The sequence below is a fragment of the Musca vetustissima genome, unplaced genomic scaffold, assembly GCF_032173495.1.
Source record: "Musca vetustissima isolate MV318-11 ecotype Yass unplaced genomic scaffold, APGP_CSIRO_Mvet_v1 utg2556, whole genome shotgun sequence".
Taxonomy (NCBI): Eukaryota; Metazoa; Arthropoda; class Insecta; order Diptera; family Muscidae; genus Musca; species Musca vetustissima.
This window is the reverse complement of record NW_026878472.1, coordinates 109,572-240,178: the sequence shown is the minus strand read 5'-3', so window position 1 is coordinate 240,178 and position 130,607 is coordinate 109,572. Positions and strand designations below refer to the sequence as shown.

Below are 130,607 nucleotides of genomic sequence, written 5' to 3'. Positions count from 1 at the left end.
CCATATACAATTCATCCACTGTTAACTACAACACTTAAAACCTGACATTCCATGAAACCACAAGCAAATGGCAACATTGTCAAATGTGAAATTCTACTGACAGTAGGACAACGTGTCCTCGAACATGCGCAATAAATACAACTCGACAAACACATCATTTGTTACCAACAGAAATAGATAAACAAAACACGACCGAATTTCTCTTCAAGGTTTTCCCTAAACAATGAATGAATAAAAACTGCAAATATAACTGATATTAGTGGTTAAAGCAAGATATAATAATTCAAATATACATAAATGTCTTATTCTACTTTTGGATATAATTTATTTTTTAAAAATAATAGGGTATATAATTCTTATGTTATGGTCGTCAAATGTATAATACCAGTTGCTAGGCCGTAAATTTTTTGTAGATTCTCTTCTAATTTCCTATATTTTTGTTGGTATCTGTCAGATGTCAGTTTGTCAGATACAAAAGAACAATAAACGTCAAATTGATAACATGTGATAATAATAACAATGAAGATGACAATTGGGTGGTGCTGCCATATTAAATTAAAAACTCCTAATTTATTAAAGGTATATAGTTTGGTATATAAATTGCATTAAAGGAGTAACTGGTAACCAGGAAATTGGATATGACATATTTTAAAAATTCATTCAAATTGTTTAATTTGAATTTTCGAATTAATTATGAATTTATATTAATATATTAGATATAATCAGTGCTGCCAAAACTTTGGTTATAAAACATCCTACATTTTGTTAAAAAAATGTTTAAAAGTGCTAAAATAAAAAAAATGCAAAATAAAACCAGCGAGCGGAGCAGTATAGACGGACGGCGCCATACCATACCCTACACAACTTTAACGGAACTCTAACTTTCTGCGGTTGCTTATTCAGTACAGCCCTTCTAATTACTTGTTCAGATTCCCTTCACCGTGAGTTGCGTTGTGATGTTCGGCTTATACTTGTGGCCCATAGATCGAGTCAAAAACAACAAAAAAGTTGTCGGTCCACCTCATCCCAAAATTATTATTTGATCATCACCGAAAATTATAGGCGTTGTCCTTGACTACAACTGGAATCTCGTGGAAAATTTCAAAGCAAATGGGGCTATATTTCCGCTCTCTAGTGTGGTAATGTGTTACTAAATAATATATCTGAACGTGAGCACCAGTAAATATTGAAGAGTAACTCCCACATCTGAGTACATACGACCATATAATTGGTATCAATTTAAAGGCCAACCCCTACTCTTGGATATACTATCAACTTTTCGGGTCTATGTCCGTCATGGGACCACATATTTTGTAATTTTTTACACAAAAGTCAGGGTCCATTTGACCCGCTAAATATTGACCGATCTTTATCAAAACAGGCATGCTTATTCTTTGGCCCGATCCCCTTCTCCATGCAAAATTTCACGATGTTCGAGACATTATTGTGGCGTCTGGAGCGCTCAGAAAAACCGACAAAAATTTAGTATTTGGTCCATTTCATCCCCTAAATATTAACCTATCTTTCCCAAAAAGAATAGGGGTCTTCATTGGCCAGAACCTATCCTACATGCAAAATTTCGGACGGACGGACACACATGTCTAGATCGACTCAGCTAGTCGACATATGACGATCGGTATACTTAAAGGTGGGTCTAGGACCAATATTTCGCGGCGTTACAAACTTTTGGGCCTGCACAAAGCTATAATACCCTGACAACATAGTTGTGTAGGGTATAAATATTAAAAATTTATAGAAGGAACTTTGCCTATAGCTAATAATGAGATCATGACATAATTACAGAAGGTAGTCTCATTTGAGAATTTTATGATGGCAACTCTTTTTAATTTGGAATTCATATGTTCATATATTACGTATATCGGTTGGCAAAAATCAATTAAACAAAATATATTTTCTAAAGCTGAACATTGCTCTCAAGATTTAAACAGGGTCTCACAACTACGTTTTGGAGGCAGGAATCTTCAAAATATTTATAAATATAAATTATTTATTAATTTTTGCCACTGAACACATAATATGCGTAAATGTTAAGATATTTTTTTTAATATTTACAGTATAAAGTTACAGTATCGGAGCCATAAACACTATTCAAAATTTTAGCCGCTAGGCTTGCATTTTGGCCTTTGTCAAAGAAAAACTGTAAAATGTACCGAATTTTCTCTTTGTTCTATCAGTGCAGCCATCTGCCGAAATATAATGTATATCTTTTTCCCCAACCTAATATTAATGACCCCTACGAACATCTCATAGATGCGTAGATTTTTCTAAAAATATTATTTTTTTACATTTCATATTCGATTTTTGCATATTTTTTAATAATGAATTGAAAATATCGAAATTCTGATTGGACACAAATTCGTTTCAAAGGATTTAGAATTATTTGAAGGGTTCATATTTTTTAATTTTTTGCATATTTGCATATTTTGCATATGCACGAGATATGCAAAAAATATGCAAAAAATATATGCAAAAAATATGCAAAATATGCAAAATATATGCAAAATATGCAAAATATATGCAAAATATATGCAAAATATGCAAAAAATATGCAAAATATGCTAGGTCGATATGCAATAAATATGCAAAATATATGCATAAAATATGCCAAATATATGCTAAAATATGCAAACATATGCAAAATTTGCAAAAAATATGCAAAATATGCAAAATATATGCAAAATATGCAAAAAATATGCAAAATATATGCAAAAAATATGCACGGTATGCTAGGTCGATATGCTATAAATATGCAAAAATATGCAGAATATGCAAAACTATGCAAAATATGGAAAAATATGCAAATATATGCAAAATATGCAAAATATGGAAAAATATGCAAAATATGCAAAAATATGCAAAATATATGCAAAAAATTCCAAATATGGAAAAAATATGCAAAATATGCAAAAATATGCAAAATATATGCAAACATATGCAAAATATGCAAACATATGCAAAATATGCAAAATATATGCAAAATATGCAAAATATGCAAAAATATGCAAAATATATGCAAAATATGCAAACATATGCAAAATATGCAAAAATATGCAAAATATGCAAACATATGCAAAATATATGCAAAATATATGCAAAATATGCAAACATATGCAAAATATGCAAACATATGCAAAATATGCAAAAATATGCAAAATATGCAAAAATATGCAAAATATGCAAAATATATGCAAACATATGCAAAATATGCAAACATATGCAAAATATGCAAAAATATGCAAAATATGCAAAATATGCAAAATATATGCAAAATATGCAAAAAATATGCAAAATATGCTAGGTCGATATGCAATAAATATGCAAAATATATGCATAAAATATGCAAAATATATGCTAAAATATGCAAAAATATGCAAAATATGCAAAAAATATGCACGGTATGCCAGGTCGATATGCGATAAATATGCAAAATATATGCAAAAAATATGCACGGTATGCTAGGTCGATATGCTATAAATATGCAAAAATATGCAGAATATGCAAAACTATGCAAAATGTGGAAAAATATGCAAATATATGCAAAATATGCAAAATATGGAAAAATATGCAAAATATATGCAAAAAATTCAAAATATGCAAAAAATATGCAAAAATATGCAAAATATATGCAAACATATGCAAAATATGCAAAAATATGCAAAATATATGCAAAATATGCAAACATATGCAAAATATGCAAAAATATGCAAAATATGCAATCATATGCAAAATATGCAAAAAATGCAAAATATATGCAAACTATGCAGAAATATGCAAAATATGCAAAAATATGCAAAATATGCAATCATATGCAAAATATGCGAAAATATGCAAAATATGCAATCATATGCAAAATATGCAAAAATATGCAAAATATGCAAAAATATGCAAAAATATGCAAAATATGCAAAATATGCAAAAATATGCAAAATATGTGCAAATATGAGCAACATATTTCACATATGCAATCATTTTAATCAAAAAAAAAAAAAAAAAAAATTCAGGTTAGTTTTCGAATTTGTGTGCTTTCTTTATTTTTAACCTATAGAAATCAAATTGTGTATGTATGCGTTTCATGGTTCAACTGTTAGATTTTTGGGGCATTATGAAAAATTTGCTAAATATATGTATAAAACATGCAAACATATATAACTATTATATGGCGATATACTAAAACGTGGACCGATATATCCCATTTCCAATACCAAACATCCTAGGAGTAATAATAATATATGTGCAAAATTTCAAAGTTCTATCTTTAATATTGCGACCTAGCATACCGTGCATATATTTTGCATATATTTTGCATATTTTGCATATTTTGCATACGATTGCATATTTTGCATATTTTTGCATATGTTTGCATATTTTGCATATATTTTGCATTTTTTGCATATGATTGCATATTTTGCTTATTTTTGCATATTTTGCATATGTTTGCATATTTTGCATATATTTTGCATATATTTTGCATATATTTTGAATATTTTTGCATTTTTTGCATATTTTGCATATGTTTGCATATTTTGCATATGTTTGCATATTTTGCATATATTTTGCATATTTTTGCATATTTTGCATATTTTTGCATATTTTGCATATTTTTGCATATGTTTGCATATTTTGCATATATTTTGCATTTTTTGCATATTTTGCATATTTTTGCATATTTTGCATATTTTTGCATATTTTGCATATGTTTGCATATATTTTGCATATATTTTGCATATATTTTGAATATTTTTGCATTTTTTGCATATGTTTGCATATTTTGCATATGTTTGCATATTTTGCATATATTTTGCATATTTTTGCATATTTTGCATATTTTTGCATATTTTGCATATTTTTGCATATTTTGCATATTTTTGCATATTTTGCATATATTTTGCATATTTTTGCATATTTTGCATATTTTGCATATTTTTGCATATTTTGCATATTTTTGCATATTTTGCATATTTTTGCATATTTTGCATATTTTTGCATATCGACAATGCATATTTTGTATATTTTTTGCATATATTTATCGCATATCGACCTAGCATACCGTGCATATTTTGCATATCTTGCATATTTTTTGCATATTTTGCATATTTTTTGCATATTTTGCATATTTTTTGCATATTTTGCATATTTTTTGCATATATTTTGCATATTTTGCATATGATTGCATATTTTGCATATTTTTGCATATGTTTGCATATTTTGCATATATTTTGCATATTTCTGCATATTTTGCATATATTTTGCATATTTTGCATATGATTGCATATTTTGCATATTTTTGCATATTTTGCATATGATTGCATATTTTGCATATTTTTGCATATGTTTGCATATTTTGCATATATTTTGCATATTTCTGCATAGTTTGCATATATTTTGCATTTTTTGCATATTTTGCATATGATTGCATATTTTGCATATTTTGCATATGTTTGCATATTTTGCATATATTTTGAATATTTTTGCATATTTTGCATATGTTTGCATATTTTTGCATATTTTGCATATGTTTGCATATTTTGCATATATTTTGCATATTTTTGCATATTTTGCATATTTTTGCATATTTTGCATATTTTTGCATATTTTGCATATATTTTGCATATTTTTGCATATTTTGCATATTTTGCATATTTTTGCATATTTTGCATATTTTTGCATATTTTGCATATTTTTGCATATTTTGCATATTTTTGCATATTTTGCATATTTTTGCATATTTTGCATATTTTTGCATATCGACAATGCATATTTTGTATATTTTTTGCATATATTTATCGCATATCGACCTAGCATACCGTGCATATTTTGCATATTTTTGCATATTTTGCATATTTTTTGCATATTTTGCATATTTTTTGCATATTTTGCATATTTTTTGCATATATTTTGCATATTTTTTGCATATATTTTGCATATTTTTTGCATATTTTTGACATGACCCCAAATATCGATCAATTAAAGCATGAAACGCCTAAATACAAAATTTGAGTCCAATCGGATAAAGCATAAAAAATATGCAAAAATCCGAGGTCTACTAATGAGGGTATACACTTTGGAAGGGCAAAAATGTTTCTCATCGAAATATTGGTTTCACATACCATGTTTCATATAATCCATTTCAGACAATCGATTTAGACATTTCGTCCGTCTCTGTGTCAGTCTGGCCCCGTAATATTTTTACCGGTCCCATCTTCAGTAAAAATATGACGTAGAGCAAAATATCGCTCTACTAAAAACCGTATTGAAAATATTCTTTTTTATGCATTTCAGACAATCGATTTAGACATTTCGTCCGTCTCTGTGTCAGTCTGGCCCCGTAATATTTTTACCGGTCCCATCTTCAGTAAAAATATGACGTAGAGCAAAATATCGCTCTACTAAAAACCGTATTGAAAATATTCTTTTTTATGCAGGACAAAAAAAACAAAACCCTTTAAGGGCTTCTATAAATTGATAGGTTTTCCTCTATTTATATTAGATTATTTTTATAAATAGAACGTCGTTGTGAAATCTTCTATATAGAGAAGTCCCTTGGGAGACGACAGTGAAGATAAGCGTCTTAAGAGGTCCTGTGTAGTTTGGAAACCCATGTTAACTTTTGTGTAAAGAGAACCCCATTACAGATCTTCTATTAAGGGATGACCTTCTTAGATGGTATACTATAGAATGAACATTTCTTTGAAAAATTGAGAAATTCCATTCAATTTTTTTAAATATATTGAGATAAATATTTTGCTGCAGAGAATACCCCATTTTGGGCAAATAATTCGCTTAGGAGATTTTCTACAGAAAGTATAAATTTGTGATAATTTCTTGTAATAAAAGAGATTTCTGAAGACCTTTGGATCTTTTATAGGTAAACAATTCTAAACTTCAAGTGTTTTCTACAAAAATTTAAAGGTAATAAAGGTACATTTTAACCAATAGGTGCAAATGTACTTTAACAAAAATGTTCAAAAATTACAAAATTCAAAAAAGTAATGTTTGAAATATTTGAAATTTACAGAAATCGAAGCCAAAAGTTAATAAATCCATTTTTACTGGAGTTTACTGAGCATATTCAAAGGTGCCCCAACTGTAGTATTTTATGGAAATTTAAGAGAAACTGATGAGGATCAGTGGCCTGAATATTTTGCAAAAAAATAAAAAATAATTAAATACAATTTATAATAAGGTTGTTAATTTAATTAAAAATTTACAAAGGTACTGCGAAAACACCTAAAAAATGTTCACTCACCTACATTTTTTTTGGCAACTGAAAAAGCTATCCAAACTTATGTAAGTTGCTAGAGAACAAGATTACTCAATTTCTACTCAATGATCATCCAAAATATAAAATTATAGCCAAATATCGAAATTTAAGGGATACCGGTATATGAGGGCTCTCCCGGTAGCCCATTTAAGCAGGGATATTTTCTGCTCAATAGTATTAAGTTAGAAGCAATTTTGTTGAAAAATGTGTAAAAAGCTTCAAAATACTGAATACTAAATATTGCTAAGGCAATACTACATTTACTGACGCAGTTTAATATAAAAAAAAACTCCAAATACTATTGCATTATAAAAAAGATTCCTTATCAGTAGGCCTATTCTGTAGCTTTTTAACAAAATTCGACATTGTTTATTTTACAACAAATTCATTTTTTTTTCTTTTTATAATAACAAAAGAAAAGTAGTAAGGAAAGTTCAAAAGTCGGACGGGGCCGACTATATGATACCCTTCACAACTATGGGTACATGCAAGACATGTTAATATCTACAATACCCTGTAGTCGGACCACTATTGGGAGTTTGGTGCACTATTTACATAAAATCGGACGAAACTATAAATCGGAGCTACATCTAAATCTAAACCTATTTCAACAAAACTTGGCATATAACTATCTAGACCTAATTCAATACTCTGTGCAAAATTTTGTCTCAATCGGATCACTATTGGGAGTTTGGTGCATCAATAAGTTATCTAAATCTGAACCAATTTTCTCAAATTTCAATAGGGTTCGTCCTTGGGCCAATTAAGTGACCTGTGCAAAATTTCATCCAAATTGGATCATAAATACGACCTGTACTTTGTTAACAAAAATACATGGACGGACGGACGGACGGACAGGCATAAATCGACTCAGAAAGTGATTCTATGCATATTCTCAAAAGGAACCATGGGTCTATCTCGATTATTTTTGCCTGTTACAAACATATGCACAAAGACATAATACCATGTACCACAGTGTTGTGAAGGTACATGGATGTTGTTAAAAGTTACAGAATAGGTTTTAGCCCCAAAACTCACTCAATCTGGCAACCCATTCACTCAAATATATAACGGTAACAATGAAATAACCAACTATCAATTACACCCACACGTTAGGAAATTCGCATAACAAATAATCGTTCTCCCCAACAGGTTCAACCAAATTCCACAAAAATGGCAGTTCAATATTCGGTTGGACGGCAAACAGAGAACAGAGCGAAAATCCTTTTGTGTGAAGTGAAAACTTTTGGGGGTTGTCTACTCCGTGTTATTGTCTATGGTCTCTCTCATTTTTGAGAGAGCACTCTCTCAGCGAGTGTGTTCCTTTGTGTGGAGAGTGTTCGTGTGTGTGTGGGTCTGTCATTGTTAGTTTGTCGCGACTACACTGCTGGTTGGTTGGCTGGCTGGCTGGCTGGTTGATTGTTGGTTAGTTGACTCGATTCGATTCTCTCAGGTCGTTACATCTGTAGTGGTGGCAAAAGGACGATGAGCAAAACATTACACAGCACAAACAACAGCAGAACATTTATTCCAAATTTTACCATAAATAGTTAACTAATAAATAATCAAGTGTACATAATTGTAATAAATACTAACGGTAGTTTTAGAATTCAATAAAATTAAGATGATTTTGTGACAGAACTTGCCGTGGAAAACGCAAAAAAAAAATCGGAACTCGAGCAGAACGGGGAAAAAAGAAAGAAAATTGAAAATTTGCGAATGGCCATATTATAGTTTGTCGAACGAAAATGTCGTGGACGTGAGGAGCAGCACCACCATCATCGCCAACGAGCAGCCGTGAGAAATCGATACGACGATGGTATACACATAAACAACATTCCAAAAGAGGAAAGGCAAAAAACCAAAGCTAAACGAAAACCAAACGAAACGAAGAAAAGAAAAACAGTCAAAAGGATTGTCATTCACACACAACACAACACAAGACGAAGAAAAAAGTAAAAAATGAAAAACCGAGATAAAAAATCGCAACACAAAAACGGAAGAAATTCGTATTATTATTATTCTTATATATAGAAAAGAATTAAATTTGGATTTTGATTTTTAAAAACAAATTTAATATATATATACATACTTATATATACACCACCACAACCAACCAACAACAACATACATCGCTCTCTCTCTATATATATATCATAGTTTAAACAAAAATAAAAAGGAAGAAAAAAAGAAACGAAACGGAAAGAATAAAAATTCTACAAAAGATTTAAATAAGTTATCAACAAAAAAAGGCAAAGAAAAAAACAACCAACCAAATGGAATCTAGAAGTTAAGGTGAGTCCTGTTCGTGGAAAAAAAACAAAAGCATCCTGCAGGAGGCTATAATACCCCGCAGGAGAACTCAAGATGTACATGTCCATATATATATTCGGTTGTTCGTCATAGAAAGTGAAGTTAGTTAGTTTTTCGTTTGCATTTTCGTTATCCTGCCCACCAACATTCACCACCACCACCCGACCACCCTCGGACGAAGGATATAAATTTTTGTGTGTGTGGCCAGAAAAGAAGGAACTTGGGGAAAAACGAAAGATTTTTTTTTTGTTGAAAACTGAAGGTCGCCACAGTGTATTATTTTTCAGATGAAATTTAATTTTTGTATTTCTGCAATGTTATAGAACAGCCAAATGGACTTTGTTATTCTGCTAATCATAAAATTGGACTCTAAAACGGTGTGTGCGAGTGTGTGTGTGTTTAAAGTGAAAAAGTGGATATGCATATAAACAGAAATTAAAGGACTTTTTTCCATTGCAAAAACTGAAAGACAGAAAAAACTGGTTTGTTCAAAGTGAAATGGGTTAAAATCGTTTGTGATGTTGTGTCGCCGTTCGTCGTTATGATGTGTTTGCCAGCCTGTCACCGAAACGTTGCCAGGCAGCCAGGCAACAATTAATGTAAGGTTTCGTGCAAGTACCACCACCCATATTTTAATTTTTGCATATTTGTGTTCTTTGGTTAAATTAAAAAAATGTAAAACCCCATTTAAACTCTTAAAAAGGTGTGCTTAGCATACAAGGACAAGGAAAATTATTTTCAAATTTCCATATCCAAAAAATTTCCCAAAAATTACATTTTAATTTATTTATGGTGATCCAATAATTATCTATGCCTCCAATTTGGTCTTTTTCGCCTCTCATTTTCTACAAATTAGTTCTGTATTTTATTTGATTTGAATTTATTTTTCGCATTGATACCTTTTCTCAGGAATTGTATTATTGTTTTGTCTAATTTGTCAATTTCTTTTATTTTTTTTTTCATTCACCCTCATCCCCTTGTTTCTCTCTTCATCATCATCCTCATCATCATCACTGTTATCCTTTGACGATGAAACGAAACGAATTTGGGTATCATAACTTTTCTGTTGTTGTTGTTTTTATTGCCTTCTGTTCTGTTTACCTTCAATATAGACATTGTCTACCACCCCACAAGCATTATGAAGTGAAGTGGCGGGGGGGATCAAGCCCCCGCACACACATATTTTGCACATAATGGACCATCAATCGCAGAAAAGAAGTGAATATTTAAATATTTATGGAAGGGTTATTAATGACCATATGATCCATGGAATATGTAATCGCGAACTGAAGAACGTTTAAAGAAAAAATTCCCGACAGTTTGGAAACAATTCTCAGGGTCAAAAATATTTTTCTTCAAGAAATGGGCATTTTGGAAATTAAGAAGTTATTATCTTTTTGTCACAGATTCACACCAGAAACAAATAAAAATGACATAAAGCCTGAACCACCTAGAATATTAAATGGAAGAAGAAGAAGAATTTAATTTTATTGTAAGGCAATATCGCCCATACCATCGAAATCGGCAGTCTATGGAATATTTCATGTCAATCGGATATACATAGGAACTTTAGTAGACCTTCAATATTAAATAGCATGATTAAATAAATTTAAACCACATCTAGATTAAATTCAGTACGCTATGCCAAATTTCGTGCAAATCAAAACATATATAGGGACTTTGGTGCACCATTTACATCAAATCGGACGAAAATATGCAAATCTGAACCGATTTTCACGAAACTTAACACACATCATTCTAGACTTAATTCAGTACGCTGTGCCAAATTTCGTGTAAATAGAATGATATATAGGGACTGTGGATTTTTTTCAAATTCAATAGGGTTCATCCTTGGGCCAAATAAGAGAGCTGTGCCAAAGTTCATCCAAATCGGATCATAAATGCTGATCTGAACTTTGTTTAGAATTTAACATGGGCAGACAGACGGACGGACATGCATAAATCGACTCAGAATGTGATTATATGCATATTCTCAAAAGGAACTATCTCGTTTCCTTTTGCCTGCTACAAACATAAGCACAAAGACAATACCCTGTACCACAGTGTGGTGAAGGGTATAATGTCATAAAATCTGAACCATCTAGAATGTTAAGTCGTTAAAGAATTTAATTTTAATGTGAACAATACCATTGACCATTGTTGACATAACTCAGAGATTTTATATCTTGATATGAAATTGATAATCGAACATTTTCAAAGTTTGGTGACAATAGGACGGGACGACTATATGATCACTTTGTATATACTCTCAGATCCTATAATTTCGATTGTAATCTATGGTAATTAATACACCGATTAGAATCAAATTTTACAAATGTCCTCTCTAATGACATTGATTTTATGTGTCCAAAATATCCTTTCGATTGGACAGACATACCACCATTGATGGACCGTTCTGTATGAACCGACTTCATTCAATCCACACATGTATACACCATTTCATGCCCATCGGGCAGACGCATGAACGTTAATTACAATTTATAAAGATTAAATATATCTCAAAAAAATATAACATAATTTTAGAGATGTACGGACGAAAAATAAAAAAACAAGTAAAAACGTCGTTAAATTCGGACGGGTCGAACTTTTTATACCCTCCACAATGGGGTGAACCTATATTCGTTCCATATCTTTATATATTTCGTTGGCTGTGCCATAGTAAATTTTTGATAGGAAGATTAAATTGATGTACCCAATTCGATAAAAATCGGGTCCAAAATCCGAAAAATATATTCCGAACTATATATTATAATAGTATGTTCATAATTTAAAATACCAAAATTCAGTCAATTCTGTTGAAAAATGTGCTCATATTCCCCAAAACATCGAGGTTATCGTTATGTGGCTATCGTAGAAAGTGGACCAATATTCGATTTAAAACGTGCAAAAATCCCTAATATAGCTAATATTTAAGAAGGCTACACCATGACGTGGGCCATTAATTCACATTTTCAATACGATACATCCTAGGAGTAACACTATGTACGAACTATGGCTGAACCGATTTAATCAATAAGGTTTGTCTTTGGGACAAATAAATGAGTTGTATCAGTTTTAATTCCATTCGAATCATAAACGCAACCTGGACTTTGTTTACAATAATGCATGAACAAATAGACAGACAGTCATGTTTATATTGACTCAAAAAGTTATTTTATGTATAAGTTTGTAGGTTATCCAAAAATCGATACCCATATATAGTTCAAATATTGGATATGATTAAAAATGGGATTGACAGAAACATTATTCAGATCTTCAGTATATTATATTGCACTTCTCGATAATTCCAGGGCCATGGTCATCATTTCCGAAATACAGATGCAGATAAAGTAATATATTAATGATGCTTAGAATGGCACTTCAACATTCCAGGGAACTAAATGCCGAGCCAAAGACTTTATGCCGATTGTTAATCAATCTCCCAATCTCTAGATATATTTAATCAGCACAATCATGAATACCAAATCCGTAAGGAATTTTTCTTTTTTCATTTTTCTTCTATCATGAACAGAAAATCCACAAGGAAAATCAATCCTCATAGAAAAAAATAGATGTCGTTAACGTTCTCAAACTTGTGTTTTTTTTTTTTTTGCTAATTTGGTTGCTATTTGGGCGCTCAAAATCTTTTCGACCGATAAATGACAGGACAAAAAAATATTATCACATACCTCAACCACATTTTTGTTTTGTAAAACATTTAGAAAATCATATCTTTCAATAATTATAGTTTTATTTGTTCAGAACAATTTGATTCCATTTTCTTTAAAAAAACAGCAAATGATATTCGACATATCAAAGAACAAAGTATTCATGATCAGAGGATCCAATCCACGAAAAAAATAATTTTCTTGAGGATCCAATTTCTTTTGCATATTCATGACTGGGCTGAATTAATAATATCAATGATCAATATCCTTACTCTGCTGATATCATCCCAGAGACGCCATAGAATGAAAATGAGACGTCCTTCGTCAAATCCTCTTGCCTCTGCAAATTTCGTTTTGTTTATTAAAAAATTTTGAATTACAGAATTTGTAAAAAAAAAAACAATCTCAGAATGATGTTTCGTATAGAGCGCATTATTTCGAAGCCACAGCTGTGGTCCTACGGCAGCTTCAACAGTGGGATCAAATAATGATTCTTTTAATTATAGACCCCACCATATATGAAACATTTCATTTCATTCCATTTTTTATCTAACAGAAATATTTATCGTAAGCCCTTAAGTTATACAATTTTTCATGTCGGATTCTCAAAGAGTAAAATATCTGCGCACAGAGACTTTTGTCATAGTTCGTATATAAGGGTACATTCAATTTCGAAACTCAAGGATGAATTCCATAGTAATCAGTATAGACATAGGTCTGAAGAATTATTTTTCTTCATGCGCATCTTTATATTTTGAAGACGTTCACTGTATGGAGGCTATATTAAATTTGATATTCCGTTTGCAGCACCGTAGACCCCATACATAAAATTCTTGTTTGGTTTAGCCATGACCACCTGTCAATAGAAATAACGATGGAGATCACAATATTTATAATATGAAAATGGTTACATATCGGTCTCCGTTTTGGCATAGTCCTCAACCGAATTGACTGTTATTTGTTATTTCGGTTTTCCGATGGGTAGTAAATCTTTTTATAAAAAATAATCAATATTTTTAAACAGCAAAGCCGTTTGTCAAGTTTACCAACCAATTTTGTTGCATTTTAGTATTGTGGATTCTGATTAGTTAGAAAATTTCCTTGCCAAAAGTGATCAATATTAACCCAATTTTCGGCGTATGCCCTATATGACCGTATTCCCCTATTATGCGGTATCGTTCATCTCAAATGGCCATATAAAATGTCCACCTTATGGTAAAGGGTATAATAAGGTTCATATTTACAGAATTCCGGGAAAAATTAGCTTTTCTCTTCAGTTAACGTAACCGTTAAATATGCCGATAATTGTTAAGGATATTATACAAAATTTACACATAACTCGGGAATGATGTACTTACTACCGCTTTCGGTAAGAAACCGTCGAGAATTTATGTTTAAATATACAATGGTGAGAAGTGGAGCTACTTCTGACTATACTTTGATTCTAATCGAATTTTTTTAACTCGACTCCGACTCAGACTTATATAAAGAGTACTTCAAAGCGTAAGAATAGCATGTAGAAAGTTTTCGAATTAATTCTTTTTCAAGTTCGATTAAACGTCTCTGACATGACCAATATTGTAGACATTGATTAATGGTTCATGTTATTGTATGCCCTGCCCACCCTTATTATTTATTGCCATTCATTCATTGCCATTAAGGCGTGACTGTATTTAAAGTGGAAGATTTGACTAATATCTAAAATCTCATCCGAATTCAGAACTATTTGAGTAACAATTCAAAGATTATTTATACCAGTAGTGTTGGCGGGTTATTTGGGATACCATTTGTATTTTGTTATTGCAAAATATTCAGGCTTAAGTCCAGTTTGTTGTTTTTGTAAACAATAAATTGAAGTACATACGTTACCAGCGATACCACCTCAATGAGAAGTTCGTTGGTGCCTGACTTCTTCTGCAAATGTCTTGTTAACCACGAAGTCAGGCACCTTTATTGTGTCAGACCCGAATACAAACTATTTGAGAAGTTCGTTCACAGAACAATATTTTTCATCGAATTTTAGAGATGCCTCTGGTCGATCAAGCGGATTAATACATAAAAGACTCCAACAACTTTAAATCATGCTGCCCTAGTTATTCTAAAAATATATACATATTTTGATTTTGAATTCAGTTATTACTTTTTTCATATTCAATGACATTAATTTTAAAGGGCTCAATTTTCGTTAGTAACACATACGTAATGGAACCCTATAAAGGATACTCATAGTGTAATAAGTACAATATGAATAATAATACCTTTGAAGAGTCCACCAATAAGCTTTTCTTCCTGTTGCTTTTTTGGATTCTCCACTATGGGATGTTTTGGACTGTTAGGCGTATTAGCAATTATTTTTCTAGTTGCTGCATGTTGTTTTAATTTCGGATTGACATGTCGCTTGTTCGAACTATCTTGTTGTGAGAACCTAATCACAAAGATCTCTGAATAACCAAAATCTCAAAAAGTACTACATAAATTATATTAGGTTGGGGAAAAAGAAATCCATTAGGCCTGTCGACGAAATTGTCGATAAAATCGGAGTAATGATCGAAGTTGTCCAGTATATTAGCAGTCGTAACATCGCCCAGGAGCAAAAATCTACCATAAATCTGTTTTAAATCATTTACACAAAGCTGGGTTCAAAAAGATGCTCGATGTTTGGGTGCCACACCAATTAACGGAAAAAATAGGATGGATCGAATTCCCATCTGCGAAGCCTTGGCCAAACGGAATGAGTTAGATCCATTTCTTAAACGAATGGTGAAAACGATGGTGGTCAAACAACGGTGAAGCACCTCAAACGGTGGTCAAACCAGGAATAACGGCCAGGAAGGTTCTGCTATGCATTTGGGGATTATTTATTATGAGTTGCTTTCATATGGCCAAACGCTAAATTCTGATCTCTATTGTCAACAACTGGACCTTTTGAAGATAGCAATTGACCAGAATTGGCCAACAGGAGAGGTGTCGTGTTCCACCAGCATAACGCTATGCCACACACATCTACAGTGACTCGCCAGAAACTTCGGGAGCTTGGTTGGGAAGTTTGAATGAATCCATGCAGTCCGGACATGGCACCAAGCGATTATCATCTTTTTCTTGTATTGCAAAATTTCTTTAATGATAAAAAATTCGACAATCCGAAGCATGTTAAATAAAATCCTGTAGTTTATATAAAAATAACGGTTTTCTTTTTCCCCAACCTAATATATCTATCGCCGTAATTTGCATATTATAATCGTATAAATATATATTATTCCAACAACCTCGTTATATTGATGACGAGGTAATTACAGTAGAAACATCCCCTGTAGTTTGGGGTTGTAGTCTTCGATTATATTAAAAGTTCTGAAGTAATGAGGATATAAGTTGTTTTAATTGTACTACGAGTCTTAGTATCGTTGATCGTTATTGGAGACAGATATTAGCATCTTTAAACAAATCACAAAATCAATATATTCAACTAGTCGTTATAATAGTTTACTTTACACACAACAACAACACATCTACAGAAATAATATGTCCATGTAGCGAATTGTGTTTATTCTGAGAATTTTTCCAATAATTGGAAATTCCTAATTGATGTGGATTTTCCATGATTCATAGCTGAGGCAGTTAAGAAGCATGTGTATTGTAGAAAAGAAAGTAATTTGAGAATTAAATGATAATAATCCGTTTTACCAGTTCGTATTTCTTTGTTGGCGACATCGCACTGTTTGAAATAGTTTTCTCACAAAATTAAAAAAAATCTTTGTAATATTTCTAAAATATTTAAAATTCTACAATTTTCAGGAAGAGGTTTTAATTATAATAAGATTTATTTCTTTTTCGCTGATAAATAAAATTTAGAATTATCAGGGATATTGTGACTCCCAATTTTTAAACCTGTTCCAAAACAAGGTTTATATCCCAGTCAAGATTGTGCTCCACGTTGCTATGTCCAACTTTGACCTCATCCAAACTCTTTTGAATATAATGGCTTCAGAATTTATTTTCCTCTGTATAGAATTATATATTAGCTAATATTACCACAAAGGACTTCTCCCAACTGTTTCTCTTCATAATTTATAATAATTTCCATTCTATTTTTTTCCAATTTTCCAGAATATTAACGACCATGCAAAATATGCTTTCGCCAAAAGCCAATCAATTGTGCTCGAATATTGGTAGCTGTGAAACGGATCATCATCACAATCAAATGCATTCATCATCACATGGTCATGGGCATTCGCACAACAATGGCCAACAACAACAGCAGCAGCAACAACAACAACAGATGCATCATCAGCATATGCATCAACATCATCAGCACCATCACCAGCAGCAGCAACAACAACAACACTCACAGATGCAAATGCAGTTGCAGCAGCAGCAACAGTCATCGCATCACCATCACAGCCAACAACAGGCGCAGCAACAACACCACCAACATCAACACCAACATCTGTCATCGGTTATGAATCGACGTGGTAGCAGCAGTAGCGTCCTGCCACCACACATGACACAGTTGTCGCTCAGTAGTAGTGGTGGTGGTGGCAACAATGGCTCTGCTGCTGCCTCTGCCTCCAGTTGTGTGGGCAGCAGTACAACACTGCGCCGAAAATCATCCCTTAGCTATCAGCAACAATTGATGGGCAACACATTACAATGCAGTTCGGATATAACCTCCGACTGTGGTACTGAAATATCACCGGGACATTTTAGCCCACATCCCAATGAATTGTACCTACATCACTCGCACACACATCAACAGCAACAACAACAGCAGCAGCACCAACAGCATCATCAACAACATCATTCACAACAGCAACAACAACATCCACCACCCCATGTCAAACTAAGTCTGCAACCGATAGAACGTTACGATGACTCGTTGGCCTGCAGTTTGCCACCACCCTCACCGGCGCCCAACAGTGATCGATTTATTGATGGAACATGTGTGGTCTCACCACCCAGTGGTCACAGTGATGGCCACCCCGGTGATGATCATTTGCAGCCCGCACATCATCATCACCATCACCACCCACAACAACAGTCGCAGCACCACCACCACCAACAAACGTTGTCATCTTCCACCTCGAACTCGTCAATATCAACCGGAGGTTTGGGTAGCTGTTCATCATCGGTAGGGGCATCAGCTATTGCCTGTGGACCAATGAACGCCTCATTGCAACGTGTCAGCCATCATGGACTGAAATATGGTGGCGCGGGACAGACAATGCAGAACCTGCAACGTTCTGCATCGCCCAACACCAGCCGTTATCGTCTGAATGGCGAACATCATCGTTATCGTGATTTGAATACCGGTTCCAATGCCTCCTCCTCATCCTCCTCGAACACAAATGCCACTGTAGCTGCGCCTGGGGTGCCAAACCAAACGGGACGCTTTATGAGTAACTCATCGAGTCATTATTTGAAAAATTGCCCTACATCGTTGGTGCCGAGCGATACCTACAGCTATTTGGCCTCGTCGGCCCATACACCGGTCAAACGTTACGTACCCACCCCACCACCACCACATGAGCTCTACGTTGCCGATCATCATTCGCATGGACATTACAGTAAGCCACAAGCCTCCTCGACACAACATCAACAGCAACAACAACAACAGATGTTGCAACAGCAGCATCAACAACAATATGCAGGTGGTCCATCGGCTGTAACCACAACGAAATGTGGACCTCAATCCTCGTCTTCACCCAGTACACTGCCATATCGCAATCGAAATTTAAAATGTTGTTCATCCGAGCAGCAGATCGCTGGCAGCGGTGGCGAACTGCAACCTCTGTCCAGCCTAAACCAAACGAAAGAACATTACGCTTCATCGCCCCGAATACGAAGTAGCCAATATGGTGGACCCACGGCAATTGGAGGTTCTAAACTACCGGGCAAAGATTCTCCGGTGGTGCATCATCATTTGATAAGTGGTGGTGAGGGTGGTCAGGGTATAATGGCGGCAGCCCACACCTACAACAAGACCTTCAGTATGATGACCACCCAGTGTAGCGTGGTGAATCAACCGCATATGGTGGCCACCATTACCGCCGTGGGCTGTGTCAGTTCTCCCCAGAGTAGTCTGAATATTACCAGTACCGTGGCACGATCTCAGCTACCGCCACCCGTCTATGGTAGCAATCAGCGCAGTATGGCCAGCGGCACTGGTATCTGTTCGCTTATGAACGATATGCAGGAAATGTCTTCTACGCTAAGTGCCACAATGTCACAGAATGTCAGTGATGTAGCCTCAGCAGCGGTGGCGGGACTTTGTGCCACCAGTGGCCTGCGGAAAGACGAGTCAAGTTCAGCAGCCACGGGAAGCACAACCGGTTTGGTATTAAGTTCAACGGCTGTGGGGAGTTCGACAACCTCCGCCGCCACCTGTTTACACTGCAAGACAGTGCGACGCACCACAGGTGTTCATCAGACCACACAGACAACTGGTCCCATTAGTCCAGTACCTCAATTGATGCCAACGACACCATTGGCAGGGGCTGCAGCGGCGGGACCAAGTTCCAGTGGTTCCCTCAGTAGCACAAACACTGCCGGCAACAATCAAAGATATTTGGAACAACAGCTGGCGAACATGTCATCATTAACACCCACCAATGCCGCCAACACGACCACCACCAACAACAGCAGCAACATCACCAATGAAATGAACCACTTAACACCTCTAACGCCGCCCAATGCCAGCGGTACCGGAGTCGGCGGTAATGTTATGGCGCCGGGACAACAACCGCTTGTCAATCGCATGCTCAATACCCAAAAGAAACAACAGCAGCAGCAACAGCAACAGGATCTGATGGCAGAGCAAATGTACAGTCAACTGAAATCGAGTACCAATCAAATGATGCAGCAGGCCCAGCAGATCATCAATGCGGAATATCAAAATCAGCAGCAGTTCCAGCAACAACAGCAGCAGCAACAACAACAGCTTCAGCTACAGTTACAACAACAGCAGCAACAGTCGCCTCAACAGGCCCAGGCCTCATCAATGGAACAACATTATATGGTACCCTCAGCCATGCGCACCTATCAGCCTCAACCTCAGGCCCAGGCCATGCAAGCAAATCCCCAACCATCCGTACAACTTGCTCAGCAGCCACAGCTACAAATACAGGCTGCACCGGCCACACAACCTCAGGGCCAAGCCTCAGCCGCCGCTCTCAGCACAATAAATCAACAGCAGCAGCAACAACAACAGCGCTACTCGTGTAAAAAACGATTCACCGAATATATGCGTCGTGAGGTTATGCGATTCTTCGGCCTTGAACTTACCACCGAGGTTGAAGATTTTGCCCTGTGGCAGGGTCGACAACGTCGTCTGGCCATACGACGTTTTGGCACACTGAAAACCGAAACCGCTGAAATACCTGAAGGCTGTGCGCTGGACAACAATGGCTCCGCGGCCGGTGGTGCCAATCAAAATTCCCATTGTTCTGGTTTCAATAATGGCGCCCAACATTCACACAATCACTATCACCACCAGCAGCATGCACAGGCGGGTCAGCAGCAGCAACAACATCATCACCATCACAACCACTCGCACAACCATTCGCATCATCATGCCTCGGAGAGGCCTGACATTCTGCCCGACACAGCCGATGATGATGACACCAGCAATGGCAACGACAGTGTTGGTTCCGGTGGCAGTGGAGGTGTGTTAAGGCGCCGCGGCCACTATCAGCGGGATCATTTCCACCATCCCTACTACAATATAGACTTCCGAGCGGGCGATCATGTGGAACGCAAACCATCCGTTATGTCTATGCTGGTTTCAGGCTGTAGCTATTTGGTCAATGCCCTCAACAAGCGGCAAATGGATTTCCGCCAACGGCGCCAATGGTCACGCAGTTTTGCTCCCGCTCATGTACAGAATGTCCAGAATTTGGATGGCACTGCCGGGGCAAACAATGAAATCTATGAGGGTGTTGCAGCCCTGAACGACGAGGTCTTCTTCGATTCACCATCCGGCATGGATGCCAACAACACGGCAAACAACGGCTCTTCCACATCGGGTGCCGCTGGCACACCGGCCAACAGTAACAATCCTAATGGAAATGCGGCGACGGCGGCAGCACGCTCTACCGCTGGACCGCAAATATTCAATGGCGCCCAACAGGGTTGGCGTACCACCAACAACAGTACCAGCGTTAATCACAACGAAGCGGCCAATCTGCAACAGGCTGTGGTTTTACATGGCTCCGTACAGGATCAAGACAACTCGCCACAACAGGCGGTTCAGCAACAACCCCAAATACCCGGCATTCGTGCCAATCGCATTTCATCACAAATACTTGATGGTGTTCTGGAGAACTCCCGTCGTCCGATGGCGCAAAAAATAAAACTATTCTGTGTTAATGATCTCGATGATCGTACCGATCATAGGCCCTTTTTCACCTATTGGATTAATACTGTACAAATTATCGTATTATTTTTATCGCTACTGTGCTATGGCATTGGGCCGATTGGCTTTGGGGTGGAACAGCGCACAGGCCAGGTATTGGTCACCAGCCTCAGTTTACAAACGGTGCAGCATACGGAGCAGCGCAACATATGGATAGGACCGCGTAATCAGGATTTGGTGCATATGGGTGCCAAGTTTGCCACGTGTATGCGGCGTGATGTAAAAATTATAGATGTAATGATGAAGACCCGACGTCAGGAGCGTGAGACGGCCTGTTGTATAAGGAATGACGATTCGGGTTGTGTACAAAGTTCACAGGCAGACTGTTCAGTGAGGGGGCTGTTTCCAACGGTAAGAATTCAAAGATCCACTTATTTTTTCTTCCTATATTATTTTTTTTTATTTCATTTTTACAGAAATCCATATCAACTTGGAAGAAATGGTCACCCGGTGAATCGGGGCCAGGCGGTCGCATTTCGGGCTCTGTATGCGGTCTGGATCCCAAATATTGTGATGCACCCGCCTCCATAGCTCCATATGAATGGCCCGATGACATTACTAAATGGCCAATATGCCGTAAAACGAATTCATTCTCGCAACGTTTTCGTTTCAAAGATCACACCGCCGAACATATGGTGTGCGAGGTCATTGGTCATCCCTGCTGTGCGGGTATATATGGTGAATGCCGCATAACGACACGGGAATATTGTGATTTTGTAAATGGTTATTTTCACGAAGAGGCATCACTTTGCTCACAGGTGAGTCTCAGGATACTTTATAGCTCTAAGGGGTTTAATCATATTGTGTCTATCTCTCTCTTTCAGATCTCATGCTTGAACAATGTCTGCGGCATGTTCCCATTTGTAAATGTCGAAGTTCCCGATCAATTTTATCGCCTCTTTACATCGCTGTGTATGCACGCTGGCATTTTGCATTTAATGATAACCGTGATATTTCAACATGTGTTCTTGGCCGATTTGGAGCGTTTAATTGGACCCGTCCGAACGGCCATCTTGTATATAGGTTCGGGACTAGCTGGCAATTTGACAAGTGCCGTCTTAATGCCATATAAACCAGAGGTAAATTATTAATTGTTTTTATTATTTTGGTTTATTTTAAAGTTATTGTACGAAAATGGGAACTGTAAAGGTTGAAAGCGATGTGTAGGGCTCCTGAATATTTTTTTTAAACTGTCTTCTAAAATCGAGCACATAGAGATAAAAGTTTATTAAACACCAAGAGGGCAAATCGCTTGAAAAAATATATTAAACAATTTTGAGGTCTGGATCTGTATACTGCGAATAAATTATGATATTTCTTCATAATATGAAATGTATTCGAAAGTTTCCAAAGAGATCGTGTGAGCGTGGAAAAGGACGTTGGAAACATACGAATGCCGATTTCTTGTTATTTAGGACCTTATCAAAAATCTTTTGAGGAATATTTCGAGATCGAAAAATATGCACAAAAACTTGAGATAAAAAATAAATATTGGCTGGAGACATGTCGTCTCAAAATAAAGATATTGAGCTTTTCCTTTGCGCAACATTAAAATAACAAGCAAAAAATACATAACGCCATAACTCAAAAACTTTACCTATGTCAAATTTGTCTTCATCGGCTCTTAAAATACTCGCCAAGCGCTTTCATCCCATATGAAATTTTCCACTTCACAAAATCTTTCTGCACAGAGTTATAGTTTGAATAGCATTTTTACCCGCAGGATTGCATTTTTAAATTTTTTATCCTTCACCACACTGTGGTACAGTGTATTATGTCTTTGTGCAGACACATGGTTCCTTTTGAGAATATACATAGAATTACATTCCACGTTAAATTGTAAACAAAGTACAGGTCGCAATTATGATCCAAATTGAATAACAATTTGGAATAGGCCACTCATTTGGCCAAAGGCGGACCCTAGTGAAATTGGGTAAAAATAGGTTTAGATTTAGATATAGCTCCCACATAAGTTGCAGATAGGCCTGTGTATGAAATGTTCATCAATTCGTTCATTGAGAGACCATTGACATGAAATACCCAAAGTGGTGAAGGGTATAATATAGTCAGCCCAGTCCGACTTTACTATTTCTCTTACTGGTTTTATAGAAGACCTTTAGGTTTATATCTTTGTAGAAGAGCCGAAAGGTGTCGATAGAAAATGTGAAATGTCTAAAAAACTGTAAAGTCTTCTTGTAAATATGATGACGATAAATACCAAAAAATATTTTTTATATGAAATTAGTTGGTATGTGAAACCTGAGAACTAATTCGCCATAGGTCAATTTTTTGAGTTCTGGTGTGATGACTTTTGCTGATCAGATCACTACATGAAGTTTATAATTTTGTCATGATTTATTGGATACCGATCAAAGCAGATCATCTGAAGATAATTGTAATAATTGGTTTCCTTGGAGTACGAAATGATCCATTTCATCGTGAAATGATCCATTTCATTATGAATACTGATAACAAATGTGAAATCAGATATTGAAAATCAAATATTAAAAAATATGAAATATATAGACAAATATTAATTATTTTATATCTTAGCAGTGTTTAAAATCAAAACAGTATGAAATTTTTGTTTCTCTATTTATGGTTGAAAAAGTGTCTAAAATCAGCAAAATTTCGAATAATGCCGAATTTAATACCTAATGAGAACCCAAAATGCCAAATTACAACCAATTTCATTGAATTTGACTGGACAAATTAAGTTTAGCTTAAAACTAAACAATCCAGTCAGCCTGGCAACCCCATTATTCTATACTTATACCAGAATTAAGATAGTCGTGCGTATCCTTAATATTGTATTATGTATACGCATTGCCCACCCATCATGGAAATTCACAGAATTATCATTGAAGAGGATTCAAATTATTCAAATTGTTTTTGGAGCTGTATGAGTGTGTTAATTAGCAAGAATTTAAAAGTGTTTTACACACATATATATATATATATATATACTTTAGAGGTAACTTAATAATATTTTGAAATGCGCCCTACACGCCCAAATATTCGATATTTTAGGTATTTGCGGCACCCTTTTTAATCTAATCAAATATAATTTTCTGTGTTCATTCTACGAAATATTATCAATATTGATCCAGTTTTTAGGGTGGTCCCCATTGAGCCATATAACCAATTATTCGGTATTTTTAAGCTTTTGGGGCATTGATAACGGCAAACCCTGTTAAAACGTACCAGCAATTTTTGGGGAGTTTTGAATTCTGATTTGAGTAAAAAATATCCCTATCAAAATCAATCAAAACTAGCCCAAGTTTCCGGGTAACCCCCATATAAAGGTATTATAGGTTTTTTAAACAAATTGGCTCAGTTTCTCCAGGGATGTCAAAACTTCATACCAAAAATTATCAAATACGGTTTATGTTTTGGTAAGGGATTCCTGAAGGCTAACATACATATATGCCGGAAATTATTTACATATGTCCATGCTTTGACATTGCCAGTAATTTGAAGACTTAGACCTATTTTCCCATTGTAGTGGCTGTAATTTGGGATATTGGAGAGTAGAAGACAATATTGAAGAAAATTGTCCATATAGCCACCACATAAAGACCCCTCCTCCTTTTCGGTATTATTAAGTTGTTAACCGAATACTCTCATTGAAGTGGCTATAATTTGGTATATCGGATTTCTAATAAATAAAAATCGCAGTTTTTCCACCTGAGTGTGTGTGTATTTTGGAACAATATTTTTTCAGAGCTTAAATAAAAAGTTCGGCCCGGACGAATGATGTAATAATATTAAGAGATAGGTTATAATTACCTCGTGATTGTATCAGCTGATAATATGGTAATTATCTATATGAAAAAGTCAGTTATCTGTGACAACACAATACCTCTCAAAAGGATTTTGTAGCCGAAATTGTCGTGTTTCCAAATTTTACGTATAAGTTGATTGTATTTTTGTTGGGCGCCATGTCCATCCATTTGTATTTGTGATAGATAAACTACATAAGTTCAATTTGTATTTCTGATAGATAAACTACATAAGTTCAAATGAAAATAAAATTTATATGACGAAAATTGTTGTCACATCATTATCAATTGTCTTCACACCATCCTCAGCCTTATGGCTAGTGAGGGTTTATACACTTTGATACGGCAAACATGTGCCTCATCAAAATATTCTTTTTAGATATCTTGTTTCTTAGGGCCAAATCCGTTTCAGACAATTTGGAGTCGATTTACAACTGTCCGTCTGTCTGGCCGGCTGGTGCATACTATAGCTCTCGAAGCGAATAACCGATTTCATCCAAACTTCTACCAAATTTAGTTCAAGTTCGAATATGGGAAATATCGGTCCATTCCCTCTGGTAAAAATTGTGCTAAATTGATTTTATAATATCATGCGAACGGACTATCCAATTTGAACCAAACATTGTACGACCTTTTATCTTTAACAAGTTCAGATCATTGCTACTACTTCTGGTACATCCCCCACAAGTGGTAAAAATTTCAATATTTTCAAAAATTGCAATGTATCAATTACATATTTGTCGGCAACACCGACTGACACTTTTTTACTTGTAAGTTTATGCAGAATTATTCATTTTAAAAATATATTTGCTATATATGAATGATGGCATTCCAAGGCCTTTAACTATGACCGAACCACTTCTATTATTATTTTAATTCGGTGAAGTTTAAAGTCTGATCTGTCTGATCACAGTAATCAGAGGATTTGAAGCCTTTGTTCTATTGCGATGGTGTTCAGCAATGTTTATTTTTTCAAAATGTGCGAATTTATGTTGGGCGTCATGTTCTATTTAACCCTTTGAGCCCCGAATTTTTTTCCGTAATCATAGAACAATTTTCTGTTCACAGATTTAATGAAACTATCCTAGATAGGATATGGACAAAATTTTACATCGCTACATCCTCGCATTCGGGAGATACAGTACATTATTTCTAAAAAATAAAAGCCCAATATCAAGAAAACCATATGAAAAATCGACGAAAAAATCATTTTCGATTTTTCTCTATATTCTGTTCTATTAGAATCAAAAATAATTCTTATGACAGAATTCGTACATTTCGAATACGAAGCGATTTAAATAATTTGGACTGTATACACAAATTAGTACTGTACACATTTTTTGTCCTCTTCTCTATATTGAAAAGCTCATAACATAACCAAAAATTTGAATTTTTTAGATTTTTCTTTTGATTTGTGTCGTCCATAATCAGGTCTTGACATATGAAATCCAAAGAATATTTATCTACTAGCTATATATTAAATAAAAGCTCTAAAACATTTTGTTGCCTGTGGGCAACATTGGGCCACAAAGGGTTAAACTTCAAAATGCTGGTATTTGATATATTGTAAACAACAGAAAGCATTTTACACCTTCTTCCTCCGGATTGTATTTCAGATTCTCATTAATTTATTATATACATATTTATTTATTCTGTTTAACATGATCCAATCGGACGGAAACATGGTATCATTAAACATGTCAAGATGTTAGGAACTGGTTCTGAAACTAAAATAGTTGTTCTGCTTATAAATGGTTTATAATGTGACTGCATTTATTCAACATTTAATGTATCTTTGTCTTGGATTTTAATTCTATAACTGTTAGATCCAAATTTGATTAACCACATATCCTAACCTAAGCCCTTGCTGACGTGCTGTTTCCTTTATTAACATATGCCTTCCTCTATGGTATAGACGGAATAACAAAGAATTTTTGTCTCAAAGTGAGTGTGAAAATTTTAAAAGTAAGTCCACTTTTGGATGGATAAGAACTCTTCTTTTCAACATTATTGCATAGCATCCGCACGTTGGATTTTTGTAGATTTTGATAGGTTAATAATATTCCGTAAATTTTAAATACCTAGTATATTGTTCATATTTCGAAATCGGCGACAAGTCTATATATTTCTAGTTTCCAGAATTTTAGAAGGCTTCCAGAAATTCCACATCTGGTTTGCGTCCTTTTATAAGTGACTCTGGATATGGGTTTTACAATATTTCAAGATTTTGAAATTTTAAATTTCATTTTAAAAAATTCAATTAAAAACCTATTAATTTCATTTGAGACGCAGTAGCACCACATGGAGTGGCAAATCCAAAAGCAAGTATTTATTTAATGATAAAATTCTGTACCTAAAGCTCCTTTCTACTGCATCTACTTATGCTAGTACTATCATTACTTGAATCGACTTCGAATATCATATTTGGCTAAAAAACACAATCTCGCGTAAAACTGAAATTAGTAGTCAGATTTCCATTGCTAATACAATATAGTCCTTTTTAAACCCATTATTTTCCATAATAATTTTCATACTACAATTTTGTATTTATCTTGATATTTGTTTTATAGGTGGGTCCACTAGCATCGTTATCGGGTGTTATAGCATCACTGATGGTACTATTAATATTATCGCATTGGCAACATCTACATAAACCACATGTGGCCCTGTTCAAATTGATGTTTATGGGCGCCATACTCCTCGCTATTGGAACGCTGCCATGGCAGCTGAATTTTGCCGGTATTTTTGCGGGTATATTCAGCGGTATAATTCTAACGATAGCTTTAGTACCATTCGTTAGTGTCACCAAATATCGGCGTAAATCAAAGGTAACATTCGATATTTGAAATTAAAATTTAGCAGATGTTAATGATTTTTTTTCTCTTTTCCTTATCTCTCTCTCTCTCTCTGTCTCTTTCACAGATAAATTTAATATGGTTTTGTATTATATTCCATGTATTCGTTTATGCCACAATGTTATTAATTTTCTATATGTTCCCCACTGAATTAACCAAGCTAAGTTTTGGAGAGGTGCTCACGAATAGTTTTAACAATGGTGCTACGGGCGGTAGTGGTGTTGGCGGCGGCGGCGTTGGAACTGGCAACGGCGGCATGGGTTCGCCGGGCATTAGCACAACTGATATTATGCGCACAGGCATTTCAAACAGCAACAATAACAATAATAACAACAACAATAATAATTATAATCGTCAGTCATTTATGCATCAGCAACAGCCGCAGTATCACTACCACCATCAATCCGATGATATAATAATTAATAATGTTGCCGCCGTGGCGACGGCAACCCTGGCACCCTACATCCAGTAACGAAGAATGCCCAATGGTGAATTTGACAACAGATAGGAGAGAGCGCGCGCACTCTTTTTTTTCCATTCGAATCGATTACGTTCAACAACACTTTTTGTGTGTAATTTTTTCCAACCTCTTTTGTTCAAACTTAATTTAGTTATTATATATTATATAATAATTAATAATACTATATAATAAATTTAAGAGAAAAAAACAACAAAAACAAATAAATTTAAAATTAATGAGATAAATATAATAATAAAAAACAAATACATCACACGTATAGGTAAACGCGGGTGTGACAATTCACCATTTCTATCAAACAACAACAAGAATAAGAAGAAAAACAAAAACAACAAAAAACCAAAAAAAAATATTTGTCAAAATAATTAAGAATAAATAAAAATTATTATAAATAAATATAAAAAAATATACAATAACAAATGTTTTATTTCAAGAAGTGCGGATTTATTAAAGAATATTTTTTCAGGGACCAAAACAGGCGTGGGGATGATAGATACCAAGCAACGGCTCTAATTGGCTTTAACATGGCGAAGTCCAGGCTTATCTTGGTCCCTCTTTCATCTCAATTGTGGACACTGACCTCCCCGTGGTGCCACCTGGGGTACCTATTTTCATCACCCGATGAAATAGTGAGCTAATATGTGCGCGAGTTCACCAATAAGAATTATAAAAAAGCGGGTTGAGGCGTTGGGTTTGTTTCCCGCTCTCAGAAAATCCAACCTACTATGAAAAAGCAAACAAAGAAAACTAAACCATACCCCCTAATGTTGACGACCCCCGCAAACGTATAAAGGACCACGATCTGCGAATCTGCATTGGAACGTTCGCAGTGTTCGCTTTGGTGGATGTACTCAAGAAGTACAAATCCGATATTATTGCCTTACAGGAAATGTGATGGAAAAGAACTGGCGTAAGTAAATCAGATGATTACGCCCTGTATTATAGCTGCAATGAAACGAGACATGATTTATGGTTAACAGGAGGAAAAAGACCTCTTCTCCTGATTCACTCCAGTAGATGAGCGAATTGCTATAATCCGTATAAAAGCGAAGTTCTTCTACATCAATCTCATTTGCGCCCATGCTCCGACCGAAGATAAAGATGAACAGACCAAAGACATATTTTACGAGCGCCTAGAAACAGCATATGATCGTTGCCCTGGCCATGACATTAAAATTCTGGTAGGAGATTTTAATGCAAAAATCTGAAGGGAAAAATCTTTGGCCCCATCGTCGGAAAATTCAGCCTCCATGAAGAAACATCAGACAACGGCATGAGGTTCATTGACTTCGCGGCAGCAAACAACATGGTAGTTAGCAGCACCAGATTCAAGCATCTCGATATACACAAGGATTTCTCCCGATCGAACAACGAGAATCAAATCGATCATGGTGTGATAGATGAAAGGCATTCATCCAGTGTTCTAGACGTCCGATCGATCCGAGGAGCGAATATCGATTCGGACAATTACATTGTGGCAGCCAAGATACGTACCCGTGTTAATGTAGCAGCAAAGGTGCGATCTAATGTAACATGGAAATTTGACGTCGAAAAGCTGCAAACACAACAGATAGCAGAAGCGTACTCCGCTCAACTTACCCAACTGCTTGACGAAAGCACCCCGATAATAATATAGAAGCACAATGGCAGAGAATTACCCACTCCTTACAAACTTCAGCAAAAGCAACACTTGGGTACCAAACACCACCATCAAGAAATCCGTGGTACGATCAGGAGTGTCGTAATGCTACTGATATTAAAAACGCAGCGTATAGGGCAACCCTGCCGACAGTAGCAACACGTAATGCGATGGAGAACTATCGGGAGAAAAGGAAAGAGGAGAAACGTATTTTCAGAAAAAATAAGAAAGAACAAGAAAAACGTGAACGTGATCAAATCGAGATGTACAGGAGTCAGAATGAAGTCCGAAAATTCTACCAACGGGTAAAATACCAAACCGAAGGCTTTGAGAGATAAGTAAGGAAACCTGGTGACAGATACAGACAAAAAACTTCTGGTGTCAAATAGTGGCGGTGAAGAAGATACCCAGAACCAATCAGAGATGATGGTATAGAGTGTATACCACCTAGCCAAGATGAGGTCATAAAAGCAATTAATCGGCTCAAGAACAATAAAGCAGCAGGAGCCGATGGGTTACAAGCCGAACTATTCAAGACTGGTGGTCAGATGCTGGTAAGGAGCATTCACCAGCTGATTAGTACAATTTGGCTAGAGGAATGCATGCCCAATGATTGGAACCTCAGCATCCTGTGTCCCGTGCACAAAAAAAGGAGACAAGATGATATGTGCCAACTATAGAGAATAAGTCTCTTTCCCATCGCATATAAAGTGCTATCCAGCGTACTGTGTGAACGACTGAAGCCAATGGTCAATGACATTATTGGACCATACCAATGCGGCTTCAGACCTGGCAAATCCACCATTGATCAGATTTTCACTCTGCACCATATCCTGGAAAACACATCAACCAGATTTTCACTCTGCACAAAATCTTGGAAAAAAAACCCACGAAAAACACATCGACACATTCCACCTATTCGTCGACTTTAAAGCCGCATTCGACAGCCCTTATCTGTTCAGAGGTGTATAAAGCCTGCAAAATTCCTGCAAAATTAATACGGCTATGCAGGATAACTTTAACTGACACAAGATCAGCAGTTAAAGTCGGAAAGGACCTCTCGGAGCCCTTTAATATCGAACGATGATTCAGACAAGGTGACAGTTTGTCGTGTGACCTTTTTAACATCCTGTTGGAAAAGGTCATTCGAGAGGCAAAATTGATCAGAAATGGCACTCTGTACACCAAACAACACATGTTACTCGCCTACGCCGATGACATCGACATAATGTGTTGAACATTGAGAGCGTAATAACCACCTTTGAACAAATTGAGAAGAAGTCTGCCAAAGTGGGTCTGGCAGTAAACGGCGAGATGATCAAGCTGTTGGTATCAACGCTCAAGACGTCCAGTAGACTCGGACTAACTGTGGAACTTGAGAACTACCGTTCTGAGGTAGTAAAAGATTTTATGTAATTTGGTACGCACATAAATAAAACGAATGACATCAGTTTTGAAAATCGGAGAAGGATAGTGATGGCCAACAGATGGTACTCAAAAGCAAGGCCACCTCCCGCCAGACCAAATTCACACTCCACAAGACGCTGTTATATGGATCTGAAGCATGGGTACTTGCGCAAGCAAATGAGGCAACTCTTTGAGAAAAATTCTCCGAAAGATCAATGGGCCGATCTGTGTTGACGGTGAATATCACCGTCGAATGAACCATGAGGCAGCTCTTGGAGTGTTTGAGAGAAAAATTCTCCGAAAGATTTATGGGCCGATCTGCGTTGACGGTAAATATCCTCGTCGAATGAACCATGAGTTGTACCAGCTATTCTCGGACTTCGACATTGTTAGACGTATTGAGCTGCTAATACTACGTTGGCTAGGTCATGTTGTGAGAATGGATGAAGATGCTCCAGCCCAGAAGGCATATAAAAGCGAACCAGCCGATGGTTTACGCAGAAGGGGAAGGCCACGAATAAGACTGAAAGATCAAGTGGAACATAACATTACCGAATATGGTCTTTCAAATTGGAAAAACTGACCGACGCGCATGAAAATCTTTTTTAAGCTCGGCTTATGGAACGAAAGTTCTGTCACAAGCCAGCTAAGTAAGTAAAACAGGCGTGGATTCATTAAAAAATATTTTTCAAGGGCCAAAACAGGCTTGGATTTATTAAAGAATGTTTTTTTCATGGTTCCAAAACAGGCCTGGATTTATTAAAGAATATTTTTTTCAAGGACCAAAACAGGCGTGGATTTATTAGAGAATATTTTTTCAAGTACCAAAACAGGCGTGGATTTATTAAAGAATATTTTTTTCAAGGACCAAAACAGGCGTGGATTTATCAAAGAATATTTTTTTCAAGGACCAAAACAGGCGTGGATTTATTAAATAATATTTTTTTCAATTCATTTAGTTTGATTATTATATTTTTCATTTATTTATTTATTTGTAAAATAAATTTGGATTTATTAAATAATATTGAAATTCATTTAGTTTGATTATTATATTTTTCATTTAATATTTGTAATAATTTTATATAAATATACATAGTTGTTTTGATTTAGTATTTAAAGTATTAATAATTTTAATATATGTATGATATATGTAGTTAAAGAAATACATATTTCAATATTAATATTAGAAGGTTATAAAAAATATATATCCTTGATAAATCTTGAATAGATTAGTTTATTTTTTATAATGTTGTTGCTTTTTGGAAGCTTAAAAACTATATACAATAGATAGATTATTATAGATTATATATTAATATGTATCCCTATATAAGTAACTATAAAACTAAATACCCTAAAAAAATGGGGATCGAAGTTGCATCTCACCCGCCACCTTACATAACAACATCACGACAAACTATTTTCGTTTTTGACGATGCTCTCGAAGGACCATTACCACCACCGCCATTCATCATTGTCGTTTGTCCATATGTGTCACTAGCACCAGACGATGACGAATAGTCATTATGTCCCACATGTGTCTGTTGTTCCTGACGAGCCAAAAAATTATCAGCTATAGCACGATCTAAACCGGTATATTGAAACGATGGGTTGCCATCAATGACATCAGCATCAGATTTACGACGTTGACGACGATTGGCATCAGATTTACCCGAACGTAAAATTTGTCCAGCAGCACGACGTTTCTTACGCGCATCAATTGATTTTGTACTGCGTTGTGTACGATAAGTTCCGGTCATACTAGGGGCGGGCATACTTGCAGCATAAAGGGCTGGTGGTGGTCCATAGATGATGGGCATCGAAGCAGTTCTCATCATGGGTAAAGTCATACCGCCACGATATGCGGGAGCTGGTGCCATAGTTGGAGCCATTGCGGGTGGTGGTAGCATTGGTTGTGGTACCATAGATGGTGTCATCTTTTGTGTGCGGGGAAGAGAAGGGAAAATAATTAGAAAATGTTTCAAAGTGGTATATATTAAAGATTATTTGTTTATCTTACGCTTCCAGATGCTGGTATCAACATAACAGGTCTTCCATTGGGGGCCATTTTGGGTTTTGGTGTACCCATTGTACCATTTTGGGCAGCAGCATACATCCACATGGCAGCCAATTTGTCATTGGTTTCCTGTAATAAAAATTTAGAAGAAAAATGTGTTAAAATTTTTTAAAAAATATAATTTTTTAAGAGTCAATAAAGACGTGGTTTTTAATAAAATATTTTTTTAAGGACCAACAGAGGCGTAGATATTTAAAAAATATTTTTCTAAAGCCAACAGGGGCGTGGATTTGATTTAAATTTTTAAAAAATATTTTTTCAACAACCAACTGAGGCGTGGATTTGATTTGGATTTTAAAAAAATATTTTTTCTAGAGACAACAGAGGCGTGGATTTGATTTGGATTTCTAAAAAATATTTTTTCAACAACCAACAGAGGCGTGGATTTTTAAAAAATATTTTTTCTAGAGACAACAGAGGCGTGGATTTTAAAAAAATATTTTCCCAAAGAACCAACAGAGGCGTGGATTTTCAAAATATATTTTTTCAAGAACCAACAGAGGCGTGGATTTTCAAAATATATTTTTTCAAGAACCAACAGAGGCGTGGATTTTCAAAATATATTTTTTCAAGAACCAACAGAGGCGTGGATTTTCAAAATATATTTTTATGGATTATTAAAAAAATATTTTTTCTAGAGACAACAGAGGCGTGGATTTTAAAAAAATATTTTTTCTAGAGACAACAGAGGCGTGGATTTTAAAAAAATATTTTGATTTGATTTAAATTTTTAAAAAATATTTTTTTCAAAACCAACTGTGGATTTGATTTTGGATTTTTAAAAAAATAATTTTTCAACAACCAACTGAGGCGTGGATTTGATTTGGATTTTTAAAAAAATAATTTTTCAACAACCAACTGAGGGGTGGATTTGATTTGGATTTAAAAAAAACTTATTTTAAGAACCAATAGGGGCGGAAATTTTTAAAAATATATTTCACAAACCTTTTCACTTCCAGCCATTGACATTGCCTTCATATACTGATCAATTTTCTCTGGGTCCAAGGCCAAGCCATTTGCATTTGACTTAATGATGATGTCCTGCAATTCAGCATTTTTGGATCTGCAAGAAAGAAAATAAAAATTTCCTTTAAAATATAACAGAATTAAAACAAAATATTTACTTAAATATATAAGTTACTTGATATACAAAATTATTATTATATATAGAACTCTAAAAGTAGAAAAAAGTAAAATAAATTAAAATTTATCTTAGCAGAATAGTTAAAAAAATAAAACTCCTACGATTTTAATGACCACCAAATTGTTTTTTTTTTATTCAGTATTAAATTTTACTTTCCAAAAAATAATTCAGTAATAATATGAAAAAATAATATTTTTCAAGATTTTATTTACTTATATTAACTTCCTCATTCATATAGAAAAATGTGTTATTAATATTTGTTTAATAATAAAAAAAAAATTTTTGCCAACGATTTCGTTTGGTATTATAGTATTAGTCACTATTGTCAAAGTAATGCGTTACGATACGTCACTAGTTATACTCTCAAGAGACAGTTATTTGAAATAGAATATATATTAAATTTAAATATATTTTATATTAAATTAAAAAAAATTATACGCCTATATCGATTTTTGTTTATTACAACGACAAATATAAACATTTTTTTTAAAAAATCCCTTTAAACGTAGCTACAACACCAATTAAATAGCTTTACGTTACGTAGCTTCACTAACTACACGACATTAAGTTTGCATGAGAACATGGTTGAAATAAAATGGTACTCTCTGTTTTTTTCTCCCTATCATGCACAGTTGCTTACACATAGCATTGCAAAGTTAATAGAGAGGACAGACAGAACGGAAAAAAGTTAGTTCATTGCAAAAGAAATCAAGATTTGATAAAGAAGAAAAAATATATATCACACATTCTAAAATAAAAAAAACAATATTTATTAAACAGATTAAACTAAATTATTAATAGTGTTAAGAAATAGCAATACAAATTAAAGAAATACCATAAAAATTAACATGTAAATATTAAGCAAAGAGAAATATTGATTTTCTTAGCCGTCAACAAAAAAAAGAAGAAGGAAAACAACAACAACGGCCACAAGATAAAATATTCATTTCTTATTGGATTTTTTCTATTGTAAAGCCCTCCAAAAAACTATTAAATGGAAAAAGTAAACAGAGTTAATAACGTTAACTAAAAGCAACGAAAAAATTGTTTACGTGGCCAGTGGAAAAGAATAATAAGTTAAACAAATGAAATAGATGATAAAAATCTTATTCGAGGTGTCTGTGACTAAAGCCAAGAACAACAACAACAACGTTGACGTCGACGAAGTTTTGTAGTAGCGGCTAACATTCCTCCCTCCCGGTGAAACGTTAACGACGACGATAACGACATACCCTCTCCAACCAACCATTCTTGTTTCTTTTCATTTGGTGTTGAGCTGCAGCAGCGCCAATATTCAATACGTCATTTTTCACACCACCAGTTAGTCAGGCCAGTCAATCGCTGGGTTGGTTGGTCAGCCAGTGGATAGAAGCAGCAAAGTTCTAAGGTGACAACAATGTTTTGGTTGGTGTGATTGGCAACAAAGAATAAATAGAAATATCAAAACAAAGAAATACAAAACACGATTGACATCTGTTTTGTTCAGCACTGACGACGTATGTCTATGTGTGTTTCGTTGCGCCTGTGTGTGATTTTCGAAGTATCGCCATCAGCAGAGTTAAGTAAATTGGTGTTCCACCCATCCAATCAGCAGCAGCATGTTTGCCAATATTAAAAGTCGTTTTTTGGCAACGGTCATAGCTCCGGATATGCCGGCATTATCCTCCACCAGCCATGAACATTTGGTTAGGGGTAGTTCCGCATACCATCAGCGAATGCTACACCAACAACAGTTACAGGATAAATTTGCCTATTCCCGCCCACCTTTCTTGCAGCTCTTAACACCCGACGAGTTGAAGGCCTCTGCCGATCACAATGTACGGCCGATAATTGTGCCGCGAGATATCAGCATTTTGCCCTGGGGTACGGGATATGCGGAATGTGTTAACTCCGGCAAATCCGAATGGAATGAGGATCAAGGAGCATTTTGCCGACAAATTTTATCCGATCCCACCCATCAATACCCCGACTTGCCCTACACCTATTTTGGTATATTTGATGGTCATGCCGGATATGGAGCAGCCTTGGCTGCCTCCCATCAATTCCATCATATTTTACATGAGAAATTGGTTGACTGCATTGAGTTGCTACTGCCACGTGAGGGCATGGAAGACCCCAAAGTTAATGCCACAACACAATCGGTAAACTCCTTTCCCCACCCCAGCCATTTTCAAAGAACCGTCTCCAAAGATGAACTAATTATGGGGGCCCTGGAATCGGCCTTCGTCCACATGGATTCATTAATAGCCCAAGATAGGGATCGCTATCGTGATGCTGGTGGCTGTACAGCCTGCGTCTCCCTTTTCATAAATGGTAAAATGTATGTGGCAAATGCTGGCGACAGTCGAGCGGTGTTGTGTCAACGCAAGGTATTACCCAAAGAGGAAATGCCAGCCCAACCAGATGGTTCGGAGGGAGCTTTTCCCGTCCCCTTTTCCTTCGATCACACCCCAGAGACGGAGCGCACACGTCTACTGGGTGTAGCTCAATATAAACCACATTTAATGGGTAAATTCTATACTGCCATGGAGTATGCCAAACGTCCCCATGAACGTGATTTAGGTCAGCGGATCCTGTGTCGCCAGGGCACCATGAAGGGATGGACATACAAGACATTGACACGAGAAGACTTAAAAATGCCCGTGGTAACGGGGGAAGGTAAACGTTCGCGGCTTTTGGGAACACTTGGAGTGACACGGGGATTTGGTGATCACGATCTATTGGCCATTGCCACTGGAACATTAATTAAACCATTCCTTACTGCACAGCCGGAAGTTAAGTACAGAGATCTCACAAAAATTGTAACCATTCCAGGTAAGCTCACACAGAAAATATTGCATACTTTTAGGATCACTCATTATCTCTCGCTCTCTATCATTACAGAAGAACAAAATGAAGATGGTGATTATGGCATTTTGGTCATGGCCACCGATGGCCTATGGGATGTTTCCGAAAACGAGGCTGTAGCTCGTACCGTTTTCCAAACTCTACACAAATATCCAACCGAAAAACATCGTTATACAATGGTTGCTCAGGAGCTGGTTGCCAAGGCACGTGGCAAAATCAACGACTATGGCCACTGGCGTTTGGCCGATAGCAAAGCCGCCGCCACTGTTGATGATATATCTGTGATTGTGATACCCGTCTATCAGTATTATAAAGAACACATAGAATGGGAACAAAAATGTTTGCGAGAATATCGTGAACGTTTGGAACGTGAGCGTGCAGCTGCAGCCCAAGCTGTCGAGGCCAAAGAGGATGCAACGAATGAACAAATCGCAAGTCTTGTAAATGGCATTAAAGAAATGGCTCAAGTTGAAATAGAACCAGTACTTAATGAGGAGGAGGCGGCGGAGGAAGATGATAAAACACTGGTGACAGCAGTAGGTGTAGAAAAAGAAATGGTGGCGAGAAATGAAACAACAATTGATAAAACACAAAGCCTCATTGCATCGGAACAACAAAGCACAATAGAAAATCAGACATCAGCAACAAAGGCTGTGGATGGTGATAAGCCAGAAGATTCAAATTCATCAACAGAAACTGCGGTGGCGAATGAAAACGCAGCCGATAAGAGGGAGGTGGAAACGATCAACAGTAACAATGAATCAACAACACAAGATGAGAATGGTAAATTGAAATAGTTAATTAAATAAAATTATATATTTATATTTTAATTACTTTATGAACTTTTAGAAATTACAATTGTTTGTTTAAATTCTCAAATTCAATATCAAGAATCGAACTGTTGAAAGCTAGTTACAAAACTTCAAGAATTAAAACTATATGTAAGACTTCTCGCAATAAACAAATTTAAATGTATTATATGAGGAATTAGAAGAATAATTTGGAAATAGTCCTTGAAAGAAAAAAAAAATGTTGTACTTGGGAAAATTTTCTATAAAATGTGATGTTAATATAATAGACAATTGTCAACATAAAATCTATATACGCGGCAGTACCTTCTTCAAAATCGTAAATTTAATTTTAAAAAATAATTGTTTTATTATTAAATAACTATTTTTGAATACAATTTAGTTTTAGAATGAACCTAGAAGAATATAGAACAGGAAACAAAGAAAGATCGGTAGCCGGAATGGTATGCTCATCGACCTGCACATCATGTGGCATACTCATCTCCATAGACCATGTGGCATATTGGCGAATTTGTTCATATTCCTCCTGTAGAAGAACCGAATGAGCTTGAAGAGCTCGAGAGTTAATGACGAATATTGGCAAAAGGAAACAAGATAGAGAATATACATAGAATCACCTTCTGAGTCGATTTATGAATGTTTGTCTGTCCGTCCGTCAGTCCATGTATTCTTGTGAACAAAGTACAGGTCACATTTATGATCCGATTTGGATGAGATTTAGCACATGTCACTTATTTGGCCCAAGGACGAACTCTACTGAAATTGGAGATAATCGGTTCAAATTTAGATATAACTCCCATATATAAATTCGTCCAATATTATGTAAATTGAGCACCATACTCTCAATATTGGTCCTATTGAGACAAAATTTTACACAGAGTACTAAACTATGAGTTTATGTACGTTTTGTTCAGATTTATATATAGAACGCATATATAGTTTCGTCCGATTTTATGTAAAATCCCAATATTGGTCCGATTGAGTCAAAATTTTGCACAGCATACTGGATTGTTGGAATCGGTTCAGGTTTAGATATAGCTGCCATATATATTTTCGTCCGATTTTATGTAAATGATGTACCAAATAGTCAAATTTAGGCCGATTGGCAGAAAATTTTTGGACAGCGTACTAAATTAAGTCCAAATTTATGTATGCGAAGTTTTATTGGAATCGGTTCAGGTTTAGATATAGCTCCCATATATAATTTAGTCCGATTTGATGTAAATGGTGAACCATACTGCCAATGTTTGTCCGATTTAGACAAAATTTTGCATAGCGTATTGAAGTTACTACAGGTTAGGTCCAGATTGATATATGTGAAGTTTTATTGGAATTTATTTATATTTATTGGAATCGGTCAAGATTGAGATATATCTCACATATATAGTTTCGTCCGATTTTATGAAAATGGTTGAAACAAATGGAAACAATGGTCCGCATTGTAACATTTTCCCTACATAGACATCCTATATATGTAGTTTCATTTATTTTTATGATCGTGGGCAAGGGTGGAAAAACTATCGATAAATCTATTCCTGGTTGGAGTTGATGTATTGTGGTTTCAGGAACCGATCTAGCATTAAGGCTAGATTCCCCTTTTGTTGAAATAAATTTAAAATGGAGACAATTTCCTTGACAGATGTCTATGAATTTTTCAGTTTGACCGCCTTATAAGTTTTCGTAACGGTTATGTTTTTTTATGTATATATAAACAAATACATTTTTTCTAATTATTTTGACTTTTTTTCAGATTCCTCACCCGAGAAGAGTGTCACATCACCATCCAAATCGAAACAGCGTAAAAATCAACGTAAAGATAAGCGTTAAAATTTAAAATACAACAAAAATCATTTTCAAACATTAGACGTTAAAATAGTTTAGCTATTATGTAGAACAGCAAAACAACAACAAAAATAATTATATTTATATACATAACGCTAAAAAGGACAGCAGCAAAGTGTTGTTTTGAAAAGTGCCGTCAATAAACAAACAAAAAATGAAACCAATAAAAAAAATTAGTAGCAGTGATGTTACCATTTTTTCTGTGTTTCTATATGTACATTTATTTTGCCTATTTAATTTTTATTATATAGTCATTATCCTATTATTATTAATAATAATCATTTAATATTTAGCTTATATTAAAAAAAAATTCTCAAAGGACTTCTTGACTTTCCATGATAAAACTACCACAACTGAAACGAAGAAGATGATGATGCTGATGACGAAGATGACTACAAAACAAAGAAATAGCTAAATTCCAGTTTTAAAAATAATTATCATAACAATGCCTATAATTTTATTATTATATTAATTTATTGCAAGCAAACAAAAATAAGAATAATTTAACCACAAGACTTTTGTTTATCAGATGAAAAGAAGAAATGTGGTTTCCTTACAACAACACTTATAATTATGGCAAGCAAACAAAACTGCAATCAGAGAAACCTCAAAGCCAAAATTAGCTGCTATTATTATTTTTTCTGTAAAATGCTTTAATACTACAAACATATACATACATAATAAACATACAACAAATTTATTAAAAATAATTAAAAAAAAACAGAAAATTGTGAGTGAAAAGAAAATTAATTTTTTTCTTAGAGAAAAAAAGATGAAAACAGCAACCAAATTCAATTAAAATAAAAAAATATTTTGCAATAAAATAAAAATAAAACACAACAGACACACGGACACACACAAAACATAATTTGAAAACAAATAACAAACAAAAAAAATACAAAATCTAATGTATTTAAAAATTATATACATATAAAAATTATTTAATCTAATATTTGTTTATACAAAAAAACAACAAACAAAAACGTAGTTTTAAAAAAAGAAACAACAAAATAAAAAATTATAATTTGCATAAAAACCACAAATTCTTCTCGATTGTATGTATTTAACTTAGTGTTTTCTATTTGTCATCTCTATTTACCCCATATATAGATAAGAGGTATATAGTTATTACAAAAAGCTTATCAGCTAATTTCGATCAACACATATTTTTGTCATTATTCCGCTTTCGTCACTGGTTATTAGTCGTGCGGTAATTATCAACACTTTTTTTAACGAATGCATGTGAAATTGAAACGATGTCGGGGTATTTATTGGAATTTCCTGTATTTACATAGAGATATGAAATTGATAATGGGGTATATATATATGGACAGAGTAAACAGCAGGGCATTTATGATAAGACAAACAAACACACACACAGTTATACACCTGTAACCGACAATCTAGTATCAAATAATAAATGTATGGAATCTATGGGCAGTATTGTTTACCACATGAAATGCCACTCTGAATGTGCAGGTCAATGCGCTCAAGTGACAACCATCTGCGATAAGTCGACCAACACCTCGGTCAGTTGGTTGGTCAGTTATGCAGCATTCATGTAAATATCAGGAAACGTATTGTGAAAATACCTGCTACAAAATTGCAAAACGATACCGCAACAAGAGCCCATTTCCTTTGTTGGAAAACAATACATTTCAACGAAGAAATATTCAGACTTGTCCAAACGGTACCAAGGAACTATTCAAGTTTCTGTAAAAATATTACTATGGACAACGTTTGAATCAATTTGGATTTTTGCTTCGTATACGATTTACAAAAATGTTAGTCTTTGTTATGACTTTCCAGATTAAACTCATCTTACGATTTGAACAATTTTAATGAAATCGGACAAATTTTCAAAATATTATTTTGTAGAAAAAGAAATCCATTAGGCCAGTCGTCGAAAATGTTATATGATACCCTTCGACTATATGATACCCTTCACTACTTTGGATACATACAAGAGATGAAAATGTGTACAATATCCTTTTGATAGAAGATACATGATAATTGACATGGAATCGGATAGAAAAAAATCTGATCTACATAGATATTTGTACCAATAAAAAACCATACACATGTCATTCTGACAAATTTTGTCTCAATCGGACAAATATTGGATGTTTGGTGCACCATTTACCTAAAATCGGACGAAACTATATATGGGAGATGTATCGAAATCTGAACCGATTTTAACAAAACTTTGCATCAATCTGGACCTAATTCAGTACTCGGTGTAAAATTTTGTCTCAATCGAACAAATATTGGGAGTTTGGTGCATCATTTAAATAAAATTGGACGAAAATATATATGTTAGTTATATCTAAATCTGAACCGATTTTCTCCAATTTCAATACGGATCGTCCTTGGGCCAAATAAGTCAACTGTTCCAAATTTCATCCAAATCGGATTATAAATGCGACTTGTACCTTGTTCACAAAAATACATGGCGGACGGACGTACAGACGGGTGTTGCAAACGGAATGAAAAATTTAATATACACTCCACCTTTTGGTTATCAAATAGTCCACCACCCACCAAAAATCCGGAATACCAAATTACTGCTGTTTCGGGTGCAAAACGCGGATATAACCTTCAAAATTGCTAAAATGGGAGCTACAGTTATGTACTGTATCAGAACGTGACCGAAATATTTGGTTGGAAAAAAAGAAATCCATTATGAAAATGTCGATAAAATCGGAGAAATGATCGAAGTTGACCGGCATGTTAGCAGTCGTAACATCGCCCAGGAGCTAAAAATCGACTATAAAACTGTTGTTTACACAAAGCTGGATTTGAAAAGAAGCTCGATAGGATGGATCGAATTTCCATCTGCGAAGCCTTGGCCAAACGGAATGAAATAGACCCATTTGTTAACGGATAGTGACTGGAGATGAGAAATGGATCACATATGATAACCCTGTGCGAAAATGATCGTGGTCAAAGAGCGGTGAAGCACCTCAAACATTGGCCAAACCAGGACTAACAGCCAGGAAGGTTCTGCTATGCATTTGGAGGGACTGGAAGGGGATTTTTTATTATGAGTTGCTTCCATATGGCCAAACGCTAAATTCTGATCTCTACTGTCAACTACTGGACCGTAGCAATTGGCCAGAATTGGTCAACAGGAGTAGTGTCGTGTTCCACCAGGACAACGCCAGGCCACACACATCTACAGTAACTCGCCAGAAATTTCGGGAGCTTGACACCAAGCGATTATCATCGTTTTTTTTTCATTTCAAAATTTCTTTAATGATAAAAAATCTAGGGATCTAGGGAGGATTGTGAAAATCGACTACTAGAGTTTTTTTTTTTTTTTTTTGCAAATAGATAGCAGGACTTCTATGGGAGAGGCATTATGAAGTTACCTTTAAAATTGCAACAAATCATACAACAAAACGGTGCATATTTGATTCAAATCGGACATTCCGAAGCATATATTTCATATAAAAATAGGCTTCTTTTTCCCCAACTTAATATTTTCTACCCATTTTTTTTTTTTTTTTGACAAGGCGACTTATATGCTAATTTTCCTTCAAGCCGAAGCTGATTTATATGTAGCCCTTATACATAATTTGTCCGATTTCATATAAATGGTACAGCAAAGACCCTTAGTCAGCCCAATTGATATGAAATTTAGCATAGATTTCAGTATGACATGTATATGGATTGATTATAATAGCTGCATACATATATCTTTATAGATCACATATTTAATTTTGTCCGACTTCAAGTCAATGGTCGCCAAAATGTGCTGCGTTTATTCTATCAAAAGGACGTATGTTGTACTTGGTTAATATCAGTATATATCTGACTGTATCTTAAAAAGAGCATCTCTTGTACATACCCAAAGCTGAAGTAAACCCCTCCAAACTTCAAAATTTCCTTACTGTTTTTTTTTTTTTTTTTTTTTTTGTAGAATGATTTGTCACTAAATGAGAATCCAAAATATCTAATCACAACCAATTAGATTTGAAAACGTGCCTAATTACAGACTAATGGGAGTGATTGTAATATGGGTGGACATGTAACAATATTTATCATTTTTTGGTACGGAGATTTTCTACTCAAGAAATATAAAATTGCAGCTATTTGGTTGAAAACGTGCCTACCGGCATTACTTCAAACACTTGTATTTGTATTGCAATTGTATTTGTATATAAAAAAAATACACTCACCGTCCAAAATAAACAAAATTCAATAAACATATATTTTTTAAATTCATTTATTTTCAATTGTTTTTAAAATAATGTTTTATTTATTTGTTTATTAAATATAATACAATATATTTTTCTATTAAAGTTTCTTTATTATAATTATTATATCAATATTATTTGATTTTGTGGACAGTAATATGAAATTATTTTGTAAATATATTTATTGTAAATTGAATTATCAAAATTCATAATAGATGCCATAGTAAAATATTCAGAAATGCATATATAAGTCAGACGCAGAAAAAAAATTTATATATTGTTTTGGATTCGAAAAATAGTTCGGAAATTTGACTTGAAAGTCAACTTTCAAAGAATGTAACTCCCAGCATGCATACATCAAAGGCAAATCAGTGGATACAGCCGTACATGAGGTGGTCCTCTGGCTACACTTTCATTTCGCAGCGTTCCTCGATATTGAGGAAGTTTTTAAAATGTGAGGCTAGAAGCCATTCATTCTGCTCTCGATAGATAGAATGCTGGAAAGCAGAATTATCAGCTCATCCTTAGGAGAGAGGCACACCACAGGGAGGAGTACTATGTCCCCTTCTGTGGCTTCTGGTTATAAATGAGATACTGCTGAAGTTTGATCATTTTAAGATAAAGGTTGTAGCGTATGCCGATGATGTATTCTTGCTGGTTGGTGGTAAATTTCTAATGACAATTTCAGATATTTTGGAGGGTGCCCTTTCAACTTTGTCTAACTGGGCAGACAGAATTGGTGCTCTACATTAGGAAACGTATGGCCTGAATTCTCTCGCCAAAGAACTTCTTCGCTGCTGGCACATAATAAGAGAGAGAGAGAGATCAAACTCATTGTGGAGATCATAACAGGTCACTGCAAGATTAGATTTCTCACTTCGAAATGGGACTCTGGCGAAGAGGATTACTGTCGTCTATGTGAGAACGAAGAGGAGCTAGAAAAAATTGAACATATACTCTGTAAATGTCCATCGCTGATTGGAAGACAGAAGACATAAACAGTTTGGAAGATATGAAATTGATAATCAGATCCTAGGCTTTGTCAAAAATCTGACATGGCTAAAATAACCATATCTTTGCTCTCCTTCTCTCATTATTTTTTCTTGCTCTTCCACTCTCTCTTCTCTTTGCATGTAAAAAGGATGATTACAATGGACAATAGTCTCCGAGTGGACGATTGTTACTAACAACCGTACATCCCAAACCTAACCTAGGTAAAAACATGTGGCCAAAAACTTTAAACACCAGTGAATATTTCGATGTGTTGGAGACGGAATGACATATATTTGATCCATTATTACCCTTCATAATGGACCAAAGATATACGTACGAGTCTCTTAACCTTTGCAAAATATTATGTATCCGTTTGTTCCTCCAAAAAACGGTGAGAATTATGGGTTATTGTTGCATACTAAGTATGCACAATGTCCCTGTACATGGTACTCTAGAATATAAATATATTTTTAAATATTTATATATTGGTTCTTTAGAAACAAATTTAAAATTTTTAGAAAAGTTCAGACAAAATCCATCTAAATTGAACAAGAAGTAAAAACGTACATAACATAATATATAGTAATTAAAAATGTTACAGACTTGACTCCATAACATTTGTAAAATATTGTATTTTGCTTTTTGGATATTATTTAAATTCATTAACAACATGTTGCTTTTATTAAAATTTCAATTTAATTATTATTAATAATAAAAAAAAATTATTTAAATACACATACATAATTTTTTAAATGTTGTCTAAATATATTTATAAAATTGTATTTACCTTTTCATTATTTCTTGTCAAGTTATAAATGTAAATATTATTTATTTTTTATTCGTTAAATTTCAATATATATTTTTTTATTAAATAATGTTTTTGTATACTTTATTTATATGCATTGTTTTGCTATTTATTTTTATTATGGGATAAAACTGTGTCAGCAATAATTAACATTTTTTATTTATTCTTATATAATTTTTTTTATTAATGTGGGAGTGAGCAATTGGGGGATTTTGTTAATTTATTTTGTATTATTATAATTTAAATTGTTTTTAACTAAATTCATTATGTTATTATTTGAAATATATTTTTTAAATATAAGTTTTTCTTTTGTTATAATTTGTTTATATTAAATAATTTCAATTTGTTTACTTTTACATTTCTTGGCTTTGTTTTTTCTTTTTGTTTTCTTATTTTCTTCATTCATTAGCTAATATTTTTCACAAAAATACATGATTTTCTTTTTTTAAAATACTTCTAATACAATTTTTTATCATTTTCTTTTTGTTCGTTCTTTTCGTTATACAGGTAATTTGTTCTGCTATTACATTACTTTCGTCGTTATTATTGTTTTGGGTTTCGGAGAGATAAGGAAGTTGCATTTATTTGTTTTATTTTGTCATTATTGAATTAAATTAATTAGAGGTACTCGGAGCAATACAAAATATAGAGGGTTTTAAATGTCATGCCATATTTGTCATGTTTTTTATATCATGCCAAAATAATATTGAATTTAAAAATTTATTTTATTTTTAGGTTAGGTTTTTTTGGTATTTCGGAGAAATAAAAATTATATTTCAACCAATTTAAAATAAAAGTTTTAGAATTATTATTTTCCCTACTAGAATATCAAATATAACGTCGTGTACATATATCTAATACAAAAAGAGGCATGGAACAAGTTTTGAATTACAGTCGAAGTCGCTTAAAATGACGGCCAAGGGACCGGTAAGATTGGTCGCTCTTAGCGATATGTCGTTATAAACGATATCAAATAAAGGCCTCAACTTTTCTTGGGACTTTTGGATAGTCATTATAAACGGTATCGCTAGAAACGATTTCGATAGTATACCAATGTATATCCTGTTTTCAATTATATACAAAACGTACTGTAATTTCAGACAAAATTGAAATGCGGAAATAAAATGCTAAATTATTAAATTTTAATGTAATCCTGAATGTAGTCCGAAGAACTCATTTTGTTTTTTAACTATCTGTTTTATCGATCGTAATTTGTAGGAATTTAAAAATAGTATTCCATTATTTAAATCCTATAAATTATTATTCTAATCAAAACCAGTGAAAATCTGCCAACGACATGAATGTAAATGCCAATTTCAGTCACAAAAACAAATGGTCAAATAATTTTGATTTCTTCATTATTGTACTGACCAATTAAACTGTTATTAAAAAATTCTAAAAATGTTTACTAAATGCAATCGATTTCAAATAAAATACATAAATCTAAAATACATTTGTTGATAATACCAATTTTTGTTTTATTTGAATACCATTTTGATTTTTTTTTAATATATAACATTGAAAACAATCCATATCATATGTGGTTTTTGTGTTCGAACCACAATATTGAAATATATTTTAAAATATATATTTTTTACCACGACAGACAACACTCATTGCTGTCGAAGGCCAATGACTTGTTATGCCATTTCCACATGTAATTTGAAATAAGAGAAACATTTAATCGACAATAAGATTAAAATTAGGTTTAAAGTGCTACAGTTGCATAAGGTTCTGAAAAGATCTGTGAACCTACATTAAAAATTTTCTGTGTGGAAAAATGTTTTGATCTGAAAATATTGAATTAATGTTGTTCGCTTAAATGCCTAACTATGTTCACATCAGTTTGGAAAATGCCGTTAGGTTCAATTTCCTAAAGAAAATATAAGCCTATATAGGAACATTATTGTGAATTATTTTACAATCCAGGAATTCGGAATGCCACATTTTCAATTGAAATATTAAAAACTAACAATTGAAAAAGTCTGCTTTGTTTGTGCCATATATAGTTAAAGATCTTCAAATATGTATATAGGGCATATAACAAAACAGGGGAATGCAGTTCGTGGTTTCAAAAATATGGGTCTGGAATTCGACATCTATCAAACAATGTTGTTAAACCAATTTTTTTCTTCTCAGTTGAAAGTCTGCTATTGACAAAATTGGATCGCTTAACTTTCTCACACGGCATAAAAATGATCAAAACCTACTACAACGAATAAGGAAAGATCAAAAGTCGGACGGGGCCGATGTTAATATCTACAATATCATGTAGATAGGGCAGATATAGAATCTTTGGTGGACCATTGATATGGAATCGGCCCTTCGGTGCACAATTTATATAAATCGAACGAAAATATATATAAGCCTATATCAAAATCTGAACCGATTTCAACAAACCATATCACACATCATTTTTTCCTCAATTGCACTCGCTATGCAAAATTTTGCTCAATCGGACAAATAATCTGAGTTTGGTGTATTATTCACAAAAAAATCGGACGAAACTATATATAGGAGCTATATCAAAATACGAACCGATTTTAACAAAACTTCGCAGACATCAGTCTGGTCATAATTCAGTACTCTGTGTAAAATTTTGTCCCAATCGGACAAATATTGGGAGTTAGGTGCATCATTTACATAAAATCGAACGAAACTATATATGGGAGCTATATCTAAATATCAACCGATTTCCTCCAATTTAAATAGGCTTCGTCCTTGGGCCAAATAAGTGAACTATGCCAAATTTCATCCAAATCCGATCATAAATGCGACATGTACTTTGTTCACAAAAATACATGGACGGACGGACAAGCGTAAATCGACTCAGAAAGTGATTCTATGCATATTCTCAAAAGAAACCAATAGACGTCACCTCGGATTTAATCCCACATTTTTTAAAAATTGATTTGTAGTTGGAAAAATATTAAGATGTGGACATTATTCTTTGGGATATGGTTATTTCTATGGGTTACCAATTAAATTCAATTCTAAATTGGGTTCCAGAAGATAGTGAAATAAAATAGAGGCCACAGTAGCATACATCAAATTAAGAAAATCCGCAAGCTCTAATGCGAGCAAACTGGCATTAGAAGATTTGAGAACCTGGGTGCAGAATCTCAAAATCTAATAGGCGTGATCACATTAACAAAATCCGCAAACTCTAATGCGAGCAAACTGCCATTAGATGATTTGAGGACCTGGTTGCAGAACATCAAAATCCAACAGAAGAAAGATATCAAACGACATAAACTGTTTGGCAGATACACCAATGATAATCTAACCTTCCTCTACGGGATAGAACACACCAAAATGTATAGATTTGCAAAAACAAATTCGCTTGGCTTTTCAGATACACAAGATCAACACAAAGGTCTCCAAATGAAACAGCTGCTAATTTTTGGCTAACCAAGGTCTGTACTACACATACTCCCATCTATAATAATCCCATTGTGTCTTTCATAATGTGTAGTTATATCCAATTAATTTCATTAATATTTCATTGCATCCATAACATGGTGTGTGTTCAAACAAACAGTAAAACTACACTTCATCGGAAATTATTATCAATTACAAATCAAATAAAATAAAAAAAAAAAAACATCTATAAAAACATTACACAGAAGTGTTCAACTAAGAGTGCGTGTGTATTTATGCAACGATTTTGTAACAAAAGACAACTGTTTGGCAGATACTCCAATGATTCTTCTTCTATGGGAAAGATTTCACCAAAATTCATAGCTTTGCAAAAAACAAATTCTCTTGTGTAAGCTTGGCTTTTCATATACACAAGCACAAAGGTCTTCAAATGAAAAAAAAAAAAAACGCTAACTTTTGGAATAGATTTACATTAAAATTTTCTAAATTACACATGGAAATGGCATAGTTACTTTTAAGCAAAAGTAAAAAAGAAAAATCATGTTTTCTATATTGTGTTTTATTAAAACCTTTTGGAGGCAGGATGAAAACAAAACAATTATTATTTTAAAAAAATAATTATTAATTAAAAAATACATCTATTCATAAAAATAATAATAAAACATTAACTAGATTCGTTTTTTCTCGTTCGTAATCAAGAATTAGGGGCGGTTTAGCGTTTGTTTTGTTTTTTGTTCTTGTTGTACACAATAATATAATACAATATAAAATATAAATGTTTAAAATGAATTACAATATGATAATAATAATAAAAACATAACTGTATATATGTTGTATGTGTATATAATGTATATATGTGTATGTGTGGGTTGTGTATAAATTATGTGGATTACTAATAAAAGCCAAATTACACATAGAAATACTAATTGTTACAAAAATATATAATAATAAAATTTGTTATATATAATGAGATATAGAGAGAGATAATAATATAATTAAAAATATATAGTATATATAGAATTTGACTATAAAATAAATAATTAACTTGTTTGCATTTTGTTCTTTGTGTTTTTTATATAAATGGAAGATTTTTGTTTTGCATTGAACTTCTTTGTTGGGGTTTTACAGAAAAAATAGCTTTAAAGAAGTTCTGCCTTATAGTTTGATGAGGAGGATGTTTTTCATTTCCTTTTTTTGTATTTTTAAATATACATATGGTTTTATATAATAATATATTTGTTTTTTAAATATTTTTCATAAAGTTGTTGTTTTTTTTTAATTTTTTTAATATAATTTTCAGTAGTAAAAACATTTTGTGCTCTTTGTTTGGTTTTCGTGTGTTGTTTTTTTTTTTGTTTTTCATTAGTTTTTTTTGGTTGTAGAATAGAAAAAAGTAAGCCAGTGGTTCACAACTCGTGTTATGCGAATGTTTTGTTTTTTTGAGATTTTCCATTTTTTATTGGTTGTGTTTTGTTTTTTTTTTTGTCCTTTCTATGTTTAGTTAAAGCTTTACTATTTCCATAACAAGATTACAAGGATTACCATCATGACATACTTGCCGCCAGTGCCACATTTGCTGCTTCTTCTCCCTCGACCACAAACAATTATCGCAAAATGTTAAGCTTCAATTTGACAATGAAAAATGTTACCCAATTTTGCATTTTCGATTACGTCTTCAGATTGGCACGATCTTTGGCACGTCGTTTGGCCAACATTGAATCGGCCACCGGCCCCACATTGGCCGCCTGTGGAATTGCTATAGCCCGGAAGGTGGCATCTACGGCTCCACGTAAAGCAGCATTTGCTTCACGGGCCGTATTGGCATTGCAGGCAAAACTTGTTACAGTCGCCGCCGCAGCTGCCGTCGCTGTTGCCTGTTCCTGTTGCGAGGGCACATAATATTCCGTTAGACGTACAGATCCGGCTGTTTGTTCTTTCAACCAGGGGTGTTGTAATATTTGTGCTGCTGTTGGCCGATTTTCTGGTACTATATGTAACATTTGTCCCAATAGCTCTTTAACCGATGCCGAAATGCTTGACCAACGCGCTGCCGAAAAATCTATATGACCCGAACCAATACGTTTTAATATCACACCGGGTGAATCATTTGGTGTTGAGGCAAATGGTGTCCGACCCGATAACATAATGTACAGGAGTACTCCCAGCGACCATATATCACATGCCAAATCGTAACCTTGTCGTTTTAATACTTCGGGTGCAACAAAATTTGCTGTATAGCAGGGGGTCATCAGGAGACCATTGTCGGCACGCAATTGTTTGGCGAAACCTAAAGTGAGTGAGGGGAGTAAGGTGAAATTAGTAGTGATTTGATGAGAGGGGGGGTTAATAGAGAGAGTGTTTTTTGGGGGAGCGTAAGTCATGCTGATGTCTATTGAGGTCGATAGTCAGGCAAATACTTTAACAAGGTTATCATTTTTTCGAAGGATTAAAAAAACGTTTTTAAGGACATAAAAAGACGTGGTGGAAATATCAGAGAATGAATATTATTCTAAGGATTATGAGAGGCGTGGATTTTTTTTAAATATATTTTTCCAAGAAGTGTCAGAGCTTTAGATTTTTAGTTTTCTAAGAAGTACCTTTTCACATGAATCTTAAAAAAATTAAAACGTTTGTGACATCATTTTATTTAATGTTTTTTTTTTTTTACTTGAAAGCCTTCTCATGTTAAATCCCCATCTAATGAGAATGGTAATAACAAAAAACAATGTCTGCACTACACACTCTCCCATCTATAATAACCCCACTGTCTCCTTCATAATGTGTAGTAATATCCAATTAATTTAATTAATATTTCATTGCATCCATAGCATGGTGGGTGTTCAAACAAACATCAGAACTACACTTCATCGGAAATTATTATCAATTACAAATCAAATAAAATACAAAACTCATCTATAAATACATTACACAGCAGAGTTCGACTAAGAGTGCGTGTGTATTTATTGCAATACAATTGTGGAATTATAGTTTTTCATACGAGGTATGAGAAAAGAGAAGTTTAAAATATACTCAACTTACAGCATCGGCCTAAAAAATCATTAAGCTTGGACTTTTTAATATAATAGGGTGGCCCGAACATGAAGTTATATTCACAATTTCAAGTTTGCAGGACATTTTTATATTTAACATGACGTTGTTTTATCTACCATGTTGGAAAATGTGCCTAAGACCATCAAAATATCTAAAACCGTTTGGGATGGGGCTATGGTATATCACATTGCACATTAAAAATTTTTTTTCACCCTCCAAAACTAGATATGCCAAATAATAGATTTTGCTTCAAAATATCAAAAATGGGATATTGCATGTACTTGGACCTACATTTCTGAAAAGGTGTTGTTGATCTACTAATAGCCCCATTGTTTGCTTTATCCAAAGATGGACAAATATTAATAATATGTGGTAGGAAGATTAAACTCTCAATGAAAGCCCAAATATATTAAATTAAAATTCCTAAAATCCGCAATAAACCGAAAATTTAAGGTACCGTTATATGGAAGCTACACAAAAACATGGACCGACATATGACATTCTAAACATCATAAGAGTAGTAGCAATTTATGTGCACAGTTTCAAATCTTTAACTTAAATATTACGAGGTATATTGTAATTTGCAAGACCCCATAAATATATATTTCTTGTGGGGTCTCCGAATAATAATACTTTGAGTTGTTTCAAACGAAATTACAACTTTTATAGACACCCTATCTTATGGATGTGTTTATTTCCCAAAAAATTAACCCAATTAAAAGTTAAAAATAAAACAAGTAAAAAAGTATCAGCCGACAGATCTATACCCTCAACTTATGGTTTGCGGAGGTCTACCGAATTACACCCAGGTTATATTATTTTTATTTTGGTAAAAATTCCTTTTTTTAATTACGCTTTTGAAGTCCCTTAAAAAATATTTTTTAATGTACGCTTCCGTAGTCTTTTAAAGCAATTTTTTTAATCCTCTAAAAATAATTTTTAAATCTACGCGTTGTAATCCAACGCTATAATATTCCTTTAAAAATATATATTTTTTAAAAATGTCAGATTTATTAATATTTGGAAAATTTACTTTGAAAATTCTACCCGATAGTTCTTTGAAAAATGTTAAACCTTGATTTATATACCTTTCACCACACTGTGGTACAGTGTATTATATCTTTGTGCATACGTTTGTAACAGACAAAAGGAAACGAGAATATGCATAGAATCACTTTCTATGTCGATTTATGAATGGCCGTCCATCTGTCTGTTCATGTTAAATTGTAAACAATGTACAGGTCGCATTTATGATCCGATTTGGATGAAATTTAGCACAGCTCACTTATTTGGCACAAGGACGAACCCTATTGAAATTGGGGAAAATCGGTTCAGATTTAGATATAGCTCCCATATATATATTCGTCCGATTTAATGTAAATGGTGTACCAAAGTCCCTATATACCTTTCGGTTTGCTCGAAATTTGGCACAGCGCCCTGAAGTTGGTATAACCTACTGTGTGTAAAGTTTCGTTGAAATCGGTTCAGATTTAGATATAGCTCCCATATATAGTTTCGTCCGATTTGCAGTAAATGGTGCACCAAAGACCCAACATATGGCCGATTCGCACAAAATTTTGAACAACGTACTGAAGTAAGTATTGCCTAACGTGTGTCAAGTTTTGTTGAAATCGGTTCAGATTTACATATAGCTTCCATACATAGTTTCGTCCGATTTTCAGTAAATGGTGCAGCAAAGCCCCAAAATATAAAAAAACCCAATTTGAAAATCTAATCGTTGTTCTTTGGTCCATTGAAAAAATATTTATTTTTTTAATCTACACCTAAGCGTATTTCCTTATTTTTTATCTACGCTTTGTTGGTTGCCTTGAAAAATATTTTGGCAATCCTTTGTTTTTAATCTACGCACATTTTTTATAAAAAATTATGATTTGGTTTCTCTCTGAAAAAAAAAAAATATTTACCTACGCTTCCGTAGGCGTTTGAAAAGATTAAAAAAATATACGCTTTGCAAATCCTACGCTATGGTATTCCTTTAAATAAAACTATTTTTAAAACAGTGAGCGGAGCAGTATAGTCGGACGGGGCCGACCATATGATACCCTACACACAACTTACACAAAAATATAACATTCTGTGGTTCTATATTCTGAGCTTGTGCAATATTTCGCGATATTTGCACCTTCTTGACCAACTAGAGGTCAAAAAATATTACTTATATTCAGTACAGTTCTTCTCATTACTTGTCTAAAGATTCCCTTCATCGTGGCTTGTGTTGTGATGTTCGGCTTTCAATTGTTGCCTATAGATCCACTCGAAAAAACACAAAAAAGTTTTCGGTCCACTTCATCCCAATATTATTATCAGATCATCACCGAAAACTATAGGCGTTGTCCTTACCCATACCTGGGTCCTCATGGAAAATTTCAAAGCGAACAGCGCTATATTTCAGCCCTCTAGTGTGGCAATGGGTTACTAAATAATGTATGAATACGTAAGCACCTGTAAAGATTTATGTGTAACTCCCACATCCGAGTACATACGACAATATAATTGTTATCAATTTAAAGGTCAACCTCTGCTTTTCTCTAGTGCAGGTTCTTCAGTTTTTTTAATACTTAAAAATTAAGTTGAAAAATTCTACCCGTTGACAGTTCTTTGAAAAATATATTTCTTAAAAATTGTCAATCCTTGAGATTTTTTAATATTTATTTTAAAGAAAACAATTTCTTATTTTTTATAAGACCCAACAATGTCTTTCCCCATTATGTAAAAACTTCGTAATGTATCGTAATAATGCTAATCCAAATGTTCAATTGAATTGTCCTATTAGTTACAAATTGACTTTTGTACATGGCTGGTTGTTTGACCCCATTGAGAGCAAGGCAAACACATGTGCTAAAAAAACACAGTCAAAGGGAGGTCGGTCGGTAATGGCGCAAAGGGTGCTACTACAAAAATGTGTAACAAGGATTGCGTAGCAGCATGTAAACATATTTAGACAAATATACACACGCAGCACACAGCTTTACAAAAAAACAACAAAAAATGGTTGTTATAGTAGTAAATCGCATTTTACTACACGACAAAAAAGAAGCATACAGTGGAACATGGCTATAAAGGGGATCAAAAATTGTATTTCTTATAGGAATATCCTTCTCAAAAAATGTTCTTTCTTATAACCATTTTCTAAAAAATCGAAAAGGTAATCTGAAACTTCTTTTGCTGAAAATTATTCAATTCTGAAAACTACGACAATCACGACTCTCCTCTGTAAGTCAGCAAGCCAGCCACCAAAAAGCCAAAGACCTTATAAATATAGTATATTCCTCTTCGTCTGTCCAGCGTTCATCATCATCATATATTACAAACGACTCATTGTTGTTGTTGTTGCTCCGTACTTATGATGAGGATGATGATTAAGGGTGGTTCTAATAATAGAAATGTTTTTACATGTAATAATAATTGAGGGTGTTCGGTCGTAGGTTTTTTTCTCTCAGTTTCTGCATTTAGAAGTCGTCGACGATGTAGGATATGCGTGTGTGGGAGGGTGTTGCTTGTAAAATGCGTGGGTCGCCAACGACATCGCAATAATAAAAAAAAAAAAAACTAAAAGAAAGTTGTTTGGCACTTTTGACTGGTTGTGATTTTTTCGAAAATTGTTTGTTTATGTATTTAACAACAACAGCAACAACATGTGGTTGTTGGATGGAAATTGTTTTGTGTTATTGTTTGTGAAAAATGACTTGCATGTTGTTATGTACGAATGTAGGTTGTACTTGAAGATTTTTCCTCACACACACACATACCACATTCCTCCTCATACTGTTCTGTAGTAGTCTAAGGGAAATAGTATATTATGAAGTGGAGGAACGAAAATATACCCCGAAATAGAGAATTCATTATGTTAATTTAAGTAGTTGTGTGTGTGCGTGCGTGCATGTGGGAGTTTATTTAATCTGTGGTCGGCGGCTCTTAAACATATGTTGTCATACTTTTAGCTACCGGCTTAAGAATCTACATACATTTTTTTCGGTTTGTTTTTCTTTTTTCGAGAATCTGTTGTACAAATTCGTATTCTTTTGTTTTTGTTGTTCTTGGCTTTTGTTCTTGTTGTGTAGAGACAAGGATTAATGTGAGGCAGACAGACAGACAGTTAGACAACACTAAATGCCACAATTCACCATTTGTTTATTTTGTAATTTGGATGTCGGTTTCACTTTGAAAATATGGTAAATATGTTGGCATAATTCGTATAGGTAGAATTAATTCTTATGGGGGGTTAAAGGGTGGATGTGGGAAGTCAAGGAATTCTAAGAATCTTTTGAAAACAATGGGGAAATAGACATGGGATAATTATGTCTTATAAAATTTCGCTTGGGTAGCTCTTAAAAAAATAATAAAAATTCTACCCATGGTGGTCTTTATTAAGTATTTTTTGCTAATAATTGTAAAACATATTCAAATAAATTTTAACAATTATTTTTCAATAAACCAAACAATATTTTGAATCCTTGATTTTTTTTAAATATTTTGAAACATTTTTAGAAAACTACGACATTTTTAGAAATATTTATTGAAAAAATATTTGAAAAATATAGCCTTTTCTAATTATTTAAAAAATTCTGGCTGTACAAATTTATGAAAAAAAAAAACAGTAAGGAAAGTAGTAAAGATGGACTGGGCCGACTGTATGATACCCTTCACCACTTTGGGTATATTCTACAATTGTATCCTAAAAGACGTCTCCTTTTCGAAGTAACATTGACATAAAATTGAACGAAGTTATATATGTGATCTTTATCGATATCTAAACGTACTACCATCATTCCTGCACAAGTCATTCTGCAACCTATGCACTGCTTAAAATTTAATCTCAATCAGACACCCATTGATTATTTGGTGTACAATTAACATGAATGAGTCAAATTTATATATAGCAGCTATGCAATATCTATATCTGAAGCGATTTCAAGGAAACTTGCAAGCGGTTAACTTATATTAATTTCAGTACATTGTATCAGTCGGCCTAGTTATGTACTTTACTGAAAATCGGACGAAAATATATACAGGAGGTGTATGTAAATCTGCGCCTATTTTCACGAAATTGTACACACATCTAGACTTAATTCAGTACGTTATGCCAAAATTTGTGCAAATCAAACGATTTTCAGGGACTTTGGTGCACCATATACATAAAATCGGCCGAAACTATATGGGAGCTATATCTAACACTGAATCTGTTTTCACAAAACTAAGCATACATCATTCTAGACTTAATTCAGTACGATATGCCAAAATTGGTGCAAATCCAAAGATATGCAGGGACTTTGGTACACCATTAACCTAAAATCGGGCGAAACTATTTGGGAGCTATATCTAAATCGGAAGCGATTTTCACGAAACTTAGCACACATCATTCTAGAGTTAAATCAGTACGCTTTGCCAAAATTCGTGAAAATTTAATGATTTTCAGAAACTTTGGTGCACCATTTACCTAAAATCGGGCGAAACTATATATGGGAGCTATATCTAAATCGGAATCGATTTTCTTCATTCTAGAGTTAATTCAGTACGCTGTGCTAAATTCCGTGCAAATTGAATGATTTTCAGGGACTTTGGTGCACCACTTACCTAAAATCGGTCGAAACTATGTATGGGAGCTATATCTAAATCGATACCGATTTTCCCGAAACTTAGCACACATCATTCAGTACGCTGTTCAAATTCGTGCAAATTGAATGATTTTCAGGGACTTTAGTGCTCAATTTACCTAAAATCGGGCGAAGCTATATATGGGAGCATATCTAAATCTGAACCGATGTTCATGAAACTTTGCACACATCATTCTAGACCTTATTCATTACGCTATGCTCAAATTTCGTGCAAATTGAATGATTTTCAGGGACTTTAGTGCTTAATTTACCTAAAATCGGGCGAAGCTATATATGGGAGCTGTATCTAAATCTGAACCGACGTTCATGAAACTTTGCACACATCATTCTAGACCTTATTCATTGTGCTATGCTCAAATTCGTGCAAATTGAATGATTTTCAGGGACTTTGGTGCTCAATTTACCTAAAATCGGACGAAAATATATATGGGAGCTATATCTAAATCTGAACCGATTTTCTCCAATTTCAATAGTGTTCGTCCTTGGGTCAAATAAGTGACTTGTGCCAAATTTCATCCAAATCCAATTATAAATGCGACCTGTACTTTGCTTACAATTTAACATCAACAGACGGACGGACATGCATAAATCGACTCAGAAAGTGATTCTATGCATATTCTCAAAAGGAACCATGGGTCTATCTCGATTCCTTTTGCCTGTTACAAACATATGCACAAAGGCATAAACAGGGTATTATGTCCACCACAGTGTGGTGAAGGGTATAAAAACAGTAAGGAAAGTAGTAAAGTCGGACAGGGCCGACTATATGATACCCTTCTCCACTTTGGGTATATTCAACAGATGAATCCTAAAAGACGTCGCATTTTTAAAGGACCAGTAAAATGAAATTGGATCCATAAACATGTCATTCTGCAACCGATACTAAATTTTTCATTTGGTCAGATATAGACGCTATATCTAAATCTGAACCGATTTCAGGAAACATAACACACATCATTCTAGACCTAATTCATTACGCTGTACCAAATTTCGTGCAACTCGAAAAATATTAAGGGACTTTGGTGAACCATTTTGGTGAACCATTAAGTCGGACGAAAATATATATGGGAGCTATATCTAAATCTGAACCGATTTACCCAATTTCAATAGCGTTCGTTCTTGGGCCAAATATATGAGCTGTGTCAAATTCGATTCGAATCATAAATGCGATCTGTACTTTGTTAACAATTTAACATGGACAGACAGACAGACGGACGGACCTGCATAAATCAACGTAAAAAGTGATTTTATGCATATTCTCAAAAGGAACCATGTGTACATCTCGTGTCCTTTTGTCTGTTACAAACATATGTACAAAGACATAATACCCTGTACCACAGTGTGGTGAAGAGTATAAAAATCTACGCCTTGGTAAACTTTGAAAAAATATTTTAAAAAATCTACGCTTGATAAACATTGAACAATATTTTAAAAAGGTTCGCCTTGGTACACCTTAAAAAATATTTAAAAAAAATTACACTTGGAAAAATATTTTTTAAAAAATCTTCGCCGTGGTTATCCTTGATTTTTTTTTTAAATCTAAGCCTTCAAAAAATACTCTTTGAAAATCCCAAAAAAATATATTTTTTTAATGTTTCTCTTTTCTTCAAAATTGTTTGAAACCATAGGAATTTTGTATTTAAGACTTTGATGATCCTTGAAAAATATCTTATAGCTCTGAATGAAAAAAATACCGAAAAAATTCTTATTTACCTTTAAAATAAAATATCATCTGTCAATTGCCCCAGTCCAAAACAGTCAACAATAAATTCCCCTCTCTCCCTCTTCATTTCTTCTCTTCTTCACCTCTTCTCATACTTACCCAAATCACAGAGTTTCAATGTCTCCGGCGTTTGCTTCATACTGGCATAAATCATATTCGATGGCTTTAAATCACGATGCACCACACCGTGTTCATGTAAATAGGCCACTGCAGATACCATTGTTCGCAGAACAACACTGGCTTCACTTTCACACATTTGTCCCACAGCCAAAATACGATCTAACAGCTCGCCACCCTTCAACAATTCCATTACCAAATAGGCCGACGACGTATCCTCATAGACGGAGAAGAGTGTTACAATATTTGGATGATTGCCATAACGCAACATAATTTCAACTTCTTCCCAACAATCGGATGATGATGAATTGGCCATATAGGCAGCCTTTTCAATTATCTTGACAGCGAAATGTTTTTTGGAGGCTTTGTGTTCACATAGACGACACACCGAAAATGTACCACGACCCAATTCCTGGAGAATGTTATAGTCATTGTGAAAATTGCCCGGCAATACACCGGGCAGTGTGCGTGCAGGTTCTTGACATGGCAGATAGGGTGAGGGCGGTGATTGTGCATCATTGTTGAGGGTTTGTTCCAGCAGCATGGGTGCGACAAAACTGAATCCACGAAATATTTCATGGGCTGAGGCGGAAATGGGTCCTCCTGGAGAGTCTCTGGGCGATTTTGAGGTGTATTCCACATCAAAGTAGAAGGCATCATCACGTGACACGGCAGGTATAAAGGGTGGACGTACCTCTTTACGTTCCAAACGTACCCAGTCGATGGTGGCAAAGAAACAATGGGCCTTAATGTCCAAAATGCCATTAGGTCCGGCACCCAAACGATTTTGGGGATTGCGTTTGAACAATGCCCTCAGCAGGGCTTGGGCTTCGGGTGATAGATTTTCGGGCATACCCAATTTAGATCTGAGAATTTGTGTCATTGTCTCTTGCCGAGTTTGGCCATGGAATGGTAGGTTACCGGTTAACATTTCATACATTAGGACACCGAAAGACCACCAATCGGCAGCAAAATCGTGACCCTTGCGATTGACAATCTCTGGTGCCATGTATTCCACGGTGCCACAAAAACTATAGGTTTTCGAACCATCCAAGGGTTGTTTGGACAGGCCAAAATCAGTCAGGGCAATGTGACCATTTTCATCGAGCAGAATATTCTCCGGTTTCAGATCACGATATATTATGCCCAGGGAATGTAGATGATTGAGGGCCAATGCCAATTCAGCCAAATAGAATTTCACATCTTCTTCGGTAAACATTACCTCTTTGGAGAGACGGGTGAAAAGGTCACCACCCCGCAAAAAATCCAATATCAGATATAGTTTACCCGGTGTCTGAAAGGCATAGTGCAATTTAACGATGAACGCATGACCCACATCGGCCAGTATTTTACGTTCGTTTGTGCTACGCACTCTGTCCTTGATCTTCAGGGTGGCCTTCTTCAAGACCTTCATGGCGTACAGAGTACCCGCATCTTTGCCAATGATTTTACGCACCAGAAACACTTTGCCGAAAGAACCTTCGCCCAGAACACGAAGTAATTCGAATTGTGAAGGATCTGCTTTGTCATGGCCTTCCTTGATGACCTCCCGTATGTCAAATTCGTTTTCCCTCAGCTCGCCACAATCGCCACCGCTCGCCGACATTCCGCACTCGGAATCACTTAGGTCCATTAAATCATTTGACGAGGCATCCAGATGCTGGTGTTTGTCCAAAGCTGCCTGCAGCTGTGTGGTTTCGATGCGTAAACTCAGCGGATCAATGGCCAGCTGTTGCTGGTGGTGCTGATGTTGTTGGCGCCTCTGACAATTGGAAACCGTTGTTATGCCCGTGCTCTCCTCATCTGTGGGCGTGTGTTCCATCGGTGTTACCGCCAGGCTACTGCAACCGGATGAAGTAATCTGCATACGTGCCAGACCCACATGTTCATTGAGATTGCAGAGATTCGACGAGGATGACGATGAGGAGGGGGGTATGTTTGCGGCCGTGGTTACGCCCAATTGCTGCTGTTGCCTTAGATCTTTGTGAAGATCGGCCAACGGCATGGTGGCGTTAAATGTAAACTGCTGGGACGCTAACGTGATGGCTGTTTTCAATTTGCAAGGTTTCGGTGTATCAAGGAAATGTCAAATGGAAATCAAAATAATAAAAAAACGATGAAGGCAATCCAACAAACAGAAGTAATTAATCGAGTATTCTGCGTTTTTGCAATGTGTGCTGAGCTGTGCTGTTCCAAACGACGAACCGACGACGACGACACCACACACACTAAACAATAGAAAACAACAAACAGACGACAACAGCGACGCGACCGAATTGTTTGAATGATGACCTCCACCGACCAGACCAAAAGGCGTAGGCGAGCGTGACTGGCCTTCAGTGGAAAAACATGAACTCAACGAACGCCGTTTATTTCCTTGGTCCAGTGTGGTCCGCCGTATGTTATTTCCCGATTTGCAATTTCAATATAATCTGCGACTCTACGACCAGCGTAATTTTTTGTTAAAGAATTCCGTTCGTTTACACGAATATAAATCAGTATTAAAAAACAATACTTTTTCTTAGCTTGCAATCTTCATTACTATTTTTCTTTTTCTTTTCACTTATTAATGTTGTTCACAGACACAGAGAGAGAGACATATACTATGGAGAGAATATTGACAATTGTCAAACAATGACAATGGATTGGTTGGCTAAGGGTCTACAATTAGTGCGAACGCAAACGTAACGTATTGTTAATGGAAATTACCACAACGTTACTCACTCCCGTTGTCTATGTGTGTGTGTTGAGGTTTGTACACAAATAATAAAATATGTCAAAATCAGCTGTTAGTCATCAGCATTACGTTACTTGCTTGCAGTAACTCTATCAATCAGCTGTGTGTAATTTTTTAACAGTCAACAGTAAGGTTGCATTTTTTCTCTCTGTATTTGGTAGTGTTGCCAATCACAATTTGCCAATTTTGAAATGTATTTGTATATGTAAGGAGGTCATTTATATACGTGTTTTGCATATGAACATAATTTTAAAATCATTTATTTATTTTACTGGAATTTTCTTTTCACTTTTGTTTTGCTTATAATTATTGTTATTAGTATTGCAAATAGTTGTTTGTTGTTGTTGACACTTACCTTGAACACATTTGCAATGCACAGCGATAAACGGAAACCACACTGACAACAAAATGTAGAAATAAAGTGAAAATGAGACCAGATGCAGCGGAAATTTCACTTTTGGCATTCAATAAATCGAACTGAAATGAGAGAATGGAGAGAATTGGTAATTGCGAATAAGAAGAATGAAAAAGATATTGGAAAATTGAGGGAAACATTACAAAAGGAGTAAATCATTTTTTAGAAGAAGGTAAGTATAATTATCTGAAAATTACACTGTTCCAAATGTTGTAATCGACAAGTAAAAACGTCTTTAAATTCCTTAAATTCGATCGGGGTTATTGTATGGGTATTTGGCTTAAGTTTATATTTAGGCACCGTCGCAGTTCGAAATTTTTACTATGTATAAGTAGTTTTAGTGGCCCTGTTTTCATGGGTTTTGCATGAGTTTTCCTATGGGCTTACACAACTGCAAATTCTGTACACAACACTGCTGCTTTCCTCCCTTTCATTGTCCCTTTCCATTCTTCATACCTCCCTCTCCTTTGTGTAAACCCCTACTTGGGCAATATTTTTTTTATCAATTTCAATGTCGAAGAAAACCATACTATTCTATTTAGTAGAAGATTCTGTCGTAGCCATAAATCCCCATCCGAAGGTCGACCACTCACCAAAACTATTCTATTTATTTCTCCATAGAAGGAAGACTATATAGGGGTCTCAGTGAAATTTTGGAAGCCAATATTGAAGGAATGATTCAAATTGATATTAATATTGCGTAGTTAATGTTGAAAGTCCTGGACACATGCAAAGGTCTCACTGGAACTTGGGAGGCCCGTATCCCAAGAAGTATGAATTTCCGCATGATTGTTGCAATAATTGCCTTTAGGGACTAAATGTGTTAGAAATAATCCATGGCCTGACCTTAGGCTTGATTTGTTCCAGAAGCTACAACATTCTTGATATGAACATAATGTTTATACCCCTCACCACACTGTGGTACAGGGTATTATGTCTTTGTGCATATGTTTGTAACAGGCAAAAATAATCGAGATAGACCCATGGTTCCTTTTGAGAATATGCATAGAATCACTTTCTGAGTCGATTTATGCATATCCGTCTGTCCGTCCATGTATTTTTGTTAACAAAGTACAGATCGCATTTATGATCCGATTTGGGTGAAATTTGTCACAGGTCACTTAATTGGCCCAAGGACGAACACTATTGAAATTGGAGAAAATCGGTCCACGTTTAGGCATAGCTCCCATATAAGGGTACCCCTAAATTTTCGGTATTTTGAGGTTCTTGATCGCATTTTTCGACCGAATTCGCTGACATTGGTACATTGAGTTCTTATTGGGTAGCAAATCTCCCTACCAAAAATTATAAATAAAGGTCCATTTTTTCGGAGAGCACCCATATAAAGGTACCCCCAATTTTCGGTATTATCGGGTTCTTGGGCTCATTTTATAACTGAATTCTCTGAAATTTTGTACATTGGGTTCTTATTGGGTACCAAATTACTCCACTAAAAATTATAAATATAGGTCCAGTTTTTCTGGTAGTCCCCATATAACGGTACCCCCAAAATTTTGTATTTTGGGGGTTCTGATCGTATTTTTCGACCGAATTGACTGTGATTTAGTACGTCGAGTTCTTATTAGGTAGCAAATCTCTCCGCTATAAATTATAAATATTGGTCAATTTTTTCGGATAGCCCCCATATAAGAGTTCCCCCCAATTTTCGGTATTTTGAGGTTCTTGAATCAAATTCTTTTTATACCCTTCACCACACTGTGGTACAGGGTATTATGTCTTTGTGCATATGTTTGTAACAGGCAAAAGGAAACGAGATAGACACATGGTTCCTTTTGAGAATATGCATAGAATCTCAATTTGGCACAGCGTAGTAAATTAGGTCAGATTTAGATATAGATCTCATATATATTTTCGTCCGATTTAATGTAAATGGTGCACAAAAGTCCCTTAATATCTTTCGGCTTGCACTAAATTTGGCACAGCGTAATGAAATAGGTCTAGATGTGTGTTAAGTTTCCTGAAATCGGTTCAGATTTAGATATAGCTTCTATATCTGACAAATGCAGAATGACGTGTTTATGGTTCCAATTTCATTTTACTGGTTCTTTAAAAATGCGACGTCTGATAGGATTCATCTGTTGAATATACTCAAAGTGGTGAAGGGTATCATATAGTCGGCCCCGTTCGACAGAACTATATTGTAAGGGTATTATGGCTTTGTGTTGCCACAAGAGTTTGTAACGCCGGAAAATATTGGTCCTAGACCCACTTTTAGTATACTGATTGTGATAGCTAAGTCTATCTAAGTCGATCTAGACATGTGTGTTCGTCCGTCCTTCTGTCCACTATAATTTGTAAACACAATAAAAGCCGCAGTTATGGATCAATGGGGACGAAATTTTGCATGTAGGACGGATTCTGGCAAAAGAAGACCCCTAATGTCTTTGCTAATGATCGGTTAATATTTAGGCTATGAAATGGATTAAAACTTTATTTTTTATGTGTTTTCTGGTCGCTCTAGATGCCACAATTTTGATCTAATCGTCACGAAATTTTACTCAGAGAATCAATAATTAGCGGATCAAATGAACCAACATTTTTTGTGTACATTTTTCTACGTAAACAACATGATTCGGAAAATATGTCGCAGAGGAGTGTGTAAATATCGCGAAATATTACCTAGGCTTGGAATATTGAACCGCAGAAATTTAGAGCTTAGTGGTGGTTGTGTATGGTATCATATCGTCGGCCCCATCCGGCGATTCTTCTCCGCTCACTGGTTTTAACTACCCAAACACTGGAAAATCGAATTACAGTAATTTCGTTCGAATAATGAGACAATACTTTAATCGATAGGTCCCTTTTTCTATATCAAACCTCGTAGAAGTAGTAACAATGTATGCGCAAAATATTTAAACTCTGACCTAATCACGGTCATGGCTAAATCGATTCCGAAGAAATGGAATGACAAAATGACTATACACTTTGTCTTATGATAGATTCCTTGATGGGGCCAATCAATCAACTCCTTCTGGATTAAATTTGGAATATCTGTGAATTTAATATGAAGTAAATTGTGTATCGGATTTAAGTTAAACTTTGTAATACCTTTAGCAAACCTAAAGGAAGGTCAAAATTAGACCAGTAATGCTGGATAGACTCGTGGTTTAGTTTTGCAGAAAATTTAAATTCAATTCGTAGACGTAGTTAAAAAGATAATTCAATGAAAAGGTCAGTCAGTACGGGTTTATATGTTCCCTACCTAGAAATCATATGGGTCCAAAATAATAGAAAGACCATTTATAAAAATTATGAGTACTCTTTCGGTAGAGTTAAAATACAATAAATATTAATGGTGAACCATTTGTGGATGTTATTTCTGGTCCTTTGGGCTTACAGTTACATAGGGGTAGGATTTGGTCCATAGGAGTCATGATAAAAGAAAAAAGTCATGAAAATGAAAATTTTCTCAATCTCAGTATTTGTGTGTGGAGTTTCATATCATTGGAAGAACGAGAAAATTCCTGACTACACCGAGTTCTAATACATAAAGTAACGAGGAGAAGTGAATGAGGACGGTAATGATACTGCAAAAGAATAGACAGGTTCGATAGTGAGCTGAAACTCTTTCTTGTATGTTGAAATGCCTAAAAAGTCTATTAATTCTGCAAAATATTAGTTTTTACTCACCTCTTCCTTCGATTGGTTAACATCACGTGATAGTCCAACACCCGATATGGCCAAGGCCAAAGTACTCGTGGCAATACACACTAAACTCAATGCCAAAAATGATGTTTGGGTCTTACGCAGACCCACGACACCCAATGATCCAGTTACTGCAGCAATCAAACCCGTCCAAATACCACAGCCAGCTGTGGACAACGCTGCTTCGCGTACAATTAACAAAGAACCCAATGCCACCAATGAAATGGCCAACAACAACTGTAGTAGGCCCAAAATAATTTGTACTGGAAATGCCGAGCAACAGGCGGTGCTACTTTTCGGTTTAAATGAGGCAGATTTCTTTTTTAGGGATTTTACCGATTTCACCGAACTACGATCATCCTTGATGAGTTCTGGTGGAAATCTTTGTTTTTTACTAATTCTCGAATCTAATGTTGCTGCCCGGGAGGCTATGGTTTCTTGCAACTGTTGTTTGAATTCTTCGTGGGATATTAATTTGGGTTTCTTCAAGCTGTCATCCTTGACGGTGTCCACCAGTGTGGCAGCTGTTAGTTTTAATGGCTGTGGTGGTTTCTCATCATAGACGGGACTGGAATAAATGTGACTTTGTGCATCCATTGGTTTGCCATTTGTCATGGACGATTTGTTGTTGTTGCTGTGGTTGGAATTTTGTTGTTGTTGTTGCGGTGTAGTCGGCATTAATTCATCATCACTTCCGTTTGTAGTTTGTTGTTGCAACATGGCTATTTCGGAATTGGTTAAACTGTTGTGCATATTTGTGGTGTTGGTACTCTGTTCAATTGTGGTCTGCATCATTTCCTCATGGTTGTTGTTGGCCATCGATGGTGAAGAAGAAGAAGCATTAACATTACCACCCATTGCCACAGCAATATTGCCCATACTGTTATTGTTACTGTGGTGGGTTGCCCGATCGACAATGGTATCCATGCTGCCCGTTGTTGAGTCATGTGAGTCAATCGTGCGTGCCGGCGATTCAGATTGCCGGTTTGTATCACTCTGATTAGTTGTGGTGATGATGGAATGATTACCATTTGCCTCGTTCATTTTGTTATTTGTTGCTGCTGGTGGTGTCGATGGTGTGAAGCTGTGTGTTTTAGCTGCTTTGACTATAGGCTATGCCGGTTGTTGTTGTTGTATTTCCAATGCAGGAAGAGAGTTTTGCGGTCAATGATATTTTATTTGGCACGGATCAAATGTTTGTTATTATTTGTTGTTGTTTTTATGGAGTATGCGGGGGTGTGGAATCGGTTAGCAGATTTAATCATTGATACCGGTGTGTGCGGTAATTTAAGACATTGATTTCCTGAAACGAGAAAAAACGGAAGAAGAAGTGGCGGTAAGAAGGGTGAAATAGTAAGATAAAGAGGAAAATAAACAAATACAATTTCGTGACAAAAATAAATTTTGGAAAAGCCTCGGATTTTAAAAGTCTGTTTTCAAGCCTCCAGCGTGGATATTTAGACTATTTTTTCAGAGTTATTATAGCTTCAGGCGCGCACTTTTTAAATCAAGGTTTTTAAGGTTGATTATAGCCTCAGACATGGATTTTTTAAGGACTATTTTCAATGGTTATTACAGCCTATGCAGGATAACTTTAACTGATACAATGTCAGCAGTTTAAGTAAGAAAGGACCTCTCGGAGCCATTCAATACCGAACGAGGATTCAGACAAGGTGACAGTTTGTCGTGTGGCCTGCTCAACATCCTGTTGGAAAAGGTCATACGAGATGCAAATGTGAATAGAAATGGCACTCTGTACACCAAACAGCATATATTACTCGCCTACGAGAAGGAGTCTGCCAAAGTGGGACTGGCAGTAAATGGTGAAAAGACAAAACTGATGGTACGTCTAGTAGACTCGGACCAACTGTGGAACTTGAAAACTACATCTTCGAGATAGTGAACCATTGTATATACCTCGGTACCGCCATAAACCAAACAAATAATGTCAGTTGTGAAATCGGAGAATAGTGTTGGCCAATAGATGCTACTATGGTGTGAGTAAGCAAAGAAGCAAGGCCACCTCCCACCACACCAAATTCACACTCTACAAGACGCTGATATTACCCGTGCTGTTGTATGGATCTAAAGCATGAGTACTTGCGCATGAAGATGAGGCAGCTCTTGGAGTGTTTGATAGAAAAATTCTCCGGAAGATATATGAGCCGATCCGCGTCGATGGTGAATATCGCCGTCGAATGAACCATGAGTTATACAATCTATTCTCAGACATCGACATAGTCAGACGGATCGAGTTGCAGCGACTACGTTGGCTAGGCCATCTTGTGAGAATGGCATATAAAAGCGCGCCAAGCGATGCTTCACGCAGAAGGGGAAGGTTTCGAATGCGATGGAAAGATCAAGTAAGATACAACATCTCCGAAAATTGTCTTTCAAATTGGATGAGATGCGCACAAGACCGACGCGCTTGGAAATTTTTTTGGCTTATGGAACAACCGTTCTGTCATAAGCCAGCTAAGTAAAGTAAGTAAGTATTACAGCCTATGGCGAGGAATTTTTAAATAATATTTTTCAATGGTTATCAAAGCCTCAGGCGTGGATTTCTTAAATAACATTTTTCAAGGGTTATCATTAGACCTCGGATTTTTGCATATTTTTTATGCTTTATCCGATTGGACTCAAATTTTGTATTTAGGCGTTTCATGCTTTAATTGATCGATATTTGGGGTCATGTCAAAAATATGCAAAATATATGCAAAAAATATGCAAAACATATGCAAAAAATATGCAAAATATGCAAAAAATATGCAAAATATGCAAAAAATATGCAAAATATGCAAAAAATATGCAAAATATGCAAAAATATGAAAAATATGCAAAATATGCAAAAATATGCAAACATATGCAAAATATGCAAACATATGCAAAATATGCAAACATATGCAAAATATGCAAAAATATGCAAAATATATGCAAAATATATGCAAAATATGCAAAACATATGCAAAATATGCAAAATATATGCAAAATATGCAAACATATGCAAAATATGCAAAAATATGCAAAATATGCAAAACATATGCAAAATATGCAAAAATATGCAAACATATGCAAAATATGCAAAATATACAAAAATATGCAAAATATGCAAAATATGCAAAAATATGCAAAAATATGCAAACATATGCAAAAATATGCAAATTATGCAAAAAATATGCACGGTATGCTAGGTCGCACTATTAAAGATAGAACTTTGAAATTTTGCACATATATTATTATTACTCCTAGGATGTTTGGTATTGGAAGTGGGATATATCGGTCCACGTTTTAGTATATCGCCATATAACGGTTAAATATATTTGCATGTTTTATACATATATTTAGCAAATTTTTCATAATGCCCCAAAAATCTAACAGTTGAACCATGAAACGCATACATACAAAATTAGATTTCTATAGGTTAAAAACAAAGAAAGCACACAAATTCGAAAACTACCATGAAAAATCTTTTTTTTTTTGTTTTTTTTTTTTTTTTTTTTGATTAAAATAATTGCATATGTGAAATATGTTGCTCATATTTTGCATATTTTTGCCAATATTTTTCATATTTTTTGCATATTTCTCGCATATCGACCTAGCACACCGTGCATATTTTTTTGCATATTGTGCATATATTTTTGCATATTTTGCATATGTTTGCATATTTTGCATATATTTTGCATATGTTTGCATATTATGCATATTTTTGCATATTTTGCATATTTTTGCATATTTTGCAAATATTTTGCATATTTTGCATATGTTTGCATATTTTGCATATATTTTGCATATATTTTGCATATTTTTGCATATTTTGCATATGTTTGCATATGTTTGCATATGTTTGCATATGTTTGCATATGTTTGCATATATTTTGCATATATTTTGCATATATTTTGCATATTTTGCATATGTTTGCATATTTTGCATATGTTTGCATATGTTTGCATATTTTGCATATATTTTGCATATATTTTGCATATTTTGCATATATTTTGCATATTTTTGCATATTTTGCATATGTTTGCATATTGTGCATATATTTTTGCATATTTTCCATATGTTTGCATATTTTGCATATGTTTGCATATTTTGCATATATTTTGCATATATTTTGCATATTTTGCATATGTTTGCATATTATGCATATTTTTGCATATTTTGCATATTTTTGCATATTTTGCATATATTTTGCATATTTTGCATATGTTTGCATATTTTGCATATGTTTGCATATTTTGCATATTTTGCATATATTTTGCATATTGTGCATATATTTTGCATATTTTGCATATTTTTGCATATGTTTGCATATTTTGCATATTTTTGCATATTTTTGCATATTTTAGCATATATTTTGCATATTTGGCCTATATTTTGCATATTTTATGCATATATTTTGCATATTTATTGCATATCGACCTAGCATATTTTGCATATTTTTTGCATATTTTGCATATATTTTGCATATTTTGCATATTTTTTGCATATTTTGCATATTTTGCATATTTTTTGCATATCTCGTGCATATGCAAAATATGCAAATATGTAAAAAATTAAAAAATATGAACCCTTCAAATAATTCTAAATCCTTTGAAACGAATTTGTGTCCAATCAGAATTTCGATATCTTCATTATTAAAAAATATGCAAATATGCAAAATCCGAGGTCTAGTTATCATAGCCTCAGGCGTGGATATTTTAAATAATATTTTTCAAGGGTTACCATAGTCTCAGGCGTGGATTTTTAAATAATATTTTTCAAGGGTTATCATAGCATCAGGCGTGGTTATTTTAAATAATATTTTTCAAGGGTTATCATAGCATCAGGCGTGGTTATTTTAAATAATATTTTTCAAGGGTTATCATAGCATCAGGCGTGGTTATTTTAAATAATATTTTTCAAGGGTTATCATAGCATCAGGCGTGGTTATTTTAAATAATATTTTTCAAGGGTTATCATAGCATCAGGCGTGGTTTTTTTAAAGACTACTTGTCAAGGGTTATTATGGCCTCAGACGTGGATTTTTTAAATAATATTTTTCAAGGGTTATTATGGACTCAGGCGTGGATTTTTTAAAGACTATTTTTCAAGGGTTATTATGGCCTCAGTTGTGGATTTTTTTAAAGACTATTTTTCAAGGGTTATTATGGCCTCAGTTGTGGATTTTTTTAAAGACTATTTTCAAGGATCATTATAGCTTCATGCGTGGGATCTTTGGAAAAATATTCTTTAAAAAATCCACCCCTATTGTTGGAGGAATATTTGGAAAATATTCCATGAAAAATGCACGCCTATTGCTTGAAAGGTTTTGGAAAAATATTCCTTCAAAAAACCGCGCCTATTGTTGAAGGGATATTTGGAAAATATTCCTTGAAAAAATCACGCCTATTGCTGGGGTGGTCTTTGAAAAAATATTTTTTGAAAAATATACGCCCATTGATGGAGGGTTCGGGTCTTTGGAAAAGTAATCTCTAAAAATACACGCCCATCGTTAGAAAGGTCATCAGAAAATATTGTTCAAAAAATCCTCGCCATTGTTGAAAAGGAAAAATATTCTTTAAACAAATCCGCGCCTATTATTCGAGGGGAAAGGTCCTTGGAAAATACTTTTTAGCAACTCTTGCTTATTTAAAATAGTTTAATAGGATAATTCTCTGAAAAAAATTAAATTCAGCCAATTACTCTTGTCCAAATTCTCATTCAACCTTTTATACCTTTCAAATCCGTCAGATTATCTCTCAATAACTTAACTTTTATAAATATTCTTGTTAAAGATAAAATGTTTCCAACTAATCCCTTACTTGTGTTATTTCCGAAAAATGATAAATGAAATCATTATCAACTTTGAGTGCCTCGGGCAACCTCAAAACCCCTTTTCGAAAAATTCTCAAACAATAAATTGTAACGCCAGCCTGTCACTGTGATTACTGCTTGTTATCCAATTATTATATAATTGGCTATTCTTAACCCCTTTCATTGTTCTTGTTGTTTTTTTTATCCAAAAAAGGTACAAACTTGTCATCTGTCAAATTGGCCTTTGCCAATATTTTTCGTTTGAATTTTAAATCATTAATCATAACATAATTGTTTCAGATTAAATCTCAAAAAAACAATAACAACAACAATGACAGGCAGAATGTACATGCGTTTGAACCAAATCTCCCCGTTTAAATGAATGACAATAGCTGGTAAATGACAAAAACAATTGTTCCAAATTACAACAACATTTTGTTAACAAAAACAAAATCAGACTTTTTGACTCCTGACTGCTTTATGAGAATTTGTTTTTTTTATTTCGATAGAATGTCTTGGTGGTTTCGAATTGAATTGGATTGTTTGTTATTGTCTTGTGTAATTCCGCACTTGGTTTTTTGGTATTCTGGAGTTTTTTTGATTGGATTGTCAAAATAATTGCAAATAATTGAAATGGAAACATGTGAACCGCAACAAAAAGTGTTCTGCATTTCGGAAGGGAAATACAGTCAAACCTATTTTTGAAGCATCGAAAATAAACAAATTGGATTTTTTTCATATAACCTAGTCATAAAGGTGTTCGAGAAAGGTGTATTGTTTCTCTTGATGAGTTATAATTTTTCAACAGTTACTAATATGGAGGTTTGACTGTGTTTTTTTGTAATTTATTTTGCCACAATTCTAAGTCAACTGGCATTTGACGAAATGATGAAACTAGGATCATGCGATAAGTCGTGACAAATTTTGAAGCTTAACCTGATGTAATAGTTAATTTAGAATTTTTGTTGTTGTTGTAAAATTAGATTGTAAAGTGTGCCGACATAGTTGTTGGTATTAGTCAATTTATGGCAATTACGAAATGTATTACACGGCGGAGTGATAGACAATAATTAAAGTTAAATTAAAAAAGGGACATACAATTTTAAATTTTTAATGGAATATGATATCAATAGGTGTGGATTTTTTAAAGAATATTTTCCTAAGAACCTCTATTACTCGGCGGAGTGATAGGCAACAATTAAAGTTAAATTAAAAAAGGGACATAAAAATTTAAATTTTTAATGGAATATGATATCAATAGGTGTGGATTTTTTAAAGAATATTTTTCCAAAGACCCCCTCCCACAATAGGCGTGGATTTTTTTAAGAATATTTTTCCAAAGACCCCCTCCCACAATAGGCGTGGATTTTTTAATGAATATTTTTCCAAAGACCCCTCCCACAATAGGCGTGGATTTTTTAATGAATATTTTTCCAAAGACCCCTCCCACAATAGGCGTGGATTTTTTAAAGAATATTTTTCCAAACGACCAATAGGCGTGGATTTATTTAAAGAATATTTTTACAAAGACGAAATAGGCGTGGATTTTTTTAAAGAATACTTTTACAAAGACGAAATTGGCGTGGATTTTTTTAAAGAATACTTTTACAAAGACGAAATTGGCGTGGAATTTTTAAAGAATATACAAAGACGAAATTGGCGTGGATTTTTTTTAAAGAATACTTTTACAAAGACGAAATTGGCGTGGTTTTTTTTAAAGAATATACAAAGACGAAATAGGCGTGGATTTTTTATAGAATATTTTTTCAAAAAGCGTGGATTTTTTTAAAGAATATTTTTTCAAAAAAGCGTGGATTTTTTTATAGAATATTTTTTCAAAAAAGCGTGGATTTTTTATAGAATATTTTTTCAAAAAAGCGTGGATTTTTTTTATAGAATATTTTTTCAAAAAAGCGTGGACTTTTTATAGAATATTTTTTCAAAAAAGCGTGGATTTTTTTTTTATAGAATATTTTTTTAAAAAAGCGTGGATTTTTTTAAAGATTTCATAATTTTTTTTCATTTAAATCGTTTATTCTATTATATGTATGTCAAACATGTATGTGTGTCGATTACATATTTGACATATCTTTCAAAATATTACCGTTCACATTCAAATTTGTTGCAGTTGGGACAGCCAACAAATTAATTACAACTTCCCATTCAAACTCGCCGCGTGTAGGTAAAATTAATATATGGACTTTTCAACAAATAGACAACGTTAATGACAGCTCCACCTACTACCATTTAATGGGGCTCCTTCACAACTTCCAAAACTGTGAGTTATGCACTTGTTTACCTAGCCAAGCATTGCAATAAAAATATAACCCAAAAAATGCAACTACTCGTTTATGTAATGTACACTTTTTGCATAATGAAGCTGTCTGTTGTTTCAATATTCTACAAGTCTGGTCCAAAAATAAACTCCGGTATGCCTTCAAATGCTTTCAATAGCCTATTGAGTTTTTAAACTTTGACGTGTGAAATAAATGAATGCTGAGATTATTTAGGCAGTAAGGCATGCATGCATGAAGTTAGCATGTTCTCTTCCAAACAAAAGGCGAACAGTGGGGAGGGGAAAAATACAGGCCAGGAAATTGTGGGAAAATGTTCGAGAATTTTTCAACAAAAAAATTATTGAGAGATAAATGTGTGATAGTAATTTAGTAATTGATTCGATCGTATTTATAGTTCGAACCGCCCCAATATGTAAAAATATCTCAATATATTAAATTTTTTTTATAATTTTTACAACCACTGTGCACAACGCACAAAAATACTTTCAATTGCCTGCTGTCTGCACATTTTTCCAAAATAAATAATCATAATGATTTATTAATATTTTAGTTAGGCTCTAATACTTCGAAATAACAAATAAATAATTAAAAATTGCGAATTTTAATTTATTTCCACATTGCTGAAGATTATTTGCAAAGTTTGTTGCTTAAGTCTTTTGTTTGCAATGTTGATTGCTTTCAAATACAACTGCAATTGAATTAATTAAAATCAAACAAATTGCATTGCATTTACTACCTTAATTATTTTCAAACGAAATTTGTATTTAACATTTTTTTGAAAGTAAAACGAGATTGAGAAATTTTTGCCGAAAAAAACAGACAGCTCTATTCTCAATTGACTTGTGGTCTTAATCAAGCAAAACCCACGCTAGTTTTGGGCTAAAATTTCAACACACAATTATTTCGGTTTTTGTGGCTTTATTAAATGTATGAATAAATGTCTTAATATCAAAAACAGACACACACAAATAGATTTAGAGCCAAAATGCAAACAGAAAGAATTAATGGTTATTAGACGGATTTCTTTCAACAGAAAACGAAATTGAAATAATTTTGCTGAAAATATTTTTAAGCAATTATAAATTTTAATAATTTCAAAAGAAAAACAAAACAATTTACAGTAGTTAAAAAAATAAAAAATGAACAAACAAAATATTTGTGGAAAAATATTCTTTAAAAAATCCACGCCTATTGTTCGAGGGGTCTTTGGAAAATATTCTTTAAAAAATCCACGCCTATTGTTCGAGGGGGTCTTTGGAAAATATTCTTTAAAAAATCCACGCCTATTGTTCGAGGGGTCTTTGGAAAATATTCTTTAAAAAATCCACGCCTATTGTTCGAGGGGGTCTTTGGAAAATATTCTTTAAAAAATCCACGCCCATTGTTCGAGGGGGTCTTTGGAAAATATTCTTTAAAAAATCCACGCCTATTGTTCGAGGGGGTCTTTGGAAAATATTCTTTAAAAAATCCACGCCTATTGTTCGAGGGGGTCTTTGAAAAATATTCTTTAAACAATCCACGCCTATTGTTCGAGGGGGTCTTTGGAAAATATTCTTTAAACAATCCACGCCTATTGTTCGAGGGGGTCTTTGGAAAATAATCTTTAAAAAATCCACGCCTATTGTTCGAGGGGGTCTTTGGAAAGTATTCTTTAAAAAATCCACGCCTATTGTTCGAGGGGGTCTTTGGAAAATATTCTTTAAAAAATCCATGCCTATTGTTCGAGGGGGTCTTTGGAAAATATTCTTTAAAAAATCCACGCCTATTGTGGCAGGGGTCTTTGGAAAAATATTCTTTAAAAAATCCACGCCTATTGTGGCAGGGGTCTTTGGAAAAATATTCTTTAAAAAATCCACGCCTATTGTGGCAGGGGTCTTTGGAAAAATATTCTTTAAAAAATCCACGCCTATTGTGGCAGGGGTCTTTGGAAAAATATTCTTTAAAAAATCCACGCCTATTGTGGCAGGGGTCTTTGGAAAAATATTCTTTAAAAAATCCACGCCTATTGTGGCAGGGGTCTTTGGAAAAATATTCTTTTAAAAAATCCACGCCTATTGTGGCAGGGGTCTTTGGAAAAATATTCTTTAAAAAATCCACGCCTATTGTGGCAGGGGTCTTTGGAAAAATATTCTTTAAAAAATCCACGCCTATTGTGGCAGGGGTCTTTGGAAAAATATTCTTTAAAAAATCCACGCCTATTGTGGCAGGGGTCTTTGGAAAAATATTCTTTAAAAAATCCACGCCTATTGTGGCAGGAGTCTGGAAAAATATTATTTAAAAAATCCACGCCTATTGTGGCAGGGGTCTTTGGAAAAATATTCTTTAAAAAATCCACGCCTATTGTGGCAGGGGTCTTTGGAAAAATATTCTTTAAAAAATCCACGCCTATTGTGGCAGGGGTCTTTGGAAAAATATTCTTTAAAAAATCCACGCCTATTGTGGCAGGGGTCTTTGGAAAAATATTCTTTAAAAAATCCACGCCTATTGTGGCAGGGGTCTTTGGAAAAATATTCTTTAAAAAATCCACGCCTATTGTGGGAGGGGGTCTTTTTAAGAATATTCTTTAAAAAAAATCCACGACTATTGTGGGAGGGGATCTTTGAAAAAATATTCTTCAAAAAATAGGGGATCTTTGGAAAGATATTCTTTAAAAAATCCACGCCTATTGTGCGAGGGGGTCTTTTTAAGAATATTCTTTAAAAAAAATCCACGACTATTGTGGGAGGGGATCTTTGGAAAAATATTCTTCAAAAAATAGGGGATCTTTGGAAAGATATTCTTTAAAAAATCCACGCCTATTGTGGGAGGGGATCTTTGGAAAAATATTCTTCAAAAAATAGGGGATCTTTGGAAAAATATTCTTTTAAAAATCCACGCCTATTGTGGAAGAGGTCTTGAAAAAATATTCTTACAAAAATCTATTTAACCACTGTTCCATCTGAAAAAGTGATCAAAATAATTCAATTTGTTTCCAATCGCATTGTTTTCAAATATATTTTGATTGATTTTCTGTTTCTTTTGTTTTGATATTTTCGTTTCTTCCGGTGATTTTCAAATGCCACATTGTTCGTTCGTTTATTTTCAATTAGCTTGGCTGATATAATTTTTTTTACTGTGTTGTTGTTTCTGTTTTTCATTTCAATATATTTCTTTCCACTTCACAATGCATTGAACCATGTAAACTATGGCAATTGTGTTTGACACAGACTGTCGGATCCAACAAAACTATGCATTTATTTTTTTTTTTTTCAATTTACCGTTGCTGACCACCATCAATAGTCTGGATGAATGGAGGCTGGAGCTTGGTAATCGTTAAATTTATGGTGATCATGTGTTTTTGTATTTCAAGTTTGTTTTCATACCCAAAAACAACAACAGCGGCAGCAACAGCATCGAAGAAAACACTTTCACTTGTTAAACAAGTTTCAAATGAAAATGAAATTGAAATGACCAAAGTGTGGAGATTGAACCAAAAAAAAAACTCTTCGAAAAAATAGTAGTGATCAAATTAACACAAATATGTCTTTGAACTGATGCTGTTGGTTGGTGGTTATGTTGTTGTTGTTTTTTGTCTGGAAAATATTGGTTGAATCTTTTTTGAGTATTGGCATCAAAGTGGTAAAACATGTTGGCCGATGTTGTAATTGTAACAGTTTATGACTAGTGTTTAAAAATATATTTATTTTTTTGGGGAGATGTGAGACGATGTTGGAAGGGAAAGATATTGTAATGGGTTTTCAATATTACAAATGTTTTAAAGACAAGCTGAAGACAGGAAGTATTCGAAGAGGAGTTGAACATCCACGTTTATTGATTCAATTTGCCTCTGAAAAAGTATTCTTTAAAAAATTGCTCCGGAGGAAAAAATATACTTATCAAAATTTATGCTACCACGGAACTCTAACATTCTGCGGATTTTTATTCCGAGCCTGGGCAACATTTCGAGATAGTTGCACCCTCTTGCCCGATTAGAAGACTACAGCACCTCTCTCTTACACTGGCATTCCGAATATTACTAATATTCAATACAGCTCTTTTAATTACTCGTCCACATTCCCTTCACAGTGGGCTGTGTTGTAATGTTCGGCTTATAATTGTGGCCTATAGTTTTCGGTCCACTTCATCCCAAAATTATTACCGAAAATTATAGGCTTTGTCCATAGCCATAACTGGAACCTCATGGAACATTTATTTATATATATTTATATTGCTATATTTCCGCTCTCTAGAGTGATAATGGTTAACTAAATAATATCAGAATATGTAAGCACCTGTAAATATTTACGTGTAACTTCCAGATCCGAATACATACGACAATATAATAGGTATCAATTTAAAGGTCAACTACTTCTCTTAGATATACTGTCAACTTCACGGGTCTATGCCATAGAATACATTTTTTCATTTTTCACACAAAAGTCAAGGTCCCTTTGACTCGCTAAATATTGGCAGGCATGCTTATTCTTTGGCCCCATCTCCTTCGCGATGTTTGGGTCATAAATGCGCCCTCTGGAGCGACCAGAAACCCCTACAAAAATTAACCTATCTTTACCAAAAACAATAGGGGACTTCATTGGCCAGAACCCATCCTACATGTGAAGATTGGTCAATAACTGTGGCCTGTATCGTGTTTTCAAATTATAATGGACGGATGGACGGACGGACGGACACATGTCTAGATCGATTCAGTTAGTCGAGATATGACGATCGGTATTCTTAAAGGTGGGTCTAGGACCAATATTTCGCGGCGTTGCAAACTTCTGGGGCTGCACTAAGCTATAATACCCTGACAACATAGTTGTGTAGGGTATAAATATCAGCTTATTTGTCAAATGGTCCTCGAAAAATATTGTTGTTGCGGTTTTCCTGGGACAAAATTTTCCCAAAAACACTCCAAAAAAAATTTGCTGAAAATACACGAAATTAAAAATCAATGGACCTACGGAAAAATACGGAAAATCTACTCTGTTCCCCACGAAAACATATTTTTTTAAAATCTACGATTATTGTTTATAGCGTCCTTGGAAATTTTTCTTTTTTTCGAAAAAAAGGTTCCACGATTGTTGATGTGATGATCCTGAAAAAATATGCTATAAGAAATGCACTCTTATTAATATGGTGCAGCTTAAAAATACTTTTGGAAGACGAAGCCTAGGGAGATGAACCTGAAGCAGGGAATCTTCATATCTCGTCTTAAAGGCTCTCTGCTTCAGATCATCTTTAAAGAAAGACTCCCTTCAGCTTGTCTATGAAAGACTCCCTTCAGCTCGTCTATGAAAGACTCCCTTCAGCTCGTCTATGAAAGACTCCCTTCAGCTCGTCTATGAAAGACTCCCTTCAGCCAGTTGGGCTTCAGCTCGTCTATGAGAGACTCCCTTCAGCTCGTCTATGAAAGACTCCCTTCAGCTCGTCTATGAAAGACTCCCTTCAGCTCGTCTATGAAAGACTCCCTTCAGCTCGTCTATGAAAGACTCCCTTCAGCTCGTCTATGAAAGACTCCCTTCAGCTCGTCTATGAAAGACTCCCTTCAGCTCGTCTCATAAAGACTCCCTTCAGCTCGTCTCATAAAGACTCCCTTCAGCTCGTCTCATAAAGACTCCCTTCAGCTCGTCTATAAAGGCTCTCCTCATCTCATATATAAATTCTACATCTACCTAGTCTATAAATTCTGTCCTACTTCTCTATCGAAACTGCCCCAATTTATTTACAAATATTGTCCCATATCCTCTATTGAGACTCCCTTCAGCTCATCTATAAATTCTCCCCTCCAGCTCATTTATCTCTGTATTTCAATTTCGTCTGTAAAATACCGGTATGACGTTACACGTCTTTTTTTAATCCATGTTAATTATTTTGGCTTTACGACTAATTATAACACAACGGTTGCATTACAAAAGTTCGCTAGTGCTCTTTACCTTCTCCCCCTCCTTTCTCTCTCTGGTATGTTTCATGGATAAGCTGTAACAACATATCAGTTATTCCCCTAGCTTAGCAACTGCTTCTTAAATGATCTACCATAACTAAATCATAGAGGTGCTGATTACTGTCAGTGTTGTAATTAAATAATTTCAATGTGAATTTGTGGGTTGCTTCGATGCCAACGAAACAAAACAAAAACCAAACGAGAAAAAATCTTCAAAAGAAGAAAAAAACTGACACTCAGACAAAATGACAGCTAAACTAAAATAAAAATTGTGTGTCTGAAATGCATCCATCCATCGTTGCACACCGCACCGTATTAAGTAACTGTGAAATGTGACACCAAGACGACGAAGAAGAATAAGACATTATGACTATGACTATTCATAGCTTTATAGTTGTTTATTGTTTATTTGAACAATGTTGCCATACTTATTTTTAATATGCTAAATACTCAATGTTTCTAAAAAATTATAGCAGGTCCATTAAAAATTAATCTTTCTGAAAAATCTGTAGGTTAACTGGTCTATTATTATTTTTTTCTTTTTTGGACAGTTTTGTAACATTTCATATGGCAACACTGTCTGCCACTTCATTTAGGGTAAACTGCTAATGAGCTATCCGCTATAAACAATGAGGGCTTGCTGACGCGTTGTTTCTTTTTTTGCACAAAAGGTATGCAATGCGCATGCGTACCGATTGTTGATGTCATTTCGAAGTTTTTGTTCTTGTTGTTGTTTCTTTATTCAGTCATGTTCTATTGACTCAGTTTATTTATATGAATATGGTTATTTTTATATTTTTTCTGTTTTGCGATGTTAATGACTTATGAATTAGTATATGTTATATTAAAATAATATTCGAAGAATGGCTTGATAGAGCTGAGGGGATTCTTGAAAAAAAAAACGAAGACAGTGAACTGAATTAAGACTCTATAGACGAACAGCAGAAAGCTGCAGGGGACTCTTTGTAGACTGAAGTGAGTCCTTATAGACGAGCTGCAGGGAATCTTTATAGACTAGCTGAAAGATGTCTTTATAGACGAGCGGATGGGAGTATTTATAGATAGTCTGAAGGGAGTCTTTATAGATAGACTAGGGAAATCTTTATAGACGAGCTGAAGTAAGTCTTTATAGACGAGCTGGAGGTAGTTTTTATAGATGGTCAGAAGGGAGTCTTTGTAGACGAGTTGAAGAGAGCCTTTAAAGCGAACGTAAGGAAGTCTTTGCAGACGAGCTGAAGGAAGTTTTATAGACGAGCTGAAGGGAATCTTTATAGACTAGCTGAAAGAAGTATTTATAGATGAGCGGGTGGGAGTTTTTATAGATGAGTGGAAGGGAGTATTTATAGAAGAGCTGAAAAAAGTCTTTATAGACGGAAGGGAGTCCTTATAGATAGTCTGAATCGACAGGCGGAAGGGAGTCCTTATATATAGTCTGAAGGGAGCCTTTGTAGACGAGATGAAGAGAGTCTTTAACAGCGAACATAAGGAAGTATTTATAGACGAGCTGAATGAAGTCTTTATAGACGAGCTGAAAGGGAATCTTTATAGACGAGCTGAAAGGGGTCTTTATAGTGGAAGGGAGTCTTTATAGATAGTCCCAAGGAAATCTTTATAGATGAGCTGGAGTTAGTCTTTATAGATGGTCAGAAGTGAGTCTTTGTAGAAGAGCGGAAGGGAGTCTTTATGGACGAACAGAAGGGAGTATTTATGGATGAGCTGAAGGGGGTCTTTATAGACGAGCTGAAGGGGGTCTTTATAGACGGTCTGAAGGGAGACTTTATAGACGAGCTGAAGGGAGTCTTTGTAGACGAGCGGAAGGGAGTCTTTATGGACGATCGGAAGGGAGTCTTTGTAGACGAGCTGAATTTTTTATAGCTGATCTGAAGTGAGTCTTCATAGACGTGCTGAAGGGAGTATTTATAGTCGACCTTAAGGGAGTCTTTATAGATAAGCTGCAGTGAGTCTTTATAGGCCAACTGAAGGGAGTCTTTATAGGCGAACGGAAGGGAGTCTTTTTATACGAGTTGAAGGGAGTCTTTCTAGATGGTCTGAAGGAATTCATTATAGGCAAGGAAGTCATTTTAGACCTGAGGGGTGTTTTTATACCTTTTATAGATAATCTGATGGGATTTTTTATAGATGAGCTGAGGGGAATTTTAATAGATCAGCTAATTGGAGTCTTTATAGACGTGTTTGAGGCGGAGTCTTTATGGCCGACCTTAAGGGAATCTTTATAGATGTTTTGAAGTGAGTTTTTATAGACGAACAAGCCTTTATAGACGTGCCGCAGGGTAGTCTTTACATTCGACCATAACTGAGTCGTTATAGATCAGCGTAATGGTTTATTTATATTCGAACTGATGGAACTCTTTATAGATGTTCTAAAGCGATTCTTTATAGATGGTCCGAAGGGAGTCTTTGTAGACGAGTTGAAAAGAGTATTTATAGATGGACTGTAAGGAGTCTTTATAGATGAACTGTAGGGAGTCTTCATAGACGACCTAAGGGGATGTTTTGTAGGCGAGCAGAAGGCACTTTTTATAGATTAAAGGTTTTTTTATAGATAAGCTAAATGGAGTCATTATAGATGAGCTGAAGGAAGTCTTTGTAAATGATCTGAAGGGAGTATTTATAGATGGTCTGAAGGGAGTCTTTGTAGATATGCTGAAGGGTCAGAAAACTTCTATAGATGAACTCCGAAAATCACTATATTCTTGCTGAATCCAGAAAAGCTCTATAGATGAAGTCAAGTCTTAAGTTAAGTCTCCCAACATCAGCCGGTGTATGTTGAGACATTTCACCTCATATATTTAAGGTTCACCTCCATATAGCTCATTTTTAAGCTCCCTATAGATAAATCGGCATTGTAAAAAATATGTTGTTGTTATTATTATTATTGTAAATTGTAATCACTGATATGTTCAGTGTGGTGTTATTTGCCGGGATTTATAGTAACCATTAATTCAAGTTAAACATCAGGCTGATATTTTATTTAAGGTCAATTATGCTCAACTCACATTTCACAAGAGATCAGATATTAATTACAATGCTATTGAGCTTGAGGGGGTGCAAAGCTAATAGCTATAGTTGTAAACCTCGTATAAGCTATAACATACATATAAATAATCTATATTTATGTGATCGTTGTTGTAAACATTTTGTTTTTCTTAATAAGAGTCGATTAGAAATGTCTAACATTGAATACAAATCACCGGCGTGTGAGTGATCGGTCGAACGAGTGATTGTGCATTGTTTTTCAATCACTTTGAAACGAAAAAAAATTGTAACAAATTACCAATATAAGCATAAAGGGGGAGTGAGGGTTCGCTCCATTCACTGTAATGTAATTTTGAAGTCAGTATTAACAATGGGTGACAGGGTGTGAGTAAATAAGGTTAATTGTCATTATCTGTATGTAGAGCAGTAATATTACGATGTAATACGAAATTGTTCACCAAGGTCAGTTCACGAAGGGATTAACCACATAAGTGGCTACCTTGTTGGTAAGCTTGTATTACAATATCTGTAGAAGGGAGATTATTGGGGGATTATAGAACCTCAAGTCTGTGAGATGATCCATAGACTAACATAACTCTTTAGGGTAAGAAAATTAGTCTTTGGATTTTTTTTCAAGGACAAAAATTTAGACACATGTTTTAATTTTTGTAGTTTTGAATTATTGTTATGTCAATTTTGACAAAAGTAGGCGTTAAGGGCTTCTGTATGGAAAAATTTAAGTGCGTAATTATAGATGAGCTGATAAGAGTCATTGAAGGAAGTCTTTACTGACGAACTGAAGGGAGTCTTTATAGACGAGCTGAAGGAAGTCTTTATAGACGAGCTGAAGGGAGTCTTTATAGACGAGCTGAAGGGAGTCTTTATAGACGAGCTGAAGGGAGTCTTTATAGACGAGCTGAAGGGAGTCTTTATAGACGAGCTGAAGGGAGTCTTTATAGACGAGCTGAAGGGAGTCTTTATAGACGAGCTGAAGGGAGTCTTTATAGACGAGCTGAAGGGAGTCTTTATAGGCGAGCTGAAGGGAGTCTTTATAGGCGAGCTGAAGGGAGTCTTTATAGACGAGCTGAAGGGAGTCTTTATAGACGAGCTGAAGGGAGTCTTTATAGACGAGCTGAAGGGAGTCTTTATAGACGAGCTGAAGGGAGTCTTTATAGACGAGCTGAAGGGAGTCTTTATAGACGAGCTGAAGGGAGTCTTTATAGACGAGCTGAAGGGAGTCTTTATAGACGAGCTGAAGGGAGTCTTTATAGACGAGCTGAAGGGAGTCTTTATAGACGAGCTGAAGGGAGTCTTTATAGACGAGCTGAAGGGAGTCTTTATAGACGAGCTGAAGGGAGTCTTTATAGACGAGCTGAAGGGAGTTTCTATAGACGAGCTGAGGTGAGTCTTTTTCGACGAGTTGAGGTGAGTCTCTATACACCAGTTTCAGTCAGAAAACGTCTATAGATGAGTTGAAATTCGAAAATCTCAATATTCGAGCTGAATCCAGAAAATTTCTATAGACAAAGTCAGGAAGTCCATATAGGCAAGAGAAATCTGAAAATCTCCGATTCAGCTTGCATATTTGAAGATCCCTTCCATATAGCTCATTTTTGAGCTCCCTATAAATAAATCGGATAATTATAGACGAGCTGTAATGAGTCTTTTTATATGAACTGAAGGAGTCTTCATAGAAATCTGAAATGAGTCTTAATCGACGCTATTAAGTAAGTCTTTATATACGAGCTGACTGGAGTTTTTATACGCGAACTTGAAGAAGTGTTTAATGTTAAGAGTTTTTACTGACGAGCTGAAGGGAATCCTTTTACACGAACTGACGTGAGTCTTAATAGAAGAAATAAATTGTGAATATGATTTCCAATTGTGAATATAATTTTATTTATTTTTAATTAATTTTTGGTATAAAAATTAGTTCAAAATTGATTCCTACATTTGTTGGAATTTATGGCTTCATGACGTCAAACCCCTATTCCCTTGTAAATCACTGTGTCTCGCAGTTCTTTTAGAATGAAATCAAAAGCGAAAAAACAAACTATCAACATTCTTTCGAATCAGAAATTGTTGTAACCACAACTCGTAAACCAGTAAATGTGCACGTATGTTAGAATTTTCCATATAAAAAACAACCATTTCAAGAACAGTAAAAAACTCAACTTTAAAAGTCATGACTTGTTTGTGGTTTGCCAAGTGATTTTGTTTTGTTTATCGATTAAGATTCAAGTAACTTGTCGTCAGATTTATGTTCTGAATTCTTAAAAAAAACAAACAGCAGAAAAAAACTAAAACTATTTCAATGCGAACACGTTGACAGGTTGGGTGGTTGCTTGACTACGAACAAGTGCATTCTTTTGTGATTATGAAATAGTTTTGTTTTATTTATTTTTTATTTTCAACAGAATTATTGATCGATGTTGTTTTGAGAAGGAATTAAAAAAGATATTCTTAAAAAATATATTTTTAAATTTTTTGAAAATAATTTTTCGAAACTGTTATTAACCTTTATTATCCACTTGCAATTTGTTCTGTTCTTTTTATTGTTATTCTTTAGGGGATAATGAGAACTATAGATATCTTAATTGTCGACAATCACTTTGTTGTGTGGAGCTAATTGATTGATAATTGTTTTTATTTTAGTTCGTTAAGTAATGTGAATATATTCAAAAACTGATATTAAGGCTTGGCCAACAAGTGCTATAACAAAAGACTTAAGACACAAACATTTGACATTTACTTTGAATAAAATGAGATAGACAATTATGTTATACACAGTGAATGAAGTCATAAAGCGGAATTGAATTTCTGTTTTATAAACAAGGAGATCTTTATAAAGGAGATGAAGGGAATACTTAACGAGGAGTTGGAGGAAAGAAGGGGACTATAGATGTTTGGCTGTAGGGAATTTTTATAGTTGAACTGAAGGGGAGTACTTACAATCGGACTGAAGTTATTCTTTATAGACGAGCTGTAGATGGGAGTCTTTATGATGAAGCTGATGGCAGCTAATTTGGGTTTTTCTAGACGAACTGAAGACGGGAATTCTTTTGTTAGGCGACTGAAGGGAGTTTATATAGGCACGTTAAAGTTATTATTTATGGGCGAGCTGAAGGAACTGAAGGTAGTCTTTTTTTTGGAGTTGAAAGGAGTCCTTATAGACGGGCAGAAAAAGGAAGCGTTTATATCCGCGTTGAAGGGATTTTTTATAGGCATGTTAAAGGGGTTAACTATGGACGAAATGAAAAAAAAGTCTTTATATACGAGCTGAAGAAGGAATTATTTTTAGAAGAGCTGAAGAAGGAAGTCTTTATAGATTAAATAAAGAAATGACATATTTATAGAAGATCTGATGTGCCTCTTTAGACGGCCTGAAGGGCACATTTATAGACTAAGGGAGTTGTTATAGACGAGTTGAACGGAGCCTTTATAGACACGCTAGAGCGAGTCCTTATAGACAAGGAAATATTTTTGATGAGCTGAAGGAAGTCTTTATAGATAGCCACCTGAAAGAAATTATTATATACGAGTTGAAAGGTTTCTTTATAGACGATCTGAAGCGAGTTTTTATAGACGATCTAAAGGGGCCTTGAAATACGACGATCTAAAGTCCTTAAATACTATCTGAATGAAGCCATTAAAGACGATCGGAAGAAAGTATTTATAGATGAGCTGTAGAATGCCTTTAAAAATTAATTTAAGAAACGAATTTTTAATATAGAAGACCTGAGGGAGTCGATATAGATTCGCTGGAAGCGGTATTTGTTTACACGCAGAAGGAGGGCTTCAAAGACAATCTGAAGACAGGAAGTCTTTATAGATTAAATAAAGAAAATAATAACGATAAGTTGACCAGATAAACATCTGAAGACAGGAAGTCTTTATAGATTAAAGTCTTTATAGATTAAATAAAGAAAATAATAACGATAAGTAGACCAGATAAACATCTGAAGGAGTCGATATATGCAAGCTGGAGGGAGTCTTCGTTTACAAGCAAAATATAGGCTTTATTAACAATCTGAAGGCAGGAAGTTTTTATAATTTAACTAAGGAAAAAAATAACGATTAATATACCTGATGGGAGCGGAGGGACTTTATTTTGACTAGCTGAAGCAGAGATTCGTTATATACGAAGTAAATGTTTCTATAGCCAAACTGAAGGACGGTTTTCGAGCCGAGTTTAAGGAGTATTTGGAGGGTGTTTTTTGCAGATAATCGGAAGTAAGGTAACTTGTATATATGTGAGCATAAACTGGGATTTTTATAAGCGAGGATTTTTTTACAAGACAGCAGGAAGCAGGGGTTTTTTATGGACCAGCTGAAGTCAAACGAGTTATAGTCAAGCTGGATACAGTTGGTTTTCATAGACATGTTTTTATAAACAAGTTAAACACATCAAGTCATTACAGTCGAACTTAAGACGCGGAGTCTCTGTTGAAAATGAGTTTAAGGTCGTCTTTCCAAAAAATTATACTCTAGGCGGATCTGGTGAGCAGAAAGACGAATTTGGTTTTTCTTTTAATAAAAATGAAAATGGGAAAAAATCAATAAGGGGATTGGTATATTCTGGATCCGAAAAATAAAATTAAAAATTAAAATAGCAGTAAAAATTGTACCTTAGTATTCTGTTAATATGTTGCACATGGGATCTTTGAATGAGAGCCGCAGTTTGTATAACGGACTGCAATGAGGTTTATTCTTTGGAAATGGGGTAATCGAAACCCCATAACCGTCATAACCGCATCCGAGAGGTAACTTGGTGTATTATAGTCTTGGAGGCTAATAAACATAAATTTCAATGGGCTTTAAATTGTTATTTCGGGTTTTGGAAGGGTGGTACAGATTTCTGCTGGAAATCGTCAATATGGGTCAATGTTTTTGAAGGTTTTAGCCGCATTTCCAACCGAAGTAGAAAATTAGAGGATATACATCTATGCTGGCGTACCTCCCATTTTCGGCAATTCAACGTTTTTAGTCGCACTTTCCAACCAAGGTGTCTGTAATTTGGCATTCCGTGTTCTTAGAGGTTGTAAAATTATTCCTAAAAAATTTTCGATATAGGTCTATGCATGGACGTTTGGAGGTTTTATCCGCATTTGCTCATCGGTAAAAAGTGTCAGTCGGTTTTGCCGATAAATATCCTCAGCATATGGTTTGCGGTTTTATTTTTCGTACACAGGTTTCACTATTTGTTTTATATAAGGTATATGCTTTTATCAAAGAGGTTTCGGATATAATGCTGATCAAATCGGTTATTCGATTCGCTTCAAATGAAATTTACAAATTTACAAAATATTGACTCTTTGTGGGGGTACCAGACGGAGAGGGCCGACGTGTCCCATCTTCGGACTTGATATAGAAAATATGTTCTGTAAAGTTTGGCATAAAATTGACTTTCCATTCCCCTGTTATTGGATATATAAATATTGATATAGCCTTGGTATCTGTAGGGGAGGTACCAGGTCCCATCATCGGACTTAATCTATGCTTGGTAAATAGCTTCTGGGGAGAATATCCCAAAAAAAGGAACTGATGAGAATCAGTGGCGTGTTCCGAAACTATAGTCTTCCCTGCCTTACCCCTCGGCGAACAATGCCATACATTCCCCACTAATAATTGTGCGAAGTTCAAATCGAATAGTCCGTTCGCCTAATATTGTATTTGTAAATATTGAAAATTTTGACAATTTGTGGGTGAGGTATCAAAAGGAGTGGACCAATTGGTCTCAATTTTGGACTTGATATAGGTTTGGTAATGATAATAGATTGTACTATAATTGGTTCAAATCGGATATTCCGTTCGTATTTACAAAAGTAATTTTCAACCAAATGTTGAAAATTGTGTGTTGCAGGTACCAGAAGGAATAGACCGATATTCGAAATTGAACAAAGTTTGAAAGAAATATTACGACGTGCAAAGCGCCGGCCAGACTGACGGACGGACATTTGGAACTCGGCTCCAAATTGTCTGAAACCAATTTGGTTCAAAGAAACAAGCGATGTAAATCCGTGATTCTACCACAGCCACATATCGAGCTTTATGGTTTACATAATCATCATCGAACTACGCAAGCAATTGGCAAAATTGTGAAGAAATTTGAAGAGACGGCAGTGGTTACAAATATTTAAAAGCCTGTGCATTGCCGTTTTGTACGTTCAGCTGAAAATATTACTGGCGTGAGTGAATATGTTGTCGGAGACCCGAATATGTCCATTCCTCGTCGTTGTCAAAAATTAGGATTGTCTTTGGATTTCTAAGAATCGCCAACTAATTGAAGAGAGGCCATTACACCCAGAAACACGACACTGTTTGGTTGGTCCGAAGGTATGATTGGACTTCTATTCAAATTCTTTGTTCTTTGCTGAGATTCAAGGTTTAGTTTCAACCCCCCCCATTCTCGATTTTAATTTTTCAAGATTTTCAATGGGCTGGTAAATCAATACCAATGCTTGTTAAGGTTTGTAACTTTGCACATATATATTTGAAGATTTAAAAAGGAAGAAAAATAATTTACAAAAAAATTTTTGTTGTTGTTTTTTCTGATCAAAGAAAAGTCCTTGTTTTTGATGGCGGGCATAATAACACCTTAGTGGAACATCGGAATCCGAAAATTCCAACGGTGTTAGAAAGAGTACATGTCTGGCTCTCGTATGAACTAGGATTATTGACTTCGCTCTAAAATTAACAAAATGGCGGACCTTTGAAAAAAATTTGGAAAATCGCCGATTTTTTACCAAAAAACCAAGTTAAAAAATAAGGAAGATCTTCACCGATTGGCTTTATCCTAGTTCATATTATTGGGTTATTAGTTTTTGAGTTATCGTGCCCGCCATTCGCAAAAAAAACGTTTAGAGAAAAACGCGTTTAAAGTTTGAGAAACCCTTTAGCCGTCACTTGATGCTGACACAATAAATCGACTATATTTTCAAGAGTTCTTGAGATTTTCACTTGAAATTTTGTAGGGATTAGTGAATTAGTGTAGATTCGAATTAAACCAAAAAAAATTTTGACCCCGAGAATGGGGGGGGGGGTCCCCTTAAGACGTTTCACATATAGATAAATATCACATATTTTTGTTCTTCCAAGTTCCTTCAAAAATAAGACTTCTGCATCTGTTGAATATACCCTAAGTGGTGAAGGGTACTTTCCTTACAGTTTTTTTTCCAGATCGTGGTAATATATTTGAATCACCAACATAATAACAGTTGTAAAACTGCTTTAAACATTAAAATTTTCAGTATCTACGTTATCTTTGTTTTTTTTTTGATGTCATAACTCCATTATAGTTAACTTTAAGTTTTATTTAATTTTATTTCTGCATCATAAAGCCAGGTTGTTATTCTGTTTTTTTATTAGGGGTTTGGTGTTTAAGTCTGCATTTTTAATTATGGCCTTTGCAACATATGACGACTTTTAATTATGGACTTTAAAATCGGCTACAAACGGCACCCAATTATTTTTAGTTCAATTATTTTAATGAAGTACATTATAGAGATAAGACTAAGACTGAAATTGTAAGGCCGAAATGTGTGGATTTTTTTTTTTTTTTTGAAGTTGTAACACAAAATTTTCTCGGGTTTAAGAACTTTTAGATTTATTATTTGAAAAACCACATAAAAATGTGTTGAAACTGTTATCAGAGAATGTGTTGAAATTGGTAGCAGCATTACAATATATTACAAATATATCACGCCTCTTTTCCCTTTAGTATCCCCAGCACGTATTTGGTATATCGTAAAAATCTGACTATCCTCTAACAGTCGGCTTCTTTTTAAAAGCATTTTTCAAAATGCAATTCACCTTTCCTTACATTATTCTTTAAATCGTTTAACATGAATTTAAATTAATAATATACCATAAAATTGTTTTTACATTTCAAGACTCCAGCAAAAAAGGGGTGACTATTTAAATGACTTGCAACCGTCACAATTAACACCCATTTCGTTGGTTGTTTGTCTTGACTTTTTTAAATTTCCTGCATTAAAAACAAAACCGCTCATTAAAAGAGTTTTAATTGAATCGGGGTCTGTATGTCTGTCTTCTTACATTGTTTTGATCTGAAGTTGCCGGTGTTGTTGTTGTTACTGTACGACAGAATGTGGCTGCATTTTAATTCGTATGAAATAAATTGTTGGACGCTCTTAAAGTCTTAACTTGATGTTCGTCCATTTATTTTAATGATTTGTTTATTTCGCTATTACCTCAAAACGAACGAACGAATGCTTTGAATAGGCGGCTGGTTGTAAATCAGTTTTCTTGGTGATGTTGTTGTTGTTGGTGTCGTTGCTGATTTTCTTGTAAATGTAGTTGACCTTGCCACTCGTTGAGCATGTGCAGCATAATTACATGCTGTGGATACCTCTATGTGTGAACTAAAGTGCGACTGTGTTGGCAGAAGAATTCAATGCTGTTGAGCGTGGTGGCGGCGGGTTTTGTTGCCGAGAATTCATTAATTTGTCAAAGTTGTTTTTTTGTTGCATTTTATGTGGGTTCATTGAAATCATCAATTGCAAATGAACAGAATTTTTAATGAAGTGATTTGTGCAATGTAATTACCTTGCTTAGAATCTAGAATAATCTACTTGAACTTCTTAAAGAACGATGGAGTTTTGGAGGCTAATTGAAATGAGTAGGTTAAAGATCGGTCATAATCTTTAAAGAAGGAAATATTATTGGAGGTGGGAAACCAGCGAAATTCGACAAAATTGTCTATAATATGAATACAAATATTATAAGTTATTCAAATTGAATCTAATGAATATTATGGCTTTGGTATACAACCCGATTTTCTTTAATAGTTCTTTTTCATGGGGCTATAGATATATGGCTGACGTAGGGAATGATATACACCATGCAACGGCTCTGATTGGCTTTAACATGGCAAAGCCCAGGCTTATCTTGGTCCATTTTTCATCTGAATTGTGAACACTGACCTAACCTGGGGTAGCGACTTTCATCTTCCGTTGAAATAGTGAGCTGATATGTGCCGCGAGTTCACCCATAAGAACTATAAAACACATTTATGGAGACGTGAGGTTAGTTGCCCACACTCGGAAAACCCCTCCTACTAAAAAAAAACGATGAAAAAGAAAACCAAACAGGAGAATAAAAGACCCACTTCAATATATGAGCGAATTGCTTATGCGAAGTTCCTATGCATCAGTCTTATTTGCGCCCATACTGCAACGGAAGACAAAGATGAGCAGACCAAAAACATATTTTACTACCGCCTAGGGACTCCACATGACCGTTGCCATGGCCATGACATTGAAATTCTGCTAGGAGATTTTTATGCAAAAATCGGAAGGGGAAATATTTTTGGTCCCACAGTCGGAAAATTCAGCCTCCATGAAGAAACATCAGACAAGGGCATGAGGTCGATTGACTTCGCAGCAGCAAAAACATGGTAGTTAACAGCACCAGATTCAAGCATCTCGATATACACAAGGCCACTTGGATTTCTCGAACAACGAGAAATCAAATCGATCATGTTGTGATAGACGGAAGGAATTCATCCAGTGTTTTAGAGGTCCGATCGATCCGGGGAGCGAACATCGATTCGGACAATTACCTTGTGGCAGCCAAGGTCTTAGTGTAGCAGCAAAGGTGTGATCTAATGTAACACGGAAACATCGAAAAGGTGCAAACACAACAGGTAGCAGAAGCCAATTCCGTTCAACTTACCCACTCACTTGACGAAAGCACTCCTTGTCGCGATAATAATATAGAAGCACAATGGCAAATAATTACCAACTCCATACTAAAGTTGGTAAACATATTTTCAAAAAAAAAAAAAAAAAAAAACAAGAAAAATGTGAGCGGGAGAAAACCGAGTTGTACAGTATTCAGAACAAAGTCTGGTTAAACACCAAACCGAAGGCTTTAGTGCAGGCACATCCTCCTGTAGATATGAAGAAGGAAACCTGGTGACAGATACAGATAGCGTGTTCAGGAAATGGAAAGACATTTTGCAAAGCTTCTGTTATCCAATAGTGGCGGTGAAGAAGACACCCAGAACCAATAAGAGGTGACGGTATAGCCAAGATGAGGTCAGAATAGCAATTAATCGGCTGAAGAAGAATAAACCAGCAGGTGCAGATGGATTACCAGGTGAATTATTAAAGTCCGGTGGTCAGATACTGGTCAGGAGCATGTACCAGCTGATTAGTACCAATTGGCTAGAGGAATATATGACCACTAATTGGAACCTCAGCTGTGTCCTGTGCAAAAAAAGGGATCAAGACGATATGTGCCATCTATAGAGGAATTAATCTCATCCCCATCGCATTAAAGTGCTATCCAGCGTGCTGTGTGAACGACTGAAGCCAATGGCCAATGACATTTTTGAACCATACCAATGCGGCTTCAGACCTGACAAATAGGCCACATTTTCACTCTGCGCCAGATCCTGGAAAAGACCCACGAAAAACACATCGACACATACCACCTATTCGCCGACTATAAAGCCGCATTCGACAGCCCAATCCGCTAAGAGGTCTTTAAAGCCACGTCTGCGTTTGTCATTTCACAAAATTAATATGGCTATGCAGTATAACATTAACTGGCACAAGGTTAGCAGTTAAAGTTGGAAAGGACCCCTCGGAGCCCTTTAATGACGAACGATCATTCAGAAAAGGTGACAGTTTCTCATATGATCTTTTTAAAATCCTGCTGGAAAAGGTCATACGAGATGCAAATATGAACAGAAACAGAATATGTTACTCGCCGACGCCGACGACATCGACATAATGGGTCGAACATTGCGAGCGGTAACAGCCACCTTTGAACCAATTGAAAAGGAGTCGGTCAAAGTGGATCTGGCAGTAAATGGCGAGAAGACCAAGCTGGTGATATCAACGCGCAAGACTTCCAGTAGAGTTGAAAACTAGAGCTTCGAGGTAGTCAACGATTTTATATACCTTGGTATCGCCATATATAAAACGAATTTCGTTAGTTTTGAAATTCGGAGAAGAATAGTGTTGACCTACAGATGCTATTTGGGTCTATGTAAGCAATTTAGAAACAAGGCCACGTCTCGCTAGACCAAACTCACATTCTACAAGACGCTGAAACTACCCGTGCTGGTGTATGGACCAGAAGCATGGGTACTTGCACAAGCAGATGAGGTAGCTCTTGGAGCGTTTGAGAGAAAAATTCTTCGAAAGATCTACAGGCCGATGTTGTGACAAAATATCGGTGAGGAACCATGAGCTTTACCTCAAAAGGCATCGACATAGTCAGAGTATTGAGCTGCAGCGACAACGTTGGCTAGGTCATGTTGTGAGAATGGATGAGGATTCTTCCACTCTGTATTTGGATTTGTCAAATGAGCAAATTTCGACATAATTGTACATATTATACAAATAATATATGTTATCCAAAATTAATCTGATGAATATTATGACTTAAGTATACAACTCGATTTTCTTTAATAGTTCTTATTATAACCTGCACATTCACAAAGTAATAGAGGATATTACGACTTTATAACATGGCTCAAAATTTCATACCACGAAATATTGGTCCTGAACATCATAACATCATATTATATTTCATATTATATTTCTTTCATATTTTGACTAGCTGAATTGATCTAGACATGTGTGTCCCATTCCCCTGCACTAAAGTGCTGACAGCAACACTGTCGTTAAGAAATTTGTCATTAAGGAAGGACATCATGATTTTAAAATACCTACAGATTTCATAAAAACTATGAATCTCCTACGTTTTTTATCACTGAAAAATAAACTGTTTTTTTCATTTTAATATAACAGTAATTCGTTTTTGAACCTTAATTTATCAAAATAAAGTTACATTTTATTTTTTATATTGCAATTTCCCACCCCGCATTTATTTCAAATTTGCGAACAACGTTTGTCGCTTAAGTCTTTTATTTCCTTAGTAGGTATACATACAACATAGCGGCTGCTGGTCCACATACATATATCAATGTTTTCAAGCTTATCTATCCATAAACATTAATAATTACTTTTAAAAAAGTTAAAGAAAAAAAAAACTGGCTAGAAAACTGGTTAAATCTAACAGGAGGTGTTATTAGTCTATTTTTTTTTCAGTGATATAATATACCATGGTGTATATACCATGGTGTTGGCGACGGAGTTTTTATGTTTTCATGGTTTTTGCCAAACTGAAAGTTGTCTTTGCTACTACTTAGTATTAGATAAGCGAAAATAGTATGTTTCGTATTAAATTTAGAGCAGGAAATAATAATACGTTTTTCTGCACCTAAAAAACTACAATGTTGGATTTTTACACGCTTAAGGGGGGCGTTGAAAATTACTGTTAAGCCTTCAAACGGGATATCGTTCGAATGAATGAACGAATGACCCAAATTAATATTTAAGATATGAAAATTGTGTTACATAGGGGATATTTAAGGCGATAATTCTTTGATATCGTTATTGGGAACATTTGTCAAAAATGAATGAATTGGGTTTGAACCGATTCGTATGTGAGTCATGCAAAATATAAGTAATTAGAAAAATTAATTTGATATGAAACATGACATGACTACGAAGTAGTTTTTTTATATGATTAAAAATATAGGCATTATTGGATTGCGAATAAACTGAAAATACAGATGCGGCTTCGGGAATTCAGATTTCAATATATTTGACCGAAGGAAACGATTTTCAGTCATCGAAAAATTGAATGTTGAGTTTTTTTTTTGTTGTAATCGTACTATTTCAAATAAGACCCATGTGTTATTTTGTAATTGTAATTTGTATCATAATTAATTTGTGGGTTTACTTACTTTATTCTCCGCTACATTAATAATAAATTCCTGAAATACAAATAAATGGAAAATTATATTATAATCAATTTATTTTCATTTTTGTTAGTAAGGGCATTCTTAATTTGTGTTGATTTTCCTCTGAAACGTATTATGGATTTCTTTAGAAGGATATGTACATTTTTATTGATTTTTTTAGCGAAAATGTGTGATTTTTATATACTCCGTTTCTAACACTTCGAAATATTCATATGAGACCCCATAAATTATATATATTCTTTATCAGAATAAAATTATATGTCGATTTATTTATTTCCGTCACACATGCACGATAAATATCGGTCCATTTTTTCGCGTAGCCCTCGTATAACAGTACATATATTATTCAATATTTTGAGACTTTTAATCGCATTATAATTAGTTTTCTACTAAAAATATTAATATAGGACCACATTTTAGTTTCGGCATTTTGGGGTGTTTAGACACGTTTAATTTATAAATATTGGACCACTTTCCACAGCCCACAGTATGATGGGCTAAAAACATGCCGATCATACAGAAAACCGAATTGACTCTGATTTTTCAATTTGAGTGTAATTGGGTGAGAAATGTTCCTATTGTCAATTGTCAATGTTTTAAGTATTTCAGACATGAAATATTCGTCCCATGAAGCATATATTATATATATTCTTGATCTGAATAAAAATCGATGTATTTTTCCATTTCAATATAGGACCATGTCTTGACATATCCCCCATATATAACTCCCCGCCTCAGTTTGGGTATTTTGAAGGTTTTAACTGTATTCTCCTATATTTTGAGGGTCTTAGCCGCAAGTGACTATAATGCCGAATTTCGGGTTGTTGAAAGGGCGAAACATATTTTTGCAAAAAAATACAGATATAGGTCAACGTTAGTAAATACATAAAGAGGTCTCACTTAAGTTTTGCTTTTTAAAAGTACATTGCCCAAATTACAAACACAGCATTATCGAAAACTTATATACATATTAAGGCCCACATAGTGCATGTTATAACCAGTTCGGCCCGGAACGACTTACTAGTTTAAAAATATTATTTGTATGGGTTCTAGACCGTGGTTTTTGACAGAAGCCAAAAATCCATATCTGGTTCCTAGTGCAAATTTTCTGTTCTTAGAATACAGATATTGCATGCTGAGTAGAAGTTTCCGTCATGTACCTTTTCCATATGTTATGAAAATTGATGTGGATGTCCCAGCATAAAAGGCATATAAAAGTTATGCAACTAATGGTTCACGTAGAAGAGCAAGGCCACGAATTAGATGGAAAGATCATTTTGAATTGTGGTCTTTCAAATTGGAAAAGCTGCGCACAAGACCGACGAGCGTGGAAATCTTTTTTAGGCCGGCTTATGGAAAATTTTTCTGTTTCAAGTCAGCTAAGTACCTTTTCATACGACGGATCGTTGAAATAATTTCTTATGGGTATGAACGCCTCCAAAGAGTAAATTAAGAACCAATAAGGACAAAATCGTCATAGCTCAATTTTTTTGTAGCTCTAAAGTTCATGGAAAAAGAGATTATACCCTTGTTTGCGGGTAGAGCACCTAATTTTTGAGATGATATGTTATCTCAAAAATCAGTCAAATCGAATGAGAAATATTTTTGTAAAACATATCCTTTTTATACCCTTCACCACACTGTGGTAAAGGGCATTATATCTTTGTGCATAGAATCACTTTTTTTGAATATCCATAGAATCACTTTTTAAGTAGATTTCCGTTCCGTTAAGTACATTTCCGTCTTTCGTCTGTCCATGTTAAATTGTAAACAAAGTACAGGTCGTATTTTTTGTCCGAATTGGATGTAGTTTGGCACAGCTCATCTATTTGGACCAAGGACAAACCATATTGAAATTGGGAAAAATCGGTTCAGATTAAGATATATCTCCCATATATATTTTCGTCCGATTAAGGTAAATAGTACACCAAAGTTCCTATATATCCTAGTTTGCACGAAATTTTAATATCGTACCTACATTAAGTCTAGAACGATGTGTGTTAAATTTCGTGAAAATCGATTAAGATTTAGATATAATTCCCATATATATTTTCGTCCGATTTTAGGTAAATAGTGCACAAAAGTCCCTATATATATTTTGATTTGCCCGAAATTTGGCATAGCGTACTAAATTAAGTCTAGAGTGATGTGTGTTAAGTTTCTGGAAAATCGGTTCAGATTTAGATATAGCTCCCATATATATTTCCGTCCGATTTTATGTAAAAGGTGTACGAATGTCCCTATATATCCTTGGATTTGCACGAAATTTGACATAGCGTACTGAATGAAGTCTAGATTTTGATATAGTTCCGATTTTACATAAATGGTGCACCAAACTCTTAATGTTTGTCCGATTAACACGAAATTTCGCACAACGCATCAAATTGAGACTAAAATGACGATATTGCATTTTTTGAAATTGGTGCAGATGCAGCCATAGCATCCATATGTATTTCGAACGGGTGCCTCATTGAAATTAAATTTATTAAATTATTATTTAACATTGCGGCGTACCGAATAGTGTGTATCAATTTTGCTATAAATCTGTTGCCCGAATGAAATTAAATTTATCATAGGTTGCAGAAGGACATTAATATCTTCCTTCGAGGAAAATATTCAGGGTGCCAATTTAAAATTTCAGGATGCCATACGTGTTTAGTACTATTTAGTACATTTAATATACTTTCTTGCAGACCTTCCATTCAGAGCCACCTCCTTAAATCGACCCTACTTCTCAAATTTGATTCGCATTCCAAATTTAAAGTTTTTAGATCTATCCGTTCACATGCTACAAAATTGTACTAAATTTTGTACATTTCAGTATACGGATACTTATAACTTCTACACTGCATCATTGAGCCTCATTCCGAATTCCAGAGTTCTAGCTCTATCGCTTCGCCACCGGTACCACATTTAGTACTTTTTGTACGGTTCTAGAACGCATTTCAAAAACCTCAGCCTTATCTGATACTTTCAAGATTCTGGGCTTTTATGAATCCTTCAGTCAGTCAATCAATCACTTTATTATTTTATTAATATAGATTGCATTCGATTTCCGACGAATATTTTGAGGTGTTGAAAATGGAATGACAAGTATACCCTTGTCCGATTCGGCTACACCCTTTTCACAAACGGTGTAACCGATTTTAACCATACATGGAATATTGTCATAGTTGTACCAGATGAGACCAGGTCCGAAGTCCTGTCCCGTCCAGTTTGGTCCTCCCTCCACAATGGACCAACATTTCCATACGTGTAAATCAGAAAAATTTACACGTGACTACAATTTTTATAAATTTGACATAAATCAACGATTTGATATATAGTACAGTCGAATTCAATGGTAGCGGAACTTTTTCATAGCTTCCATCGACTGGTACGGTGCATTGTTTAGGCACCATATTTTCTTAAAATAGGCTTGTTTTCGAATATTAAGTCCTTTTTAAAAGAATCAATGAAAATTTCACATGCGCTCAAATTTCATAACTTTGCCTTTTCCGTTTGAATGCTTTGGGGGGTTCGGAGGCTTATCTGACCACGTCTAAATTCATCATACCCCTAATGATAGATGTTCCAGGACCAATGTTAGGAGTCGACAGCATTCAAACCTTAACTAATAATTATATGGATTTAATCTTCAAACTGATTTTTAAATATATTTTTTTTTAATATTTAGTTACTGGTGTCGATTTTAAAGATGTGGATTTTTAAGAATTTTAAAAGGATTTTTAAATTGATAGGCGTGGATTTTAAAGAATTGGGTTCTTCATGGATATACGAGCCTCATAGCCTTTTCGTTACATCCCTTTTATATTATTTTTCAACCAGGATAAACCTTTTGTATTCAAGTTACGGATCCTTTAACCAGGTCAACTTTTGGACATATAGAATATGGACCCATTTTCAATACTAATTCAATTCTTTTTTGCAGACCTACCTAATATTACTTTTTGTTAATATCTAATAAAAAATATTAACAAACCCAACAAAATTAAAGCGATTACGAAATCAAATGTAATGAGCAAAAATACATAACATAAAACTATTAAAAATATAAGTGGCAGAAAAAACGCAAAAAAATCAATATTTTTCATGTTGAACGCAATTTTACACCGGAGCCCGAAAACCACCGCCAGATGACAGCTGGAAGATATGCGTTTAATTTATTTACAGCCTCAGTTTTGTACCAATACGAAAACCATTACTATTGGTTACCAAACACACACTCACATTGCGTTAACATACGTTTTCCAATCATTGCGGCTTTGTTTAACAATTGTTTCGCGATGGTTTTTTTCATTTCAGTCCAATTTTTGTTATGATGTATGGCCTGCATTGATGCCTTGTGATGTGTATGAATTGTAAATCATTAATTTAATAGGAGTTGTTATTATTTCTTTTGTGGAGTTTATGCAGAAACAAATACTCCAACTTAGGCCTAGGGGCAAAGTGGTAAATTGCAGTATCGTATTTGAATATTACCTATGTGCCTAGAGGCATTTTGTTGGCCAATTTTGTGATCGTCCGTAATGATTTCAATGTTAGTGAAAAGTGTAAAAACAACCTTGTTCCGAATTTTTGCAAATGATATGTATGATTGAGGTTTTGACCTGTGGTTCATGTAGTTACTGTAGGATCATTGAGAGATCTTATTGATCATTGAAAATATATATTATTAATGAATTATGTATTTTTGTGGGTCTATAAAAAGGACTTAAAACCAGTGAGCGGAGCAGTATAGTCGGGCGGAGCCGACCATATGATACCCTACACTACTTCCACGAAAATCTAATTTTCTGTGGTTCGATATTCTGAGCTTGGGCAATATTTCGTGATATTTGCACTCCCCTTGGCCGACTAGAAGTCTAATATTTAGTACAGCTCTTCTAATTACATGTCCCTTCGCCATGGGTTTGATCGACTCGAAAAAAAACACAAAAAATTAGGTTTTCGGTCCACTCCATCCCAAAATTATTATCTGATCATCGCCGAAAATTATAGACGTTGTCATTGACCACAACTGGAATCTCATGGAAAATTTCAAAGCGATCAGAGCTATATTTCCGCCCTATAGTGTGGTAATAGGTTACTACATATTATTTCAGTACGCAAATATTTAAGTGTGACTCCCACATCCGGGTACATGCGATAATATAATTGGTATCAATTTAAAGGCCAATTACTCCTCTTGGATATACTATCAACTTTCCGGCTCTATGTCAGGAGTAAATATATACGCTGTTGAATACAAATTTTGTAATTTTTCACACAAAAGTCAGGGTCCATTTGACCTGCTAATTATTGACCAATCTTTGACAAAACTGGCATGCTTTTTCTTTGGCCCAATTCCCTTCTCCATATAAAAATTCGCAATGTTTGGGCTATAATTAGGGCCTCTGGAGCGACAAAAAACCCGACAAAAATTAAGTATTTGGTCCATTTCATCCCCGATCTTTACCAAACACAATAGGGGTCTTCAATGGGCCAAACCCTTCCTACATTCAAAATTTCGTGAAGATTGGTCCATATCTGTGGCCTGTATCGTGTTTACAAATTATAATGGAAAGACGGACGGACACACATGTCTAGATTGACTCAGCTAGTCGAGATATGACGATCGGTATACTTAAAGGTGGGTCTAGGACCAATATTTCGCGGCGTTAAAAACTCTTGGGGCTGCACAAAGCTATAATACCCTGACAACATAGTTGTGTAGGGTATAAAAATATATTTTGAGGACCTACAATAAGGCGCTGATTTTTATACCCTTCACCACAAAAGGAATCGAGATAGACCCATAGTTCCTTTTGAGAATATGCATAGAATCACTTTCTGAGTCGATTTACGCATGTCCGTCGAACAAAGTGTAGGTCGCATTTACCATCCGATTTGAATGAAATTTTGCACAAGTCACTTATTTGGTCCAAGGACGAACCCTATTGAAATTTGTGAAAATCGATTTAGATTTAGATATAGTTCCCATATATAGTTTCGTCCGATTTTATGTTAATGGTTCACCGAACTCCCAATATTTATCCGATTAAGACAAATTTTTGCACAGAGTACTGAATTAGATCTTGAGAGATATTTGAAGTTTTGTTGAAATCGGTTAAGATTTAGATAAAGCTCCCATATATAGTTTTTTCTGATTTTGTGCAAATGGAGCACCATACTGCCATTATTGATCCGATTGGGACAAAATTTTGCACAGAGTGCTGAATTAGGTCCTGATTGATGAAATTTTGCGAAGTTTCGTCCGATTTTATGTGAATGATGATGAATATTTGTCCAATTGGGACAAAATTTTGCACAGAATGCTGAATTAGGTCCAGACTGATGTCTGCGAAGTTTTATTCAAATCGGTTCAGATTAAGATATAGATCCCCTATATATATATAGAATCATCCGTTTTTTGTGAATGATACACCAAACTCCGGATATTTGTCCAATTGGGACAACATTTTGCACAGAGTACTGATTTAGGTCCAGACTGATGTCTGTGAAGTTTTGTGAAAACCGGTTCAGATTTACATATAGCTCCCATATATAATTTCGTCCGATTTTTTGTGAATGATACACCAAACTGCGAATATTTGTCCAATTGTTACAAAATTTTGCACAAAGTACTGAATTAGGTCCAGACTGATGTGTGCGAAGTTTTGTTGGAATTGGTTCAGATTTAGATATAGCTCCCATATATAGTTTTGTCCGATTTTTTGTGAATGATACACCAAACTCCCAATATTTGTCCAATTGGGTCAAAATTTTGCACAGAATACTGAATTAGGACCAGACCTGATGTGTACGAAATTTTGTTAAAATCGGTTCAAATTTAGATATAACTATATATATTTTCGTGTTTATATATATGGTCTATATATATAATTTCACTCGAAATTTGGCACACAAATTAGGCTACACCAAAGATATAGCTCCCATATATATTTTCGTCCGATTTAAAGAAATGGAAATTTATATCATTGATGTCAGAAATTTGGTATGTGTTGAATGATGTGTGCTTTTCAAAAATTGGTTCAAATATCTATGTTGATAGCACATTTAATTTCGTTCGATTCCATCTCAATGGTCCTCCAAAGATGCTATACCTGTTCTATCTACAGGATATTGAAGATATTAATATCTCTTGTATGTACCCAAAGTGGTGAAGGGTAGCATAAAATTTTTAACAGTGAGACGTAACGAATTGCTTGTATCAATTTTGCTATAAATGGTTTAAAACTATATTTTTGTGGAGAGTCTATAATAAGGCGTGGATTTAAAAAAAATATTTGTTGAGAGTCTATTATTAGGCGAGGAAAAAAGCTTAAAAAATAATTTAGTAAAAATCCTACTCATATGTACACCAGTTATGGTTGGATTTTTAATAATCTTTAAAACTATATTCTGAGTTGAAAGTATAAATTTATGCAGATCATAGCCACGAGTCAGTATGCATATTTATTGATTTCTATTAATGCCACACATGCCGGGTGAGTGACCCTCAAAGCATAGAAAGTTATTCAAACGTTCAGAGTTTCATTTGCAAAAATCTGGCACTGGGAGTTTAGAGGGTGTCAACAGGAAATTAATATGCCACGTGCCATACCAATGCCCCTGACTATATTTTGTTACCATTTCCAAGTGATGAATGATTATTCGTATATATAAATAACAACCCTCTTATTACTTACATTCAAAAATAGTGCTCTAAAATACTTTCAATTTTTATTGCAAATTTTATTAGCTTCAAACAATTATTAACAAATCCAATATTGGAGCATTTTTTGCTGTCTGTGTGCGGTTTTACAACAAATTTTACTGGGTGATTGTCTTTTCCCAGTTCGTTAGCTCAGTTTTTTGTTTCTTCTCAACATAATGTTACAAATTTTGCTTTGTTCTCTTAATTCGCATTAAGAAACGTAACTCAAACCACAAATAGCATGAAATCATTACTACAACAACAGCTAATAATAGCAAACAAAAACAACATCAATTATTTAAAGACCGTTGCCCAAAATTAGTTATATAGAGATCATTGCGGGCTTTCTTAGCCAAGAAACAAACAAACATTTCGGTTTCGAACTTTTTGCTTTGGTTTCAATCGTTTATTTTTCATGTTCTCTCCCACATTTTATGTTTAATCACAGAAACAAAAGAAGAAAAAAATAGCTGAAATTAAAAGTGTTTGAAAATCAGTGAAAACAAATAATGTTTTGCAACATTTGCCGCTGCATGCCACCGCCACCGATCACCACACCTGAAATCAGAAAGGTTTTTTGTTGTTGTTGTTTGGTTTTTTTTCACAGATCTAATTTTTGGCACGAAATTGTTGTGGTGTTCTTTGTGGTAATGTGATTTATATGAGAAGGTGGGAGTGCGATTTGGGTACCCTACATCCAGAAGAATTAAATACCACTAGACAAATACGCGAACAATTTTTAAAGAATATTTTTCCAAAGACCATTGCCCAATAGACGTGGATTTTTTAAAGAATATTTTTTCAAAGACCCCTAGCAATAGACGTGGATTTTTTAAAGAATATTTTTTTCCAAAGACATCTCCAACCATAGGCGTGGATTTTTTAAAGAATATTTTTCCAGAGACATCTCCAACCATAGGCGTGGATTTTTTAAAGAATATTTTTCCGAAGACCCCTCCAACAATAGGCGTGGATTTTTTAAAGAATATTTTTCCAAACAAACCATAGGCGTGGATTTTGTAAAGAATATTTTTCCGAAGACCCCTCCAACAATAGGCGTGGATTTTTTATAGTATATTTTTCCAAAGACCACCTCCCACAATAGGCGTGGATTTTTTAAGTAATATTTTTCCAAAGACCGCTTCAACAATAGGCGTGGATTTTTTAAAGAATATTTTTCCAAAGACCCCTTTAATAATAGGCGTGGATTTTTTAAAGAATATTTTTCCAAAGACCCCTTCAATAATAGGCGTGGATTTTTTAAAGAATATTTTTCCAAACAACCATTACATCAATAGGCGTGGATTTTTTAAAGAATATTTTTCCAAACAACCATTACATCAATAGGCGTGGATTTTTTAAAGAATATTTTTCCAAACGACCCCTTCAACAATAGGCGTGGATTTTTTAAAGAATATTTTTCCAAACGACCCCTTCAACAATAGGCGTGGATTTTTTAAAGAATATTTTTCCAAAGACCCCTTCAATAATAGGCGTGGATTTTTTAAAGAATATTTTTCCAAAGACCCCTTCAATAATAGGCGTGGATTTTTTAAAGAATATTTTTCCAAAGACCCCTTCAATAATAGGCGTGGATTTTTTAAAGAATATTTTTCCCAAAGACCCCTTCAATAATAGGCGTGGATTTTTTAAAGAATATTTTTCCAAAGACCCCTTCAACAATAGGCGTGGATTTTTTAAAGAATATTTTTCCAAAGACCCCTTCAACAATAGGCGTGGATTTTTTAAAAAATATTTTTCCAAAGACTCCTTCAATAATAGGCGTGGATTTTTTAAAAAATATTTTTCCAAAGACTCCTTCAATAATAGGCGTGGATTTTTTAAAGAATAGTTTTCCAAACGACCCCACCAACAATAGGCGTGGATTTTTTAAAGAATATCTTTTCCAAAGACCCCTTCAACAATAGGCGTGGATTTTTTAAAGAATATTTTTTGGATTTTTTTAAACGACCCCTTCAACAAAGACCCCTCCAGCAATAGGCGTGGATTTTTTAAAGAATATTTTTTCCAAAGACCCCTTCAACAATAGGCGTGGATTTTTTAAAGAATATTTTTCCAAACGACCCCTTCAACAATAGGCGTGGATTTTTTAAAGAATATTTTTCCAAAAGACCCCTTCAACAATAGGCGTGGATTTTTTAAAGAATATTTTTCCAAACGACCCCTTCAACAATAGGCGTGGATTTTTTAAAGAATATTTTTCCAAAGTCCAATAGGTGGGGATTTTTTAAAGAATATTTTTCCAAAGACCAATAGGTGTGGATTTTTTTAAAGAATATCTTTCCAAAGACCAATAGGTGTGGATTTTTTTAGAGAATATTTTTCCAAAGCCCAATAGGTGTGGATTTTTTCAAAGAATATTTTTCCAAAGACCCCTCGTGGATTTTGTAAAGAATATTTTTCCAAGGTTAGGGTCCCTGATGGTCGTAGTTACCCAGTTTTGTTTCGTATATTTTTGCTAAAAAAAATTGTTGCCAAAAAGGTGTTGGTTTGAAAATTAATTTCAAAGCAGGTCATTAGTGTCCCCCGCATTGCTATTTCCCCCACACCTGCGACACATTCTCCACTTTGGTTTTCACATATTTGTTATTTTATTGACGCCCATATTTTTTATTGTATCGACACGATACGTTATTGCCCGTTATTATTATTGCCGGTGTTGTCTTAAATAGCGTGCGAAAGCTATTTATCATTAACTGCGTCCGCGCAGTATTAGCCGTCTCGAATTGATTTCGTTTTCATTCGTTCGAAGTGTAATTGTGCAGATTTATGTGATTGTGGGCTGTTGTTGCGGCTGCACTCATTGCTCCTACGGTTATTTGTGTCATTCTTAGTTTTTTTTGGGGGAATTGATATTTAAATTTTTCTCTGCAGACTTGAAGAAAAACGACAGTATTTTCATTTCTTAGCTTCTAATGGTTAGACAATGTAGTCAAACAGTGGGACAAGGATATAACGAGCGAATTGCTTATTATTTTTTTGAATATTCTAAGGCTAATTCCTATATTAAAAAAATAAGTTCTATAAAGAACTCTCCTTAAAATAATATTTTTATCTCCGTTCCACTGTGCTTTGGCATGTGAGTTTTTCGCTTATTTTTAGCTTGCCTTGGTTTATTCACACGTTACAGATTTGAAATATTGTTTGGTTTTTGCTTGTTTTATTTTTTCTGTAGTATTGTTTTTTTTTTTAGAAAATGACAGACTGGTTGGCTGGCGGGATGACTGGCTGACTGAATGAGTTAATATTTGTTTTTCTTGTGGTTTTATTCTTGCTAAAGATGATATTTATCTGCAGCTATGGGTAATGGATTGCATGCGGTGCTGCATTGCCATTGCTGGATGCTAATTCTTGGGGTTGGGCATTTTTTCTGAATAGATGCAGGCACATTGTCTTGAGAAGGGTGTGTAGAGTAGAGGCTTATGAAAAATTTATGATTTCATGCATGTGTCTTAAGTCTTTTGTTCTTGAATGGGGGTATCTACATATAGAGATTTTATATTTTTTTGATGGGTAAATGAATCATTTTCGTGAATCAATGGAAATAATTGCAATGGAGTGGCTAAACAAATCTTTTTGTCTCTAAAATATTAAAATTAATGATTTTGAAAAAATATTCCTGAAGAAATCTAGATTAGAGTAATATAATGTAAAAGTAAATAAAAGTCCCTCACATGCATACGCCACTGCCTTATTCATTCTTTATAATATTCTCGTTGAACGTTTTAATATTTAAAATTGTGGGAAGCATTGGGTATTTAAGAAAATCCATTTAGTAGGGGTTGCACCACTTCTTGCATACCAAATTAAATAAATTGCATATCATGAAGTATGTGTCTTAAGTCGTTTGTTTTAATGAGTAGAATGTGCCATGAATGATGTAATTAAACTCGTTATGCAAAAGGGTGACTAATTTACATTTGTAAGTAAATACCTGTCGTTTAATGACATTTAAATTTTAAGAAACAAAATCGAATGCACCAGACCTATTAAAATGAGGTGGAAAATTCAATTGGGACCAACATAAACATAATATATATATATATATATATATCACATTCGGTGTTTTGTTGGCCATTAACAAATATTATAAAAATGCAAATTCATAGTTTTGAAAATTTTCCTTGAACTCTAATTGTCCTTAAAAATATGGGTGCTTACCCGTATAAAGAATGACTGCCATTGCTGTCAGGAAGGAACGAAATATTAAATTACAGACTTTCGGGATGGAAAATTGACCAAGATTATTAAACACGTCGATAAAGTTGGGTGAGCTTTGTATGGGGTCTATGTAAAAATATGAACATATATTGAAAATGTTCTGTGAATAAGTTGTTTACCCACCAAGGTTCCGGAATGCCAAATTACAACCACTTTGCAATGTTAAAATATATTTACCTCGATTGGAAATTGCACCTAGGACCATTAAAATAGTGGCTGGACCTATGTATTGGGACTGTAACCAAAGATCGATCCATATTTACAATTATTGATAGGGGGCATGGTTATCTAATGAGAACACAAAATATAAAAGTAGGACCAACAAGGTTCAAAAACGTGTCTAAAATCGAACATGATAGGATACAATTAAATTTAGATTATACCTGACCTTTGACCGATATTAGTAACATTTAGTAAGAAATATTTTTCACTTCGGTTAAAAATAAGAATATTAAAAATTACAATATTCGGAAAATTGTTTTATTATGCTATACGTTGACCGAAATTGAAAATTTGTTGTAGGATAATTTGATAACCACGAGAACCCAAAATATATAATTACAGTTAATTGAATGGAAAATCAGGAAAGTGGAGGGAAGGTTATATGTAAGCTATACCCAAAGTGGACTGATTTTGATAATTTGTTTAGGAACAATTCGGTTGAATACCGAAGATTAGTGGTACCAACAATATGGGGGGCTGAACTAAAACGTGCACCCATATATCCCACTGCGAGCTCTATCGTGATTTCAACCGAATTTCATTCTGAGCAATAATACGAAGTCTTATCAAAAAATATCCATTAAGATCTCATTCAAAAATGGACCGTATATTTATTAATCAAATATATATTATATTATTATTCCAACGTTCGTTCCACTCCTGAAAAAACTTCTCAAAAGTTATTTTTTGGCTAGTCAAAAGCTAACACATTCGGGTTTTTAACCTACATAACATAGTTGCAAGGCGTTATTGGGCCCCAAGAGTTTGTAATACCACGAAATATCTCGACTAAGTGAGTCGATCTTGACATGTGTGTCCGTTCGTCTGTCTGTCCATTATAATTTGTAAACACGATGCACGCCACATTTATGGACCAACACAAATTTTATTTTTGGATGGTTATCTTGTCGATCTAGACGACACAATTACAAACCGACCATCACAAATTTTTCATGGGGAAGGCGAACTGACCAACTAAAATTTGAATACCTGTCATGATAATAAACTGTCAACATTTAGCGGGTCAGAGGAACCAAAACGTGTTTCGTGTAAAAAACCAACATTTGAATTCTAGGGTTCAGTGGTAGTTGTGTAGGGGGGTATCATATGTTCGGTCCCATCCGACTATACTACCCAACTCACTTCATCTCTCCAATGTTTTTAGCTTTACCACGAATAGATTTTATTTTTGTATATAGCGTAATACAACATTTCCGATGAATCCGACATAAATCGATAGGCATACAATTTTCTAAACAAGGATCGGATAATAGTTTAAAAGAAAGAACGATGAAAACATGCGACTATCGATTTATTGTCTTTTTAGGACCTATTATGTATATATTTTACAAACTTTGGCCTTTTATGAGAAGGAGTGGACCTATGAGTCTCATCTTCGGACTTGATCTAGGTTTGACAAAAATATTATTATGTGAATAATGTCGATCAAATCTAGCATTACATTCGATTGATATTTTATGTACAAAATTTTAAGAGGGTGTACTCGATTTAGGCCTGGTAAATTTTATTACAATGTGTATGATAATGGATATTTCAAATTTTGACTATTTGTGGGAAAGATACTGGGAGGATATGCCCCACATTCCAACATTACTCAGGTTCAAATTGAATAGCCCGTTCGAACAATATTAGATTGGGGGGAAAAGAAACCATTATTTTTTCGGCAGATAGATTTCTCGTAAAGTATCGATCAAACAATTTCAGATTTGGTGACATTTCGCAGTAAAAAAACTATTTTGCTGTTTTTTGTTGGTTCAGTTGTGAGTTACAGAGTGGTAAAAAATTGAAGTGAACAAAGAGAAAAATCGGTACATTTTACAGCTTTTCTTTGACAAATGCGAAAATGCAGAAATTTTTGATGTTAAAGATGCACCTCGCACAGGTAGTTCTACAGGCCGGTCGTCGAAAATTTCGAAAAAATCGGAAGAATGGTCAAAGTTGACCGGCGTGTTCCAGGAGCTAAAAATCGGACATAAATATTTCAAACCATTTAAACCGAAAAACAATACAGAAATAATAATAATAATGGATTTCTTTTGATTTAAGTATGGCAGAAATATTGTGCAAAGATTGAATGAAATCAGTCAGGCAGACAGTCAGACGAACGGACATTGTAAATCGACTCCAAATTGTCTGAAACAGATTTTGTCCAAGGAAACACATGGTATAAATCTATTTTTTTCGATGAGGCCGTAAAAATTGTATATCGCCATCAAAAGGCAAACGGAATTAACTACTGAAAAATTCCAAATTGGCTTATTGTTTGATTATTGTTCGTCTAATCAAACAACATGTTCACACAAAAATTTAGACATCTAACGTCAAAAACAGCGATCTAATTAAAGAAATTCAAACAGACGTAACTACAGTAGTACGTTTTTATACCCTTCACCACACTGTGGTACAGGGTATTATGTCTTTGTGCATATATTTGTAACAGGCAAAAGGAAACGAGATAGACACATGGTTCCTTTTGAGAATATGCAATAGAATAGAATCACTTTTTAAGTCGATTTATGCATGTCCGTCCGTCCGTCCATGTATTTTTGTTAACAAAGTACAGGTCGAATTTGTGATCCGATTTGGATGAAATTTGGCACAGTTCACTTATTTGGCCCAAGGACGAACCCTATTGAAATTGGGAAAAATCGGTTCAGATCTAGATATAGCTCCCATATATATTTTCGTCCGATTTTAGGTAAATAGTGCACCAAAGTCCCTATATATCCTTCGATTTGCACGAAATTTGGCACAACGTACTGAATTAAGCCTAGAACGATGTGTGTAAAATTTCGTGAAAATCGGTTCAGATTTAGATATAGCTCCCATATATATTTTCGTCCGATTTTAGGTAAATAGTGCACCAAAGTCCCTATATATCCATCGATTTGCACGAAATTTGGCACAGGTTGCAGAATGACATGTGTAATTTTATGTTAGGATTCCATCTGTTGGATATACCCAAAGTGGTGAAGGGTATCATATACAGACGTAACTACACTCCTGTAAAAAAACTAAAGCTCGCAAAATTGAAGACAGAAATTCTGATCTTATGTTAATGTTTACCTCTAGGATGTTTGGTTTATGGTTTAGAGTATGAAATAAACATACATTGGGTTTCCGTCATCTCTAAATTTAGCAACATCAGGGCCTTTATATGAAGCTTATATATAAAAGTATAAATATATGTATATATTGAAAAATGTCCGTGATTAATTTAGAACTTTGAAATTTGTAAGGAGGGTCACATATGCAATTTAGACAAAAGAGGAACCACAATTTATTTCGAAAAACCAACAAGGGAAAGCGAATCTGTTTACACCATGAAAATTCTAGGTCTTACTTCTCGATTCAAAACGGTGCCAAATTTTCCTACCATAATCTTGTTGCACAGTGATATTATTACATTAATAAAAAGTATAGGGCTCGTCTTTGGCCAGCATGATCTAGTATCGGAATTATATGGCGTTTCAAACTTTTGGGACCACACAAACATGAAACAGGTCAAATATTTTACGAAAGAATATGATTCTTCAGTAAGTAGAACCAGTGTGGCCATAAATATTGAAATGTCAAGGATCAGTATTTAGAGGTCATATACATTTCTGATATATAAATTCCCTCATCATCTATAGATGTTTGGTATACGAATATTACCAGCACAAGATAACATAAGCTGACGTTTTATATTCGTGTTATTCATGATTATGTTATAAAATATTGAAGGTAATAATCATTAAATGACTAACATATTTTCTTTAATATGTATGTATGTATTCATTTTTTATAATTATTAATTCATATTTTTGTGATGCTTCCTAGAACAAGCAGTAAAATTGACAAACATATAAATATGTATAAGACCATAACATAATCAGTATATTTTTGGTAATTCGAAATCCATGAAAACAAATGCAAAAAAATTTGGAATACAAATTTCGAATTTAAGGACAAAATCGAAAAATTGTCACTATTTAAATTTGTATTTATTAATAAAAATCTATTTTGAATTTTAGCAACACAATTTATATAAGCTAATCTGTCAAATATATTTGAATATCGTTCTCCACCCATACTTGTATATCTCACCAATACATAAGGAAATCAAATCGTCAATAAAAAAATTTAAATTTATATATACAGAATATTAATAAATTGTTGTTTGTCGTTGGGCATTAAACTATCAATCTAAATATAACGCTCTCTAAACTAGGTCACACCTTATTGATTGATAGAACGGAATAAATTAGAATGCGTTTGAAACAATTTTTAACTTTTATTATAAATATTTATAATTTGCATTAATGTATTCGGGAGAAGTCCACAATTTTAGAACTTTGTTTTTCAAATTCGTACACTTTGAATTAAAAAAACACATACGAATCACAAACAAAAACAAATGTTGTCTTAATATTTGTGTATTTTTTTATAAATCTCCGATTTTTTGTTACCGGTTTTCAGCACATCTGTTCTCAGAGTTTTGAAATATCTGTTGTTGTTATTTTTTTTAAACAAAATATTGTTACAATACCGTTGTCTGATGATGGGTTATTGGCCGCTCGAAAACAATGACATTGAGAATCGTTAAGATGTGCAACAATCGACCAAATAAACGAAAGAAACAAAAAATAGATGCGATCAACAATGAATTACAAGACTGCGAAACAATATGAAGATAAATCTTCGTTTTTTTGTTTATTATCTTTATTGGCACAAATTCACCCTTCGTTTTTTATTTCAAAATAAGTGTGTCATATTCATATGAATATGGAAATAATGGAAGGGTTCGATTGAGGTCGCAAACGTGCAGTTGATGAACAAAAAGCTAAAAGATGTTGGTAGCAACAGGAGGAACACAGCCTACTGGGAAAATATTATTTTATTTTGATAAAAGGGGCAATAAAAATCTGTTAAACAATGTTGCTAAGCAGATTGCTAAAATGGGGACTCACTCTGTTAAAAACTATTAAATTTTTTGTTTGAGTGAAAAATTTGATAATTCATGCAATTGATTTAATATGCGAGGGTAATTAGAGTTTTCGGTACAATATATCTTGCAGTTTATTAGTACGGTTATAGCGAACATCGGTTGTAACGAACTTTTTTATATCGAACATATTTCCTGGTCCCGAAGTTTTAAGATATATTTTCCATACAAATCTTTACTCATATAGCGAATTACGGATATGGCGAACTTTTTTTATAACGAACTATTTATTCGGTGCCAACATTCAGTTTTTCATATATTTTAATTTGGTTATAACGAACTTGCTACAAATATGCGTAACACTGAAGATGACAATCAGCAATAAATTAATTACATTAATTACATCTGCACCCCATTGTCTCCTGCTGAACTAAATTTTCATTTGGGGATGTAAACAATATATTTCTTCAAGAAACCTGGAAACCAATTAGTATCTCCATATATGCCGTTTATTCGCAACTTTGCAAATATGGAAGAGATATTTTTAAATTTAATTTCGGCCAAAAATAATATATTCGAGCTATATTTAAATCTGAATTGAGTAAAACGAAGTTCAGAATTTGCTTTTCATTGGAAAATTATACAATAAATACCAAAGGCATTTAGCTGAACATGTAAATGCACATACACACGGACAGACGAACTCAAAATGGGGTTCAAAATATACATAATAATCATATTTCAGTGTGGCTATATCTGGTTTTATTTAGCATTATATATAAATAAATTAATAACAGAGAAGGAAAAGTCAAGAGTCAGACGGGGCCTATTATATGATACCCTACACCACTTGAAATATATACAAGAGGTTCTCTAAAAATGATATCGTATTTATTTGATCTGGCGTCATGGTGCATGATGTACATTAAATTGGAAGAAATTATGAGGGAGCGGTACCACCAGAGACGTACATTTCATTTGTAATCAAAGTACAGGCCGTATGTATGGCAACATCGATACAATTTGATAATGATCGTTAGGGTATATATTTACTCCGAAAGGACATAGTCCGGAGAAGTTGTCAGTGTATTTAAGAGACTTCGAAAATGTATTTCAATTATATTGATGTATGTACTCGGATGTGGAACTAATGGGCAACGAGTTTAAGTCAAATTTGTCATTTCGTTTGCTACAAAAAAAAAAAAGTAAAAAATCTATGCCGATGTAATCACAATAGAGATGGCTGTACTTAAGTTACGAGTGAAATGTTGCATAGACATTGCTTCTACTCCTAGGAAGTTAGGTATTGCAAAACTTCCACACCCACATAAACGTTACTTCCATATGTTGGCATTTTCAGGTTTACAGACACGAATTTTTTGTGATATGATATTAAGGGCTACCAATGGATGGTAAATCTCTTACTATCAATTATCTATATCCAAATTTTCGGTATTTTAAGGGATTTCAAGATTTTCAATGGGTTGGTAAATCAATACCAATGCTTGTTAAGGTTTGTAACTTTGCACATATATATCTGAAGATTTAAAAAGGAAGACAAATAACTTACAAAAAAGTTGTTGTTGTTTTTTGTAATTAAAGAAAAGTTCTTATTTTTGATGGCGGGCATGATAACTCCTCACTGGAACATCGGAATCCAAAAATTCAAACGGTGTTAGAAAGTGTTCATGTCTGGCTCTCGTATGAACTAGGATTATTGACTTCGCTCTAAAATTAACAAATTGGCGGACCTTTGAAAAAATATTTTTGGAAAATCACCGATTTTTGAACAAAAACCAAGTTAAAAAATAGGGAAGATCTTCACCGATTGGCTTTATCCTAGTTCATACAATAGGAGTACACTCACAGAGAAACGTGTAAAAATTTGGAATCGATTGGGTCATTAGTTTTTGAGTTATCGTGCCCGCCATTCGCAAAAGAGAAAAACGCGTTTAAAGTTTGAGAAGCCCTTTAGCCGTCACTTGATGTTGACACAATAAATCGGCTATATCTTCAAGAGTTCTTGAGATTTTCACTTGAAATTTTGTAGGGACATTCTTGAATTAGTGTATATTCGAATTAAATAAAAAAAAAATTTTTGACCCCGGGAAGGAAGGGGGGTCCCCTTAAGCATTTTCAACAAAATTGATTATAATTTGATATATATTCTTAGCCTATGGTTTCCGTAAGTCTTCGGAATTTCACACAGTTTTTATTATTCGCTTTATAAAAATGTGTATGTTTTTATCAAAATGTTTTCGAATTAAAGATAGAGATAATAGTTTGAGCAAAGTTGGTTTCAATCGGGCATTCCATTCGCCTAATATTGGATTTGTAAATATTGAAATTTGGACTATTTGTAGGGGAGGTACCAGAATGAGTGGACCGATATTCCCCATCTTCGAACTGGAACTAACTTTGGAAAAAATATTACGATGTGAAAAGTTTGTATGAAATCGGTTATTCCCTTCGAGAGTTATAGTGCGCACCACCGGACGGGCTGACGGCCTTTTGTAAATCGACTCCAAATTGTTTTCGAACATAAATAACGCACGGAATATAAAAATAACGGTAATTTTCCTTTAATTATTTAATATTTCTTAACTAACCATACACAACTATGTTGTCAGGGTATTATAGCTTTGTGTGTAACATCGCGAAATATTGGTCCTAGACCACCTTTTAATACACCGTCATATCTCGACTAGTTGAGTCGATCTTGACCTCCGTCTACTACTACTACTCTACTCGGATGTTGGTTGTTTTACATAATTACTTACAGGTGTCAACTAATTCTGATATTTTTTTAGTATTGCCATTACCACATTAGATAGTATATTAGTTTGGGGAAAAAGAAATCCATTAGGTCGGTAGTCGAAAATGTCGATAAAATCGGAGAAACGATCGAAGTTAGCAGCCGACGTGGTAGCAGTCGTAACATAGCCCAGGTGCCAAAAATCGACCATAAAACTGTTTTAAATCATTTACACAAAGATGGATTCAAAAAGAAGCTCGATCTTCTGATCTCTACTCATACCAACTGGACCATTTGAAGATATCAATTGACCAGAATTGGCCAACAGGAGAGGTGTTGTGTTCCACCTGGACAACGCTAGGTTACACACATCCACAGTGACTGCCCAGAAACTTCGGGAGCTTGGTTGGGAAGTTTTAATGCAACCGCCATACAGTCCGGACCTGACATCAAGCGATTATCATATTATTCTTGCATTGCTAAATTTCTTTAATGATAAAAAATTGATATCTAGGGGGGATTGTGAAAATCGACTACTAGAGTTTTTTGCAAATAGAGAGCAGGACTTCTAGGAGAGAGTCATTATGAAGTTACCTTTAAAATGGCAATAAATCATATAACAAAACGGTGCATATTTGGCCTAAATTGGACCTTCCGAAGCATGTTAAATAAAGTCCTACAGTTCCCAACCTAATATAATTTCGAGCTGATGGGTATGGAACTTAACATGAGGTTGCGGTTATGGTCAAGACCGACGCCTATAATTTTCAAAGATAATCACATGATATTTCGTGGATGAAATTGAAAATATAAATATGGTCTGGTTTTCTAGTCGTCCAATTACAATCCGAACATTAACATTTGTTATGTGGAATGAACGGTCAATATTTGGTGGGTCAAATGAAGCAAATAAAATACAAAAATTCAATCCTATGGATTAATATTTTACACCGGTAAACATGATTCGGAAAAGATGCCGCTGAGGTGCTGTTAATCTCTAATTGGTCAAGAGAGTGAAAACATAACCATATATTGCCCAGGCTCAGAGAATATAGATTCGCTTATGCTTAAAACTCAGTGATAGTTGTGTAGGTATCATGTGGTCAGCCCCGTCCGACTATATTGCCCCGCTCACTAGTATTTTTATAAAATTTATTTAGCCAAATTCTGCAAAAGGAATTTCTATTTTTATTTGGTTTTTTATTGTAAGTGATCCATTTTGAAAGGGTTAATTTTTCTCCAGGGTTTGAGGTTATATGTATATATTTAATATAATTTGCACATTTGTCCATATTTTGTCTTGGAGTTCAGATAAGGGTCCCGACCAATTTAACTTTTTTGAATGTCTAATTGATGGCGGAGGTGATAAAAAGTTCAACTCATCCAAATTTAAATTGCATTTTTACTACTCCTAGAATGTATTGAAAATGGTAAGGAATGGGTCCACATCTTTGTATATCTTGATATACCGAAAATGGGCATATTTTAGGCTTTACTGACGTTCAATTCACAATGTTAAATATTTTGGTTCTGATTAAACGGTTAAATATTCTGGTTTTCAGATATTAAAAAAGCTATTGACAGAACCTTTTTAATTAAGAGGACCCGATAAATTTTTTGTACTTTGATGGTGGAGGTATGAAATGTTTGTATATATACATATATATATATATATATTGAATATAAATAATATATATATATATATATATATAATACAAATAAATAAATCGATTTTAAATATTTTTTTTTTAAAAACACGACAATTTTTCATACAAATCTATAAAAATGTTAGACAATTGTTTTTTTGTCAATATTAGAAATATTGTTTCGAATCTGAGCTCTAGCCAAACCCATTAAAATTATAAAAAATGTTTATAAACAACAACAACTGGATTTTTGGGATAGTCATTGTTTATTATTATCCAAATGTCAATATACGTTTTATTATACACCAAATAAAATAGTATTTAACAAAATGTATTAGTTGAGAAATTCTTTTCGTAGCAAATATTCGTTACCAAGCATTTAGAGCTTTTATAGATAATACATATTAGCTGGGAGATCATAATTAAAGATCACATTCTTCTAAAAAGCCCAAAAAATAATTTGACGGTTTGAGTTAGGGTATTTTTATAAAGTTTCAAACTTGTTTTTTAGGAAAAAATCACACATGCCAAAAATTTTTAAAATATTCACCAAAATTTTTTTTTGTTGGTTTTTTTTGTTCTCTTCAAATTTTATAAATAAAAAACTTATTAATAATTATTTCATTTATATTCACCCAACAATTTTACAGAGTAAAATAAAAATTTGAATTTTTAATCAATCAATAATTTTGAATGCTGATGATGTTGATGTTAATGACGTTTTTTTTTTAAGATTTAGCTGGTGCCAGTGATTAGCATCAGTAAGCTGTGATTTTTTTTTAAAGTTATAATCCAATTAAATGTATTTTTGTTGTTGTTGCTTTATCAGAAAACACTTTTTTCATTTTGTTTTTGTATTTGCCACTCACGTTGTTCAATAAACAGAAATAAAAAAATAAACATTCAACAAAAACAGAAAAGAAATGAAATTTCACTTTATACACCAACAATTAGCAGATTATAAATTGACGGAATGCTGCTGACCGAACGTTTGTACAGGTGACAATGATTAGAAATCGAAAGATAAAAAGGAAAAATCAACACAACAAAATAGAAAAACGAAACAACAATTTTCTTTTTATTTTCTATGACATTTTCATTTCACTATAAAAAAATAATAAAACACATGACACAAAACATACCAGAAGAAAGAGAGCAATTTTTAAAAATTTTTTTTTTATTTCCTGGAAAATATTTTTTCAATTTTTTTTTTATTTTCAAAATATTTTTTTTTTATTTCTTTAAATTTCTGTTTTAATTCTTAAGAATTTCCCGCTTCTTTTTTTCTGCAACAAGTTTTTGAAAAACGAAAGTAAAATCTCTACTCTGGGTTCGTTTGTCAATTCGCACAGTAAGTAGTAGTAAACAAACAATTGCAGCACGCTTTACCCGGACACAACAAGCCGTTAATACTTTTTTTCTACTTTTCTTGAGTTTGGTTACAGGTTTGCGTTTTTTGTTTTGCTTCAAACTTCACTCCGGTTTCACGTTATTGACGTTAAGAGGTTTTGTCGTACACTAAACATTAAAACATTATGGCCAAACAAAAATCTGGCACACCAACGAAGACGACGACGAACGATGACTACAGCGGCCGCATTGTCGGTTAGGTTGATAACGGCGTTCGTAGTTTATTTTTTTTCGGTTTGTTTTCTTGTGTTTACCAACATGAGCTTGAGTCTGACTTGGGTTTGACTGTTGTCATCGGTAGTCAAGTAACAGCTTTTGGTAAAGAGCAAACTTCGACAAACCAACCGACCAACAACAGTAGTTGGGACAACATGCAACTGTTGTCTTGCTGCCACCAACTTACCCCCAGAGAGTTGTTGTGGTAGTCTCGGGTTGTTTGGTGTGATTTTGGTTTAATTTTTTTGTTTGTCTGTTATGGTAATACAGCTTCAGCATGTTTAGTGAAACCGAGAGATGAATTAGGTTTATGTTTGGTGCAAGTCGAATGGGATGTTAACTATTTAAGGGAAGATATTGATCAAATATTTCAAAAGTTAATAGAATTTAATTAAATCAATAATTTAATCCTTGATTTTGGAGGATTATCAGACCCATAAACGCGGAATTTAATTCACTAAAAGACAGCGAAGAAATACCAGAACAATAATATGTTTGCCTATGAATATTAGAGAGTAGAGGAGTCATAACGGTGGAGTTTTAAATAATTTTTATAGTAGTTCAAAACGTGGATTTTTATATAATTTTATAATTTATTTAAATAATTATATAATAATTTATAAATCGGATTTGAGAACGATTTTATTGTGTATATAAGCTTTGATTTTTATTTAATAAACATTTTTAACTGGATTTTTAAATATTTTTTATTGTATAGGCATTTTAAGCGTGATTTTTTAAATATACTTTTTTTAATTATATGCGTGGATTCTTAAATATTTGTATTCAATTCTAACTTTAACAATTTAAGTAGTACCATAAAAATATGAGTGGGTTTTTAAATGTTTTTTTTTTTTTTGTTATAAGCGTAATTTTTAATTATTTTTTTTATAGAATATCAGAAATAAATTTAAATAATTTGATAATTTTAAAATAATTTGAAAAGGAATATCAAGCACCCAACCGTGGTAATTTTGAAGAAATATCATTGAGACTGGATTTGGAGGAATATCGAAGCCATATAAGCTTATTTAATAATGTGTCCTTTCCCTCTTGTGTGTCCTCTTAAGGGGTTATGCCTAGTTGTTACGGTCAAAAAAGTAGTTTTTTACAATTTTTTTTCTTTTTCATAAAACTAATTTTAAAACAGTAAGGAAAATAGTAAAGTCGGACTGAGCTGACTGTATGAAACCCTTCAACACTTTGGGTATATTGTACATATGTATGTATCCTTGTATTGTATCCTTGTATTGTATGTCAATGTTCCCTCCTTAATACGTTGTGCAAAATTTCTTTTAATCGGACAAACATTAGGAGTTTGGACGAAAATATATCTAAATCTGAACGGATCTTCACGAAACTTAACACAGATCATTCTAGATTCAATTCAGTACGCTATGGCAAATTTCGTGCAAATCGGAAAATATATTCGGTCTTTGGTGCACCATTTAAATTAAAATAGGACGAAATATATTTAGGGCTATATCTAAATCTAAACCGATTTTCACGAAACTTAGCACACATCATTTCGATTTTCACGAAACATAGCACAAATGATTCTAGACTCAATTCAGTACGCTATGCCAAAGTTCGTGCTAATCGAAGAATATATAGGGTCTTTGGTGGACCATTTACATTAAATCGGACGAAAATTTATATGGGAGCTATATCTAAATCTGAACCGATTTTCACGAAACATAACACACATCATTCAACTCTTAATTCAGTACGTTTTGCCGAGTTTCGTGCAAATCCAAAGATATTTGGGGACTTTGGTGCACCATTTACCTTTAATCGGACGAAAAATATATGGGAGCTATATCTAAATCTGAACCGATTTTCACGACATTTAGCACACATCATTCTAGGCTCAATTCAGTACGCTGTGCCAAATTTCGTGCAATCGTGCAAATCGTGATTCCTTTTGCCTGTTACAAACATATGCACATAGACATAATACCCTGTACTGTACCACAGTGTGGTGAAGGGTATAAAAAGTAATGATTTATTTTAAATTACATATAATTGAAGAACCAAACTATATTTCAAAATACTGATTACGTGTCTGAAGTCAGTTTTTCAAAATTCAAAATGGCGGACGAAATTTTAGAATACATTTTGATTCGCATGCAAGAATTTGCACATGCCTGTATATTCGGTATTGTAAATTTGATATATAGGTCCATACGTTGGTATAGCCCCTATATAAGGGTACCACACCCATCTCTCTGTCTTGAAGACTTTAGCCACATTTGTCAACCAAATGGCTGTAATTAAGCATTTAGGTTTTTTGGTCCAATACTGTGGCCCATTTTTTTCTATTTTGAAAGTTTTAACAGAATTTTACCACCGAAGTATCTGCACTTTGGTATTCTGGATTCTTGAAAATGTTTCTATATAAATCCATGTTTTAATAAAACCATGTAATTTGGCATAATTGCTATAGCTTCAACCATATGGCTAATGAGCCTAATCGAAATATTCGTTTTATACCCCATGTTTCTTTGTACCAAATCCATTTCAGACAATTTTAAGTCGATTTACAAATGTCCCTAGGTCTGTCTGCCTGTGCACGATAACTCACGAACGGAGTAACCGATTTCATTTAGCACCTATATAGTGCCATAGTCTCTTTATTCAATGGAAATAAAAATTTGAGACACCGCACTTTTAGAGGCTGATGAAAATCTTAAAAATGCGGCTATTCCTTATGAAGTGTTATTTGGGTGTTCTTGAAAACATATTTCGGTGTTTTGACATAGCTCAAAATACGAAGGTCCCATCCTATGTTTGCCATTTTGAGGGTTTTAACTGAATGGGCTGGAATTCATCGATCCGCGTTCTTGAAAATGGTGAAAATTTTCGGTATTGGTTATACCCTATTTTCTGTAATTTGAAGGCTTAAGTCGCATTTCCCACCTACATGTTTGTAATATGGCAATTTGGATTCCTGGATTGTCAATATATGTCCATGTTTTTACATAGCCTCATACAAATGGTCGGGTTTCTTGAACCTGAGTGTCTGTACTTTTCTCAAGTCATTAGCGAACAATTTACAAATTACAATGAAAAAGTCCCAATATAAAAGTCCGGAAACAATTTAGGAATTTTAAGGACACATCACATGCTGAAGGATATTAAAATGTTCGTTCTGCCGATCCATACGTTTATTATTCAGTTGTTTGATCTGTCCGTATTTGTCTTGACTGTTGTCATGGATGTGGCTGTCTAGGAGTTTTGCGACAAAATTCAGTTAAAGCATCTGCATCATTTTGTTGTGTGGATGGAAGGATTGATCTCCTTCACCTCATGATGGACTTGAAGAATCTATCGACCATAATACTCAATATTTTCGTATTATTGGTGTTCGGAAACTGATTTCCATCGTTGCTACGTTTACAATCACCCGTATATATTTCGATTTGTGGCGTTCGGTGTGGTAGGAGTTGTAGAAATCATAATTTTAAATTGTCAATAAGATTTCCCAGTGGTCAGAGGTTATAATGTTAGGTGAGTCGTTAACGGTCGGTTAAATACATAAAAAATGGTATGCTAGGTTACGCCATTTATCAGATCTGGTGGCATATCCCTGTGGGGATATGCCAGTATGAAATATTCGGTAAATAATGTGGATATTGTCTTTGTTCGAACCAATCTGGAACAATAAAATGTCTTGGAATGCTGTGCAGGTCTATTGGTTTGGACTTTACGCTCACTAAATTAGAATACAAATTATTTGACGTTGATTTTCCTGAGTGTGTTCGAAGTTGTCATTTAGTAAATTATTTTGCTAATATGTGATATAACCTGCAAATACGTCAAATGTGTGCGGACTGTTGAGAATATTGCAAATTATGGAAGCGATCGGTATACCCTTTATTGCCCCAAAGATATGAAAATAGACCGAAACGATTATTTAGCGGCTGCGAAGATATATGTATATCATTTCTTCAAGCTCCAAATACCAAATTAGAACCACTTCGATTAAAACTTTCCAAATAACGAAAATGGGAAATAATCATTATGCGGTGATATGGTCAAAACATGGGCTTTTTTGGACCCTTTTAACCTAAATCAGCATATATTTATACTATGATATTGAATAGATACATTATGGGAGTCTCCGTAGAATAGTTGACCTCGTCTCTTTGTACAGTTCATTCTATTCTACGACACCTTTCTCCTGCAAAATTTCCAATATGCCTGACATTGTCCAAAAAATGTGACAATAACTCTAGAAATCAAATGCACTTTCTAACTTAATAGTGAGTAATGTTTCCCTACCTCTTTTACATAATTGAATTATGCCTTGAATATTTCAATAAACCCTCCGTAGCTCACATTATCAGCTACTATAAATAAACAACAACAATGTAATGTCAACCTGTTCAACACAACGTTGCAGAAAATAAAACTAAAAAAATAAATAAAAACAAAAATAGTAGTAAAAATGCCGACAAATGCAAGAAATATATATGAAGAAAACAACAGTAAAACACACTGTCGAATAGTCAGTCCACTTGCCACCGCCAAATAGCGGTGGTTTTTGCCTTTTCTTCACACTCACCTTCGTTTTGCGTTATTTTCATTCTTCTTCTTCATTGACTGGAGTCTTGGAGTTGGAGCGAAGTCGAGTGCAGTTCCATTGCAGTTGTATTTCTTTTGGGGTCCGTCGTCTGGTTTTTGACTGTTTTCGGTGGTTTTGTCCCTGTTCGATTTTTATCAACGTCAACACAATTTTTCAAAAGGTCTGCCATTGTCGCCGTTGTTCATTTGTTGTTGTTGTAACTGTTATTCCAGAAAAAATGCTTAAACACAATTGCTAGCATTTTGGCACTTTGCATTTGCTACTAAGTTTTACAAAAGGGTAGGTTGGGATTTTGTTGTTTTGTTTTACGTGGTTGTTGTTGTGGTTTATGCAGTTTTATATTTTTGTTGACAAGTTTTTACCGGATTGACTTTATGTTATTGCTGTAAATGGTTGGTCGTTGGTATAAAAAAAAACAAAAGACTTAAGACTTAAGACACGAACGTTTTTTTTTTGGAATTTCATGCTAAAGGTAAGACCTTTTAATGATGGTTTGGAATCTGTTTTTGGGAAATTATTTTGATGTAAATGCCTAAGTTTTCGTCAGAGGATTTATGTAGAGGTCGGCATGCTATAATGATAAAAAAAAATATGGCATGCTTTATAGTAAAAATTATTGAAAAAATATTCTTTAATAAATCCACGCCTGTTATGGTCCTTGAAAAAATATTCTTTAATAAATCCACGCCTGTTATGGTCCTTGAAAAAATATTCTTTAATAAAACCACGCCTGTTATGGTCCTTGAAAAAATATTCTTTAATAAATCCACGCCTGTTATGGTCCTTGAAAAAATATTCTTTAATAAATCCACGCCTGTTATGGTCCTTGAAAAAATATTCTTTTAAGAATCCACGCCTTAATGGTGGTTTGCAAAAATATTCTTTTAAGAATCCACGCCTTAATGGTCCTTGAAAAAATATTATTTAAAGAATCCACGCCTTAGTGGTCATTGAAAAAATATTCTTTAAAGAATCCACGCCTTATTGGTCCTTGAAAAAATATTCTTTAAAGAATACACGCCTTACATAGGCCACTGAAAAAATATTCTTTGAAAAAATATTTTTATAAGTTCCATGTTTTTTAATGGCCGTTGAAAAAAAATATTTTAGAAAAATTGCGCACAAAATCCTCTTCCAAAAATCGACTCGTTATGAAAAAATTTAAAAAAAAATCTGACTGGAAGCCAAAAATTGCATTTGTGAGATACGAAACCTTTTCTTTCTATTCCCATTAAATCTCCATCAAAGACAACCTTTATGCGCCACCTAAGAAAAAATCCAGAATCATTGACTCTACAACACAGAAAAAAATCATTGTTAGAAAACTACCAACCTAAAAACAGTCTGACCAAAAACCTCATTCTCATTCCTCCGCCCCTTCCCTAACGTGGTTCGGCAATGTGACATTCAACTACAAAAGAAACATAGAATCCATAGAATAAACAATAACGAAAAAACAACAAAAATGTTCATCAATATAGAAACTCATTTGGCACTAATTTTTTTTATTTACTTACAATTTTCAATGGTATTTAAGAGTCACAACAAGAAGTCACGTTTTATTGTTGTTGTTGCTGATTTTTTTAGCCTCACATAAAAGAAACCAATGTTAAATCAATAGATACGTTGTTTTTTCTGTTAAGAGTTAAAGCAAGGTGCGCACTGCCAGGCAGATACAAATGTATCTGCCATGATAAAGCTCTGAAGAATGAAAAAAAAAACACATAACAAACACCCAGAAAAAACATAAATACTTTGATTTGTAAATATCAGAGACAAGAAGCGACAAACAGACAGACGAACAAGAAACATCAAAAATAACAACAATTGTTGTGATAATAAGCGTTAAGGTCAGTTAGTTAAGAATGAATTGTAATGTACCCTATGTTGGGTTCATGGTTTTGATTTTATAAAATAAAAAATACAACCAGTTAACCAGAGCAGTATAATCGGAAGAGGCCGACTCGAACCTGGCAAAATTTCGTGATATTTAAATTATATTTTGTGATAATAGGGTCATAAATAGATCCCAATTTGGAGACATTTGGGTTACGTAATAGCGGCCTCCACTTTTATTACAACCAACAGACGGACGGACAAAATCGTGGAATAATTGCGCTTTGTTATTTTTAATATTGACCATTATGAAACCTTTTATTGTGGCTCTCTTTAACCCGAATTTCCCCTACTTTAACCCGAATTTCCCCCTTCTGACTACGGAGTCAAAACAGCTAACCCAAATTCAGATATTTCTATTCCAAACCTGTTTAAAAGCTAATGGTGTCATTGGGGCCAAATACAATTTGGAATCAATATTCTTTCCAAATGTCGATCAAGATCGAAAATGAAGATGTCAATTTACTTCTTCTGGTATCTCACCCATAGTATAGTCAACAGTTTGAAGAAAAATGCCTTGCGAACGAAATATACAAATTATCGAAACTTCCTTAATATTTTCTGAAGATGAAGCCTATTGGTCAACTACTTCTGGCGCCTCAAGATTTTCAAATTTGTCGTTTATGCAGGAAATGAAGCATCGATATTGATCGAAACTTTGAATAATGTTAAAAAATGTATGAATAGTAATAAATAAAGGTCACTGATTGTCAAGTCAGGCCTGTACGGCATATTTTTTGGCCGATTTAGTTTAAACCAATGTCACTGATTCATCTTCAATGAAATTTTTTTCGTTCGAAGACCCAGAAAGATGCTTTTGCTTTGTGGGTTTGTATCTTCCGGTCTAATGCCACGGTGCTTCAAACAGCAGTCAATAGAACTCTTCCATAAAAACTCGCACACCGAAGCGCAGGTACAAATTGATCACACGCATTTTGACATGATCACCTCCTTGGATGAGGATCTGGTTTCACCTGCTTTCTCTGGGTCCGGCAGGATGTAGCCATGTCTAAACTCTACCGAAGATTTGAGTATAAACCACAGCCAGCACGATGAACCCCAAGTGACCAACACCAAACTATCAGCTACCGAAAAAATTTGGTCTACAATGCAATGATTGGGGGGAACAAAACTACTACTAAAATCTTCCAACATTGTCAGACATGCCACCTTCCTTCCCAACCCAACAAACCTCTGCACGTTTCCGCAACCGAAACTACCATTTGTATGTAATATCTCCACAATGTATCTACAATATGTCTAATATTTCCACATAACAGATGTGTAGACAAATAGAGAATAGACAAATTCGAGAATAATTTTCCTATCGGACCAAACACTTAAATCCACAATAAGTCACCTGGTACCCGAGACAAATATCAAGGACACGCACAGTCACTGAATGAAAGTCATTCTCGCTCACGATACATCAAGACGGCGACAAAGGAAGTAGAAAAATTCCGACAACAGGTGAATTACTAACAATTTATCTCATCGAATTTTACATGGGGTTCGGGACCTGGTCAACGAATAAGTATAGTTGTTGTTTTTATATTAATCGAGCAATACATAGAGGGTCAGAGCGGTATCTCCTTATTCGGTATTTTGATGAATTTAGGCTCTCTACAAAAATTAACAAGAAGAATGGTACCTGTTTCGGTGTAGCCCCATAGAGTAGTATTTCGGGACATAGGGTATGTTTTTGAATCGTGAATCGGCCCGGTTGAATTTAACGACGTTCCTACTTATTTTTGTTCCACATATTGGGGAATTAACATAAAACTGGATTCATAAAAAAGCTCGATGTTTGGGTGGCACACCAATAAACAGACAAAAAGGATGAATCGAGCTTCCATCTGCTAAGCCTTGCCTAAACGGAATGCGAAGGTGACTGGAGATGAGAAATGGTTCACATACGATAACCCTGTGCGAAAACGATTGTGGTCAAATAGCGGTGAAGCAATTCAAATGGGGGCCAAACTAGGACTAACGGCCAGGAAGGTTCTGCTATGCATTAGGTGGGACTGGAAGAGGATTATTTATTAGGCCACACACTCAGGGATGGTCCATGTGACGAATTTTTAGGTTTTTGACTGTCGAAAACGTCATATACCTGTATAAACTGTAATAAATGTAGTTAACGTAATTTATTTGAATATTATTACAATATACTGTTATTTTCAAGAATATATATTATTATTACATATATCTGACTATTCCTTACTAGGACTGATAAAAAATTCTAAATTTTTGGAAGAAGAAAATTTTGAATTTTATAATGGATTTAAGTGAAGCATACGTAATTTCCAAATTGATTAATGGAAATAGTTATTTTGTCAAAAACCTAATAATGGATTTTGGTGGGTTTCCGACGTTTTTGACGTATGTATTTATGTCATTTACGTCACTATTTCTGACGGACCATCCCTGCACACACCTTAACAGTGACTCGCCAGAAACTTCGGGAGCTTGATTGGGAAGTTTTAATGCATCGGCCATACAGTCCGGACTTGGCAGCAATCGATTATCATATTTTTCTTTTATTGCAAAATTTCTTTAATGATAAAAAATAGATATCTAGGAGTTTTTTTGCAAATAAAAAGCAGGACTTCTACGAAGCCAATAATTGGCTGTAAAACCATTCACAACATTTAGTCGCTTGGCTGTAAAATGTTCCGGATTTTATCTTTGTTCACTTCCATTTTTATACCCTACACAACTATGTTGTCAGGGTATTATAGCTTTGTGCAGCCCCAAGAGTTTGTAACGCCGCGAAATATTGGTCCTAGACCCACCTTTAAGTATACCGATCGTCATATGTCGACTAGCTGAGTCGATCTAGACATGTGTGTCCGTCTGTCCATTATGTTTTGTAAACACGATACAGGCCACAGTTATTGACCAATCTTCACGAAATTGTACATATAAGATCGGGTCTGTCCAATGAAGACCCCTATTGTTTTTGGTAAAGATCGGTTGATATTTAGGGGATGAAATGGACCAAAAACTTTATTTTTGTTGTTTTTCTGATAGCTCCAGAGGCCGCAATTATGGCCCAAACACCGCAAATTTTTGCATAGAGAAGAGGATCGGGTTAAAGAATAAGCATGTCTGTTTTGATAAAGACCGGTCAATATTTAGCGGGTCAAGTGGACTCTGACTTGTGACAAAATTTGCGTATATATTTACTCCTGGAGGTCATAGACCCGAGAAGTTTATAGTACATCGAAGAGGAGTAATAATATTTGGATGAAAATGACCAAAAACTTAATTTGTTGTGTTTTTTCGAGTCGATCTATAGGCCATAATTGAAAGCCGATCATCACAACACAACCCACGGTGAAGGGAATATGGACAAGTAGTTAGGGCTGTACTGAATATTAGTAATATTTGTTGATCTGTATTCGATCAAGTCTATGCAAATATCGCGAAATGTAGCCCAAGCTCGGAATAAAAATCTGCAGAAATTTAAAGTTCCGTGGAAGTTGTGTAGGGTATCATATGGTCGACTCCGTCCGACTATACTGCTTCGCTCACTGGTTAACACCCTGTAACTCACAACTGAATGCCCCAAAACAGCAAAATATTTTTCTTACTGTGAAATGTCACCCTTTCAACGAGCATAAATCTGAAATTTTTTTATCGAAAAAAATAATGGATTTCTTTTTCCCAACTTCATATATACCCCCATACCTACATAAAAACTAGACTTCAATGAAGACCTATGAAAATAAAATTGAAATATGGGAAAGTAATTCTCAGTCACTTTGTGTTGTCGTACACATAAGTATTTGAGTTTTCACCGGCAGAAATAGTCGATTGCTGGAGTTAGACCAAGTACGAAATTGACTTGTGGAAGTGTCCGCAGTCGTAGTCCCTTATAACAATTCGTTCGC

General features: G+C 34.5%; 4 protein-coding genes across 4 annotated transcripts; 2 read left to right on the top strand and 2 right to left on the bottom strand.

Annotated features, from left to right (window-relative positions):
• The first annotated feature begins 17,828 nt into the window (after nt 1-17,828).
• LOC133323235 (inactive rhomboid protein 1-like) lies at nt 17,829-28,844 on the top strand. Its single transcript, XM_061532192.1, has 6 exons — nt 17,829-18,858; nt 18,967-22,021; nt 22,087-22,428; nt 22,495-22,749; nt 28,023-28,280; nt 28,375-28,844. Exons 1-6 carry the CDS (start codon nt 17,894-17,896, stop codon nt 28,777-28,779), a joined length of 5,280 nt encoding a protein of 1,759 aa, XP_061388176.1. The 5' UTR covers nt 17,829-17,893; the 3' UTR covers nt 28,780-28,844.
• A 4,378-nt stretch (nt 28,845-33,222) lies between these two features.
• On the bottom strand, nt 33,223-68,314 carry LOC133323236 (uncharacterized). Its single transcript, XM_061532193.1, has 5 exons — nt 67,256-68,314; nt 63,545-63,666; nt 34,840-34,968; nt 33,849-33,969; nt 33,223-33,765 (listed from the first exon to the last, which is right to left on the bottom strand). Exons 1-5 carry the CDS (start codon nt 68,312-68,314, stop codon nt 33,223-33,225), a joined length of 1,974 nt encoding a protein of 657 aa, XP_061388177.1.
• LOC133323237 (protein phosphatase 1H) lies at nt 36,648-40,532 on the top strand. Its single transcript, XM_061532194.1, has 3 exons — nt 36,648-37,863; nt 37,933-38,679; nt 40,456-40,532. The coding sequence occupies exons 1-3, from the start codon at nt 36,648-36,650 to the stop codon at nt 40,530-40,532; spliced, it is 2,040 nt and encodes a 679-aa protein (XP_061388178.1).
• Nucleotides 51,487-62,558, bottom strand: LOC133323233 (ribosomal protein S6 kinase 2 beta). Its single transcript, XM_061532190.1, has 2 exons — nt 60,435-62,558; nt 51,487-52,212 (listed from the first exon to the last, which is right to left on the bottom strand). Exons 1-2 carry the CDS (start codon nt 62,455-62,457, stop codon nt 51,593-51,595), a joined length of 2,643 nt encoding a protein of 880 aa, XP_061388174.1. The 5' UTR covers nt 62,458-62,558; the 3' UTR covers nt 51,487-51,592.
• Nucleotides 68,315-130,607: the final 62,293 nt, after the last annotated feature.

What these genes read in the sequence shown, in the direction of transcription:
- LOC133323235 (XM_061532192.1), top strand. Translation starts at nt 17,894, where the DNA reads ATGGGCAACACATTACAATGCAGTTCGGATATAACCTCCGACTGTGGT. An exon ending in TCCTCGACACAACATCAACA is followed by an intron (nt 18,859 to 18,966) that starts GCAACAACAACA and finishes GTCTTCACCCAG; the next exon opens with TACACTGCCATATCGCAATC. An exon ending in TAATGCCATATAAACCAGAG is followed by an intron (nt 22,750 to 28,022) that starts GTAAATTATTAA and finishes TTTGTTTTATAG; the next exon opens with GTGGGTCCACTAGCATCGTT.
- LOC133323237 (XM_061532194.1), top strand. Translation starts at nt 36,648, where the DNA reads ATGTTTGCCAATATTAAAAGTCGTTTTTTGGCAACGGTCATAGCTCCG. An exon ending in AAAAATTGTAACCATTCCAG is followed by an intron (nt 37,864 to 37,932) that starts GTAAGCTCACAC and finishes CTATCATTACAG; the next exon opens with AAGAACAAAATGAAGATGGT. An exon ending in AACAACACAAGATGAGAATG is followed by an intron (nt 38,680 to 40,455) that starts GTAAATTGAAAT and finishes ACTTTTTTTCAG; the next exon opens with ATTCCTCACCCGAGAAGAGT.
- LOC133323233 (XM_061532190.1), bottom strand. Translation starts at nt 62,457, where the DNA reads ATGCCGTTGGCCGATCTTCACAAAGATCTAAGGCAACAGCAGCAATTG. An exon ending in ATTGAAACTCTGTGATTTGG is followed by an intron (nt 52,213 to 60,434) that starts GTAAGTATGAGA and finishes CACTCACTTTAG; the next exon opens with GTTTCGCCAAACAATTGCGT.
- LOC133323236 (XM_061532193.1), bottom strand. Translation starts at nt 68,314, where the DNA reads ATGAACGAGGCAAATGGTAATCATTCCATCATCACCACAACTAATCAG. An exon ending in TTAACCAATCGAAGGAAGAG is followed by an intron (nt 63,667 to 67,255) that starts GTGAGTAAAAAC and finishes CTCTCATTTCAG; the next exon opens with TTCGATTTATTGAATGCCAA. An exon ending in GCATTGCAAATGTGTTCAAG is followed by an intron (nt 34,969 to 63,544) that starts GTAAGTGTCAAC and finishes TCTTTCTTGCAG; the next exon opens with ATCCAAAAATGCTGAATTGC.